The 125,427-nt window shown below is 41.7% G+C and overlaps 4 protein-coding genes across 20 annotated transcripts in view; 3 read left to right on the top strand and 1 right to left on the bottom strand.

The window, feature by feature from the left end:
- calr3a (calreticulin 3a) overlaps positions 1 to 2,086 on the top strand; it is a 7,848-nt gene extending 5,762 nt beyond the window's left edge. The window contains exon 9 of the mRNA XM_037769286.1: positions 1,151 to 2,086. Coding sequence (XP_037625214.1) covers positions 1,151 to 1,366 — 216 coding nt within the window. The 3' untranslated portion in view covers positions 1,367 to 2,086. The remainder of the gene's footprint in view (positions 1 to 1,150) is intronic.
- Positions 2,087 to 4,157: 2,071 nt separating this feature from the next.
- On the top strand, positions 4,158 to 21,285 carry rad23ab (RAD23 homolog A, nucleotide excision repair protein b). Of its 3 annotated transcripts, none has more exons than XM_037769283.1 (10): positions 4,158 to 4,399; positions 5,962 to 6,043; positions 6,883 to 6,962; positions 8,393 to 8,850; positions 10,337 to 10,383; positions 12,278 to 12,405; positions 12,492 to 12,639; positions 14,303 to 14,484; positions 16,630 to 16,776; positions 18,013 to 21,285. In XM_037769283.1, exons 1-10 carry the CDS (start codon positions 4,331 to 4,333, stop codon positions 18,124 to 18,126), a joined length of 1,455 nt encoding a protein of 484 aa, XP_037625211.1. In that variant the 5' UTR covers positions 4,158 to 4,330; the 3' UTR covers positions 18,127 to 21,285. The 3 variants fall into 3 exon arrangements, with proteins under 3 accessions (XP_037625211.1, XP_037625212.1, XP_037625210.1); XM_037769284.1 differs by having other exon boundaries at positions 4,159 to 4,399; positions 12,284 to 12,405; positions 14,300 to 14,484; XM_037769282.1 differs by having other exon boundaries at positions 4,160 to 4,399; positions 14,300 to 14,484.
- A 1,372-nt stretch (positions 21,286 to 22,657) lies between these two features.
- Positions 22,658 to 86,915, top strand: eps15l1a (epidermal growth factor receptor pathway substrate 15-like 1a). Of its 15 annotated transcripts, none has more exons than XR_005206862.1 (27): positions 22,658 to 22,761; positions 24,463 to 24,504; positions 25,326 to 25,415; positions 30,065 to 30,112; positions 30,505 to 30,600; positions 32,320 to 32,391; positions 32,969 to 33,094; positions 33,394 to 33,453; positions 35,097 to 35,339; positions 36,452 to 36,609; positions 37,374 to 37,530; positions 40,000 to 40,062; positions 44,198 to 44,283; positions 48,552 to 48,584; positions 50,941 to 51,013; positions 51,866 to 52,027; positions 53,356 to 53,553; positions 55,462 to 55,641; positions 59,896 to 60,001; positions 60,275 to 60,325; positions 62,778 to 62,914; positions 63,894 to 63,963; positions 66,105 to 66,250; positions 66,534 to 66,627; positions 72,671 to 72,879; positions 83,452 to 84,227; positions 85,350 to 86,915. XR_005206862.1 is itself a non-coding variant. In XM_037769262.1 (27 exons), the coding sequence occupies exons 1-27, from the start codon at positions 22,735 to 22,737 to the stop codon at positions 83,596 to 83,598; spliced, it is 2,844 nt and encodes a 947-aa protein (XP_037625190.1). In that variant the 5' UTR covers positions 22,658 to 22,734; the 3' UTR covers positions 83,599 to 84,498. The 15 variants fall into 15 exon arrangements, 14 of the variants coding, with proteins under 14 accessions (XP_037625190.1, XP_037625196.1, XP_037625197.1 ...); XM_037769262.1 differs by lacking the exon at positions 85,350 to 86,915 and adding an exon at positions 82,227 to 82,243 and having other exon boundaries at positions 72,671 to 72,832; positions 83,452 to 84,498; XM_037769268.1 differs by lacking the exon at positions 85,350 to 86,915 and adding an exon at positions 82,227 to 82,243 and having other exon boundaries at positions 83,452 to 84,498.
- A 19,118-nt stretch (positions 86,916 to 106,033) lies between these two features.
- On the bottom strand, positions 106,034 to 109,251 carry LOC119488072 (Krueppel-like factor 2). The gene is made up of 3 exons (XM_037769285.1): positions 108,661 to 109,251; positions 107,216 to 108,275; positions 106,034 to 107,121 (listed from the first exon to the last, which is right to left on the bottom strand). Exons 1-3 carry the CDS (start codon positions 108,736 to 108,738, stop codon positions 106,946 to 106,948), a joined length of 1,314 nt encoding a protein of 437 aa, XP_037625213.1. The 5' UTR covers positions 108,739 to 109,251; the 3' UTR covers positions 106,034 to 106,945.
- Positions 109,252 to 125,427: the final 16,176 nt, after the last annotated feature.

The following is a 125,427-nucleotide window of genomic DNA, read 5'->3' as shown; positions in this document are numbered from 1 at the left end:
ACCGACTTGTACCAGTTGTTCGGGGTTGTTGCCTGGTGAAGCACATCAAGAAGCTCTAATTGTTAGTAGTAACAAGGAGGGCAGTGTGTAGGGGACTGATCATTCCACATTCTGACAAAAGGCATTAAAATGGAAAAATGTCTCTGCTTTCAGAGATGTGATGGCCTGCTAGCAGGTTAAGCTAGGTCTAGGTCACAGGCTAACTCCTGGGATGACCTGTTGACGGGCCTGGCAACTCTGACAAATCAACAAATCAGTGGTTAGTATAGCTCACAGGACGGCTCCAGTCAATGTCTGTGGTCGTCCCCGGGGAGGCAGCTGTAGCTCAGGAGGTAGAGATGATTCCATCTCTGGCTCCTTCTGTCCATAATGCTGAAGTGTCCTAAAGAAACACTAGAGCAGACAAAAACAAGAGTAACACAATAAATCCCATGTACTTCAACGTCCGCTCCTTTTATTACCATTTGCATTCTGGTTTTTGTAATGAAGTTAAACAGCTCATAATTCCCTCTCTAATATCTATTTTATATTGCTGTGAAAACATCTCCTTCAAACAACTGGATTTATTCAAGTTTCTCACCAAAAACTACATTTTACGAGATTACATTTGAACACATCACGATGAAGTTAGAGTTTACCATAGCCCAATGCTTATTTTACTGAATAGAGCCTGAACACATCATAATGTAAATCAATGGCACCTCCCGTTAATGTTAGCTGTTAGCAGCCGGTAAGCAGCACAGTCCTGCACGGAGCTAACGGCTAACCTTAACTAGCTCTCGTCCTGCTGACTTCAACACTGATCTGTTGTTCATTATGTAGCATTACCAGGGAGAAAATGGGGGTGCGTCTTCTGGACGTGTCGATAGCGAGTTTACTGCGTCTCAAACACATTTTCTGTCGTCCCTGGGATGACGGGACGCCGTTAGTCTCGAGCCCTGGCGGTACTACGGTACTGTAGAAAAACTAGTATCGTCACGTTTTCAGAATTTTGCCATCGACTTGGTACCAACGTATCGCTTCTCGTGACATCTCTAACTTGAATCAAAAGTGTCTTGACATCCAAATCCCTGCGTGTGTTTTGAGAACCGTATTCAGTATCGTCAACCTGTTGAAAAGATGAAAACAACGTGTGTTCTTTGCCCACCAGGAACCAGAGAAGAAGATGAGAGACGAGCAGGAGGACATGGACAGGAAAGTGAGGGAGGAGGAGGAGAAGAGCAAGAAGAAGGACACTGAGGGCGAGGAGGAGGAAGAGGAGGAGGAAGAGGGCGAGGAGGAGGAGGAGGAAGAGGGCGAGCACGAAGAGGACACGGAAGAGGACGCCGGGACAGAAGAGGACATCAAAGAGAAGGACGAGTTGTAGAGGAAAGGGACGCGGTTGGCGGACTGCTGTGTGCTTCTCTCTGCAGGTTCAAACCAACGACAGCAAATCATCAGAAAGCCCTATATGGACTCCGGCCTTTCATACGGCAGCCTTTTATTCAGGTGTAGGGGCGGGGGAGGGGTGGAAGGTGGGGTCAGGTCAGATTTATTTTTTATTGATTCCCTTGTTGCTTTTTTTAGCCTTGAAATTAGAGAAAGGAGAAGGGGTTTACGTGTTGTTTTTCCTTCTGTTTGTGTGTCTGCTTCGGTCGAGAGTGTTCTAATTTAATGTGATTTACTGAACGGTCCCCACGGTGTGTGAATGTGTGTGCATCCTGCAGTCACTCAGAGCCAATCCTTCTTTCATATTGCCTGTGTTGGGATGTCCAGTAAATTGAGGGGTCCGTCTCTGATGTCTGGTTCATGCACTTTTCTTTCTCCTGTGTGATGTAGTACTGTCTGTTTTTTAAGTCATAATTTATTCAATCATTGCATCGATTCCCTGAAAACAACATGTCTGATCCCAAAGCTCTGATTGTGGGTGTACGTCCTTCCTCCAACTCTGTGTGTGAGTGTGTGTGTGTGTGTGTGAGAGCGAGACTGCATTAGACAAACTGTGATTTTTACAATCGCCATTTTCCTCATTGTTCTGTCCTGTGGGTGCACACTGTTCAGTTTCAGTGAATAAATTGAAGCCTCTCTCTACAAGCTGGCGCCTGTTTCCAGTGGTAGTGGTCACTCTTATTTCAGTGTGGTGTGAAGGAGCTGTTTGACAGGTGATAGAATAGAGTGCTACAGGAATGAGTCCAAAAACCCGGAAATGAGTTCGCATTTTATCACCTCCGGTTCCCTCGTCTGGAGGTCAGTGGGTTTTTAATTAGATGCCTGAAATCAGGTCTGTGGTTAACACAAGCTGAAGAGAGTTTAACGTCAATAAATACTGAATTTGTGAATTTTGAAGTCTTGGTGTCTTAAAAAAGACAGTTTCTAACAAGTGGCTAAATGAGACTACTAAAGGTCATCACGCCGACTCGTCCTTTACAGCTTCATTGTGTATACTCGCGCCTGTGGTGTAGTTCGTTTATAGCCTAATTTTAGCTTTTTACTTCTTCCGATTGCATTCACAATTAAAAATAATCATAAAAGTGGTGTCATTTTTGGAGATTATCTTTCTGAACAAAACGTATCATAAACGTTTGTTTGCCACAGAGGTTATTTTCTGCAATAATGCAAAACCCAATGGACGCTAACTTCCTGGTTGGCCATCCGTGGAGCACTCTATGGTGGCCAAAGCAAACCTACAGTATCCACCCTTGTTTTTACTGGGGTGTTATAAAATTTGAATATACTGTAAACAACTTTTATACACTTGAATAAGTTTATTCTTGACCATGGGACCTTCAACCACATCCCACAGCCTTCATCAGCAAATTCAAGTCAGCTCAGATGTCATCACTTGGAAACACTAACGTCGGTCACGTGATAACAGGTGGTTTTGTATGGGGAAGATCTGTCTCTGGCATTGGATGTGAATGTCCTCGTTGATCTTTCTCCAGCCATCCACTGACTTAAAGTGAGAGTAGGCAGATTGAAGCAAATAATAATTACGACTACATCCTGACAGTAGTGCATGAGACAGGTAGTCTGAAAAAAATCATGAACCCTCGCAAAATCTGTTTAAAAAACAAACAAACTTTTCCCAATGAAGTTAGAAGTTTCTAATTGAAATTGTGAAATATCTGATCAGAGATTAAGTACACAAGTTTACGAATCTGCCCAAGCATTTGATATCAACTTTCTAATACTTGACACTTTTTGATACTTTATGCTATGGACTCCTTTTGGTCAGTCCTCAAAGAGTAATGAGATTACATCTTTACCACAAGACAAAGTGAAGCGTAGAGTCTGTGGAATGTGACAAATGTCTTAATTCAAGCCAACAAACGAGTCACCCCGGTTGTTCAAGTTGACAACTCGTCTACCCAGATGAGAAAAATGGTGCCCTTTGTATGAATTCATTCATTCATTCATGATGCAGACACACAAAGAAGTCCTTAGGTACGTCACGGTTGGTGTCTTTGCTCCAGTGCCTGCTGTATGCTTTACCACTTAGCATACATCTATGATAGTGCCACAATCCAAGGCAGGTACAGTCATTTAAAGGCCCGCTGTAGGTTTTAACCAAAGTATCTGCTACAATGGAAACAGAAATTGTAAAAAATACTTATCATCAGCACCTCTGTTCACTAATATTTGACTGAGTTATGCACAGTATGAGATTGTATGATTAAGATAAGTTTGTAATAAGTAATTGAATAATTGAATGTGATTCTTAAAGGGAAAGTTAATTGATTTTACACATAAAGGTCAGTTTAATCATCATGGTCAGTACTACAGTAAAAATATGAATCTGATATAAAAGATGCTATTGGTTGCATTATGGGATGTGTACTGTGGAATCCTGGGTTTTTGTTTTAGATGGGTTTTTTTCATCTGTTTATTTGTTCTATTGTTAAATCAATAAAATTATGAATCATAAAAAATAATCCTCTTTTCGGAACCCATACAAGGGACCAAAAGTCAGAATATCCCTGACTACTGATACTTCTTCTTGAAAGAGGTTGAAAGAAAAAGGTCAGGGGGTCAGATAAACCAAGAACATGAAGAGATGACCTGGACGAAAAGATGATGACACCGTTTTACTGACTCATTTATCTGCGCTCTCTCCGACAGTAGGGATATGTCCGACAGCACTTGAAGGCGGCAGCGTGTAGTGCCTTGCCTCTAGCGGTAGATGGCGTCCTTACCCAGCCTGCTCCGCGGCACTGAGACAGCTGAGTCACACATACGTTTAGACCAGACCTGATAAATAGATACAGATACAGTACTGAGCCACAAAAGAGCCGCTTCAGACGAGAAACTACACTGAATCCGAGCCCAGCTGCCTCTGACACTGCGTGGCAAGATGCTGACGATAACACTGAAGACGCTCCAGCAGCAGACGTTCAAGATAGAAATCGACCCAGAGCTGGCGGTGAGTACCGGTAGAAGTTAACGGGGCTGAAGTAAACACGGTCGGTCAGGCCGGGAGGGCTGTCATGGTGACTGGAGCATACATCCAGGCATCTTAGCCACTGTTGACACACATATTATGGCTGCTCAACTCTTTACAAGACATTGGCGAGTTATTGTGCTTATTTTAAATGTATATTTACGCACATGGGACAAATATGCAGTCAGAGAAGTTAGTAATGAGCACGAGCTCACAGTGACTGAGTTCATGTGAGGTAATGTGGCTGCAGTTAGCCCGTGGAAGACCGGAACTGAGCAAGTTTTCCTTCAAAGTAAAAGCCTAACATCTGTAATTGAATTACAAGCGTTTCAAAACACACCACTCTCTATAAAGAACATCGTATCTATAGTTATGTTTTAATTTGCTAAACAATACAGAACAAATGTATAGTCTGTTTGGCTCTTTTGACTGTGTTTCTTTTCGGTATTCGTCAGGGGACACTATATTATGAGCGACATGGAGGTTTTATATTGAAAACATCGACCGGAAATGGTGTTTGTGCTTTGTTTGAGCTTTACAGTGTTTGACTTGTTTCAGGTCTCACCATGAATGACGATGCAATATTTCCAACCTCCTCTCTGTAGGAATGGGAAGGCTGATTAGTAAATCTTTGTTAAATAAAAGAGAAAATACTTTTTCTATTTTTTTTCTATTCATATAATAAGTAACATGGAGTACTTTATATTAGACACATTGAACTAATAATGTTATCTGTGAAGTGTTATGGCCATAACAGTCATTGGCACTACGCACCAGTAAACCTCTGTAAATTATTAGGATTACATGTTTTGGCTTAAAAAAAACCCCTGAAAATATTGTTTTAATGCAGCTCTGTCATTACCAAAAACTGCTGGTCAAACATCCATGTATCACTGTTACATCTCTTCTCTCTACCACTGCTCCTTTGGTTTGATGTTTATTTTGTACATTAGTTTATCTGTTTTTCACTCTCTGGTTAGATGCTAAACTCTATTTGGTTGTACTGGTACTTCTTCAGTGCAGTGACAATAAAGTTTAATCTAATCTATGTTAATCTAAAACACACTGGCATGATCACTGCACTTGAAATGTTTAACAAATATGGTAGCTTTTGTGTCAATAATTGCAAGAATGTGTACTGATTTAACCCTGTTATAATTCTCCCAATGAGTTTTTTTAAATGTATTTCTGTAGATTTGACTACTTACACAAACAGAAATGAACAGTAAAACAGTGATCCATATTCAAATACAAATAACAAAGGAAACTATACTTACAAATTTAGATTTTTAATACACAAAAAATACACTCCCAGACTTAGTGCGCAGACAAACAAAAAAGGACCAAAAAAATCCCCCTTCTCTCTCCATTTACTGAATATAATACTTATTATATTGTTGATTAGGCAGAAACCCTGGTATACAAACTGCCAACTGGCTTAATACAGGTTTTATTTGAATACAGATTTCTCTAATTTTCATTTATGGAGCTGTTTCAGTAACTGTGCCATTAATATCAAGGTTTCTTCTGTTGATGTTCATCAGGTGGCAGCCCTGAAGGAGAAAATAGAGAAGGACAGAGGAAAAGATGCATTTCCTGCTGCAGGACAAAAACTAATCTATGCAGGTGAGCCAAAGGATGACTTAAACAGAGATACAGACAAAAACCACACATTGAATTATCATATTCAGTTATACAAGGGTCCTAGAAAATGCTTGGTTTGTTTAATTGGCAAGTGTTTGTTAAAATGATATATGAAATCTGGTGAAGGAACGCCAAGTTCCGGTCTGAGACCGAAAGGTTATTATGGAATTTTTGCCCAATGATGCCAAAAATATACTGCCTACTGCCACTTTAAAGGTACAGTGTGTAGCATTTAGGAGGATCTATTAGCAGAAATGGAATATAATATTCATAACTGTGTTTTCATCAGTGTATAATCAGCTGAAACTAAGAATCGTTGTGTTTTCGTTAGCTTAGAATGAGCCGTTCATATGCACATAGGAAGTGGGTCCTAATGTTTCTACAGTAGCCCAGAACGGACAAACCAAACACTGGCTCTAGAGAGGGCCGTTCGAGTTTTTATGTTACCTGAAGGCCACCGTAGTTCTCTGACACGCTTGGAAAGGGAGGGGTGAGCGGAGAGGTATTCAGTTGGTTGCAATCTGCAACCTCACCACTAGATGCCACTAAATCCTACACACTGGGCCTTTAAAAATGGACATCTGCATATATGAACTGTTTAGAGGTCAAACAAAAAAAGTGCTTAAAACCTCACAGTACTAGAAATTGCTATGTAGGATAATAGCTTATCCACTGTGCACCTCTGATATTTGCAAACAAGTTACTGTCTTATGTTTGATTCTGTTCCATATTTTCCCATATTGAGGACTATCTTGAGCTTCTTATTCAAAACTTGTGTCATAAATCTTTTCTCATTTGTGATTTCTGCTTGAATGTCACAGGTAAAATCTTAAACGACGACACCCCGCTGAAAGAGTACAAAATCGATGAGAAAAACTTTGTGGTGGTCATGGTTACCAAGGTTAGTGTCTCTGTGGATTGTTGTTTTTTTAATAGACAGTCATGTCGTACTCCACTCTGCTGCTTTGAGTTTTCTTTTAACAGAAACACTGTTTTGATTCACTAATTATTTCCAGTCTTTTACCTTTCTGTTTATGGTTGCTATTAAGCCAACGTCAATGGTACTCAACACTTCCTCCGTAGACATTTCACATTTCCAGCAGCTCAAGGTGCATCCCATTCCTGGAATTTATGTAATTCAAAGACTGTTTAGGGACCCCAGTATGCAGAAATATTCAAACACAACATTTTAGAATAGGAGATAATAACACATTTATACTGCATGCAAAAAAATGCATGGTTTTTGCCCCAAACTGCATGTGATTATCATAAAGTGGGCATGAATGTAAAGGGGAGACTCGTGGGTACCCATAAAACCCATTTACATTCACATATCTGGAGGTCAGAGGTCAAGGGACCCCTTTGAAAATGGCCATGACAGTTTTTCCTCACCAAAATTTAGCCAAACGTAGCATTATTTAGCCCTCTAACCATGACGTAGTTGATACCATTCCTCAGGTCGTCTATTATCTGAAGTACGCCACTCTCATGCGTACTCTCATATCTCTGCTCGTCACCCCGGCAAAATGACAAACGAAGACCCGTGACTGTGACAATATGACATGACTCTATTGTTGTACAGATGGAATTAGTGGTGTGCCATTATTTGAATACCAGCTTTTATTTGAGATAAGATAATACTGATATGGAAATATAACTGGGAATGTACACACTTAACAGCCAGGCCTAGTTGAGTGAGATGAACAATGCAGTGCTGTTACCTATTTACTATTACTATTGTAATTCCCTCTACACCTGCCTCAGTCAATCTGCTTCACCCCTGTTCTGGCATCCCTCTATTGGCTCCCTGTAAAATTCAGAATCAACTTTAAGATCTTGCTAATTACATTTAAGGCACTGCATGACCTCGCCCCCAGTTACATTGCTGATCTCCTTGTTCCGTATTCGACCTGTCGAACACTTCCATCCTCTAATCTCGGCCTTTTATCCATCCCCCGCTCAAACTGCAAAACAAAAGGTGATCGGGCCTTTTCTGTCTTAGCCCCAACTCTCTGGACTCACCTCCCCCCCCGATCTATTAGAGCTGCTGAATCTCTGGACTGTTTTAAACGGCTTCTAAAAAAACCCATCTCTATAGGCAAGCCTTTCTATAAGCCTCATCCACATGTGTGTTTGTCTGTTTTAGTTTGATCTGTTTCTCATTGTTTCTGTGTTTCATATTGTAATGTTTCCTTGTTTTTATCATTGTTTGATGTTTCATTTGTGTGTGAAGCACTTTGTAACGGTGTGTTTTTGAAAGGTGCTATATAGATAAAGCTTTACTTACTTACTTACTTACCTTTGGTCATCAATTCTCAAATGTGTTTTTAGCCTAAAGCAGCCCCTCCTCCACAAGCAGCCCCTCAGCCAACTCCCCAACCAGCTGCAGCTCCAGCACCACCCCCAGCCTCAGACCCAGCACCGACCTCTGGCCCAACACAAGTGCCCTCCACACCAACACAAACAGAGTCTGCACCCACACCTGCCCCACAGTCAGTGCCTCCCTCTGAATCCCCGCCCCCGGTCCCAGAAAACACCCCCCTGGCTTCTGTTGAAGCAACAGCAGCTCTGGACTCCAACACAGCCCCGGACTCAGCTCCGGCTGCGGCCTCGGCTACAGATACTACTCCAGCCTCTGCCCCGGCTCCAGCTGCTGAAGCTGTTCAGACGGCCCCGGCCCCAGACCCCGCAGACCGCTCCACCCCTACAACCCAGCCAGAAGAAAAGCCAACGGAAGACCCTGAGAATGAACCGTCTGCCACTGCACAAGTCCACTACACTGCTTCCAGGTTGGAGAATCCCATGTTTACTTCCACTGAGAGTTTCATCCGTTTTCTGACTGTCCAAGAAAACCTGTTTAAAATGTCATATGTTAGGAAACCTGGGTTAACCAGGAAAGCTTGTGTTGTGATCATGGGAACCTGGTTTAGATGGTTCATTTCTTTTGAACAAGTTCTAATGGCATAAAAACTCTTAGCTGTTGCTTTCTACAGAGAATCAGGATTATTGTGTCTTTAACAGAGAGCAAGTTGCTGCGCAGTTTAAATATGCTGTTGCTGCTGTTGCTCCGTCATAAAACAGCGTAAAGGCATAGTCACACATGCACAAAATTAACATTCACCTCCCATTCACTTCCATTCTATGCGAGCGACGGGGCAAAAAAAAACATTGATTCGCTTCCAGTTGCGAAGCAAATTCACATTTGTGAGGCGAGTGGCCATCGCCTAACGAGGCGATATCCGCCTGACAATTCACCAAAGTTGAAGTCCAAGAGAATGCGAAGATGCAAATTTGCTTTGCAACCGGAAGCAAATGTTTTTTTTGGCCCCGTTGCTCGCATAGAATGGAGCTGCACGAGAGGCAAATTTTAATTTTGTACATGTGTGACCGTGCCTTTAGAATTTTTAGCCATGCCAGCGACTGAAATATCTCAACAAGTATTGGAAGAATTGCTTTTACATTTTGTACAGAACATTTATGTTCCCCTCAAGATGAATTGTAATAATCTAATGCCAGATGGGAAATGTTAATCTATCGTACCAGAGGCTTAAAATGATCGTATTTTGAGGAAAATGATGGTACGTGAGCCATAACCAAGAGAACAAATATGTGTAAATGTGTAATTTTACAAAACACGTATTTAAACGACTTCTTGACATGCCGACAATTCTACCCACATTGGGATTTTTTTTCTTTTAAAGCAAACTGACATAGCTATGAGATTGTGGAAGGGGGGTATGTGTCCATACGTCCATCACTCTAACATTCTTTGTAACAGCCTTTATTACAAAATTAAATTACAAGACAGGAGGGAGAGAGAAAGACAGCCGTGATCGCGTGTCCCGTTCATCAACATCTTAGCCTACACCAAGCACGTTAAAAGAGATGCGTAAACACAGACGTGTGATCCATATTTTGCTATCCGGAAATTAATTAAAATGAGACAGTGTAGACTAAAACCAACTACCAAATATAAGCATCACAAAATGTTCAAATTATCGTATTTTGACATTTTATGGCATTATTGATCGTACATCGTAAAGAGGGCAAAATATCACACAAATAGTTTTATAATTATCGTATATCTGGCAACGCTGGTGAGCATTAAACCTGCTAAACATCAGCATGTCAGCATTGTCACTGTGAGAATGTTAGCATTTAGCCTCACAGAGCCAGGTAGACTTCTTGTCTTTAAATCAGATTCTAACTGTAATTATATGGACTTTGGTATGTGGATTTACTCTGGCTCCTTTTCTTTGTTGATTTCTCTCAAAGCCTCGTTGATGAACTGGGTCTCCTTGAAGAAGCTGCGTCAATACTGGGTAATACTTCTATGATTTTTCTTCCCTCTGTCATAAATGAAGAAAAAAAAAATACCACTGCGTTGCTTATATTACTTTGGCTTTTTGCTTTAAAGGTGTTTTTGATACAAATTTTATGTAGATAATAATTAAAAAATAATAAAACATCCACAGAGCTTTTAAAAAGGTGCCAGATAAAAGTATGGCTTTTCTTTTAATTAATATGATTGGATATGAATCATTTAAAAACGTGCGGTTCCCACTTCTAACAAGGCTTGTGAGCCAGTAGTATAACAACGTTGGTATCACGTGGTGTGTCTGTGTCGACAGTGATCCAGTTGCCAGTTTGTGTGGAAATAACAGATAAATGGCTGATTTTAACACTGGTGTCTCCATCAGGCTGCACAATATGTGAATATCTACCGTGGCAACAAGTGACAACTAACGTTAGCACATATTAGCTGTCTTAGCTTAATCATCCAAACAACAATAACCCATAAAATTACAATTCAAAACAAAATCAACAACAACTACTAGCAGCCATAATCCTTACAACCTAAACTAATGTGTTGTCACCCTCAATCCCTGAGGAGCTACGCTAGCATCTTAGCATTAGTGACAGTTGTGTCCAGTTACCTAACGTTATAGTTCCCTCAAACAATGTATAACGAAGATGCACATCAGAGGGGGTTTAGAAGTGGGTGGCCGACCAAACCAGAGTTAGTGATTGTTGGAATGACTCCACTGTTAGAATCAACTGTTAGAACAGCTGATCTCCGAGCTGAAACTACGGCAGCGGGGAGGGGGTGTGCGTGCCGTGCTTAGCTGTTAGACTGTGAAAGGAAAGGGGGGGATTCATAACTTATTTCGTGGTAGTTTCATGTAGACCACTGTCTTTGAGCAAGAGAGAGAGAGGCCACATTTTTCATTATCACATTTGATCGCCCTGTTAAGCAGGTAGACCCCACCCCACAGGCGCATCAGCTGTTTTGCCCGACGCCCTTTTCCAAAGCGTTTTTGAAGCGGCCGTGTCCTGCAGCGACGTGTGATCAACCCCTATCTCTACCACAAAAGATTCATCACTGGACATGACTGTCTGTCTCTAAGTCATTCGACTCAACCATAAATTATGTAGGTTGTGCAACGAACTGGCAACCACTTGTTGTGAAGTGAATGCAATGGAACAGAGGAGGGAGAATACAACATCTAGTGGCTGAATGTTATCGATGTTATCAATAGCACCTTTAAACCTTAGTGCCCGGTTGGTAGATTGAATGAACTGGCTAGTATGACATGTTGTCCAACCACATGGAAAGACAAAGTGTTGCTCCCCGCTGCATCTCGCTGCCTCCCTGATCTCCCAACAGCGCTGCACCTTTTGTGTTTCTTTAGTCTCGACACAATGAATTGTCCAAATGGGACAGTGTCTCCTTGTAGACACTGATGGTATTGCACTCGAGAGAGAGAGTGGTTCCCAAACCTTTTCACGTCAAGGACCCCTAAACTGACACAAATTAGCCCAAGAACCCCAATGTGATAAGATTTTTTCCCAGGGTCCCCCATCTAATCGTTGTTTTTTGTTATTACAGAACGTGTATTAAACCCTTGACTAAAATGGTCAAACTTTCTGTCATCGTGTTACCTATGGATAGAATTATAGTGAAAATAAATGATTCCCCTTTTGGCTCAGGGACCCCCGGATCCCACTTTGGGAACCACTAGCCTAAGACACTGGCCATGTAATTGTCAGATGCAGCAGGCCTAATTCCACCCACATAAATCGGTAGGCCATGGCTCATGGCTGTTTGCATCGCCCAAAGCTTGACGATAAAACGTAGTGCCAAAAATATAGAATAAACATGCAACTAATTTGGCCTCCTTTGTCTCTGTCCTACCTCTCGTGTTGTTTCCACAGTAACAGGTCCAGCCTATGAGAACCTGGTGTCAGAGATCATGTCTATGGGTTACGAGCGGGAGCAGGTAGTCGCTGCACTCAGAGCCAGTTACAACAACCCAGACCGAGCAGTGGAGTATCTGCTCACGGTGAGGACGTAACCAGCCCCTCTGTTTTATTCCCAGCCGCCTGCCTCTGTATTCTAGGGTGTGAAGTAAATGTTTATGAACTGCAGGGTATTCCAGTAGAGGCCAGTGATCTGCCACCTCAGGAGCCGGTTAGACAGAGTGCTCCATCTAACCCCCCCAGTGCTCCATCCAACCCATCCAACCCCCCAACCCCTGCTACAGAAGAACCACGGCAGCCCCCAGCAACCTCAACCAGTAAGAGCGCACATTTATCACCTCTATTTATGTCGACTTTTACACTATATGTTAGGGCTGTCAATTGATTCAAATATTTAATCACGATTAATCGTAAATTAATCACATATTTTTTTATCTGTTCGAAATGTACCTTAAAGGGAGATTCGTCAAGTATTTAATCCTCTTATCAACATGGGAGTGGGCAAATATGCTGCTTCATGGAAATGTATGTATATATTTATTATTGGAAATCAATGAACAACACAAAACAATGACAGATATTGTCCAGAAACCCTCACAGGTACTGCATTTAGCATAAAACAATATGCTCCAATCATAACATGGCAAACTGCAGCCCAACAGGCAACAACAGCTGTCAGTGTGTCAGTGTGCTGACTTGACTATGACTTGCCCCAAACTGCATGTGATTATCATAAAGTGGGCATGTCTGTAAAGGGGAGACTCGTGGGTACCCATAGAACCCATTTACATTCACATATCTGGAGGTCAGAGGTCAAGGGGCCCCTTTAAAAATGGACATGACAGTTTTTCCTCGCCAAAATTAAACGTAAGTTGTGTTGATGCATTAAAGGAATTAGTGGCGTTAAAACAAATTTGTGTTAACGTGATAATAACGTGTTAGTGCAAATAATTTCACAATATCTGTCATTTTTTTATGTTGTTAATTGATTTCCAATAATAAATATATACATACATTTGCATAAAACAGCATATTAGTCCACTCCCATGTTGATAAGAGGATAAAATACTTGACAAATCTCACTTTAAGGTACATTTTGAACAGATAACAAATGTCTTTCAGTGTGTATATTATAATCTTATATATAATCTAATTTTATAATAATTGTCCTGGTCCAACTATATTCAGCTAGGCTTTGGGATTGGCTGCTACCCTCATAAATTTTGTTACATGAAGCTTTTTTTTAGGAAAAAAGGGCCTCTAATGGAAGTAATGCTCATTCCTCCTGGGGACTGTAGGCTCTTCCCATTGGCTCTCAGAACTCAGATCCCCACGAGAGAGCTCTGCAGTTGGACCATTCCCATCGTGGGCGATGTTGCAAATCAGTGAGCAGGACTGCTTCATGGCAACGGTGGATATTTATTTGATTTTAGCACCAATTTGATTAAGTACCTTGATTTGTCAGATATTTAATACGCTGAACTATTCAGAAACAGACTTTCCCATCTGGTTAGTTTGTCTCCCAGAAAATGGACTCTATCACACTAAACAATAGGGCTAAGCCAAATGCTTCGAGGCTTCGACCGTTGCCATGGTAATCAACCTCCAAATCAGTATTCGAATGCTTCTGTTTTTTTTAATATAAGTATGTACTAAAAAATTTAATATAAATCCCAAATGAGTCCATCAAATAATAAATAATCCCACCACATTATTCATATTCAACATTAATTATTATTAGTTATTCACAGACCGATATCGCTGTTTGTTGTGTGTAGAGGTACATGAGTGTACAATAGTGTGGCAGCGGGACAGACAGATAGAAGAACATGTCAGCCTGCTGCGTTGCGCTGCACTACGAAGCTTCCAATACCTTTGAATATATCTCACCGAACCTCCGAAGCCCAAAAACCAGTATTGGGGACAGCCCTAGTAAACAACAGCACACCAGCAGTAACCAGCCCGTCCTCTCCCCAGCAGGGCCAGTGTCTGGCAGCCAGCTTCCCTCTGCTGGCGGAGGCTCTGTCTCTACAGGGAACCCTCTGGAGTTCCTGAGGAACCAGCCTCAGTTCCAGCAGATGAGACAGATCATCCAGCAGAACCCGGCCCTCCTACCGGCCCTTCTGCAGCAGCTAGGCAGAGACAACCCGCAGCTGCTGCAGGTACCGCATCAGCACACTCACCACGCTGCACCGGGTCTCTGACAGGGGCTAAAGTTGCTCTGTTTTTCTGTTAGTAAGATATTTCAAAAACGGTCAACATAGCAGTAAGAGAAGTAAGTCTGTGAGCCCAGGGAAAAGTATTATTTATTATGATATTTTTCTCTCTTTATAATCTGGCAAAATTGTGAGTTATTTTTCTCGTAAATTTGCCACAGTAATCTCAGAGAATATCCAAGCTTTTTTCTCGTAAATTTACGACTTTCATCTTGGAAATTCAGAGTTTGTTTTTTTCGGTATATTACCCCCCTCCCCTGGATCTGTAATTTATTTAATTTTTTGACCTACTATCTACAGCCTCAATACGTGGTCGTACTATTGAATTTAATCCCTCACTATATCCAGTGGAAAAATGTTGTTATGAAAGCATCAACACTCGTTAAGAAAGGAATATTGTACATGATATATCTATTTAATTCAAATACATAGCAACCAGGTATATATTTGAATAATATTTTGCAATTGTGACCTATCTAGTAATGCTACAAAAGTCCAGTGGTGTTATGAAAGTTTCCTCATGTGCTAGTACTTAAGTTCAAATTTGAGGTACTTGTACTTTACTTGAGTATTTCTATTCTCTGCAACTTTATAATTATACTCCACTACATCTCATTGAAAATCCTGTATCTCCAGATGACTTGATGCTGAATGTTTGTGATAAACTGAAGGATGAAGTGTTCCTTTATGAGTTGAGAAAATTCTCCTACTTCTTCAGCTAAATGAACTTTAAAGCTTTAAAAAGCCTCTTGGATCAGCTGGAAAATGCGTCGTCACATAGCTGAAAACAGGGCTGTTCTTTTGACGCCATGAAGAGTTGATTTTTTTTAGAGATATGTGGTTCTCACAGGACAGCAACGCTACAAACATTTGATGATTTTATAGAATATGATGCATCGCTGTAGATTAAACCAGCCAACAGTATATAAAGGGGTTAAAATTAGCACAGCCGTAAACATCTACAGCAGTAAAATGCAATATGCACATTAATGCAGCAGTAATATTAATCCAGAAACATCAGATATAATAATAAAACAATGACAGGGAACATTTTACTGCACAATGAATGAATACTTTTACTTTAAAGCATCAGTAGGCGAGATTGGAGCAAATATGATTAAAAAAAAAAGTTATTTTTATAAAACGGTTGCTATATGGTGACAGTAGTACATGAAACAGGTAACCTGAAAAATATCATGTTCCTCTGTGTCCTCCGGTGCTCCTAACGACATCTGCAAGATTTCACAGACCGGAGGAAAACAAGCAGTAAGAGCTGATCTGAGGTCTGCTGTCCAGCTTCTGTCTATGAGAGCCGGCTGTTAATCACTCGTGAACTCCGATCAAACGGTCAAACTAGCAGCAGCTGATCAAATATGAATCAATATTCTGTTACGTTAATGTCTATTTCTCTCCTCAGATGTTTTCAGAATCATCTTGTAGTGCACGGTTTAGCTGTAATATGAGAAAGTTTGTGACCCCGTAGCCATTGTGAAATCCGGTGAAGGAGCGCCAAGTTCCGGTCACATGACCGGAGCACAGCCAATAGGAACGCTCTCTCTCAATGAAATGACCTGTGATTGGTCAAAGTCTCCTGTCACGGGCTAGATGTTCTAAAGCCTGAAAACAGAGCCATGAGGAGGTGCAGAAGTCTAGTTTTCTCTCAGAACACTTGAATTACAATATGCTGAAAGGTTATTATGGGATTTTTGCCCAATGATGCCAAAAATATACTGCCTACTGCCACTTTAAGTACTTTAAGTACATTTAGCTGATAATACTGACATACTTTTACCTAAGTGAGGTTTTGAATGCAGTACTTTTACCTGTAGTGGAGTATTTTTTACAGTGTGGTATTAGTACTTTTATTTCATTAAAGGATCTGAATACTTCTACCACCACTGCAAAAGTCTGACCAAATACATCTTCAAAATGATGGACGTCACCATGCTTACCATGTCTACTGTCTACTGTTTGAATGGGTAGCTGATCAGTAATCATAACCAGCTGTTCTGTATCATTTGTGCTAGGTACTGGGAACTTAAATATTAGCTAGATTGTAGTATTTATGTTGTTTGTGTGTATTACTTGCAGCAAATCACACGGCACCAGGAGCGTTTTGTGCAGATGCTGAATGAGCCACGAGGTGGAGACATGGCAGGGGAGGGGGCTGAGGCCCAGGGGTCCCCACAAACCAACTACATCCAGGTCACCCCACAGGAGAAGGAGGCCATTGAGAGGGTCAGTTACTAGTATCTGTATCAAAGGGTAATTTCAGTATTTTTCAACCTGGACCTTATTTCCCCATATTTTTGTGTCTAAGTGACTAATAGTGACAACAATTTCTGAAACTGGTCCAGTATTGAGGGAGAACTCTGTAACCGGCAGACTTGAAACGAACTACGATTGCACGTGAGCAGCGTCAATGTAACGTTATATTCACTTAAAGTGCTTGTTTTTGCGTCTGACAGGCTCAGATTGTTATTCTAAGTGTGTGACAACATTATTGAAAGGACCCTACCCTTTCTCACCTTTCTCTTGATCCGGTCTGGTTGTAATTGTGTCCAAGTCCTGCTCGAGGAGAAGTCTCATTGTGAAATCTGAATATCTGTATACTCTGGCTCAAATAAAAACATCGAATTCAAAGACCTCATCCACATTGTGGAAATCATCTAAATATTCAGCCATGACATTATAAATCTTTTAGATAACACTAAGCTACACTTTCTGTACTCCAACACAACAAACTCTGTCTGTTTCCACCATGGATGTATTCCACTATTCCACCGTTGTCTTCCGGCAACACGTCACCTCGCCAGATTTCACAACGAGACTTCTCCTTGAGCGACTCTGTCCATAATGTCAGACACTTATAATAATAATCAGAGCCTGTCATGGCAAAAACAAGCACTTTTAGTGGACGTAAATGACGGTGCCAGCTTGCCCCAATAGGATTACATTGCAGCCCGTTGAGCAGCTGCCGTCTACAGCGCTCTCCCTCAATACTGGACCAGTTTCAGAAATTGTTGTCCCTATTAGTCAGTTAGACACAAAAACATTTGAAAATAGGGTCCAGGTTGAAAAATACAGAAGTTCCCCTTTAAGTTCCATTGAATTGAATCTGAAAAAATGCACAAAATATGATCAAAATAGGGTGAAATTTACTTATTAATGGTCTGCTAAAGCACGTAAACCTATGATAAAATATACATTTTTCTTTTCAACAAGAAAAGTTTTGTATACTGAAGTGAGTATTGCTCTATCTGTATTCCTCCTATTTTGATCAGAGTGTATGGTGTGCAGTCATGTGACACATCATTGTGTAATGAGCAAACTGCCCCCTGGGTTCCAGTTATATCCTGTAGTGATGTGTTTACATGCATGTGTAAGTGTGCGTGCCCTTACCAGAATCGGTCTCAGACACAGCGGTACTGGTGTGTGTTTGTGTGTAACATGAACACGTGTGTTGTGTTCCAGTTAAAAGCGCTGGGCTTTCCTGAAGGCTTAGTCATCCAGGCTTACTTCGCCTGCGAAAAGAACGAGAACCTAGCTGCTAACTTCCTGCTACAGCAATCATGGGACGATGAGTAACCGACACATCACCTGACACATCACCGTTCAACGGAGTAGACGACAGCCCCACACGAGGTCCGCCATGGAGGAACGAGAACAGGAGACGGAGAGGACAATTCTTTTAACGCCATGTGACTGTGGTCTGGTGATGGGGGTGACGGTGATGATGATGATGACGAGCTGTTCAAAGTTAGCTGTGCTGCTTCCCCTCCATTCAGCTGAGATGATCATCATAGAGAGGCGAGTCCCTCCCCTCCCGGTGGACCCCATGGGACCTTATTTCGGAACAAATATGTACGGTAGTCAACGGAGAGGCAAGACAGACAGTCAAGACGGTCTCAGTTTGTCTTAGTATCATTTAGTTTTGTGTGAAACCGCCCAGTGAACTACATCTCTCGTCTCGTACTATGTATATCACCAACACTAACCTAGCTATGTTCAACGCACAAATGAAACGTTATCTTACCTGATGTGTTTTATCCAGCGACTCCTGGTCTTTTTATCAGCCGGGAAGAGAAAGAAGGATCAGACCCGTTGCTGGTGTGAGTTCATCCCAGTACGTAACTTTTGGATGTGTAGTCTTTCTGATTACGTATTTTCACAGTCTGATACTTCAACTGCGACTTTCTTGACTTGCAAAACGATGTTTTAAATTGATAAACATCATATGCGTGATTCAAACAGGATCAAAAAAATATATGTGTCTCTCTGTTGACTACCGTTCATATTTGTTCCAAAATAAGGTCCAATGGTGGTCCACCGGAAGGGGCGGGACTTCGCGTCTCTATAGCAGCTCAAACTGAGCTGTGCCTCACTGCTGCTATCATTACTGCCGCTGCTTGTGCCGAGTGATCACACTGAGAGAAGTCACGCCAGGAAACACTGTCAACAGTCTGCATCACCTTCACAGGCCAACAGGCTCACGCACTGCCTGTACAACAGGTGTTAGACTAGTGTATACACTACAGAATGTATCTGTCGTGAATATATACCATGGATGTATAATAAAAACTGGGAGCCAGAAAACTTTTTGTTGGCGTATGCACCAGTCAAGCAATTCTTCTCATACTGAATAGGCGCTTTCTTGGGGTCCAGTATCCAGTTCTTATAACACATTCATGATATGTACATGATAAAAACAACATGTGCATTTGCAAACCCTCCATGTTGGGTTTACCTGAAAATGTGATGCAAACTGTTGACTTTACTGTTTGAGAGCTAGCATTGCTTTATATTAAAGTTCAGGTCTGATCATTTAATTTATTCTGTTTCTTTTATCCATGGTAAAAAAAAAGATCCCAAACACTCAGACTCCAGATAGCAAAAATTCCGGTGGATTTTGACCTTTAATTATTAACCATGCAGATGTGGTTCTATCCAAGGAAAATTAGAAAATGCTGCCGAAGTATTTGAAACTTTGCCACTTATTCCTGCCAGAAAAGAACAACTTGATGAAATCTTAGGCTGGAAAGTCAAAATTCAGTCATTTTCTTGTTTTTGTCTTTATTTTTTACTTAAAAATAAAAAACGTTGACTTGGTATACATTAATTTTGAGGGAAGTCAATATTTCACTTTTTGTCTTGTTTTGACTTACCGTATGTAAGACAAGACATTTGACGTAGTATTTAACTATTTTGAATTAGTATTTAAAGGAACAGTGTGTAGCATTTAGGAGGATCTATTGGCAGATATGGAATATATTATTAATAGTGTTTTCTTTAGTGTATAATCACCCAAAACTAAGAATCGTTGTGTTTTTGTTACCTTAGAATGAGCCCTTATATCTCCATACGGAACGGGTCTTCTTCACTGCTTCACTGATTCTACAGTTGCCCAGAACGGACAAACCAAACGTAGTTCTCCAACACGTTTGGCAAACGGGAGAAGTTTCAGTTGGTTGTAATCTGCAACCTGACCGCTAGATGCAGCCAAATCCTACACACTGCACCTTTAATCATTTTTAATTAGTATCTCAGAAGTTTGACTTTGATTTCGCAAGTCTTTTATTATTTTGACTCACCACAAGTATATATTTATATTTATTTAAATTATTCTCAACTTTTTTGTTGATCCTATTTATTTTTTTTTTTTTGGCAGAAATGGGCTTCCAAAAGCAAAGTTTGGTAAAAATCAGTCACAACACGTTGCACTCCATTTTGAACATACAATGAATCAGTTGTGCAGTCACAGTATATTATGATTATTGTTGTCAAGATTGTGTGTGCTGTGGTATTTAGTGGGAGAAGAGAGCACACCCAGATGCAGCACTTGAATTGTCATTTTGTTCTTTCACTGTGGAGGGTTTGTTTGTTTGTTTGTTTGTTTGGTTGGTTATTTTGCAGATGAAGGGATTTGAAGGTTGATTATGATGTGCCACATAGCATGCTTTGTGAGCTAAATATTTGACTTTAAAAAGGAAAGTTGTGTTCTTCTTAGTATTTCATTAGCTGGAATGATCAAACATAGTCCACTTCCGACGTTCACACTATCTGCCTCTGTTCCATTTGTCTCATATCACATCTTCTATGCATCTTAAAGCTGTACGAGTTTGAGCCATTGCTCCTTCATGCCTTATGGTTGTTCAAGACTTGAACGTTTTTCATTTTACAAATGGGGTTATAGTTTACAGGTAAGTGTTTTGGACATTTCACAGACGAGTGTCCTAGGATTGGTGATCATCGTTATGTTTTTAATTATTGATAATTAATCCGTCATTGTTTCTAAAGTGGACTAAAGGGAATTTGAATAAGTGCTAGAAGCCAAAACAAAATATATATTTTTTTCAGCTTTCAGCATGTCTCTCCTTTTACTTCTCTTTATTGTGTTTGAACTGGAAATGACTGGAAGTTTTGTATTATATTGTAAATGGGGTCTACAAACTTTGGGGAAAAAGGCACTTTACTGTGACAAATGCTGTTCTGTAGCTGTGAGGGGTTGTTGGTTGCATGCGATTGTTACAGAGTTATTTATAGCATGGCAGTGGGTTTGGAATGATGAAACCACCAGTGTGGTGTTGCTCTGATCTCAGTTTATCTGTTGTTTTACCCATTATGTCTTTTTTTTGGATTTATAAAAACATACTTACAACTTTAAATACACCTGTTGAGGATTTGCTGAATAGTTGTGAAAAACTTTTGTTAAAGCATTGTGTAAAATAAATGGCTTTTACAAAGTGGGTGAGACAAGGTGATGTTTTCTCATGATCTCAGTGTAAGCATGAATGCAAGCCTCACATATTATACATTAAATTTTTTAAACCTCGGTGAGGAGACTGGTGGTGGGCCCACGAAACAGTTGTTTAATAATAATGTATAAAGAAAAGAATTTGGAAATAAGTTTGGGGAAATAAATATGAGGTGAAATGCGAAGGCAAAAATTGTGCAGAAATAAATAAATAAAAATTAAATGCAAAAATAAATAAATACATTTAAAATTGAATGAAAATAAATGCATAAATAAAAGTGAAAATTAAACAGAAGAGTAAATATATAAGGGTTTTAATACAATGACAAATAAAGAAGCAAATTAAAACAGAAATATCAATTTATGTCACATTGTAGTGTGTTGTGTGCATGTTTAAGATTTTGACGATATTTAAAGACATTTATTTATTTATCGAGTGATTTATTTATTTCTTCTTTCGTTTAAATTTGGCAGGTTTTGTCCTCCATAAGTTTTAACTGATGATGTAGCGAAGCAGTGAAAGCGTCATATTTACTGAAGTAGCCGAGTGTACATGCATCAGTGTGTATTGTGCCTCCAAACATCAGACAACTTCACAGCAGTTGTGCAAGCACGAAGTCACGAATATACTTTTTTAAAGGTAATTCTATGAAGGCCTTTCTTTATTGTCAACTCCTGCAGCTTTTTTTTTTTTTTTTTAAATCCAGGATCTATATGGGGGATTTGGTATGCAGCTCCCACACACCAGCGCCAAACATCAGAATGTGTAATTCTACAGATTGACATAAACCGCAATGTGGTTCCAGCACAACATGAATGAAATGTAAACCAATTTAAGCTGCAATTGTTTGCTCGTTAAATTTGTGCCAAATTAAATAATGTACCTTAACGATAAATCAAGTCAAAATTTAGTTTGAAAAAATTCGTCATTTTGCAGACAATGTAGGCAACATAAAATTAGCAGAACTTTAAAGGGGACATATTATAAAAAAGTGAGATTTTCAAGTTTTTTTATTATTTAGACCCTTTACACAGTTTTAAACATAAACATTCTAAATATGTTCCAGTTTATTCCTGGTTGCAGTGTATGTGAATGTCATCAACTGACAGGAAGTAAACATGGACCAAAGCTGTTGCCTAGCAACACAATCCTGTTGCAATTCCGTCGAAATGTGCTGAAACAGAGCGTTTCAGACAGAGGGTGAATACAGGTATATTCAGAAAGACAGTATGACGAACATAAAGTTTTTGAACATTACAGCATATAAACATGTTCTAGTAGAAACACAAAATACAAGTATGAACCTGAAAATGAGCTGATATGGGACCTTTAACGGATTTGGCCAGCTGTCTGGACTGTGAGGCGGTGGTTTGTCCGCTAGGGGGCGTGTTGCCGTGGAGAGGAGGGCGGGTGCGGGTGCGTTCCCGCAGCAACAGGGAAGATGGCAGCCCTCACATCTCTCAGCCAGGTAAAGATGCAGCAATTTACCACTCTACACTTCATCTTCAGGCTGAGCTCATTAACAGCATGGCACAGCATGTCTCATTCATGACATTGTGTTTTATTTGTACTTTGAACAAAACACGAGCTCTCGTTGAGCTGCAGCCTGAATGAAGGCAGTCAGCTGGTCGATGGAGGCCTGCTGCAGGACCGTTATGTAGCGGGCTGGCTAGCGTCAGCCAAGGCCTATTAAAGGGGGCTGGGACACGCGTCATATCTTTAGGAGTACGACACATGCGCAGTAGAATCTGGTCTGCACTCGCTGAAACTGAGCCAATCGCAACACACGACCGCAGCTTCAGTCACACTGCGCATGCGTCATACCCAAATCCCCAAGACCGATGTCCGCCCGTTACCCAGCCTCCTTTCATAGGCCTTGGCCTCAGCTGGTGAGAGCTAGCCGTGGAGCTATTTACCTACGACATAACACACCGTTAACTCACCAATACTACAGTTAAACACAACAAGCACCGTGCACACGGCATACACAGTTATGGACGGGCTGGCATGTGCACGTATATTTAACAAAGCTGTAGAAACTAATATAAGGTTCAGTCCTTCAGCTAGCAGACCCTAGCTAACCTAGCCTTGATACCAGAGCAGTGAGAGGATGGAGATCAACATGCAGCTGAGGCTAGGAGGCAAGCTGGACAGCAGGCTAACCTGGGCTAACCTGGGCTAACCTGGGCTAAGCTTTCATGATTAATGATGCTGATGATGTGAGTTGGCTCTCTAGTCTTCATGTTCTCTGGTGACCAGGTTAATGTTTACACTGATGAGCACACACGGTAGATTCTTCTCTGTTGTGGTTGCGCAACAGTCATCTAATGTAGTTGCTTTATGATGTCTTCTTATTAATTGTGAGCAAAAGGGCCAAAAATAGCATTAAACATCTGTCTGAACTGGACGATCTGGAGGTGGTGGCAGAGGGGAGGATGAGGAGGAAGCTGGATGCTATCCTGGAGAACCCCTCCCACCCCCTCCATGATGAGCTACTCAAGATGAGGAGCACCTTCAGCCACAGACTCATCCCCCCTCGGCACAACACAAAGCACCTGGGTCAGTCCTTCATGCTGGTAGCCATCAGGCTCCACAACCAAGGCTGACCCCCATATGAGAACTATGAGGACTTTAAGAAGTTTAAACATGCACTATCTGCCTTTAAACATGCACTATCTACAACCATCTTGGTCTCTAACCACTGGCGCACTTTACACTTACTTTACACTTTACATCCTATATACCACTTTATAGACTGCACATATGTACATATTACATGTATTTATTGACGGACTGCATACACTATGTTCACCCATTCACTCTGTATATTTTATATCTCTATTATTGTTTTTATAATTTTTGTATACCTTTACCTCTCCTGTGTTTCACTCTGTTTGCTGATGTTGCTGCTTTGACACTTGAATTTCCCTCCGGGGATTAATAAAGGGTCATCTTATCTTATCTTAAACGAGTATTTGAATGAGCTCTATAACGTTAGCTAGACATGTGAGACAGTGCAGTTCACACAGGGCTCATTTAGGTGAATTAGGCATTAGTCATTTTTAAGTGACGTATAATCAGAATACACTGCTAACATGCTCTCAGTACTTCTAGCTGAAGAAACCGCTTATATTATAGTGCATTAACATTCTCTCTCTCTCTGCCACAGCTGTCAAGTGGGAACCCTGTATTTGAGAACTTTTACAGACAGGTGAGTTGATGAGTTGGTGAGATAATTTGTGTAAAACACGCATGAAAGGCAGCTCACATGTTCCAGTGAGAGAGAGAGAGAGAGAGAAAAAAAAACATGTGCCTCCGGTGTTCTCTGGTGCTCCTAATGGCATCTGCAAGATTTCAGACTGGAGCCTTGGCGTCTCTGAGCAGCTGTCAATCACTCACAAACTCCGTTCAAATGGTCATCAAATATGAATCAATATTCTGTTACATTAATGCCTATTTCTCTCCTCAAATGTTTTCAGAAACATCTTGTAGTGCACTGTTTAGCTGTAAAATGAGAAAGTTTGAGATCAGTTGAGGAAATACCAAGCAGCGCCCACCGGCCGGAGCACACTTTACAATTTTACAGCTAAACAGTACACTACAAGATGTTTCTGAGAACATGTGAGGAAAGAAATAGGCATTAATGTAACAGAATATTGATTCATATTTGATCAACGCTGCCTAGTTTGACCGCTTGATTGGAGTTTGCGAGTGATTGACAGCTTCCTCCGTTGAATGAACAGCCAATAGGAACGCTCTCTCTCTGAAATGAGCTGTGATTGGTCAAAGTCTTTCGTCAGTCACGGGCTAGATGTTCTAAAGTCTGAAAACAGAGCCATGAGGAGGAGCAGAAGTCTAGTTTTCTCTCAGAACACTCGAATCACAATATGCTGAGAGGTTATTATGGAATTTTTGCTCAATAATTCCAAAAACATTCTGCCTACTGCAGGTTTAATTATGAAATGGAAACATAAAACGTGCAAATATAATATAATAACACAATGCACTCCGACTGTGTGTGTTTGCTCCAAGGTGGACCCTGGGAACACAGGGAGAGTGGGACCAACAGAAGCTGCCTTGTTCTTAAAAAAGTCTGGACTCCCTGACGTTACATTGGGAAAGGTAGGTAGTGGCAAAAGTTACATTGTATTCTTTGTACTGTCTGATGGTGTAAATGTTACGTCGCATAGAGCTGGAGAGGTAAGTTTGTTTCATGCAGCAGTTGGTTGCAGTTTGTGGATCTTAATTGGTCTAATTGCAGTTGTGGATTGTCAGGAACTGAAGGTCAACCTCTGGTCTGTGGTTATGTCAGTCTGCTGTCATCATTGTTGAAAACTGTCCAGAAGAGTAAACTTTGCAATGGTCATAAGAGTAAGTACTAGTACCAATTAGAGCAGATTATCTGCACACTATTAATACTTAAAAGTCGGGATGCACCGATACCACTTTTTTTCAGGCCGAGTACAAGGGGGGAGTCCTACATACGAGACGGTGCACCGCGACCGGCTCTAGGTCGGCTTGGAAAGGCTCGGGGCGAAGGTGCATCCCGGGGCCGCAGCTTTACAGCGCTCTCCTCCCGGACCTCGCCGCACCGTGGACAAAGGGTTCGCTGCACCCTCTCTCCCCGCCGGGGAGGGACGGGGCCCCCTGCTCCCGGTGCGACTGTCGACTAGGGCCGACTGTCCTCAGTGCGCGCCGGTCAACAGTCGTGCCCCCAGGGTGAGGCTCGGCCCACGTAAAAGGCGCCAGGGGTCTGCGGTGAAGTCGGCAACCCACCCGACCCGTCTTGAAACACGGACCAAGGAGTCTAACGCACACGCGAGTCAGAGGGTGCAAGCAAAACCCAGTGACGCAATGAAAGTGAGGCCCGTCTCGCCTGCACCGTCGAGGAGGTGGAGCGTGAGGACCCAAAAGATGCTGACGAGAGGTTAATGTCACGCCGCCGTGAAGTGGTACAACGGCGCCGTGAAGTGGTACAACGGCACCGTTTTGCGAGTACGAGTACATGAGCACAGTATCGGACCCGATATCTGATACTGGTATCGATATCGGTGCATCCCTACTTAAGGGCTAAGTGCCTATTTTACAGAGTTCAGCCGTGATGTCTTTGCAGACCTTATATGCATACGTAGGACTAATAATATTTAATATAATAAATACGATTTTGACACTGCATCAGTATATTTACATGAACAATAGATCAACCGAGTTTGTGTTATCTGAAAGGTGACAAATCCATGGAGAATTATTATCAACTCTGCAGTTCCCCTCGGCTCTACAGAGCATCTTAGCGTCTTTTAGCTCACTGTTTTGGTTTCACGGGCTACAAAAAAGCTCTAAAACCCCACGTACACTACCTTCCTGGCACCAAACAGCAGACAGAAATAGACAGACGGATCATTTTCTCTGGAGTTGATGGAGAGCAAACCAGAACTAAAAGGAGAGTAAATATTGGACATGCATCAGGTGGACTCAAACATGACTCCCATTGAATTATACATGTTGTTGCTTGTCTGTTGGATGTGCGAATGGGAAACTGTTTACTTTGCTAACATGTTCACCAGATTCATTTTATAACTCATATTATATCAATGTTGTGTTTACAGCTTGTTTTGCTGCCCCAAGTGACAAAAAATAGTTATAGCAGCTTTAAATTTGTAAAGTAAATGCCATGTTTATAATTTGTGAAATTGAATGTCCAGGATTTCCCTAAACTACCAATCCGGGATAGTTTGGCTTCACTTTTGTACAGTGGGAGGATGTGGAGATGCGTCGTCCATCTATATATACAGTCTACGGTGTGATAAGGTGTGTTAGAGTATAAAATGATATCTACACATACAGTACGGGTCATAGAAATGACCAATAGATTCAATCAAAAGTCGTTAAGTGTTCACATCTTTGTTGTTCAAACCATTGCTTCACTTATGTAGTGAAAACTTTAGGTTTGATTGTATTTTTTAATTCTAAATAATAGCTCACACTTTCATACAGTCTCTCCTTGAACGTATTCATACATTCATGTTGGATACATAAAACGGAACACAAAAAAGTGTCAAGAGAGATCTCTAGAGAGAAGTTTAAACTCCTCACATCTACACCTGGTCAGTCACTGTGTATAGTGGCCACGGCTGTTGAATTGTCTGTTTCGCATAGTAATTGTTGGGCGTAGTCGCTGCTCACCCCTTTTTCACCGTCAGTTTAAGATGCTGTTAAACAATTCAACAAGCGCTTAGTTTGAAGCATACTGAGGGTTTAATTCTTCAGGTGCTGATTTGTTATTGGCTTTTTTTCCTTTCTTTACGGACTGCTATTCCTTAATGTTTGTGTTTTCTTTATGTTACTTTGTGCTTGGTTGATACTTTGAGAGGTGTTGCGTGTGATTAGTCAGATTTAATCAGAGTGTTTGTGTTCAGTGTTGCGTGTGTGTGGCTTATCAAAGCAGACCTTCCAGGCATTATTCCAGAGTGTGTGTGTGTTGGCAGGTAGAGGCGGCAGCTCGCCTCTCTTCTTCCTCACTGTGTACCTTTGGATGGTATTGAGTTTGTTGTGTTACTGCTGTACTCGACCCTGGATGTAAGAGTTGATGTGCAGCTTTAGTCACTGAGATTCACTCAAAACTAAAACAGCAGTAGACCTTGGAAGTAGTAGACCTTATGAGGTGCTCTTTGTATACTAATGTATGTGTTATCTTCCATCTTTGTTTGTTATTTTCAGTCTTGTACGCACATGTGTGTAAACCAAGGTTCCAGCTGTGCATTTTCACTGTTGTTTTACTCACTGTGGACAGACCTTCATTGCATCCAGTGGAATACGTCTGGGGTCTGAAAATGAAGCCAATGCAGAAGTACCTTAACCCTGCATTCTTTCTGACAGCCAGCAGGGGGCGACTCCTCTGGTTGCTAAAAGAAGTCTGAATGGTCTCAATCGCTAGTTTCAAGACTTCTTCAATACAGCATGATGTTCATTTAATAAATTATGGTCCCATTTAAAGTAAAATAGACCATAAAGCAGGGGTTGCTTTAGGGCGTGGCTACCTTGTGATTGACAGGTCGCTACCACGGCGTTGTCCGGTCTGGGAGTTGTCCGTGTTTTCGTCTTAGAACTTTAACCCTTTCACAGTGTGTTTTTAGGCCATGAAAGTAAATTGTAACATTTTGGTCGCCTAAAAATGTCTTTTTCAGCGTGTGGTTGTACTTAGCTCCACCCACTTCCGGTTGCAAAAAACCAAGATGGCTACTTCCAAAAACCAAGATGGCGATGGCCAAAATGCTGAACTCGAGGCTTCAACACAGCAGTCCACAAACCAATGGATGATGATGCTCTTATATATAGTCTATGATTGCATCTTTGGACAGATTTCATAACTAGCCTATCACATGCCTTGGTTTTGTAACAGCTATAAGCAAAAGGCGCTGTGGTTGTGATGGCTCTGGGGAGCAGATGAACAGATTATTGTTGATGTATTTACATTAAGACGTTAAAGGTATTTATAGAGTTGAATGTGGTCAATCAGTCATTGTCACCTGAGTTGAATTAGATGCATCCTGTGGTCAGTTTAGCTAGTAGCTGACTGCTTTAGTGCTCTTTCAAGTTCAGTGTTATCGAACCTCTGCTACACTCTTTTTGGAACCAACTTCTCATTGTTTACATTGAGTTTCAGTCTTCCTCTCTTTCAATAGCTCTTTTTTCCTCTTAGTGAGCATTATTGCCTCCATAAATATCCTTTTCTGCCTCTGCAGTCAGCAACAGTGTGTATCACGCCCCTATGCTCATGTGGTACTGTAGATTATGAGATACACACAATGCTTGGTACCCGCTAGCATTTACATTGCATTTAGACTGTCTTCCTGTCTCTGAGCAGCTGTCAATCACTCACGAACTCTGATCAGACGGTCAAACTAGGCAGCGCTGATCAAATATGAATTAATATTCTGTTACTGTAAAAAAATTTCAGAATCATCTTGTAGTTACGGTTTAGCTGTGAAATGAGAAAGTTTGTGACCCGGCAGCCATGTTGAAATCAGTTGAGGAAATACCAAGCACCGCCCACCAGCCGGAGCAAACTTTCTCATTTTACAGCTAAACCGTACACTTCAAGATGTTTCTGAGAACATCTGAGGAGGGGAATAGGCATTACAGTAACAGAATATTGATATTTGATCTAGTTTGACCGGTTGATCGGAGTTTGCGAGTGATTGACAGCTGCTTCCGTTAAATGAACAGCCAATGGGAACGCTCTCTCTCTCTGAAATGACCTGTGATTGGTCCAACATGATTATTTCAGATTTTTGTCAAACACATTTGTTAAATTAGATCAAATAGAGGAAAGATGGATTAAAGAGAGTGCCTCATCATTGTCTGTTAGTGGGTTTAAAGAACCCATAAAAACAAATGCTCCACAGGAAATGGTTGAAACTAAGTAGCTCCATTAGCCAAGTCTGCAGAATGACGTCTTACTGTCTCACATGCACACACATAAGTGGGGGGGGGACTTCCGGCGCCTTCCTGACCCAACATCTTCAGCCTCATCTTACCTAAACCTATGTCCAGTAACCCCAAATCACATCTGATTGGATACATTTATGAAAGCACCCCCTGAGTTAATGATGAGTCATCGAAAATATTTTGATGTTTTACAGGAAGAGAAAAGAAAAATACTCAAAAAAAGATTTGTTGACACATATTTAACACGTAAAAAGAGATAAATGGAACAATTAACACAAGATTTTATTTCAGTGTGTCTTCAATGCTGTGTGTTTGTGTTTCAGATCTGGGATTTGGCTGATCCTGATGGTAAAGGCTATCTGGACAAACAGGTAGGGACTGGAACAGATCATCCAGTGCTCTGTCTTTGATGATGTGCTATACAGTATATATTTCACAGAGAAAAGATGCAGAAATGCTTAATGACAAATAAAGTGACAAAGTGAAACCAAATATCCACAAGTTGATCCAATGAGATGACCCTATTTGCCGATGCCAGCATGTCCAGTTCAAATAAAAACAGCTAACTAATCTGTGCAAGCAAAGATAGAGATGTTTTTTTTTAAAATATAAATATTGTTCTATATTTTCTTTTTCTAATTTTTCAATAATGGTAATAATGTATGAGAGGAGTTGTATGTCTTTGGGGAGCTATCAGTGTTAGTTATCTGAGGTAGAGAATGAGAAAGGCTTGATGGGTAATACTGTGTGTTTTCTCTCTCAGGGGTTTTACGTAGCTCTGCGGCTGGTGGCCTGTGCTCAGAGCGGTCAGGAAGTCAGTCTGTCCAGCCTCAACCTCACAGTCCCTCCCCCCAAGTTTGTGAGTATGACTTCATCATTAACCTTTTCCACTCCACTTCCACTTCCACTTTTAGGGGGGTTCAGGGGGTCTTTAGGTGGAGATAGCAGGTCAACAGTTTATGTCACATAGAAGTGGTGTACATCATCTGAATGCTGGGAACCTGAAGATTGATTTGAGATGCAGCTCAAGTTGTTCTAGTCATAAATAAGAACTAAAAATAATTATTCAAATACATTTTGAAAGTGTACAAGGTCTTAGAACATTATGATAGAAGTAGTTGATGGCTATTGTCATGTTCTATTACGTTTCATAAGATGATGCAGCAATTTTTGGGTTAATACCATTTGTTACCACATTAAGACACCAAGACCTTGAGGAACACCATAGGAAAAAGCCATGCTGTGATTTGGTATCAAAAACTTTTGACATTTGGAGATTTCTGCAAGAACTGCATTTTTCGGCGATTGGAGGGTGAGCACTTCTTTTCTGGAAACTGCTCAGAAACCCCCTTACTGTCAATATACATATGAAAGCCATCCATCCTCTGAATGCTCTAGGTCTCTAGTTTGATCCATCCATCCTCTGAATGCTCTAGGTCTCTAGTCTGATCCATCCATCCTCTGAATGCTCTAGGTCTCTAGTCTGATCCATCCATCCTCTGAATGCTCTAGGTCTCTAGTTTGATCCATCCATCCTCTGAATGCTCTAGGTCTCTAGTTTGATCCATCCATCCTCTGAATGCTCTAGGTCTCTAGTCTGATCCATCCATCCTCTGAATGCTCTAGGTCTCTAGTTTGATCCATCCATCCTCTGAATGCTCTAGGTCTCTAGTTTGATCCATCCATCCTCTGAATGCTCTAGGTCTCTAGTTTGTGGCTGTAAAGGTTCATGAGGCTGTGATTATCCTAGAGGTCATCACAGGTCATTGTATACAGTGAGGTCAAAAAAAAAAAAATGGTCTCACTACAATGAAATGTCTCCTATGGGGACTAACATCATCACACATGAATACAGTTGGGCTCATTGGATCCACAAGAGTCTCAGCTTTACAGTGATACACAATTTATGTAATTCAAAGATTGTTTAGGGACCGCCCCCACCCCCCCAGTATGCAGAAACCATTCTTAGAATAGGTGAAAATAACAAATTTATACTGCATGCAAAAATGTTTTTTTTTTGCCCAAAACTGCATGTGATTATCATAAAGTGGGCATGACTGTAAAGGGGAGACTCGAGGGTACCCATAGAACCCATTTTCATTCACATGTCTTGTGGTCAGAGTTCAAGGGACCCCTTTGAAAACTGCCATGCCAGTTTTTCCTCACCAAAATGTAGCCTCCTTCCTGACATGCTAGCATGACATGGTTGGTACCAATGGATTCCTTAGGTTTTTTTAGGTTCATATGACACTAGAACCTTCACTCTAAAGCTTTAAATCTAAGCCCGCTACAGCCTCTGAAAGAGAGCAAAGTCAACCAATGGAGCCGGCGCCCTCAAGGAGTGGAAGACGTTAAAGTTCAAATCCACATATTCTTTGTATAAAAACAGCTACAACAGTGACATTTATATGGAATTAATATCAAACCTGCAGACATTAATAAAAGACTTAATATTCATGTTATGTTATCATGTTATTAAACCTTGTATCAAAAGCTCAATATGAGAGATGTGTGTTTAATCCAGCAAATGGACCATGTGACAGTTCTGTGACAGCCATCTTTGTTTGTCTGATTTCAGAAGGACACCAGCAGTCCGTCACTAAGCAGCACAGCTTCTGCCTCCGGCGGCGAATTACACTGGGCTGTCAGGGTGTGTTGAAACACACGCACGCACGTGCGCGCGCGCGCACACACACACACACACACAGTAGAATAAAGCAGTCATTATAGATGTGTTTCACATTGATTCAGAAAGAAAAAGGAGAAGGAAATGTAATTTATTTGAACAATTACTGACTGAATATTGACTGGATATTCCCAGATGAAATCAACTGTTAATATCCGTTATTTATTTAAATATGAACATATGTACTCCCCTTTTTTAAAGTTCAATCTCAACATATATATACAGAGATATTGCATAGAACCTTACTAATACATCATTTTAGTTTCTCACAGATTGCTATTAGTCCAGCAGAGAGCACTGACGTTTATTTTTTGACTCTGTAAAATGCCCCATGAAATGTTTTTAACTTTCAGATATCGATATCGGCATCTGCCTCAAAAATGCGGTATTGTTTGTGCTCCAATATTGCAGTTTAGTAAACCATACAGTTTGTGAAAAAGCTTGAGCTCTACCATTAAGTCAAAAGACAGAGTCATGCTCAGTCAGTCTAACATCTACAGATCAGCCTTTTTAGATGACCAGTGTGTGTTTTCCTTTGTAGCCCGAGGAGAAGAGTAAATTTGATGGGATCTTTGAGAGTTTGGCTCCAGTCAATGGCCTGCTGTCAGGAGAGAAGGTCAAACCAGTCCTAATCAACTCCAAGCTACCTCTGGATGTCCTTGGGAAGGTACTGACTTCAATTTTGGTTTCTTATATTAGGTCTTAAATGAGACTTGTTGGTTCCATGATTGAAGGTTAAACTAGTCAAGACAGAACTTCAATATGTTCTGTTTCCCCACAAATACCAAGTGACACGGGGACATTAATGTCACAGTGGCTGGTAGAACTGTTATATTTAGCAACGAATTGTCAGAGAAGATGCTTATTTCCAAAGTGGATTTATAGTAATGAGATCAAATCTGTGATAGTTTATATACTCCTTTAATTACGCTGAATGGCCTCATCATGTTTATTTCTTGCTGTTAGGTTTGGGACCTGAGTGACATAGATAAAGATGGCCATCTTGACAGAGATGAATTTGCAGTGGTGAGTGTTATCTTCTTCATTGTTACCATATGTAGTTTTGATTCTCTATAGCTGTGTCATAACTGTGGACGTACAATGTCTTAATATTAGGTAGGACCTCCCTTTGCCCCCAGAACAGCCTGAATTGATCATGGCATGGATTCAACAAGGTGCTGGAAACCTTCCTTAAAAATGTTGCTAATGAGGTTATCCCCATACCAGGGCTGGAGCTTAAGGATGTCCCGTCTTCCCGGGGCCGGAAAAAATATGATCAGGAAGGTTGAAAATACATTTTGGGACGAATTTGCGACGAGAGTTGAAAGAAAATTACCTGTTACATTAGAATGAACGGCGATGAAAATGACGTTTTGTGTAGTGCACCGTTATTATTAAATGTGCTTGACAACATAAACACACACACACACACACACACACACACACACACACACACACACACACACACAGTCAGTCCGTCCCGCACGTACACACAGCACATACCGGTTAACCAGTCAGCAGCCGACGTGAGTGAGCTGACCATAACGTTACATTAACTATGAGGAGTCAAAACTCTGCAACCGCTCAAATCATGTTACTGATCTTAACCACTCATGTACTTACTTCCTCCTCTTCATCCCCTATGGGTAAGAAGGCTGCAGTGAGATCTCTCCATCACATATTGTCTGTGGCAACGTGCTAATCCTCTTCCCATGACAGGAGCATCTTGTCCAGCAGCTCCTCCAACTTTAAGACGCTCCAGGTAGCAGGGCCAGTTCTAGCTTTTTATGGGGCCCTCTGCAAAATCGTGTTTTTTGACCAAATGTGACTTTTTACACGTAAAAAATATTAGAATTTAACTAAGCTGCATTGTTAACATCAGAATCAAAACAAACATGCAAATTATGAATAAAAAAACACCAAAATTACTTTAAAATAAATTATGCATAAATTATAAATGTATGAACAAAAATAATCCACTTTTGATGTTTGTTTTATATTAAAGGTCACTTTGAATGATTAACTAATGATAATGTAGAAAAAAAAAGATTTAAAATTTGGGTCCGCATTCATTTCGGGACGGTTCCGGGAGGACGATGAAAAAAGTTAGTTTACTGCTTTAAAGACGCTTTTCATATAGAGTATAGTGTAATATAATTAAGAGACCCAACAAGAGATCCCCCACGAGCATGCATTGTTATGCGACAATGGCAAGAAAAAACTCCCCTTTAGCTGGTAGAAACCTTGGGCAGAACCAAGCTCTGGGTGGGCGCCCATCTGCCTCGACTCGTTGGGGATGTTGACATGATAGCGTCACGCAGTTTCTGCAGATTTGTCGGCTGCACATTCCACATCCCAAAGGTGGTCTGTTGGATTGAGATCAGGGATAACTGTGGAGGCCATTGGAGTTCACTGAGCTCACTGTCATGCTGGTGGAACCAGGAGTGACCACTGGGGCCAGTAGGATGCCACTCGGACACAGGCCGAGGCCTGAGCCCGCAAAAACCCAATGTCTCCAGAAGATGTATTTAAGAACAGGAAACCATTAACAAAATTACAAATGAAATAAATATTAGATTAGATTGGAATTTGTTTCTGAACTGGGGGCAAATAAGAGGTTAGGGACATAATTAGTAAGTATGCATTAACAGCAGGATGTGCTCCCCTAGGCCATGCACCTGGTGTACCGGGCCCTGGAGAAGGAGCCTGTTCCTGCACTCCTCCCCTCTTCCCTCGTCCCTCCGTCTAAGAGGAAGAAGAGCCTGGGCTCAGTGGCCGGCTCCGTGCCTGGACTACCCGCAAGCCCTCCGCCACCAAAAGACTCGCTACGCTCCACACCCTCCCACGGCAGCATGAACTCACTCAACAGCACCGGCAGCCTGTCGCCCAAACACTCACTCAAGTCTGGACAGGTAATACACACTACATACACTACACTAATATACACACCTACTACAGACACTTTGAACACACAATAATCCAGAACTAGAAATCACACTGGAGCAAAAAACATCGTTAAACATTTGAATGACTTGTTATGGTTCAGTATTGCTCTTGTAAAACCTGATCCATTTTTTATCCTTTATTTCTTTGCTTCTTTTTTGTATGCCAGCTATCTAAATGTGCTCAATTAAAACACTCATTACACAGTGTGGTGATCGAGTGAACCACGGAGCCACAAAATAAACGATGAGCAGACACAATCCAAAATATTATAGAAAACCATAAAAGAGAAACTGTGATGTGGGATTCATCTTACTAAACATATTTATGTTGCATTATTTTGATCTAGGCTTACTGTGGGCTGAATTATATTATAATTATACAGTGCAGGTGTAGAATTTAGAACACAATAAACACAAATGTACACAAATCAAATGAACATTAGATTAGTCGTACTGACAGAATCAATATTACATGTTTGGGACACAGTTTTTTAAAAGCTAGGGCTGTCCCGGTTGAGTTTATTTGGCCCTGATCCCAATCTGAATCCTTTAATGTTGGGTGTCTGCCAAATCTGAGTCCAATCTGATACTTTTATGTACTTCAATCTATATTGAATATGTATCTGACACATTGAAATAACAGCTGTAGCCTACTTAAAGGTCCCATATTGTAAACAAGTTTTTTTTTTTGACATTACAGCATGTAAATATGTTCTGTTAGAAACACAAAATACAAATATCAACCTGAAAATGAGCACGATATGGGACCTTTAAATTATTTTTTACGAGCTACTTTATTCTGGTTAAAAAATTATTACTTTTATAAACTGAAATTATTGAAATGTGATATGAACGAAAAATGAACTGGGAGAATGCAACTCCTGAATTGATGCAATCTCCTAGAGAGAAGACGCACCACTCTGTTGGAGTGGTTGGAAGTATAGAAACACTCTGTCCACTCTGATTGTACAGTGGTGTGACAGAACGGAGGTTCTTCCCTCACAAACTATCGTAGACGAGTTTTGAGACTAAGTTTGTGTCAAAAAAGTTACAACATATGCATCTCTTCTTTCTCTCAGCATTCATTGAACTGGGTGGTCCCAGTGTCGGACCGTGGTCGCTATGACGACATCTTCCTGAAGACTGATGCTGATCTGGACGGATTTGTCAGCGGACATGAAGTAAAGGACATCTTCATGCAGTCTGGACTTTCTCAGAACCTCCTAGCCCATATATGGTAGGGACTCAGACAGCCAACCTACTCATCTTTCATGGTTGACAGTTAATGATGTGTTTTATTTCTCGGCTAGGCTTATTATTGGTTAAGTCAGTCTTTATTTAGGGTCTATAAATTGTAGCTAATGGCTTTAAATCATAGATCAGTTATAAACCAATAATGAGGGGAAAAAAATGTTCAGATCCTCTGCAGCCCTTTCTCGAAAGTAAGTGGCTAGGAAAGCCATCCATCCTCTGAATGCTCTAGGTCTCTAGTTTGATCCATCCATCCTCTGAATGCTCTAGGTCTCTAGTTTGATCCATCCATCCTCTGAATGCTATAGGTCTCTAGTTTGATCCATGGATCCTCTGAATGCCCACTTTAATGTTGATAAGAGTATTAAATACTTGACAAATCTCCCTTTGAGGTCCATTTTGAACACATACAAAATGTGCAATTAATTTGCAATTAATCGTGATTAACTACGGACAATCAAGCGATTAATTCCAATTTAATATTTTAGTCGATTGACAGCCCTAATTCAAATAAAGGGAAGCAACAGTTTTGGTAAACTAAGGGTGTGCAACATATTTCAGCCACTCTACTTTACTCTACTTTACTTCTACTCACCTGATTCAGCTATTTCTTCGTCCTTTGTTTTTATTTTTGTTGGTCCTGTTCTGCTCAACAGTCTGCTCAGTCTGCTGGGTATAATAATAATACTACAATAGTAATAATTGAGTTAACTGATTGTACCTCTGTTGAATGTCTGCTCTTCCCTGCAGGGCTCTGGCAGACACAAGGCAGATAGGCAAGCTGACCAGGGAGCAGTTTTCTCTCGCCATGTATTTCATCCAGCAGAAAGTGAGCAAGGGCGTCGACCCTCCACAGGCCCTGACTGCTGACATGATCCCCCCCTCTGAGAGGAGCACTCCTGTACCAGTAGGTCCCACACACACAAACAGTCTGTGTTTACTAGAGCTCAGCGACATATCTGTATATCTATGTATTTCATGGGGCTCAGGAGGTAGAGCGGGTCGTCCACTAATCTGAGGGTTGGCGGTTCGATCCTCAGGTGGTCAGGCGGTAACTCGCTGCCATCGGTGTGTGAGTGTGTGTAAATTGTAAAGCGCTTTGGATGAAAGTGCTATATAAATGCAGCCAGATATGACGGAAGATGGACTGATATATTATATATTAAAGGGTAACTTCTCTATTTTTCAACCTATTTCCCCATGTTTTTGTGTCTAAGTGACTAATGGGGACAACAATTTTAGAAACTGGTCCCGTATTGAGGGAGAACTTTGTAACCAGCAGCCATGAAACGAGTTTCGAGGGCAAGTGAGCAGCGTCAATGTAACATTATGTTAAATAAAAGTGCTTGTTTTTGCCACTTACAGGCTCAGATTGTTATTAGTAGTGTCTGACAGCATTATGGAAAGGACCCTAGAGAGAAATAAAACCTTTTTCAAACCTTTCTCTTGATCCGGTCTGGTTGTTATTGTGTCCAAGTCCCGCTCAAGGAGAAGTCTTGCTGTGAAATCTGAATATCCGTATACTCTGGCTCAAATAAATACGGGTGGAACATCGAATTCAGAGAGCTCGTCCACATTGTGGAAATCATCTAAATATTCAGCCATGACATTATAAATCTTTTAGATAACACTAAGCTACGCTTTCTGTACTCCAACACAACAAACTCTGTCTGTTTCCACCATGGATGTATTCCACTATTCCACCGTTGTCTTCCGGCAACACGTCACCTCGCCAGATTTCACAACGAGACTTCTCCTTGAGCGACATTCTGTCCATAATGTCAGACACTAATAATAACAATCAGAACCTGTCATGGTAAAGACAAGCACTTTTAGTGGACGTAAATGACGATGCCAGCTTGCCCCAATTGCACCATATTGCAGCCTGAGAGCAGCTGCCGTCTACAGCGCTCTCCCTCAATATTGGACCAGTTTCAGATGTTGTCCCTATTAGTCAGTTAGACACAAAAGCATGGGAAAATAGGGTCCGGTTTGAAAAATACAGAAGTTTTCCTTTAATACTATGATCAACTATATTTAAAGGCAGAATCACATAAAACATATCAGTCTAATCATGTGGAGTGGCATGAACAATAAATGCAGCTACCTGTGTGATCATCATATCTACACTACTAATGATCAGTTCTCAAAATGCGAAAGTACCAATAGTACATCATCAATATCAACAAACATTACTGTCCCTTTGTGATTACTTGTGATGATGGCTTCAACAAAGCCACACTCATTAAATATCTGTCCTTTGCTGTATACAGTAGGTCCTCTGCTCCTCTTCCTCTCCAGAGGATTAATGTGTTATTTCATAAAAGTGTAGTCATTTTTTAGGATGCAGATTTTCTGGAGGTGGTCTTATTCTTCTTATTCTTCTTATTCTTATTATATATAGACAATGTGATCCACCTCCACTATAAATCACAGCTGGAAATCCTGGATTTGTGTATTTTTTGTGTTAAATGAAAAAAACTGCATGAAGACAGCAAGATGCTAAATGTCTTCAGTTACTGTACCCTCTCATCATCCTCTCTTCTTAGAAATGTCGATTTAACTTTGTCCATGTTGTCAGTATGATTGTATGACCATTAGCTGGTAAATTAGAGTATCGTTAACTTTTTATCTTCACAGCATGGCATAATGCTAATACCGTGGAAACCGCTTATAGTGATCACGGTTCCAGTGATCAACCGCTTATATGGATCAAAAAAAATTGGGAAAGAATCATTACTATATTAATGCTTATAGTAATCAAGTAGTCCGCTTACAGTGTTCATTTTGGGTCTTTTCATACATGACAACATACGGAAAAACATTTTAAAACTCTGTTAGACTAACGTTAGTTGAATTTCTGTTTTGTATTTTACTTTACTCCCGTGATACTTTCCCTTGCGGACCGTCTGCTTTCCAGCTGGTTACCTGACGCTGATGCTGCGTGCACATTGATATTGGATAGTACATTTTTTTCTCCGAATGAAAAACGAACGTGCACGGGGAAAGCACCCGTGCTGCAGAGCCGGCCAAAGACAATACCTCGGCCTTGGTGAGAGTAAAGGCAGAAGAATTGGCAGCAAGCCAGTAAATAGCAAAACGGTCCGTTTCAATACTTTCTATTTTTGTAATAAATATACAAATATCAATTATATGGTAATCTGCATAAGAAATGATGCATAACAACAAAAATTCACTATAAGCGGTTTCCACTGTATTGGATAACACAGAACAAGGAACTCTCTTGGTGCTGAGGGCTTTTTCAAAATGTCTCTGTTAGTCTCTTTTGACCTGGGATGAGTTCTAACTGTTGTTATAACTGTTTAAACTGCTGTTTTTCATTGTCAGAAACTAAGTAATTTCTCTATGGCTGCAGAGTATGTCAGGATACATGACCCCCGTGGGATCAGAGATGGCTGCTCTGTCTGAGATGAGACGGGTGAGTCAATACTTCTTCTTCTCTTCTCTCCTCCTCTCATATTTCTCCTGCTCTTTGCATAGTTGGGCAGGAAGGTGTACAGATTTTTCTCCTAAACATCCTGTCTCTTGAGAGACGACTTGAAAATGTAACCCACATAAACGTGTAAATGGTAACTATAAGGACAGGTAAATCAATAGTACAGTGCCTCGCAAAAGTCTTCACCCAATAGGAATAACACCGAGGGGGGTGAATACCTTTTTCAAGGCACTGTATCAAAGATATTTACTGCCCACTGTTCTTCTCTTATCCTAACTCTGTTACTGCTGATGTGTCTAACTTTGCCCTCTTCCTCCTCTCTCAGGCTATTATGTTGAAGTTGTGGGTAGGTAACATGGACCTACAGTGTATTAACCCATCAATGCTTTCAGTGTCTGGCCGTTCAGGTTGATTACTGGAAAGCATTTGCAAGACTTTTCTCTCATTTCAGTACAGTACAGTGCAGTGACATCGTCTCACCCTGTCAACTGTCTGCTGATCAAGGGAAGATTCAAAATCGCTTTTAGTTGGCAATCAAGATTCTTTGAAAATTATGATAGCAGTTGTTTGTGACCCAGGTATTAATAAGTTCAATCAATCAAATCAAGAGCATCCTGTGTACTTCGGTTATGTGCAACAGTACTCAGTAAAAAAACAGTATTTTTTGGAGGTTTTAATATCATTCTTTAGCTTCCCAGTGGCGTTGCTTATGTAATCAAATCCGAACATTCAAATCTTAGTCGAAATACGTATGTTTTAACACTGAAATGCTATTTTCCCAAGCCCTTCTAAAAACCATTTCCTACATGACCTTACGTAGGTTTCTGCATGATGACGTTGCTAATTAAACAGTATATATACATCCTTACAGTCAGCTTGTTAATGTTACGTACAGTAACATAGATGGCGGTCGGCACACGCCCAGTTTGGAAAAGCAGACAGGAGTACCGGTACGGAAGCTAAACTATGTGCTGCTGTGGACGCCACGTTAGTTTGGATCCGAAAGTCGCACAATAACGCAAACTAACTAACGCCCGGGCCAGACTGGGCACGTCAGCAGCGCTTGGCGGCTGCCTTCCTGAACTGCTGCATATCTCACACGTGTGTGTGGTGTCCACACCACCGTTCTACATAGATTATCCCTTCCGTAATGGCCATTTCATTATAAAGGTCATTTATACTTACTTGAGACAGAAAAAGGTTAAGAACCGTGTGGTAATTTGTAAATAATAGTAATAATCAACAAATAAACCCCCGTACTTCATTCATGCGCATGCAAGTCACTGCATTTTCTACAACGCAGTCCTATTTCAGAATAAAAGCCTTGTGTTAACAAATGAAGGAATTCTGTCCACAGAAAAAAACACTAGAAGGCTTTTATTTTGAAACGGAAGCAGGAAGTGTTGAGTTAAAAATAAATCTTTAATTTTTTTAATGTCTGTGACATATTCTACATATCTAGACATTGAAAATGTAGTACGTAGTATGTAGCTAGTATGATGTCAGTATACGGTAAAAAAAGAATTTTCACTGTCTGTTGCTGCTGCTCACGCAGGCAGTGTGGCTGCTCTAACCTGTTAACAGGGGCGGCGAAATAAAAAGCAAGAGGTTCCGCGACACACATGCGCTACTTACGCGGGCGGTCTGACCGGGCCGTAACCGATCAATGCAGCAGTAGACCAGTAACTCCCGTGTTCTGTGAGGTAAAATTGTTGTTTTTGTGAATAGAGTCTGGTGGCTTTAAAGACAGCGATACAACGGCTTCGGTTCCCCGTCGGAAAGGGCTCTCTGATGGCGAGGTAAAGCGGTGAAAATAATCTAAATATAGCGGACACTTAAACTGATATGTGACTTAGGGATGCTGATCTTGAAAAAAAAAATTTAACCGATAACCGGCCCTCGTTAACCAACAAGATTTGTGCCTCGCATGTAGCGATGCGTCAGCTGCAATGTATGAGCACAACAGACAACTGAGTCCCCAGTTCACCATCAGGAGAGCTACGATGCTGCGTTCACTGTCTCCAGTTCACCGTCCGGGAGCGTTAACTTGGCAGATAGATAACTTAGATGCTGCGTGAGCATCGCGGCCATGCAGCCACGTTCACTGTAAAAGTCTCCACGCCACATTTAGTTTAGCAGGTTGTCCGCTGTGTGTCTGCCCGGAGTAACGATACTCTGTCTGCCCGGATTGACGATAGCTATTGACCGACAAACAGTGTGTGTGTTTGTGCTACATTAGCAGCTGTAACTCTGCTGGTAGCTTCGTGCTCACCGTAGTCACACACATACGGTCTGTCAGCGCAGCGAAACTTCAGCGAGTTTCCGACAGACCGTGTGTGTTGTCGGTGGCGTTCTAGCTGTGAACGTAGGTGTAGCAGACAGTGTGTGTACAGTTTATTTGTTGGTGAATAAATGCTTCGAGGCTACAACTCCTCCGCTCAAGCGAGCTCAAGACCCGAGCCAACTTCCTGTATCTGTGACGCCGGCTCAGACTGTCTTAAGGTGGGCTCTTAAAGGGACTATTTGTAACTTTGTACGCGCATAAATGTAGCAGGTCGTCACACATGCGCGCTCGCATATGCGCGTTCGCGTGTAGCCGCTGTACCCTCCTCTGTCTGCTCGCCTTCACTCAGACAGCTCAGCTCGCTCCACCTCTAGACGTGAACGCGCGGTCACTCCACACTGCAGAAGAGTTAGTTTAGCTCCGAGAATATCTAGTGAATGTACAGGGGACGTTTGTGCAGAAATAACTGCTGCAGCTCCTCCAGACCAACAGAGGTTTTCCGTGTCTTGTGAAGTGACGGAGCTCTACAGAGATTTACGTTGTCTTCTCGTTACCGACCGGGTGCCGGTGTCTCTACTGCTCTCTCCGGCTGCGGGCGGAGAGAGCAGGGAGACACGCTTGAGAGCCCCGCTGCCTCAGCCTGCACTTAGGCAGGAAAAGCCAACACTAGGATCAGATCTAAATCATGTTCATGGAGAGACCTTCGTCTGGTCAGCTAACATTACTGCCAAGCAGCTGAAATATAGAGTGATATTGTGGTTTTAGCTGACGTGTGTCGCCTCACTGTTTTGAGTGATGCTCGTTCAGGTATATTGAGAGCGAGCAAGCGCGAGCCTGACGCTGACTTTCGTTGATTTCACGGCCACAGGTGTCGCTGTTAAGAAGCATTTCTGAAAGTTACAAATAGTCCCTTTAAGGTGGACCAGCTTTTCCCATTAAAGTGACAAGTTTTTTAATGAATTATTAACATTTCTTTTAACCGATAGCGTTAATCGGTTAAAATGCTTAATGTCGGTTAAAACGGTTAAACTGTTAATTATTAACATCCCTAATGTGGATAAAATATTTTACCACTGCTCCCGTCCACAGCCGCTTTACCTCTCCGTCAGACGCCCTTTCTGACGGGGAACTGAAGCCGTTATATCGCTCTCTTCAAAGACTCCATTCACAACAACACCACTTTAAAAAATCCAAACTTAGCACAGCTATTTTTGACCCAGCTAGTGCGAGCGTTCACATTATTCATTACCTTATTGATGAGCTTACTTTGGTAACCTACGTCACTGCTTTTTGCTAACGGCTGAATGGGCGTTTCCATTTGAAAACCCCAGAAAAGAACACAGATGGACCCGCCCTTTAATAAAAGAATAGCTTGTTTTTTCTTATTTTCAAGAAATGTCTCAACGCTCTTGGTCTAGCTTCACCAACAAACACTAGTGGACAAAATAGTGGAACTTTGTTGAAAACCACCTTCATGAAAACTTTTTGAATGTTCTCAGAGGGCTTAATATTATTCATAAAATTGCAATATCCTGAATCTTTCCTGTCTTTGGCAGTTTGTCAGTGGTGGTGCACTCCCCCACATGTTGGTGACTGACCCAGCCCCCACCTACTGATTCCACCTCTGTGCTGCTCCTCTTATTGAGCACTGGTTTCTCTCCTATCCTCTCTTCTCCTTCTCCTCCTCCTTCCTTTGGCCTGGCCTGCCGTGGCCCAGTTGGTACTATTTCATTATCCCACTTCACTTCTTCAACAAATAAGGTTTACTGTGCCAACCTTGTCTTTTTTTGTCTTCCTCCCTTCCTCTCTCTGTCTGCCTGTCTCTCTCTACAGGACAGCTCTAGTTCAGTGGGTTCAGGGGAGTTCACTGGCATCAAGGAGTTGGATGACATCAGCCAGGAGATAGCCCAGTTACAGAGGTAACAAACAATATCACCGGCACCGCCTAAATAACATGACAACACTGACGGGGTTAACCGCGGCATAGAAAATGAATGGATGATAAACATTAAAACTACTTTATTAGTAACATTTGTACCAGTATCTCTTTCAGTATACATCAGACCGGCAATACGTCATCCAGAGTAGGCTCTCATGACCACGCCCCCTTTCAGGGGAAACCAACCCCGTGTCCCTCGTAGACGGTAACAGAGTAAACAGAAGAAGTTGAAACATGTCTCCAAACTTCTACTTTAATAAACCAGTAATAGTAATAACGCTATGATGAAGAGTTGCTGTGTAGTTGGTTCCACCAGCAATAAATCCAAAAACGCTGATCTCCGATTTAATAGAAGAGCTTCATGGCTCCAAACTATAGACCAGACCAGCATGGCTTTATGGCTCCAAGCTATAGACCAGACCAGTATGGCTTTATGGCTCCAAGCTATAGACCAGTCCAGCATTGCTTTATGGCTCCAAGCTATAGACCCAACTAGCTTGGCTTCATGGCTCCAAGCTATAGACCAGACCAGCATGGCTTTATGGCTCCAAGCTATAGACCAGACCAGCATGGCTTTATGGCTCCAAGCTATAGACCAGACTAGCATGGCTTTATGGCTCCAAGATATAGACCAGACCAGCATGGCTTTATGGCTCCAAGCTACAGACCAGACCAGCATGGCTTTATGGCTCCAAGCTATAGACCAGACCAACATGGCTTTATGGCTCCAAGCTATAGACCCAACTAGCTTGGCTTCATGGCTCCAAGCTATAGACCAGACCAGCATGGCTTTATGGCTCCAAGCTATAGACCAGACCAGCATGGCTTTATGGCTCCAAGCTATAGACCAGACTAGCATGGCTTTATGGCTCCAAGATATAGACCAGACCAGCATGGCTTTATGGCTCCAAGCTATAGACCAGACCAGCATGGCTTTATGGCTCCAAGCTATAGACCAGACCAGCATGGCTTTATGGCTCCAAGCTATAGACCAGACCACATGGCTTTATGGCTCCAAGATATAGACCAGATCAGCATGGCTTTATGGCTCCAAGCTATAGACCAGATCAGCATGGCTTTATGACTCCAAGCTTTAGACCAGACCAGCATGGCGTCCTCTCCGAGGCTGCGCTCCCTTTAGGGGGAAAGAAACTCGCCGTCACAGGAGAGGAAATGATGTAAGGCTGTTGTGTAGCGGGTTAACGAGGCTTTCACATTGACATTTGAGGCTCATACGATACGTTAATATTCACCATCAGTGTGCTAAATGGCTAAATGGCTAAATGATGCTGGTGACGGTGACTAGCATGGCTAGCTAACGTTAGCTTGAGTGGAAGGCTGCTGCAGTAATACAGTCACACATTAACGTTACGTCTCAGCCTCTAGATCAAACAGTTGGCCTTAATTTATTAATATATCGTGAACGTTCAGGTTCAGGCAAGATTGCAAAATAATTATTAGACATGTGTATTAAACAAACGTTTGGTTAACAGGAGATGAATGCATACGAATTTGTCAAAATTACAAACATACGTCAAATTGCATTGAAGTCTCTGGGATCTTCTGTTTTCTATCCCCCAAAAGGGCCTTATCTTTTTGTGCCTGTATGTGCCGGTCTGATGTATAACTTTTATTTTGTAGCACATCTTATGCAGCCAAAACATAAAGCAGAAGCAACAACAATAGCAGCAGTGTAGCCATTTGAAAATGTTTTTCATAAGTAGTAATTGCCTCGACATTTACAAGATGCAGCTTTGAGTTTGATGTTAGTTTCAATGTTAGTTATTATTCGCTATGATGGTCTGTGTCACAGCTCTTTCAGTTTTGCCAAACCTGTCACCTGTAAGCAGCCAACACACTTTCTCAGTTGACCTCTGACATTAGCATCCTCTCCAATCCATTGTCATCACCCGCGTCCAGGCTTTTATCACTTTCTATAGCCATAATAAGATATAAGACACAGACCATATCATGTCCTGACTAGTGTGATCCTGGTTTATAGCACCCTGAATCTTCTTTGCCATGTCTTTTCAAAAGTACAATAAAACCTCAAATATGGTCAAATAAAAGTGTAATACTTAAAGGTGCTAAATTCCATATTCAGAACATATCTATTGCCTCCCCACGGCTCTCAACATGGCGACGGCTGAGCCGGCAGTTCACAGCTAGCGGTGCAAACTGTGAAAACAACGGCTGCTAACAGAGCTAACAGTGTTAATCTGAGGGTGGGCATGAAGCCATCTACACATGATCAGCGGTAAAATCACTCTGTGCTGACTGTGCCATTGTTTTCCACTGGGCAGAGCAGAGCCAGCGCTACCCTTGGCGTGGCGCACTGCTCGAAATTGCCACCGAGCGTTGCGCTCAAAGTTCAAATTATTTAAACTTTGACCTTGGTTGCCACTGATCTTTCAAAGCGCAACCAACGAGATAACGGTGGCAATTGTTGCTGTTGCCTAGAAAAAGTAAATGAGCATTCCTTGCACACTTTTTGATGACATACTTTTTTACTTGCACTCCGCTCTTCCTCTGCAAAGCTCTGCGGCCGACCTCGCGGTGAGTGAAGAGCAAATTTGAATGTGAAAGCAGCTTTACGCTTCTGCAACAATGTCGTAGGTCGGGACGGCATTATCAGCGGTAACCGCCGTATAAGAAACGTGCAGAGCGGTGTGTCAGTGGGGCACGTTCACAGGACTCACATGCACCAACTTGCATGCGCGGCTGGCCTGGCTACATAAACAAAGCACAGAGAAGCTCAGATTACAACACACAGGTAGACATTACTCCTCTATATCTTTACATAGCAAATAGTTGTTTGCTGCTATATTAATGCTCTGGATATCATATAGGGCTGTGTTTCACTGACCTTTTTTCTGGGAACCTACATTTTAATAATGACAAACCATCGCCACCTTATTCACAATAGGCCTTATCTATAAATCTTGAGAAGAGCGAATTTGTGCGTAAGCGAACGCTTCTAACCATATTTACTGCCATTTCCTCATCACCTTATATTATCTTGAATACGTAAACCAGCCATTTCAAAGAGATATACGTTTGATAAATTTATGCATATGTTATTGAAAACATATACACATGTTGAAAACTTATAAATGAGACCAAATCAATGCATTTAGGTAGAATATACAGGCTCTTGTTTTTTTCCCTCTCATCTATCAAACAAACAGAATGTGCGCTAGCCTTTCATATTAGATTCAGTGTTATAAGTAGGCTACAACTATCAGAATAATACGAACATTCAGGCTCCCTCATGTGGCTCAAAGGTGTACTGCAGATATACATGTTATATAAAAGACTTTAAATATATCTGGCGACCCTAATAAAATCTCCTGCAATCCACCTGTGGATCCTGACCCAGTCTTTGGGAATAACAATAATTAGTGTATGCATTTAAAGGAACAGTATGTAACAATTAGGGGGATCTATTAGCAGAAATGGAATATGATATTAAAAAGTATGTTTTCTTTAGTGTATAATCATCTGAAACTAAGATTTGTTGTGTTTTTTTTATCTTTAGAATGAGCTGTTTATATCTACATAGGGAGCGGGTCCTCTTCACGGAGTCAACCATGTTGCACCGCCATGTTTCTACAGTAGCCCAAAATGAACAAACCAAACACTGTTAACTTTTCCTGCTTCGGCCAGAGTCTAAAACGTTACTCGCTCCCGTCGCCGCCTCTCTCTCTCTCGCTTCACCACTCACTTCCCACATACATACACACACACACACACACACACACACACACACACACACGCGCACACACACACACACACACACACTCACTCTAACCACTCTACTCTGACAACAAATGGCTCTAGAGAGGGCCATTCGCGGTTTCGCGTCGGCCACTGTAGCTCTCTAACACGCTTGGCACACGGGAGAAGTTGTAATCCGCAACCTAACCACTAGATACCGCCAGATCCTACACACTGTTCCTTTAAGTGGAATTTCCCTTCCAAAAGGGTGTTGCAAACGTGCAAAGATGGTGGACACAGCTGCAGCCCACAGCTAACCCTGCAATACCCTCAGCTCTGTAAATATTCTGTGATAAAATGCACACTTGAAAAGGAACTGTAAACATGGATGAGCTTCACTACTCATCTTGGCTTTGTCTCATCCTACTGCTTTCTTCCTCCATCCATCCATCCATCCAGCCACTCTTTTTTGATGTGTGTATTTTATCAAATTTTTTGTTTGTTCACCACTTACTCTCCATGCTGCGTCAGCACTCTTGCCTTTACCCAGTGGAATACTCTCAGGTAAACACAGCAGCTACCGTACATCTATGGGCTGGCATTCTGTCTGATCTACTGTGACACACACAGAATGAGCAGCGGTTCTGCCGACTACTTCATAGTGGTTATAAGTATGCTTCACATATGTGCCATGTGCAATTGGGTGCCCAAACTAAATTTGATTGCTGTAATCATTCCTACTTTTCATACTGACTCTTTTCGGTACAAAAATCCCTCCTTAGGCCATATTTAAACGTTCTACTGTATAGCGCATGATCTAAAGTGCATGGCGCAAGTGCACTCCAACTCCACTTTGCGAGTTAAACGGCGCATAATCTGGGTGCAAATTAAGGCACAAGTGGCAAAGGGGTTGTATTTATTTGTCGTAACAGGAATTAGACCAATCAGAGTGTTATCTCCCATTCCCTTTAAAGGCCAGGTGCACCTGCACCAGGCACATTACTATTTAAAAGGCGGATTCAGCAAATTGGAGAAGCGAGTCGGTTTGTGCTGAGGAAACGGATCTGCTCTTGCGCGAAGTGAAAGTGTACGAGCAGATGAATGTGGTGCTTGGCCGGCTGACCCTCTGCCTCCGCTGTCTCCCAATCCTCTGTCCCATCAACAACTCCATTTGGCTGCATATGAGCAGACGCACCGATAACCTATTTAACGCCTGATCACACCTCATTTTAAGACCAACACGCTATGCACGCATGCTATTTACACAATGTTGGTGCTGGGCATGAAAATGACAACTGTGTTGGTCTGTAACTATCGGTGACAGTTGTGCTGCGCTATGCGCCGCTTTGCGCCAGCTGTAAGATCGGGCCCTTTGTGTTAACTATCCCTCCCCTGCAGCTCAACAAGGAAAGCAAAGGGGGATATTTGTACTATAAAGACTGTACCTTTGGAAGATACCCACTTGATTTGTCTCCCACAAACTACTGGAGCCTCATTAACTTTGCCATTATGAAAAGGAGCAGCGTGGTTACAACAAACAAAACCTGTTTCAATATTCATTTGGGCACCTGACTATTGTTTTAAGACCAACTACAAAAATTATGAACATATCCTTAAAGCTGCAGTTGGTAACTTTGAGCAAATACGATAAAACATTAGTTGTATAAAACTGTAGCTATATCCTGACCGTAGTGCATGAGACAAATAATATGTGAAAAAATAATTTTCCTCTGTGTCCCCCTAACGGCATCTGCAAGATTTAAATGAGCCTTAAGGAAAACAACCAATCAGAGCCGAGCTGGAGTTGCAGTCTCCGGGCAGCTGTCAATCACTGCATGCAAAACTCGTGAACTCCGATCAAACGGTCAAACTAGGCAGCGCTGATCAAATATGAATCAAGATTCTGTTACTGTAATGCCTATTTCTCTCCTCAGATGTTTTCAGAAACATATTTTAGTGTACTGTTGAAGCTGTAAAATGAGAAAGTTTGTGACAGCTCGGCACCGGAGGACACAGAGGAACATGATTTTTTCACAGATTATCTGTCTCATGCACTACTGTCAGGATATAGTGACAGTTTTATAAAAATAACATTGTATCCTATTTGCTCAAAGTTACCAATGCAGCTTTAAAGGAGTCTGTCTGACACCCCAAAAATACTTAATTCAGCTTTAATGTGTGTGCGGAGGAGAGTTGCCACAGCCACCTCAGAATGGAGGGATGTTAGTTCACCTCACTGAGTCATACCAAAAGAAATACCGTGCTGCTCTACAGCATAACAGGATTGCCCTCAGATGGAATCAAATGCTAAATAGAATGATAAATGCGTGGATTCAAATCAGTATTTTTTTACTTTGTGGGACTCACAGTGTCGGGGCCGTTCATTGCATAAAAATGAAAATATACACATATACTGTATGCTTTTGTCCTGATTTTGACTGCACAATTTTTTTTACACCAACCTACGCACATTTCTTTCATCTTAATTTATTTTTTTTCAAAATGAAATACCCGTTATATTTTTTATAGAGCTTTGCAGTTACACTCTGATTCAAACCCATTAATTCTAAATTTAAAATAATTTAGAAAGGCACACTCATTTCCTTATAAGGTCACACACACGCACGCACACACACACACACACACACACACACACACACACACACACACACACACACACACACACACACACACACACACACACACACACACACACACACACATCAGCTCCTCTTTTCCTTTATTTTTTTATCTGTGACATTGTGGATTTGATAGAATCCCAGTCCGATGTCTTGTTACTCTGACATGTTGACGTGTGTACACAGCAGGCGGGCTGGTAGTTATCTAATTCTTTATCTGTTATAATTATGTGTTTGTGTGTGCCTTTGTGTGCATATGTTTTTTTGTGTGTATGTGTCAGGGAGAAGTACACTCTGGAGCAAGACATCAGGGAGACGGAGGAGGCCATCAGACACAAGAGTGCAGAGGTGCAGGTGAGGGTGACTTGTTCACTGGCCAATCATAGACCTGGTTTCAATTAAACCATTACACTCTGGTTGATCACCTGTCTTTCTTTCTTTCTTTCTTTCTTTCTTTCTCTCTGTTTCTACTTCCAAAGAAATACTGAAACAATAATGGTTTCTCCTTGCCCTGCATATACAAACAATGTTTCTATACAGGGGCCAGTGGGTACAGTATGTATGTAGTAGGGATGTCAGTAGTCGATACCAATACCTGTGAATTTCCACGATTCTCGATACCCAATTCGATACCACTGTAAAAAAAAAAGAAAATGATGAGACTTTATTCCTCAGGTATAGCTCAATGACTGTAAGAAAACAGCAGAGGCTGTACACACACACACACACGCATGCACTCTCTCTCTATATATATATATCCTCAGATTGCAAGCAGTAGTTTAAATTCACTGACATGGTGACAGACCATTAGACCATTAAATATGTATTTAATTATTTTGATGACAATAAAAAAACACCACTTTTCAGAGATTTAGCAATAAACAACAAAAGATTGAAATTTAGTTCAGTTCAGTTTTTTCCCCCACAAGTGAGTCCTCTTCTCGAACAAATTAATAAAGGATCTCTGAAAAAGTAAACGGAACAAACCCAACATCTTGACGCTGTTGCACGTCGCTGTTGTACGTCGCTGTTGTGTGTGTGTGTGTGTGTGTGTGTGTGTGTGTGTGTGTGGGATCGACTTGGTACTCGGTTCTCGTGAAATCCCTAGTATGTAGTGCACTAAACAGCTTGGCTTTATCTGACCACTTGTTTTTTTTATGTGATGGACACCTAACTCATAGTTTGTTTGGATTCATGCTCCATCAGGAGATGCAGAATGACCTAGACAGAGAGACAGCCAGTCTGCAAGAGCTGGAGGCTCAGAAACAAGACGCCCAGGACCGGCTGGAGGAGATGGACCAGCAGAAACATAAATTAGAGGACATGCTGAACGAAGTCCGGATGAAGTGCCAGGAAGAGTCTCAGATGGTGAGGAAGAGCTGGGGGGATGTGGGAGAACTGTAAACCAGGCAGAAATCCCCCCCCCCCTGAGATGCAATGCAATAGCTTTGCTTCAGTGGCCACAGAATCATAAGTAACGAAAAGTAATTTATTACATTTATAATGTGTTATTTTTAAAGGAACAGTGTTCAGCATTTAGGGGGATCTATTGGCAGAAATGGAATACCATATAAGTATGTTTTCATTAGTGTATAATCAGCTGATGTTTTGGTTGCCTTAGAATGAGCCCTTCATATCTCCATACGGAGCATGTGCTCTTAACGGAGCCCACAACAGATAAACCAAACACCGGCTCTAGATAGGGCCATGTATGGTTCGTTGTTTAGTTTTCCGTTTCAAAACCGAATGAGAAAAACAAAAAATGGCTTTGTTTAATGTTTTGTTTTTTTCTGCTCAATCCACTCCTCCATAGAAGTTAGTTAACCTTCAATGTTTCTGTTTTGTAGCAGGTTTTAGCAGCTTTCTTTGTTACTTTGTATCTGTAACATGTTCTGTGTTGGTGGAAATGACCCCCCTGTGACCATGTCGCTAAGCAGTGGTGGAAAGTAACTAAGTACTCTACTTAAGTACAAGTTTGAGGTACTTGTACTACTATTATTATTATTATCATAGAGTATTATCATTTTGTGCTACTTTATCCTTCTACTCCACTACATCTCAGAGGCAAATATTGAACATTTTACTGCACTACATTTATTTGACAGCTTTTATTTCTAGTTACTTTTTTTTAGATTTTGATTATCAATACAAAATATAAATCAACTAATAAATTATGATATATTATTATGGATTAAGCTACCCAGCAGTATATAACGTAATTACAATTAGCTCCACCTTTACCAGCTGTACCGTTAAAGTGACGAACACATTAATGCATCAATAATTAGAATATAATACACATCATTCTGAGATGAGCCATTCTGCATAATTAGTACTTTTACTCTTGGTACTTTAAGTATATTTTGATGCTGATACTTTTGTACTTTTACTTGTTACAGAGTATTTTTACACTGTGGTAATGCTAGTTTTACTTAAGTAAAAAAATAGAAGTACTTCTTCCACCACTATCGCTAAGCAACCAAGACAACACATTAGTCTAACGTTTTTTCTCAGATGTGGAGTGATACTGAAAGTGCAAATGAATTAGACGTTATAGTAGAGGTCTGTAGGTATTATATCACGGCTATGAATCAATCAGATTGCTTGATTTGAGCTATCAGCTTTATAAGCTTTCAACCAGATGCAGGATGGATTTCAAGAGGCCATTGTCCCATTTCATTGTCTTCTGTCTCCAGATCTCGACCCTCCAGAGTCAGATCCACTCACAGGAGACCGATTTGCAGAGCCAGGAGGAAGAGCTGAGCCGGGCAAAGGCCGACCTGGGCCGGCTGCAGCAGGAGGAGAACCAGCTGGAGCAGAGCCTGGCTGCTGGCAAGATCCAACTGGAGACCATTATCAAGTCTCTGAAGGCCACGCAAGACGAGATCAACCAGGTAGGAAACAGAGCCTGTGTGTGTGTGTGTGAGTGAGTGTGTGTCTGAAAAGTGTCAACAGGGGGCAGCGTTGCACTGTATAATCTTCTTCTTTATCACTAAGTCAGTATTTGGTCCCCCTGCACTCCTAGAGGAACTGGTTTGTATTTTTCATTTAACCTCAGTTGCTGTGGTGTGTCATCTGTTTCCTACCAGCCACTCATCTCTCACACACACACACACAACTTAACCACCTGCTTGACTTCAGACACACACAACGTGTGATTGGTGCATGATTCAGTCTCCATAATATCCATTATGTTGAGCCCTGATAGCGTTCTATTCTCCTGAATGTAACAACCACACGACTGAAGTCTGCACTCTGCCACTGCTCCCTCCTCTAGTCAGAAGGTCACACAGAGAGTTCAGGAGTCTCAGCAGTTGATCATTTCCTCATGCTCACCTGTAATAATATCCCGTCTCGTTGCTTCTAGGAACAGTCCTGTTGATTTTAATGACATAGTCCCGCTAGACCTTTTTATTATTCATAAAATACCCCACACAGCCTGCCGCCCGGGGGTGTTCAGCAGTTCAGCATCTTCCAAACTGTCATATTAAGGCAAAAATGATGGTTTTGACCAGTTCAGAATTAGTTATGCATGTTTTGAATGTCCTTTGTTTTGTATTTGAAGCCACCGACTGAAGCAGGAAAAACTGCTTGGAGGTTATTTTCTCACTTTCCTTTAGTGGTATTTGTCTATGTAGATAGTTATGGATTTATTTGACCAGATTTTCAGACATCTGTCTCTGAGATTTCTGCCTCCTCCCCAATAAAATGGAGCTGCATGGAAATTTGTTTGTGGTGCTCACAGAATTGAAAACTTGTTTTTCTTGCCAGAAACAGTTTCCTCTAAGGCTGATTTTTAGGTTGTACCAGGCTCAGTTTTAATGTTAGAGTGAAGATACTGGCCTCATATGAAACTAGAAAAACCTGATGAATCCATCGGTACCAACCATGTTATACTAGCTTGTGGGGAAGGAGGTTAAATAACGCTCCAAACTTACGCTAAATTTTGGCAAGGAAAAACTTTCATGGCCATTTTCAAAGGGGTCCCTTGACCTCTGACCTCCAGATATGTGAATGTAAATGGGTTCTATGGGTACCCATGAGTCTCCTCTCTACAGACATGCCCACTTTATGATAATCACATGCAGTTTGGGGCAAGTCATAGTCAAGTCAGCACACTGACACACTGACAGCTGTTGTTGCTTGTTGGGCTGCAGTTTGCCATGTTATGATCTGAGCATATTGTTTTATGCTAAATGCAGTACCTGTGAGGGTTTCTGGACAATATCTGTCATTGTTTTGTGTTAATTGATTTCCAATAATAAATATAATCATACATTTACAAAAAGCAGCATATTTGTCCACTCCCATGTTGATAAGAGTATTAAATACTTGACAAATCTCACTTTAAGGTACATTTTGAACAGATAAAAAATGTGTGATTAATTTGCGATTAATCGCAATTAACTATTTTAACCGATTGACAGCCCTAGTTTGTTTTAATAAACTTAAGTGAAAGAAAAAGTGTGTTAGCATCACTAACAGAGTAGGAAATCTGACAGACATACTGTATATATCAGAGCCTGGACATCGATTACAGCTGATGGGTGGTTCACAGTGTAGTTGGTGCAACTCCTCTTGTTTTCATGCTTTAAACACTGCTGTTGGACACAGAGCTACACCTGCTATTATCAGATGGCATGCCAGTTTTGTGACTGTGTGTTTATGTGTGTTCAGCTCCAGCAGGTGTTCAGATCTAAGCTGCACAAAGCAAAGACATCCACATAGAGACCATGCAGCATCGTACTATCCATAGGACGTATCCATGAATTACTGTGTGTGTGTGTGTTTGTTTCCTGCAGGCTCGTAGTAAGTTGTGCCAGATTCAGGACAGCCAACAGGAAGTGTCTAAAAGCATCGAGCAGTACAACAGCACCTTGAATGGAACCCACGGAGGCAGTATGACCAACCTGGCCGATATGAGCGAGGGCTTCAGTGACAGAGAGAATGGAGGATTCCCAGCCATGGTGAGATCAGCACAGGTCAGGATCTCCATTACAACTCTGCTTTTACCTCCCAATGTGGCTGGTAACACATCTGAATTCAAGACAAAAGAGCTCTTACTGACAAATACATGTTGAAGAATGAATATTTTTCAACCCGTGTTTCTTATGTCTTTCTCTCTTTTCTCTCCGTTAGCCTGATTATGCCGCAGCGCCATGCGCCAGCCGTGGCCGTAGGCATTATGTTTTCAGGGTTGTATGTGCATCCCATTCTTGTGAACTCGATATCTCAGGAAGGCATTTGGCATTTGGCACAAACTTCAACCTGGACTTGAGGATAAACTGATTAGAGTGATTATTGAAGTGATAACATTTCGGACAGACATGTATGTAAACTGCAACTTGACCGGTTGGTGAAGGAATACAACCACAAGGCGGTATTTCTAGTTTTTTCTACAAAGTTCACCAGAAGTGGTCAGCATCAGCACAGTTACTTGTTTTTGTCCACACTGCTGCAGGAGTGGCCAAAACCATGTGCACCTTTCAGAGGAGGGGAAGGCCCCTGAAAGGCTCTAATGCTTGATTTATGCTTGATGCATTCGTGAAGCTCGCGACTGTCCTCACAGCCAAAGTGACGTCACACCCCCAGAGACGTCACTTCGCGGGGGTTGCGTGCAGCCGGTTTTCGTCTGTCCGTGCACATCCAAATATTTCTAACTATGTGGACGCGGATGGGCGGCGAAAATGGAGAACTTTGAGGAGCTTTGAGAATGTCTGTTTGATGTCTGCGAGAAGAAATCCACAAGGAGTTTAAAAGATTCAAACACTTCCTTTTTGGTTAGAGTATTTTCTTGCCACAGTCGCTGCTGGGGGGATCTCTTGGGTCTCTAAAAAGTATAGAGTACGGTGTAAACCTGCTCTATATGAAAAGCATCTTGAGATAACTTCTGTTATGATTTGACGCTATATAAAAATACATTTAATTGAATTGAATTGTCACGATTCCAGGACAGCTCATGGCCGTGCGACCCTCCTTTCGGAAAGTATAACCAAAGCTTAAGGGGTTCAGTTATACTAGAAAGGAAGGGATTCGTACGACGTGTTGTCCGACCACATTGAAAATCAGAAGTATCTGTAGTTTTCCGAACGGCCGACTTGAAGGCAGGATGAAAAGCCCTAGGGAGGGGAAGGGGATACGCGTTATTGTTTAAATGTGGGAATAACGACGCACATGTTCAGCCTCTCCTCAAACTTGTTCATACTGGTGTTGCACTCAGCTGTACACGTGAAAAGTGACAAATAGTTGTGTCAGGAATGAAAACCCAAGCTGTCACCTCGCCAATCATCGTGTGAAGTATGAATGTGGGATTTGTCGGTTTCAGAAAGTTACAAAAATAGTCGGCCAACCCCCCAAAAAAAACCGACGTCAGAAAGGTGTGTTGAAACTTTCTGATCTTCCAACAAGGAGTTTGATGAACAGGGAGGCAAATTCTATGCACTTTCCTTAATCGATCATTGGTACCACTAACGATCAGTCAATCGATTAGTTGTAATTAAAAAAAAACATACAGATTGTGCGTATACCAAACAATAGCAAATGCGTTTTTTTCCTTAATCAAAGCCTTATTTCCACAACAAATTGAATATTCTCTGACAGTATTGCATAGCCTGTGAAACATACAGTATAAAGATAGAGGCCTAGATCTATAAAACACATTGAATATAATTATATATCAGATTACATGCGTAGCGCGATCATAGAAATAATCTCTGCCATACATCTCCAACTAGTTTTATAAGAAAGACGCTCAAAAATAACTAAATGTAGAGCTGCAACAAGAGAATAGAACCTAACGAATGTCTCAGACTCACAGCTCTGACTGTGCCTGTTGTTCTTGGTGCCGTCAGATTGCTGTTAGACCGCCCCGTTGATAGACATACAGGTGTGTGCTGGGGAGAAAACATTTTTTGACCGCAGTCAATGTTGTTTTTGAAAGATTAAACGCCAACAAATATGGCTTGAGGCAGAATATTTGGTTGGATAAAACATGTTGTGAATTTGGGAAATTATTACATCTTCATATCTTTTAAACAAATAAATGTTGGACTGAGGATTGAGACAATTACAGAGAATGAGCGCCGTGTTGCAGAAAGAGAGAAAGAGAGAAAGAGACACGGGCGCGATCAATATCTAAACAACCCATTAATCGATCCTTAATCATTAACCTCCCTAATACTGGCAGTTTACTATTGTTTTAGATACAAGAAGTAGTCTGTCCAACTCTTTATTGAAGCCGACAGTATTAGTTTACTTATAATGCTAATAATGTAAAATTGCAGATAAAAACAAGCTTTTAATTCCAGGCTTTTTGAGGGTTCCAGTATTCCACTCATAGTTTCCTCCTCCTCTCTCCTCCTCTCTCCTCCTCCTCCTCCTCTTCTCCCAGGTCTATTATCATCTAGACAAGAGATTAGCAGCAGTCTGCAAACTGAAGCACGCTGAATTCTTAGCTGTCATTTAAAACTGTCTTCTGCTAAAACCTTGGTTATTATTTTTCTCCCTGTCTCTCCATTGTGTTCCCTGGAGACTGCACTTATCTAATCCCATGATTTAGCTCTACTTCCATTCACTTTACTCATAATAACATAATTAGCTTGGCTCAGTCCCTCTCACACCTGGCTAACAGCTCTCGGATCAACAGTGGGATCGGATTCAGGGTTTCCTATGAAACACGCTGCACATTTTCTAATGAACCATAACAAGGTAGAGCCCAGCAGAGTCAGGATGGCACGTGAAGAAATGTATTTAAATGTATTCACACACTCAAACCCTTGTGTGTGAATGCGTGCGTGCGTGAATGCGTGCGTGCATGCGTGTGTGCGTGCGTGCATGCGTGCCGTCGTGGTGTAATTAAGGCCACCTTTGCTCTCCCTAGACGTTCTTATAAAAGTGCTCTTGAGGTTGATTCTTGCACGTCTAAGTGTTAAATTGTTAAAGGGTAGTTGTTGTGTCAGCTTTTAGTTGTGTCCATCTTTTCTACCAGTTCTGATAACTTTGTATTTTCCAAATGAACTGCTCCTATCTGGGAACAGAGGGATGTCACTACAATAAAGTCAGGTGGTGCAAGAAACAAGAGCAGTCAGACGATTAGACGGGTTATCGACAAACAAACCAAAAACGCTCCCATTGCTCATTTTATATTGTGTTATCATGCATATTGTGTTCATCGATAATTCCTGCTCAGTTTTTCTTCCTAAGAATCACCCAGTTGACAGGTTCTTAGGTCTGTACGCTTCTCTAAAACTAATGCCGTCTAATACAACAGTTCTGCAATAAATCCTGCCTAACCTTTATGAAGGTCATAATTAGGGCTGTAAAAGTTAATGCAATAGTGACGCGTTAACGCAAATTAGTTTTGACGCCACTAATTTTAACTTTAATGCGTTAACGCAAGCAATCTTTTGGAAGGTTGTACCGGGCTCAGTTTTAAAGCTAGAGTGAAGATACTGGCGACATATGAAACTATAAAAACCTAAGGAATCCATCGGTACCAACCATGTCATACTAGCTTATCGAGAAGGAGGTTAAATAACGCTCCGGAACTTGCGCTAAATTTTGGCGAGGAACAACTGGCATGGCCATTGCCATGATGGTGAAAATGGGTTCTATTGGTACCCACGAGTCTCCCCTTTACAGACATGCCCACTTTATGATAATCACATGCAGTTTGGGGCAAGTCATAGTCAAGTCAGCACACTGACGCACTGACAGCTGTTGTTGTCTGTTGGGCTGCAGTTTGCCATGTTATGATTGGAGCATATTTTTTATGCTGAATGCAGTACCTGTGAGGGTTTCTTGATTTCCAGTAATAAATATATACATACATTTGCATAAAGCAGCATATTTGCCCACTCCCATGTTGATAAGAGTATTAAATACTTGACAAATCTCCCTTTAAGGTACATTTTGAACAGATAAAAAATGTGCAATTAATTTGCGTTTAATCGCGATTAACTATTTTAATGGAACTGAACATTATGACTTGGGCTGTCACATAGTCATAATGTTCAGTTTTTGCACATGCAATAAGGAGTTAATAATCACTAAATCCTTCTGGTACGTTTGATAAAGCACGTGTGTTTGAGGCAGAGTGCCTGAAAACCGGCACAGAAGCTTCAGGGCATCTGGCCCTGTGTGTATGCAATGTTGTCATTGCTCACATGTTTTGTGTATGTGTGTGTTTGCTCAGACTAAAATGTCTGTTTGTTTCCCTGTCTTTCTCCTCACCACAGGAGGATCCATTCAAAGTGAAGCCGTCTGTGTTCAACAGCCAGCCTCAGGAGCTTCACACTGACCCCTTCCACTCTGAAGACCCCTTCAAAACAGACCCATTCAAAGGTTCAGCATCACCCCCGTCACCTCCACTATCCCTCTCACAATACTTATTCTTCCTCTCCTTCTTCCTCCTCTCCTCTCCTCTCCTCTCCTCTAATCTTCTCCTCTCCTCTCCTCTCCTCTCCTCTCCTCCTCTTACTGCTGTTTATCTTTAGGTTTCTCTCCTCCAGATAGCTTCTGTTGTTTTTAGCTTGTGTTGCTCTCTGACTGTCTTCTGTGTCTTCCTCTTTGTTTTCCTCCTGCCCTTCCCTCTCTGCTACATTTCCTCTCCTGTAGGTGACCCTTTCCAAAATGACCCTTTTTCAAAGCAGCCATCGACCGCCACAGGTATTTAAGGAGCTCAGTTTTCTTGCCTTAAGCCCGGTCACACCAGTTCATTTCAATGGAATCACTATTATATACAATCAATATTTGGTGTCTGTGGATTTATACATTTTTGACATGAAATATTATTACTCGGGTCTATCAATCCACATTTTGTTTGTGCTTGAACATATAACACATCATGTACCATTGAAAGCACTTGTGCAGCATAATCCAAATACAGGGCTCCAGACTAGCTTTTGACTACACTAGGGATGTCACAATACAATACATAGAAATAGTAATCGATACCAATTCTCTATACTAATCCGATACCATGGTGTAAAACAATAAATCCCATGTAGTTCAACGTCCGCTCCTTTATTACCGTTTGCATACGGGTTTTGTTAGGAAGTGAAACAGGTCATAATTCCCTCTCTGTTATCTATTTTATATTGCTGTGAAAACGACTGGATTTATTCAAGTTTCTCAACAAAAACTACATTTTTACAAGATTCCATTTCAACACGACATGATAACATTAGAATTTACCTTCGGCCAACACTTTTTACTGAATAGAGCCGGATCGCATCACAATGTAAATCAGTGGAACCCCCTGTTAACGGTGCCGTCAGGTATCCACATGTTTACATATTACGTTGGTTATAAGAGTAGTGTAATGTAATGTGTGCGTTGCGAGTGAGTGGTCGAGTGACAGACAGCGAGATGTGATCGGAGCAGATCAGCCGTTTGACGATCATCGGAGCAGAGAAGGAACTAGCTTTAAAGTTGCCTCGTGTTATTAAATGTACAGTGTCTCTCTCTCTCACTCACACATACACACTTGTTGCCCTCCCAACTTGTGAAATGAGCACAGGGAACAGTTTCACACACACACGTACGCTAAATGTCAGGCGCAGCGGTGCGACCAATGAAAATGTTTAGTCGCACTGGACAGATTTTTGGTTCCATATGCGATAAAAAAGGGCTCCAGAGCCCTGAAATATCAATATTGTTGCTGAAATATGGCTTGATAAAGCACTTGTGCAATATTCTCCCCAGCCCTTTGACAATATATATAATCAGCAGGATTTTCTTAGTCATAGTTCACATTTGTGATTGTGAAGGAAATAAGATTAATTCAGACAGATAATACAGTATATGTTCCATTTTGTATGGGTTATGATATGATCATGCTTTTTTGATATCAGTTCTTTAACCTAGGAAAACTATCCTGTTCTGGTGGTCCACTGGAAAAAAACACAAAAACAGTGTTATTCCCTGATAAATGGTTTCTCGACCCAACCGGTCGAGGCAGATGGCCACCCACCCAGAGCCGGGTTCTGCCCGAGGTTTCTACCCGGTAAAGGGGAGGTTTTTCTTGCCACTGTCGCCTAAGAATGCATGTTCATGGGGGATCTCTAAATTATAGAGGGCGGTCTCGACCTGCTCTATATGAAAAGCGTCTCGAGATAACTTCTGTTATGATTTGAAGCTATATAAAAATAATTGAAATGAATCCTCTACTAGCACTCATACACAACGTGGCCTGTGCTTGTGGTGGCAGCCTTGTCTTTCGCTGATTTCCCCCCTACATATGTGAAACAGCAGTATGTGCAACTGTGACTTCTGTCACACTTCCCTCTTCAGCGATATTGTGGAGTTTCACTTCTCTGATTAGTAGATGGAGATCAGTGATATAAATCACCCTTTTCACACAGCAGTGAAACTATTCCAACTACTCCGATATAGAACACAACCCTTGATTGCTTGTGTGGTTCATGCCTTTGCTTGCATTTCTCTGTTTGTTTGTTTTTTTGAGTTGATCATTTAGTGCAAAACCCCTCGTCATGCATCTCATTTTCCTGGTAATCCAGAGCAAATATCCATTTTAACTGCAAACATTTCATCCAGCAGAACATTTCTGTCAGACCTCACTGATGCTGGCTGTGAAGGAGAAAGCACTGACTGATATCTGTAAGGTTGCATTCACACCAACTCAGGCGTTGCGGCGGTGTGGGAGTGCCACTTAAATGGCCCATTTTAGTGACACTCATTTGATTGACTCATTTGATTTGAATGGCCCATTAATCACCGGTTACGTGATTGGCCACCGCAGCGTGACGTTGGGTTGCGTTTCTCCAAAAGTTGATTATGTTTAAAATTTTCACCACACGTTACGTCAAGGACAGCTGACATCTCATTTTTTGCACATTGTAATTTCATGGACAAACAAATTTAAAGTTGAGGCGTAAAATCCAAGCGGGTGGACAGCGCTCAGTGTAGAGCTACTGGAAGATCCGTTGTGGCTCACACTATCGCAAAGTGATGCTGCTGCTGATCATGTGTAAGACTATTGGGATCATGTTTGTAAAACTGGCATCTGTCTTTTGAAATTCCTGAGCATTGCCTGGTCCTGCTGTCTGGTTAATGTGAGAATTTCAATAGCTGAAGTTGTCCATCATTTCTGCTGCAGATCCTTTTGGAGGAGACCCGTTCAAAGAGACGGATCCGTTCAAGGCCTCGTCTGAAGATTTCTTCAAGAAGACAACAAAGATGGATCCCTTCTCCACAGCAGACCCCTTCAGTAAAAGTGCCACATTACCTTCAAAGGTACTTTGGTTTCACTTTGGTACTTTGTCCAAGATCAAATGCCAGAACATGGAATTTTACTTTGTATAATTAATGTAGATTGAACGATGTTTCAGGCCAGGCCAGGGAGCACTCCTCTGTTGTCAAGAGCCAGACGAGCATATTTGTGTGCTCATTCTCTGGGGGAGTAACCGTTAGACAGTCTACACTTTGACAGATGTCTTTTGAACCAACCGTTTTTGAGAAAAGTGGTGAAAAGTAACGCCTCGGCCTGTGTAGGAAGATCATTAAGCTTAACAGTGCTCCGTACAGGAGACCAACGGTGTTCCGTACAGAGCGCATAACATAACATTTCAATGAAGATAAATGAAAAGTTAAAATGTCAAAATATTGGATTTATGTAATAAGCGTTACCTTTATTTCTGCTTTATTAAATAACACCGCTCTAACATCAAAATTGTGCTCAGGATTACGTGCAAACAGTGTCTGTGTTGACAGAGTCGCTGCTGCAGCGCCAAGTAGTCAGTGAGCACCATTGATGTTAAAAATGGTGGAGTTCTCTGATTGGTCGGGAATGAAAGAGGGGGAACTGAGGATGACACGCATATAAATGTTATGCACGATCTGGAAGTATTTATTCAGCCATCGGCGGAAAAATGTCATCTGTACGGAACATCGTTAGTGTACCGAATATAGTTAGTGTACGTTACATAAAACCGCAAGAGTGGCACAGATTTAAGATGACTGGTTATTGTTGGCTCATTTGAATCACTAATACAACTGCTGAGTTTAGATTTTCCTGTGGATGGATGGGTGCTGTAAAAATTTCTTTAGATTTCTGGTAACCTATTCTGCAGTTCACTCAAACAGCATAAACAGATTTTATATAGATCGTAAAAAACAACAACACTAGAGACATAATTCTGTGTCAGTTTTGAGAGTTTGGCTGTGACTTGAGTGAATTTACCATTAATGTATTCATGTATTCTTATGCTTCCAGCAGCAAACCGGTCACTTCACAAGCAGTGACCCGTTCTCTTCAAGCAACCCAAAGCCCAAAGGACCAGGAGGTAGGGTTTCATTCTTCATTCCCTCACATCTACAGTGTCTGTGAACATCATGTATTTTTTTTTTATTAAAAAAATGAAAGGAATCTGTCGGTCTTTGTGGTCTCCAATATCCAATATTGGCATAAAACATTCTTGCTCATTGATTTACAACATTGCCTCCAATGGCTTAAAGCTGCAGTGGGTAGAAACGGAGCAAATATGATTAAAAAAGTTATTTTTATAAAACGGTCACGGTCATATCGTGACAGTAGTGCATGAGACAGGTAATCTGAAAAAATAATCACGTTCCTCTGCGTCCACCGGTGCTCCTAACGGCATCTACAAGATTTCACAGACCGGAGGAAAACAGCCAGTCAGGGCTGATCTGGAGTCTGCCGTCCAGCTGCCGTCTATGAGAGCCGGCTGTCAATCACTCGCGAACTCCGATCAAACGGTCAAACTAGGCTGCGCTGATCAAATATGAATCAATATTCTGTTACTGTAATGCCTATTTCTCTCCTCAGATGTTCTCAGAATCATCTTGTAGTGTACTGTTTAGCTGTAAAATGAGAAGGTTTGTGACCTGGCAGCCATGTTGAGATCTGTTGAGGAAATACCAAGCACCGCCCACCAGCCGGAGCTCAGCCAATAGGAACGCTCTCTCTCTCTGAAATGACCTGTGATTGGTCAAAGTCTCCCGTTACGGGCTAGATGTTCTAAAGCCTGAAAACAGAGCCATGAGGAGGAGCAGAGGTGTAGTTTTCTCTCAGAACACTTGAATTACAATATGCTGAAAGGTTATTATGGGATTTTTGCCCAATGATGCCAAAAACTTGTTGCCTACTGAAGCTTTACTGCAACCACAGATATTAAAAGGACAGTGACCTTGGTATAATTTGGTACAATAGTTTAGAAAAACAAACAAATTGCTAGACACAGTTCCCAACCCTATTTTGAGGTTATGTCTTCCAGTCAGTCTCTGGCAGTGGTTTAGTTGTTTTTGTGGTGGCATAACTCTTAAATGAATGAATATCTGCTGTCAGTCAGTGCATTGGAGCTGTTTGTTCACTTCAGCAGAAGAAAAGCTCTTTCATTTCCTCCAAGATATCAGTATAGTCCATACAAACACATACACAATGTGTGTAGTGATTGGAGGAACCCGAGCCTGTTCCCACACTGGGGCCACTGTTTGCTCAGACTGAGGTTACCATGCTGGTTTGCCCGTTAAAACCATGGCTGTGGAGGAAAGGTGTCACATTTGCTGTTACTCACTTCCCAACTCAGATTGTCCATAACCACTTCAAATACAGCTACTGTACATACCATCCACTCTGGCCCTGGTAGGACTTTCACTGAAATCAAAATTGTTACGTATCATCTTATTTTGTACGATCTGTAGGCAGGCCTGTTGCTGCTTAGGGCGCTTTCACAAGCCATAGTCTGTTTGGTTAGTCCGAATCACAGTGAAATTGATACTTTTGGCTCGTTTTCTATTTAGTCTGGTTCGGTTTCACAGCGCACAAATTAAAGGAAATAAAACAGTTAAGTTGCTGAACGGCGTGTAGGAAGGAGCAAATGTATCTTTTTTGTCTCAAGAGTTGCCACTTCGACGCATGGAATTACAGACACTTTGATTCGGCACTGATCTACCGCGCTTATGAATCCCTTCTCCTTCAGTTTATCTCCAAAGACTTTATTATAAACGTCACTATTTTTGCAGACTTTATTTTAGCATATTGTGTATGGTCTCTTTGGCTCAGATGTCAAGCAAACATGGGACTTCTGCAGAAGTCCAGGTCCGTCTTCTCCCACATCATCACGTTAACCTGTCCTTTACCTGGACTAAATGTGTGCTTGTGAAAGCACCCGAGAACTCTTCAGGTAGAGGACCACGTGACTCTTTCCTTCATTTTTATACAAGGGAACAAGAAAAATGATTTTTGAAAAATATGTGAAAAGTGCAGATTAGAAATGAAGCAGTTGCTGACACTGAGTTGATGGTCGTCTTTGCTGTAGTTTGTGGTGCCGTTGCGTTTGATTGCATTGCATTTGTTAGGTGTATCCTATACTTTTGTAGAGTGGTCTCAACAGTATTGGACATTTTAAGTACGCTAGTAATTATGATCACTAATTGCAAATGTAAATTGTGTTTTTATTTTTAGACCTGTTCGGCACGTTGGACCCGTTTGGCAGCAGTTCGTTCAACAGCAGCAGTAACAGCTCTGCCGGGTTCGCAGACTTCAGCCTCATGTCGAAGCCCAGAGACCCCTTCGAAGGCAGGGCCAGCTGGCTGCCGGACTACCAGAAGGTACCAGAGGCCAAGACTCATCCTGAAAACACTTGTTTGGGCAGATATATACTGTGACATGCAATACTGGCACACGCATTAAACGGATGTCTCATATTTGGTCCAATATAACAATTATTGTTTTTGTCAGTATGTTTTAAAGTGTTTCCTGGTACCATCTTGTCTTTAGTTTCAGATTTCTTGTAACCTTTGTTGTGTCACTGCCTGACAGATTCTAGTATATTGAAATTACAGTTGACTGCTGATAGAACCTCATGTTCTTCCTCTCACTCTTTCTCTCCAGTCGGCGTTTGTGGACGACCCATTCAGTAGGAAGAATGACACGCCAGCTCTGCCACCCAAGAAAAGTGTTCCCCCGAGGCCCAAACCTCCCAGTGGTGAGTGTCACACTACATAAGCGTCTGAGTCTTTGTAGAATAATGAGGTGTTTGACTTTGACTTTGATTGTATTGTGCTGTCTGGTAATGGATCCCCACTTAGCTTTGAAATTGCAAAGAAAACTCTGTCTGTCCAAGGCTAGTGGAACAGCTTAAAAGGAAGTGAGACTTTGGCTTAAGATAAGATAAGATATGATAAGATATTCCTTTATTAGTCCCACAGTGGGGAAATGTGCAGTGTACAGCAGCAAAGGGGATAGTGCAGAAACAAGAAGCAGCGGTAAAAACAAAAATCAAGATACAACACAGTGTAAAAAGCAAAACAAAAGTAGACAGACATATAAAATATGAACAATTTAAATAGAAGGAAATGTAAAAATAGGAACAATATAAACAAGGGGAATATTAAAAGTTGGAACAATATATACAGTATTGACAATAGACAGACTATTAACACAATTGCACAGGTGGAAATATGATACTGCCCAGTATGAATTGAAGTTGCACCTGAGTAGTATTGATAGACAGTCAGTGTACAGTATAGTGCAGTTATATGCAGGTGAGTGTTGTTGAAGTGGAGGTGGAGGTGGGGCAGTGTACTGGGGTTGCAGACGAGGGGGGTTGCAGCAGTGAGAACTGGGCTGGGGGAGGGGCAGGTGTCTGATCAAATCTATTGAAGAATGAATTCAGGTCGTTCACCCACTTTTGGTCCACCACAGCCTGGGAGTCGGGTTCCTCGTGGCCAAAGATGGTTTTCAGGCCTCTCCAGACTCCGCTGTTGTTGTTCTGCTGCAGCTGCTCCTCCAGCTTTCTCCTCTAGCTGTTTTTCTCCTCCCTGATCTTCCTCCTCAGCTCCTTCTGCACAGCCTTCAGTTCCTCCTTATCTCCTGACTTAAAGGCCCTCTTCTTGTCCTTATGGAGAGCCTTTATATCAGGATTAATCCAGGGTTTATTGTTGGAAAACCACCTTACAGTCCTGGTGGGTACGGTATTTTCCACACAAGAGTTGATATAGTCCGTGATGCAGTCAGTGTAGTCTGTCTCCTCCCCGTGAGAGTCGCAGAGTTCCCCCCACACAGCTGTGTCCAAACAGTCCTTCAGAGCCTCATCAGCCTCGTCGGATCACGTCCTCACTGTGCGGGAGACGGCTGGCTGTCTGTGCACCAGAGGTTTATTCACAGGCAGGAGATGAACCAGGCTGTGGTCAGATTTTCCCAGGGGAGGGTGGGGTGATGATGTATATGCTTCCTTGGTGTTGGCATAAAATAAGTCCAGTGTTTTATTGTCTCTGGTGCAGCATGTGACATACTGAGTGAATGTGGGCAGAGTGGAGGATGGAGAGGCGTGATTAAAGTCCCCAGAGATAAGAAGGAGGGCCTGTGGGTGCTGTGTCTGCAGCCTGCTTGTGGCAGAGAGAAGGACATCACGGGCCGTACCAGCGTTAGCAGAGGAGGGAATATACGCCGTTATCACAATAACATGCGAAAATATCTCACATTCCCCATGACGATGGACGGGTCTGAATTGTCTCCTCCTGGCGCGGCGCTCAGCTCCAGCACGGCTCTTCCGTCTCCTCCTTAGTTTGCGGGCGAACGTCGGGCCTCTCCTCGGGCAGCAGTGCTAACAGCTGATCCCTACTGTAAACAATAGGGCCATGGCTGCGCATCGGGTCCCCAGACAAGGTCGCAAACAGCGCAAAAAACAGTAACAAAACTGAAGCAAAAACAGCAGTTTTGGTCTCCAGAGTGCATGGATCAGTTATAAACAATAACACGTAAAAAATATTATAAAATGAATCAAATCCTGGGCGGCTGGTTAGCTCAGTCGGTAGAGCGAGCGCCCATGTATCGCCAAGGCTCTGTCCCTTGCAGCGGTGGACCCGGGTTCGAATCCGGCCTGTGGTCCTTTCCGCATGTCAATTCTCTCTCTCCCCCTTTCAACACTGTCCTATCAATAAAATGCTTAAAAAAATGCCCCCAAAAAAAAAAAAATAACATTTAAAATGAATCAAATCCACAAAACTAAAAGAGAAAAAGCTCAACAGTGAGCGAGAGCTGCTGTACAGTAACAAGCTGCCACTAGAGCGGCGCCATGTTGAATACTAGAATGGCACTCAGAGAGCGCAGACCTCTGCCAAGGTGCGTGACTTTAAAAACAGATCCCAGCTCCCAGCTGGCCGTACGGTGAGGTGGTCGGCTTGTTATTAACACGGTGTTTTTCCGTGTAACGTATCGGCGGATGTCTCTCTCATTCAGCAGCCTTGTTATGTCTGTATAACATTACACTATGTTGTCTCTCATTCCGTCATCTACCGCTTTGTTCTTTCTCACCGCGGACGGACAGCAGCTCCCGCTCATCGATGTCTCGCCACACATCCACAGACGTATCTCTCTGCTGTCAGAAAGAGGAAGGAGGCGGGTCCACGCGTCATCAACGCGTCATCAACGCATCATCAACGCGTCATCAGTTCCACTGCGCATGTGTTATACCCTGTGGTCTTGATGCTCAGGCTGATCGGAATTGTTAAAAAAAATCCTGAATCCGGATCATGATCCAGATCGCCACCAAAATCGAATGGATTGTTCATTGTGCTACACCCACCCCACCAAAAAATGTATTCAAATCCATCACGAACTTTTGGAGTAATCCTGCTAGCAGACAGACAGACGGACGGACAGACAGACAGACAAACTAACAGGAAAACCAACAAACCAACGCCGGTGAAAACAATACTTTGGCCTTGACGGAGGTAACTAGTAGTAGTATAGAATTTGGACACAGCTAAAGAAACACTCTCTCTCTTCCCACCATAGTGCCCATAACACATAAGCTTTAGTGTCTTTGTATGTCTCCAGCTGTTCAGCTTGCCCACATTAAAGACCTACAGATGAATGTTAATAGATCATTAGAAGATATGGAGAAAATGTTAATGCTTCCAACTGTGGTGTTTATAAAAAGGACTTATGAATGAATGTCATGATCACAAAGGACGTGTTTGGCAAAAAAGTCTATTGGGGACAGCACAACACTGTCCCTTGGGACTTGGTGCGCATAGTGTGAACCACGATTATCCAAAATCCCCTTCTCTGTGTTTCAGCCTAAACTGTGGCACACGCTGCGACAGTATCACACCATCCCACACGCTTGCTGACTCAGTGGTAGTAGAATGGAACTAGAGAGAGAAGTCCGTTACAGCTTCGATACCAGTCAGACTCCAGCAGGTTCAACTCCACCGTTCACTCTGCAACGGCTGAAATTCAAACTTCTTTATTAAACTTCTTTTAATGCTTTACAGATTTGTATATATCGATTTTAAATAATGATCGTTCACAAACTGCTGCTCTGATGTTTTTCTGTGTAGGCACATGTGTGTAGGTGATGTTGTGAGAGCGGCGATGTGCGGTTTTCTTGGCCTGTTGTTTGCAAGACACACCCTAACTCGCTTCCTCTCGCTTCCCTTTGTGTGTGTGTGCATGTGCGTGTGTGCTTGTTTACAAGGCTGAGTGGTTCAGAGGAGGTCAGGCTGTGTGCAGTGGGTGAATACCAGCATTGTAACCAACATAACAAGCGTCCTCTTCATTTATTCAATTCTATTCTTTATGTTTTCCATCTTGCTCTACTTCACACACACACATGCATGCTCTCTCACTGTCTCTCCCCACCTGATGAGGTGTGGATGGGTCACGGCTGCAGTGACAGTGCTATATATATATATATATATATATATACTGGCATAATTGCGGGCACATTGCTGTAGCTGTATTGTTTTCAGTAGATGAAATGCGTCAAATACAATCCTGTGATAGGCATTGAACTTAGATGCCACTAACGTGGTGGATTATTTTAAAACAGGGTGGAGCTCATGATTGTGGTTTCTCAAGTGTGAGTGGGTGCGCGTGTGTGTGTGTGTGTGTGCGTGTGCGTGTGCTCAGTTTACTGAAAGAGGAAAAAACTGATTGCCAGGCATGCAGTTTTGCTCAGCGTGGAGTGTGAAATGAACTGCTCACCCCGATCATCTGGGTAATAGAACGAAATACGTATGTGTGCGTTGTCTGATAACGGTTTTACTGGTCCTGTGGTTTAACACCTATACAAGCAACATGGTGTACACTTTAAGGTTCCCACGATCCTCTGCCAGGCCCAGCTTCAGCTCCCTGTTGATAACAGAAACTGACAGTACTACGATCACCGTCGTGTTATATTTCTGCTCATGTGCAGATCCACTTGAGTGATAAACCAGACTGAATTTTGTTTTTATATAATATATAATATTATTATTCTAGTTTGGTCTGCAGGGATAGCTTGTCTAAGTCTTCAATTATACTGACATAATTCAAGGCAAGTCTTAAATGCAGTGTAAGAGATCTTAAATGAACTTGTGTGTCGCATTTAGGGGGATCTATTGGCAGAAATGGAATATAATTAGGCCTATCAATCTGTCAATATTTAATTGCAATTAATCGAATGATTGTCCATAGTTAATCACGATTAATTGCTAATTAATCACACATTTTTTTATCTGTTCAAAATGTACCTTAAAGGGAGTCAAGTATTTAATCCTCTTATCAACATGGGAGAGGACATATATGCTGCTTTATGAAAATGTATGTATATATTTATTATTGTAAATCAATTAACAACACAAAACAATGACAGATATTGTCCAGAAACCCTCACAGGTACTGCATTTAGCATAAAAAACAATATGCTCCAATCATAACATGGTGAACTGCAGCCCAACAGGCAACAACAGCTGTCAGTGTGTCAGTGTGCTGACTTGACTATGACTTGCCCCAAACTGCATGTGATTATCATAAAGTGGGCTTGACACAGAAAAGATTTGATCTAAAATGGTTTGTATAGAGCTGAAACAATTAGTTGATTTACAGCAAAATAATCAGCAACTATTTTGATAATCGATTTTCAACCTAAAATACAAACAGTCTGGAGTTCCACTGAGGATTTGCTGCTTTCCTTATTTTATATAATTGTAATCTGAATATTTGGGGGTTTTAACTGTTGGTGGAACAAAACAAGATGTCACTGTGGGGTATGGGAAATCGTGATGGTCATTTATCACAATTTTTAGATATTTTATAAACCAAACCATGAATCAAGTGATCAAGAAAATGATCAACAGGTAGTGAAATAAGTGGTTCATTGCAGCCCTAGTTTTATATGCATAAATCCTGATTTATATAGGATAAAATATAGCATTTATAAATCTATGTGGACTGTTATCATGAATATGAATGTTTGTGGTCTGTGCACATGAACATTTGTCTAGCTGGTAAATTGGTGAACCAACAGCTGGTAATGTGGGCAGAAACCCAACCAAGTGTTTAACCAGGAAACCGTTGATGATGGTTCCGTGGGTTCTGGGGTATCACTTTTGATTTTGGTCCTCTGGCTGTTGTCTTTCGCTGTGTATTTGTTCCCATACCAGCAGAGCATGTAGCGCTGCGTGTGATAACTTCGAGAAAGATTTGTGTCGGGACTCGATGTGAATTGCTTTGGTGTTGGAGGTGAAACTTGTGTGGCTTTCGAATGCCGGTAGCGCTCTTTGAGGTGACAGCACAGGGGAAGCAGGGCGTTGGCACAACTATGAGAACTAGAAGACGTACTGTTTGTGTGTTTTAATCCAAAACGGTTCAAATCAGATTCTGCGTTATCAACAGAGTTCACTGAGGTGAGATCAGTGATGAGTCACGGTACTTCTCAGCTATCAGTTAACACATGCACTTTACACACTTTACATCCTCCTCTTGAGCTACGTGAGAAACTTTGTGATATGTCTGTTTTTGTTTTTTTCTTCTCTCAGCTTGTCTTCCTCACCACAAAGCAGACTATTTTTGTCCCATCCCTGAGGCAACTCTTTAAGGAACGCCTTAGCATTTCACGTTTTAGTCATATTTTTAATTTCCAGTCATTGGTCACATCAGTCATTTGTTGGCATGGTGGAAAAATATAGAAACATGCTTACTAGTATATGTGAACTCTCTTCACTGGGATGATGCTTAACATCTGTGTTTTATGTCTTCAGGTAAGAGTACACCAGTGAGCACATCTGGCACGGCTGACCCTTCCAAACCATGTGACCCTTTCCAGCCATTTGGCAGCGACGCCGTCGACCCGTTCCAGAGTAAAAAGGGCATCGGAGACCCGTTCAGCGGCAAAGACCCTTTCGCTCCATCCTCGGCATCAAGTAAAGCCCCTAAAGACTCTACCTTGGGTTTCACAGACTTCAGTTCTGTAAGTTGAGATGGGTGATACTGTTAAACTGTCAGTGTCTAGTCCAGGCCACACAGCTCTGCACACACACTAGATTTAAGTTCTAGTGAAGTTAGCATGCTACAAGGTCACTCCTAAAGACTGATGCGTGCTGAAAATGCTCACAGGGTGCTCAGAGGTCCATAAGGGTAGTAGAAATGCATCGTACCGAGTGTAACGAACGCATCTCAGTTGTTACTGTGTGTCTTAAAACAACATGTTTTGGGGTTTGAATCTGATTACTGGTTTTACAACAGTGACCACATCTCCGCTTGGTATTTACATCTGATCTGTATCTGATAGCTTATCTGGATCAGTAAAAAAAAAAGGCATGTTTGTTAGTACGACAGTTCCACATTCTCACTTTGCATATTGAGATACCATCACAATGTGGCTTATTAATACCAGGTGTGGCCCATGATTAGATATCATTATCCAGATTAGGGCTGCAACTAAGGGGTGTAACGATACGTTTTTACAACGATACGATGCAATTTCCATGGTTCCGATGCGATTCAAGGACAATATTTGGCTCATCTAGAGCGATACGATACAATTCAGTGATAAACCGTAGATCAATAATACAAAGATCAACCAGCTGATAGTGATCAAACATCTGATGGTGATCAAACAGCTGATAGTGATCAAACAGCTGATAGTGATCAGACAGCTTATAGTGATTAAACAGCTGACAGTGATCAAACAGCTGATAGTGATCAAACAGCTGATAGTGATCAGACAGCTTATAGTGATTAAACAGCTGACAGTGATCAAACAGCTGATAGTGATCAAACAGCTGATAGTGATCAAACAGCTTGGGACAGAATCATTCCTGTACAAACGCTGTTTAAATAATCTGCTGATAGTAATCCAGTAGTCCACCTACAGGGTTCATTTGGGCTCTTTTCATACATGAAAACATCTGGAACAACATTTTAAACTATGTCAGACTAACGTTAGTTGAATTTCTGTTTAGTTTTTTACTTTACTCCCATCGTGATACTTTACCTCGTGGACCGTCTGCTCTCCGGCTGGATACGTGAGGCTGATGCTGCGTGATGCACGTAGATATCATGACGGGGAAAGGAAGGTCATTTTCTCTGAATTAAAAAACGACAGCGCACGGGTAAAGCTCCTGTAGGTGAAGCCGCCCTCATCAAGTGGATTGATAGCGCCTAAAACTCTGCGGACCGGCTCCTCTACCAGGTGAGAGAGCGAGGAGACAAGTACTCCGTTTGTCTGCATGCACGCCATGGATGCGTGCTCGCGCTGCAGAGGGCGGAACTGGCAAGCTGGCGCATGTCTGGAGAGTGAACCGGAGTAACGTTTAACATTTCTTTACTAATAAAAGAGCTAAAAAACACTTTCATATAACGTTTGTCGTCCTTAAATACAAGGTGCAAATCCTTAGTATCAATACAATAAAGTTTTGCGTTTCAAATTGATTTTATATCGATATACGTCTCCCGTGAAGGACAACTTGCCGAGTACCTATCGATGTAGTTGGATCGTAGGAATATAAATCGATACATCGATGTAGTAGATGAATCGTTACATCCCTAGCTGCAACTAACAATTGTTTTCATTATGATTTTAAACCTCTGAATTTTCTTTATCATCTGAGACTAAAGCTGCCTTCACTTGAGAAGAAATTTGCTCTTCACTCACCATGAGGTCGGGGCACAGAGCCTTGCAAAGCAAAGCACAGGTATAATATGTCATCAAAAAGTGTGCAAAGAACGCCATTCACTGTTTCTAGGCAACAAGAACAGTAGCAGCTGTTATCTCATTGGTTGCGCTTTGAAAGGTCAGCGGTCACCCGAGGTCGAAGTTGAAATAATTTGAACTTTGGGCGCAGCGCTCTGTGGTAGTTTTCCAAGTTTTTCCTCATCTGATGCTAGGGTCGTACCCTAATGGTCCCCATCTGTAGGTACTTTTTAATGATAAGGCACAATTTTATAATTCATAGCTAATTATTTTGCCGACCCCTTGACAGAGTGCCATGGAGCCCACTTTGAGAATCACTGGTGTAAAGGACAGGTTGTCGTATACTGTACAGATTGTAAAGATAATTTGTGATATTGGATATTTTTTTGTCCACTTCAATGCCAAATGATTTCTGCCAAATAATTTTCAATCAATCAACTAATTTTAGTCCAGATAATGTATCCAGATACAGGCCGCATGTTAAACCAGGTTAATACCAGGTTGATACCAAACTGATACCAAGTATAAATAGTACCTTGTTACTAGATTTTGTCAGACAACATGTGAAAATATTTATTTACACAGCATACGCTGGGTAATAACTTGATTATGTTGTCATTTTTACAGAATTCTGTTGTCTGAAAAAAATATTCCAAACAAATTGTGATTCTAAACTAAGAAACTGAATGAATGAATGAGGTTTCTGCTCCAGACAGGTCCAGTGTTTTGTAACACATAACAGTGGAATACAATTCATTGGACTGAATTATTTTAAATACTTTTGCACTATATATCAATATCAGAAAAACATTATTTTAATACAGTCAACATTGTGATATTGGTTTCAACCAAATCATCCATCTGTCGTGGTATAGCTGAAACTAGTCTAATAGACTGCAGGAAGCTTCCAAAGCTCAGCTCACTGACCTGCAACATGTGTCACAATGGAGGCAGTTAACAAGGCAGGACAGCACACGACGAAGGCACGCTCTGCTACATTCTAACCATTATCTGCTCTCTATGTTAACAAGCTGCTCTGTTTGTTAATAATACACACACACACACACACACACACTCACACATAGTAAACACAGGAAATTCTTGCAACAACAACTTTTACTGACACCGTCAGTATTAAAGGAATAGCCCAACGTTTTAAGAAATGGTGCTTGATCACTTATATGTGAGACGTTCAGATTGATTAATCTTAGATTAACGTTGTGTCTGTGTGTTAAGTACAGAGCTGGAGTCAGGGCACGGTTAGCCTAGCTTAGCATAAAGACTGGAAGCAGGGGGAAACAGCTAGCCTGGCTCTGTCTAATTCTGAATATCCACTGCATGGTCCAGCTCAGCTCGACTCAACTCGCTTTTTTTTTGTGCCAGGTACTTTTTCTCTATTTTGTTTCCCACTGCAGATAGTACCCCCTCAATGTAGGCGGGATTCCTAGCTAATCGCCATAGAGATGCTGCGTGAAACTGTCGTGACATCATCTTCAACGCCACACAAACACAATGTGTTCTCTCGCTGGATCCTTTCATCAGCAACCGAACAGAGGAACGTCTGAAACTTCTTCAGTTGATCACGTCATGGTTTTGCGGGCCGCCATTTTTTCAAATCTGGGTCAAGTTTATAAAAATATTACGGTCGCTATTGACGGTAGCTTGGCATTTTTCTTCTCTATGTTTTAACTCCACCTTCTAGTTTTGGCTCAGCTCGCTTGGAACCAGATTATTGATACCAAAAAAGTAGCTGGTACTATCCACAACTTTTGCCAATGGAAAACCAAAAAAGAACGGTTCCAAGCGAGTTGAGTCAGGCCATGCCGTATAATGCAGTGGAAATGTGGCACGAGGTTAAAAAATAAACAACCAACACCTCTATGGCTGTCCTGAATACCATTTTTTGGGCTTCGAAGCTTTGGTGAGAAATATTCGAAGGTATTCGAAGCATCACAGTAGAGATGTGACGGTGAGGAAATTTTCCCACCGGTTAATAAACTTGTGACAACACCGGTATTAACGATTACACCGGACATTTTACAAGAAAAGATGACGGTCAATATGTGTAGCACGCCTTTGCTGCGGGGCTGCAGGGTTCTACCTGGCGCCGCTGCGCCGCGCACACCGACTGTGACCGCGCCCTCCTCCTCACAGCGATTGCCTCATTAACGTTGTGGTTCCAATCTGAGATATTGCCAAATAGGCGCTTTTCCTTTTCGCTTCGACATCAAATCCTCCGCCATCTCTCGGTCTGCAAGCTCTCTCTCGTCCCGTGTGTGTGAAATGTGACTCCTGCTCTGAGCTGACTCCTTACGGAGCACATGCATTCACTTTCAGATTATAGCGTCCGTTGTCCGAGTATCAATTGATAACATACAGCCGATACGCCAAAATGAACTAAATGAGGTTTATTTCTGAATAAAATGATTATTATAATTATTTATTTTTATTTTTATTTTATTATTATTGATTATTATAATAATTAATGTTGAATATTAATAATGAATAATGTTGTGGGATTATTCCTTATTTCATGGGTTATTTTTGGATTTATACTTTATTATTACATACTTATATATATTAAAAAAACAACAACAACAAAGCATTTGAATAGTGATTTGGAGGTTGATTACCGTGGCAATGGTCAAAGCTTTGAAGCATTCGGGTCAGCCCTAAACGCCTCACCTCACCTCACAAGCTCACTAATTAACAAGTTGTGTCTCATTTGTTTGGGTAAATTAGTTACAGCTCAGGTCACAGTCATGCGGTGCACCAAAAGGAGATGAGCTAAGAGCTCTAATCTGTACACAAACAGACCAAAACCTGTGCTCACCGACCCAATCTGGTAAGCTGCACTATAGCCAGTGATGCTGCACAAAAGTACCGCGTGGATAGATGTTGTTCATTTAAAAATAGATCCAATGCGTAACTCCCTCTAAAACCACTAAATGTCATCTTTCCATTTCTGTTTGTGAACAAATTAAACTACGGGATACAAAGTGTTCATCAGTGAGCTTTAGAGGAGTTGGTTGCATTTTTTTTTTTTTTACTTTGGACAGAGCCAAGCTAGATGTTTCCGCCTCTTTCAAGTCTTCATGCTAAGCTAGGTTAAAGGTTTTTGCACACCAAGTCCCTTTTTTCGTATGTATTTTTGTAATCCGTCATCCGATAAAAAAGTTGAAACCGTGGACACTGAGTCCAATGCGTTTTGTTATTATATTAGTTGTGAAAGTTCGCAATACGAGACAAAACTGAATTAATGACGTCGGTGCGATGGATAGCGCTCGTCCCAAACGGGGCTAATGAATGAATGACAATAGCAAGAAGCTAACGTTTAGCTGCCTACAGCTCAATCACTACTGTCTAATCTTTCCTACATCCTTTGTTTTGCAACCATCCCCGATTCTAAGCTGTCCTGCAATCACCTGCAACAATTTATCTTTAAATTCCACATCTCTCTATTCTTTTATTTCTTTATCGTAAAGTGCTTTGTGCTGGGAGACGTATTGAAAGTTTATCATGCCATTTTGGATGATGACGGTTGAACAGATGGTGGCTCTGAGTGGTCAAACAACTGTTTTTTGCCTTTTGACAAATGCGAAAAAAACGCAGAAAATCAAACCTGTTCCGAAAACGTTAATGGCAGACGAAGGTTTCGGAGTCGGTGTGTAAACGTCATTGACACAACGTGACATGTATTCCTTTAAACATGTATTCAACATTGGACTGTGACCTACAGCTGAAGAGAAGTGAAGGGTTATTATAGGAAAATAAAACTGTAACCAAGTATCTCAGAGCTTGTTTTAACGGCAACAGACAACCAAAGAGATGCTATGATTGGTAATGTTGGGAAAACTAGACCTAAAATGACCCCCCGTTGGCCACTGTGACACATATGAACCCACTTTAGAAACAGCAGTTTGGTATTAAAGCTGTGCAGGAAGCAGAGCTGTCATTTTTTGTTTTGTTGGGAAGAATATCTTAAGCTTGTCAGGGATTCCCCTGACTTCACAAAGGCTGAGGGCGATTATCAGCGGTGTGTTTGCATATTGCTCAAAGTCTGAACTAGTGGAGTCTATGAAAGTACTCGACTGGAAACAAACACAAACCTGTTGTAACCCATAAGCAAATAACCATGGGAACTCACACCAATCCCTCGGGGAATGACCCGAAATACAGAGCTTTTCACATTTCATTTCTGCTTCATAATTACAGATTGCTAAGCAGGGTATAATGCTTCTGTCTGACTGGTGCCACTCAGTTCAACTATTAGTCCGATTTATCCATCTAACATGAGACACAGCAGTATCACTACTCAACTCTCAGCTCTCGAGTCTGTCTGACCTGCATGACCTTGGTGTGTGTATGTGTGTGTGTGTGTGTGTGTGCTACTGTGTTCACCATCTGTTGTTGGTAGTTGATTAGTGCTTTAACTCTGCTGTCTGTTCTTGTTATGCACGTCTTGTTATGTTACTGTAGTTTGTGTTTTCTCACCACTCTCCAGTAGGGATGCACCGCCACCGATCCCACTGTTTCAGTCCCAGCACTGATAGCGATACCTTAAGCTGAGTGGAAGTGACTGGGATCATTCCTTTATGTGTAAGGCAACATCAGGCTTGACTTAAACATTGCTTTCTTAACTTTGTAAAACAAAATGTAACAAATAAATACATAGATACAAATTTATGAATTGATATTTATTATTAGAATAATAAATCATACACCAGCAGCTTGGTAAAAAAAAAATTCAAAGTTATCAGGAATTACAATTCAGATGTAAACCTTTTTAATGCAGCAACAAATTGCTCAAAACTTCAACAGGAATTAAAATGGCAGTACATAATGTACATAGTGTATAAACATAGAATTAAATAGAACGGATCGGCCCGTCCTCACTGATACCCGATCCAGCTGTTTAAGTCAGTATCGGCTTCATATCCCATTCAGTATCGGTGCATCCCTACTCTCAAGCATCCTTCCACATCATTATTCTGCAACCTGTTTTTCATGGGACCTCAGATACAAAGTCACCACTTTACTGGGTATAAATGAAATCATTATTTCACTATTTATGAAAATGAATAAGCACATCATTTAGAACATACAGTACGTCTCCTTTAGCAACAGCCATTCAAGAACATCCTTTGAACCATGAAATATTTCAACATTTAAACACCAGTATAATGCTGCGTTCACACCAAACGTGAAGCAAACTTTTCGCGTGGCGCGAATACATACAAAGACAACACGAAGAGGCGCATAGCCAGAAGTTGGCGCAGGGAGACGCAAATGGTGCGAAGGTGGCAAAATTCACTTATTCGCGCAAGTCGAAATTTCTTTGTGTCGTGAAAGCCTATCAGTGTTGAGATTCTCCTCTGTCACTGATGTCCTGACGTCGTTGAATCAGAAATGGAGGAAAAGAATATCGTAGCCGTCTGTGGTCACCCAGAGCTACGATAGTACATCGTATTTATACACAGACCGGACAAAACTCTGTATATAAATGTATGTGTACGAACCACAGACTGTCTATGGTATTTGTCGTAAGTATGCCTAGATGAAGTTATGTTGAGTGTTGATGGAGCAGCTACAATGTTAGCATAGCCTGTAGCACTGAGCGATCCAAACTCCGAAAACAAGCATTTTAAAAGTTGTTTGCTTGTCGTCTAGCGAACAGACCTGACACAGCATGAATTTAGACTTTTTACAAATCGGCGTCATTATGTAGTTATTTCTGCATCTTAGGCCCTGTTCAGACCTGGTATTAACATGTGTCCTCAGTGATCGGATCACAAGTGGACAGCTTTAAGTACGTCTGTTCACACCTGGCATTAGAATGTGTCTCCACATGCGTCTCCAGTGACCACTTGTGATCAGATCTCACTTCCCCGCTCCATATGCAAATAAACACGCAGTAAGCACACGGCTAATACAGCAGCCGTTGTGACGTAATATTACATGAATGTCAGTAGTAATATCCTACATATTCGTGAATTCTGGTACATTGTATTAACATCAAAATAAAAGGTTATCGTACCGGCGGTCCCCGGGGTCCTCCTCGCCGCCGGCACCGCTGCTTTTGCCAGTCAACAGCGGGGCTCATAGCGCCAGAGAGCCGGGAGGACGGAGAAGAGGAAGGAGAACAGCTGTTTTTGTTCCGCGCAAAGCAGCAGAACAAAAACAGCGACACATCTCCAACAGTATGATAATAATGCACTTCCTGTTCCCAGTCTGATAGTCTGTAGATATGTAGCCTATAAACAAGATATATTTGAATAAAATACAGTCGTACCGACAGGATCCAGTAGAGCAATGAAATGAATTGAAATCCCAGCGGAATCTGTTTATTTTGGGTTCACGCTGCTGTAGTGAACCAGATTAATTCAGCCAACGTGTGGCTTGCTACATACAGTGAATGCAGCTCGGTGAAATTCACAGAGCGCCTCCGGATGATGTTATGAACCCAGACACGACAGCGTTTGGTTTTCCGACGTATCCGGGACTTCCACAACATGTACAAAGCAGTGGTTATTTCGGTCATGGTTGATGAAACGTTGTCGGTGGAGGCAAACCCCTCCTCCTCTCCGGCACATCTAGCAAGAGTGACTTGAATAAACACAAACAATCCCACAGTCAAACTCGTGCAAGTAAAGCGTGGAGAAAATACACTTTGCGTTTGGTGTGAATGCAGCATCAGGTTCTTTCTGTTTTTACTATTATTAAATAATACATTTATTAAATCACATTTCTTTCTTTCCAACTGTTCCACCAAAGCTGCTCAATTTAAGTCTACTCCAAAAAAAACACTCATTCCAGCCTTTCCCACAAACATACATTTAATTATCTAACAATATTGGACTGTCCTACACTAGGAATAACAGAAAAATAGATTCAAATGATGAATTCTACTTCTACTTCTTCTATCCTTCTTTGCAAGGATAGTTCCAGTTATTTTTGTCCTTGGCCTTATTGTGCCAGTATGACTGTTGATTTTGTTCAAATTGTTTTACAAATGTATGTTCTTCCAGTTCACTGCTAGCACTACTTAACAGTCCAACAACAGTCCCTCTACACTTCCATATATTTCAATAGCTTTAATGAAACAGTAATTCCATCTATAGTCATGTGGGTATGGGTAGATCTCTGAGGATTCCTCATTAGTCTGTAAACTCGTACTGCAGTTTGATGACATCATCGTTTTTCCTCTCACTCTCTGCATGTCACATCTCCTGTTGTTGAAGTCACGTTCAGCTGCTCTTTCCTTTTCGCTCCCGGTGTTGTTTGTCGCTACGTGAAGGGATTCACTGACGGTTCTGTTTCACCACAGTCCATTTGTCTCATCTGTGACACTTTTTTGGCAACAAGTGTCTTCTTCAACTTCAGAAGCTTGTCAGCGTTGTAAGAACTCATGATTTACTTTTAACCAGCCTGTAGCTTGAAGCTAGCACAATCACTTAAAAAAAAAGAAGCACAAATGGTAGAGACAGTGGGCTGAACAGAAACTGTGCAGATATCCCTTCTTCACCGTGCCTGTGTGCTGTGGTGTGATATCCTGGTAACCAGCCCAGTTCAAGGCTGTCTGGTTTATAATATCTCTGTTCTGTAATCCACCTCTCTGACAGGACCTGACAAAGTCAAGGTAAGACATCGAACACACATTGAAATTCATATAAAACAAAGTGATGTTAATAGTGAATGACCATAAAGGCAGTGTAGAGTTTTATCAGATGGAGGTTGAAGCATTGTTTTGATAGATCTTACATCATGTGTCGCTGAAAAAGGAAAAGACGTTTACTTTGTAGATTATGAAAATACTTATGACCAAGTGAGTCGTTACTTTGTTAAGATTATCTGTAACTGTCAGCAAAAAGCTCAATTTCTAACATGAATGAGGGATACATGCTGCATCTGTCTCACAGGGTTATTTCTCACTTCACTGCAGGTGAACGTTTGTCTACCGATACAAATGACACTCTGAACAGCTCAACTGTTGTAATTCTGAGTGTTAGAAGAAAACATTTTCTTTAAATCCCCTTTTCTATTTCTATTGCTATCCTGCTTAACATTATTCAATTTTAAAGAGGAAAACCTTAAAGTGGCACCTAAAGATATATTAGCAATATAGACATGATCTAAAGCTGTATTGATATTGGAACTCCCATGTCCGTCCTTCCTATGCTCTATGTCCAGCCCCTTTCAGACACCTGCACCTTGTTACGTAAATGCTCTGGCAATGTTACATATTGATCTCATGAATAAGCCCCCCCTATCAGCTGGTTCTGATAGAAAGGTGTCAGAACACACAGTGGATCAGTTTGTTGCGTATGGGGACCGGTCAGGGTGCCCGTGCTGACCCGTGTCCGCCGCCAAAAGCACCTACAATGGGCACGTGAGCATCAGAGCTGGACCACAGAGCGATGGAAGAAGTTGGCCCGGTCTGATGAATCACGTTTTCTTTTACATCATGTGGATGGCGATACCACAGCAGACCTTCAGAGGTCTAGTGGAGTCCATGCCTCGACGGGTCAGGGCTGTTTTGGCGGCAAAAGGGGGACCTACTCAATATTAAGCAAGAGGTCATAATGTTATGGCTGATCGGTGTATCTGCCTATATATTCTGCCTATATATCAGTCTAGCTCTTCAATTGCAAATTAAGTTGTAAAATCCAACACTTGATATTATTTTCCAACTTACTGCTGTTCTCCGTCACTGTTGTCATTGTGGTAGGGAGGAAGGGGGGCTCTGTTCTCCCTCTCATGTAGCGGGTGGTTTTATTTGTAACAGACATCTCTCTCCCTCTCTCTCTCTCTCCTGCTCTCTCTCTCTCTCTCTCTCTCTGACTGTAGTTTGGGAACGAGGCTCAGCAGCTGGAGTGGGCGAAGCGAGAGAGTGAGCGAGCAGAGCGCGAGCGGCTGAAGCGACTCAGACAGCAGGAGCAGGAAGATCTGGAGCTGGCCATCGCCCTCAGCAAGGCCGAGATGTCCAACGCATGACCTGGAACCCCCGACCACACACTCACACACACATACAGTGCGTAGACTAACATGACTGACATCTAAATATTCAGACACAAAGCACATCACTGGACTAACTCAAGTGTTCATACAAACTCTGGTCCACACACACACACACACACACACACACACACACACACACACACACACACAGGACCTGCACCTCCACTATTTACATTCCCCCACACGAAATGACTCAATGAATGGAACAAAAGGAACTTCCAGGCCGCCGACCCTGCATTTAAAAAAACAAAACTAGCCGAGAACTCGTCACTGCGAATCTCTCCTGCTGACACGAAGAGACGGAGAGCTGAAGGATGAAGAAGGAGAGGAGGAGGAAGAGGCAAGAGGGGCCTGATGGAAACAAACAGATGCACTGTGTATATGCACTATAGTGGCTGGACAGTGATGCGATGAATCCATTCACTGGGCTGAGCTGCCTAATGCTGACGGAACACCTCGACAGTTTGAATCCCAGTGTGCTGTTTTTCTCCTCCAGCTTCGCTCTACATGTGAGGAAACGGTTAATACCGGCGTGCTAACAAAACTGCTGCTATCGGTAGCAACAAGCAGCTGTGGAGAAAAACAACACAATTCAAACAGCCAAGGTAATTCTTAAAGGGATTTGTCCCTGACATATAGGGGCGACATGGATATATCATTGTGCTGCTGATGGTATATCTGTGTCTGTGAGTGTTTAGTGTCAAGTTGTTTTGCTGGTAAGGAAATGCTACAGAATGAGGTGTTATATATAACAGCCCAGTCGCACAGCAGTTCGTGAAATAGTCATGGAATTGAATATATTGATTTGTGTACTTAGACACAAATTTCACATTTCTTTCGTGATGGTCAGCGCGACATCAATTTGTATGTAATCCCCGTAATTATGAACGGGGAAGTATAAAGAGCGGCGAACGGTGCCTAGGGCGAAACAAAAAATACACAGGTCTTTCTCCCAGGAGACCGGTGTTCGTGTCCCGTGTGAAACCACAAGTCAAAGTTGATTTATTTGTCACGTAACTTCCGCACTTAAAGGGACTGTTTGTAAGAATCAGAAATGTCTTGTTAACAGCGACACCTGTGGCCGTGTCAACACTGTTCCAGCGTGAAAACTCCCGGCATCTGCAGAATGAGATTTGACGAGCGTCCTTTGTAACCCCGCTTATGTCGAAGATAAGAGATGGTTGGGTTGAGAACTGTGAAGAGGTTTGTCCCTAAACACTGGCACTGAGTTACCAACTGTAAAAATTAGTTTTATGAATTTGCTTAGTGTCAGACTGACAACCGCTAGATATAACTTTGCAGTTTTGGTGCTTCTGTGTAGCTTGTGTTGGAAGTGGTGTAAGAAGTTACAAACAGTACCTTTTAAGTTACTGCAGTTCCAGCGTTATTTTAACCACAAACTTTTCCTAAACCAAACTGAGTAGTTTTATTTTGAAAAGATTGGAGTGGAAATTGGCACGTGCGTCACGTGTTGCTGGACATTCGTAGGAAAGAGCACGAAAAATCCGTTGTTGAAAGTCGCGCTGAGCGTCACAAAAAAAAAAAGTGAAACTCGTATCTATGTACACGAATCAAATAAATTACATTTTGTGACTATTTCACGAACTGCCATGAGACTGTGTTGTACATAAGTATTTGTTTATAGAGAAGACTGGATTTGACGCTCCTCAGGATTGAGAATTTTCAATTCACGAGTATCTCTCTTTTCTCAAATTTTTTTTTCTCAGGAAATTCTGTCACTAACCCAGACTCAGCTACGAAGTGAAGAGGTCCATATTAGTAGAGGTTTTTCACTTCTGCTGGAGGCTAAATGTTTCCCTCTGCTCTGTGCTAAACTCTGTACTGGATGTACAGAAATGATTGATATTCTCACAACACAGGAGGGGCCTGCTTTTTGCCCTGAGGACCCCAAGCGGGTTAATCTGACCCCGAGTCAGTGTTTTTCTCCTTCAGGAGAGACACTCCCCTCTCTGGCTCAGTGGATCCTCCTGTATGAAAAAGAAAACCAACATTAGTCGAATATGTTTCACTCAAAGCAACTGCGTCCCCCGATAAAGCTCCATTACACTGTTTCCCTCTAATGTGACAAATACCTGACAAAAGAAATTAACAGCTTCACATGTCAGCATATCCTTCGAGTGACGGCAACAAATTGTACAGATCTATTTTCTTTGTCCGTGAGTGTGAGATAGTACTGTGGAGGGTTCCTGCAGTACCCTCTCTCCTCTGTCCAGTGTATATAGATAAACAGAGCCAACTATGCTGTACTCTGATCCCGATGCTGTGATGTCACGCCACATTCATCTAATGAAAGGCAAGATGAGGGAATTCATTTTTCTATATTTGACCTTGTTTTCTTTTTAGAGATTGAGGATTTTAACACAGTTTTCATGAGCTGTTTTTTTTATTTTTAAAATGTTTTTGTTTTAAAAGAACATCCAAATTAATATTGTTTCGTGCTATAACTTGTAGTTGAGTTAAAGTCACTCCAGTGCTCTACAGACCAGCGAGCACAAGCTGCAGAGTGTTTGGGAAGGTTTGGAACTGGCTGAAATCAGGTGTCATTAGGCTGGGAATGAGAAATATTGAGCTATCTCTGATGTGTCACAGTTTGAACATGGACTTAACCACTCACCTTGTTTTTCTATGAGTTGTCTCTTTTACTTGAAGTGGTGACTGATGTTTGAGTGAGACAGACTGAAGTCAATCTCGGACTTTAGAACAGATTCTGCTGAACTTTTTTTCTGAAGATGTTCCTTTTCACTCAGAACTCCCTCTGTTGTAGTTTCAAATGTCATGTTGTGTTTTATAAATGTGAGTATGTGTTCGCTGTGTGTCCATTACCAATCATATGCTCCAGTCGGTGTTTCGCCACATGCATGCCCTGCAGTCGGATTCTGCTCAGAGCACACATGTTCTCCTAAATGTTACTTTAAGGGATGACATATGGAGTTTTTCATTATCATAACTTTGTAAACATGCAGCCCAGTCGCACAGCAGTTTGTGAAATTGTCACAAAATTTCATCTATTTGATTCGTGTACATGGACAGTAATTTCACTTTTTTTTTTTCATGGTGGTCAGCACAAAATCAATTCGTCTGTAATCCATGTAATTGTGAACCGGGAAGTATGAAGAGCGGCAAACACAGCATAGGGACGAATGTCGGAACGGATGGGTGGGTCAAAATACACAGGACTTTTGCCGAGGAGACCGGTGTTCATGTCCCGTGGAAACCAGAAGTCAAAGTTACTGCACTTCCGGAGTTATTTTAACCCAAACCGCGATCTTTTCCTAAACCTAACTAAGTAGTTTTTGTCACGCCACTTCCGGATTTGAACCCAAACCAAACATTTTGAAAGTAGTTTTGTTGATCTATTCCTAAACCTAACTAAGTAGTTTTATTTTTAAATTGACATGTGTGTCACATGTGTGTGTTGCTGGACATTCATAGGAAAACGCACAAAAATGTATGTACACAAATCCAAGAGAGGAAATTTCATAACTATTTCATGAACTGCTGTGAGACTGTGTTGAAACATGGGGAGAGATAAGTCTTTCACTTGGCTTAGTTAAAGCATAGCCTGTTACATTGTTAAGTGTAACCACTATAGCGGTACTCAGGACCGTCATAACACAGTGCTGGATGTCTTCTGATGGAACTGGAACATTTCAGTCAGCCTGACGTTTATTACATTTGTTAAGAGAAAAGAAAGAATTTTGAAAATACAGTCTCCCCTCAACGACTTCTGAGGGTGGAAAAGCAGATGGAAAGTAACAAAGATGACTCAGGAGTTCTTCTTCGTTAATAAACAGGTGTTCTGTTCAACAGAATTGCGCTCACGAATGTACTTCTGTTTCAGTCAGTAGTCTTTCTTTAATATAGAGAGGCGAAGTCCCGCCCCTTCTGGTGGACCCCATGCAACCTTATTTTGGATAAAATATGTACGGAAGTCAACGGCAAGAGAAATATTTTTTGATTCCGTTTGAATTGTGCCATGAATCACACATGTGATGTTTGTCAATTTAAAAGATCATTTTGCAAGTCAAGAAAGTCTCAGTTTGTCGTAGTATCGTTAAGTTTTGTGTGAAACCGCTCAGTGAACTACATCTCACGTCTCGGACAACATACGTCACCAACACTAGCCAGCTAGCCTAGCTATGTTCCACACACAAATGTAACGTTATCTGACCTGATATGTTTTATCCAGCGACTCCTGGTCTTTTTATCAGCCGGGAAGAGAGAGAAGGATCAGACCCGTTGCTGGTGTGAGTTCATCCCAGTAGGAAACACACAGACATCGTAGCTTCAGAGAGAGTGACGCCACTACGCCACTTTTGGTTGTGTCGTCTTTCTGTTTATATATTTTCACAGTCACACATATTTACAACAAACTGACACTTTCTTGACTTGCAAAATTATCTTTTAAATTGACAAACATCATATGTGTGATTCGTGGCGCAATTCAAACGGGATAAAAAAAAATATTTGCCTCATGCCGTTGACTACCGTACGTTTTTTTTCCGAAATAAGGTCCCATGATGGTCCACCGGAAGGGGCGGGTCTTCGCCTCTCTATAGCTTCCCGCCACCAATGGCAGCACTGAGCGTATACTGCTACTGAGTAGATTCCTGGCTTATCCGCAGAATTTCATGATGCAGGATGATGATTGATTTTACAGTTTGTATTGACTTCTTATTTTAAACCTGTCTAATTTGATTGTATTTCACCTTAAATGTTGCTAAATTGCTTGCCCGATACTAGGGAAGTTTATATTTCCATAATTCATCCCATAACAAATTTTACTGAGATTTTACAAAATGTATTGAAATGTCTAGATTCCGTCAGATACCATCCAGGACTGTGATATGTACCGTGACGGTCCTCGGGGCTAGGTCTCTGTAAATTGCTAACAAGCTGTATTTTTGATGGAACTCCAGGACAAACAAAATCATTTTGAATCCAAAAATTGGACAAGTACATTGTGATTTAAAATGAAAATGTCTTGGGTCATAGCTGCCTCTGAAGAAGGCTTAGCACTGACTGGTACGACAAGATGACCTCATGTTATTTAGTGTTACATTTGCTTCTCCAGTCTCCACATTGAACAAGATGATGGAAACAAGGAGGTCCATAGCATGACTGAAATATCGAACAACGTTTCCCCCCCCCCCAGATATTATACATGTGTGGAACTACCTTTCTGCCCCTTTCTGGGGGTAAAAATGCTAATAATGTGAATTCACCCAAATTGGACAGAAAGGCTCAAGTTAAAGTTGATTCTGCCAGATAGAAATGTGAACTGCCTCTCCCTGCCATTTCTTTTGACTTGTTTACATATCATGAGTATTTCCTTTGCTGTAGCTGTTACAAACTGTGGTACATGGTACATAGTTAGCTTCTCTAAGCTGTACACGGCTAACACCTCTTTACGTCTGAGCCATAAGACTCGTATTGGCATTCTCAGTCTTCTGCTGCTGTCACATTGTAGCGACAATGTTACTATGAGGAATATCAATACACCTGTTTTCATTCCTTGTTGAAACAAAGGGTGCTGCTAGCTATCAGCTAGCAAGCTAGCTTGTTGTCAGCTATTACCCATTATGTTTGATAAGGAATGCTTTGCTAACGGTATTTGAGTTTATGTTACGTGCCACCAATACTGGGGTTCCAACTAATCCCATGAAAGTGTTCTGAACGTTAGTCTCTCTCCTTCCAGCTCCCCTACCCCGTTTGTGTTTGGTTTCCACTGAAGACATACATCTTAAAAAAAGAAAGAAAATCACACAAAAAAGTTCACAATATGTATTATTTTTTTTAAAGACTCATTCTATTGTAAAACACCTGGGCACTGTAACGCAGAAACTGTATCGTTACATCACATAACGTGCTAACATACTAGCTGCCAGCTAACAAGCCAGCTTGTTGCCCGGCGGTTAGTCGTTGGTTTAATACGGATTAGCCGTTGCTAACAAAGACATGTTCAGTTATCTAACTTGTTCAGAACAATGTGTCATGCACCTCGCGCAGCAAGACTGATATTCAAAATGTCCAAGTGTCCCGTTAAATTTCGTCTCAGTGTTGTCTGTGGTCTTTTAGTCCCAGCTGGACGGCTCAACTGCATTTTGAAAGCAAACCCTCTGTGAGACCTGAACAGAAATCTATCATGTAGAAAAGATGTGGGTGTCACAGGATGCATTGGTACCTTCTGCTCTGGGAGGTTTGTCTCAACTGTAATATTCTGTGGCCATAGTTATTTCTATAAACATCAACAGGCCAGTTTGTGATATGTTCACACAATGGGCTATACATGGCAACATCCAGGAAGCAGAGGGCTTCATAGAAAATGCTAAATGCAGCCTAGAGCACCTCCCAGAAGCAAAACCAATACTTGAATATCAAAAAATATTGACAAAAAAAAATGTATAACTCAAGGTGGACTTACTCCATAACTTTTCTGGAGCTTTCAACCACATCATGTAAGCTCAGGAAAAAGTCTTTGGTTGTCAAACTACTGTTTTCAAGGTCAAGAATGAACTTCATGCTCAAATAGAAAACCTGTGAACTAGTGCCGGATGTCATTTGGAACTTTTTGATTCTAGTTCTACGATACCCGAGTCTCGGTACAGACACCAAAACAATACTTAAAACAAAAGACAAAGGTCTGAAATGTTGAATATCTGTACAAATGTAAATTTGTGTAAATTGAATGAAATGAAATTGGGTACCATTTGATCAAAGAGTAACAATATTTCAAATCTGACCAGATATCTGCAGCCAGCTTACGGTAGGCTATTTGACAGTTTTCCACACTCGCTGCTATGAGACACATTTCAGTCGGTACCAGAACGTATTGATACTTGATACCCAGCCTACTGTGAACTGTGACCCTCCATCTGTTCTTCATGTGTTTCTGACCTCAGCCCGCCTGCCGTGTACCGCTTAGAGAGGGGAATTCCAGCATTACCACCATTTATACTGTCATCTGATACCTCCATTGTGCAATAGATAATGTTTATTTTTATTGTTGTTTTGTGTATCCTGTGAAACCAGTCTGTTGTTTTTGATATGTAGCGTATGTTTTTAATATGATTATTTATGCACCAGCCACCACCCGCTCCTCTGTCCTGACTGTTGAAGAAGTTCATGCTTTGATAGCATTCCACTAGCTGCAAAAACCTTTCATTCCACATCTGTTTTGGGGAAAGAAAATGGTAACACAAGGTTATTACTCAATATGTTTTAATCATTAGTAATGTTAAAAGAGAACATTTCTAAGATTACAGCTGGAAAATATAAAAATGTATAACTTAATTTTGATTAGTTTTAATCTTTTTTTCCCCTCTAAATGGTGGATATTTCATTTTGGTATGAAGCCTTTGAATCCTGCCGTACTGACATACTGATGCTTAATAGTAAGCAGCCAAAATTGATTCTGGGGAAACATGTTTCTTTCTCCGTTCACTTTATTTCTTTCTTCTCTGAAGCTTGTTGGATATTTTTTTTTTCTGCCTTCAACTGCCCTTCCTCCCAGCGAAATACTCTGAGCTGTCTTTATTAAGATGCATACGATGTGTATACAGTCTGTATAGTATCATGTCTGTTATATTTGTCCTATAAAAAGAAGATGAAGAAGAAAAAGTAAACTTGATAAGGAACCATTGGAAGGATTGCTTACAGTTACACTAATAGCTGAGGAGAGAGAGAGAACAGATGCTGGTTTATTTTGAACAGTGATCCTCTCTACATGGTCTGTACTGTTTACTAGAATAAACATTTCAGTTAAATGAGAATGAACTGCTGCTTGATTTGTTACAGGTGACGAGCTGAAGACTAGTATTACTTTACTATAAAGAGAGTGCTGCTGTAATGTTGTTAGAAAAGAATTGAACTGAAGCAGCAGAAGATGAAATATCCTGACTTTTAGTACGTAGTATGGGTCAAACTCCAAAAACCACTGAATCCTACGTTTCCCATAATGCAACTCAGCATATTTTCTTCTGATGCTGCCTGTCTGGTAAACTCCTATGTCTCCACACCCTCAGTTTGTAACCCATTCTGCGTTACCAACCAGGCAAAGCTGGCAACTACCAAGCCCCAGAACTCCAGGGGCCCTGAAAGCTGAGCTTGTGCTTATTTAAATGAAAGTGTGTTCAGGAATATTCATCACTAAAGAACAATATTAACTGACACTATTAGGCGTTCATGTGGATCACACTTTATTAATGGATCTTATGCCCCGTCTTGAGGTTTCATGTGCTTACATTGTATCTATTAATTTAACTGTTCAGTTATATTTTCTGTTCGTTTTAACTACACGAAGGTCTAAATGCTTTGAAAGAATTCTCCATCCTGCCTGGAATATAATTCTTTTTTCTAATTTAACTTAGATTATTTTGATAAAACAGCCCTATTTTAAGATACAGATATATATGGAGGGCTGCAAGGTGGTGCAGTGGTTAGCGCACAGCCTCACAGCTAGAGGGTTGCAGGTTCAAACCCCGGCTTGGGGCCCTTCTGTGTGGAGTTAGCATGTTCTCCCAGTGTTAGCGTGGCTCTTCTCTGGGTTCCCAGGTTTCCTCCCACAGTCCAAAGACATGCAGGTTGTTGACTCTAAATGTCCCGTAGGTGTGAATGGTTGTCTGTCTCTATGTGTCATCCCTGTGATAGTCTGGAGACCTGTCCAGGGTGAACCCCACCTTCACCCAATGTCAGCTGGGATCGGCTCCATATATATACCCTATCAGACGGGGGACCCTGGGACTATGGGGTCCTTGACGTGAAGAAGTTTGGGAACCACTGACCTAGGTGACCTGTCCAATGTTGGCGACAGGCTTCGTTGTGACCATGTCACTGTGTTGCCAGTTCACAGAAATTACTTTCAGAAGTACAGCTTTATCATAGAAATTATTGACAAAACAACAAAAATAACATCCACTTTGTAATAAAGCAGAATGAGCCTTTAAATGAGCTATTTTCCTCTTACTTTAATATGTAATAAGACATCTTGTTGTCTGACAGACTCTGAAGCAGACGGGGGGCCTTGCAAAGAGCTTAAACACAACCTGTCCTGCAGTAACAGCTCCGTCCCTCCAGACAGCCACAGACAGCCACAATGTGCAGTGAATTACTCTCAGCTATATTTCAAGGATACAGCTGTGTAGTGTGAAATGAACGCTGTGCAAACACAGCAGCCATTTGTGGACATATTAGCTGAAACCCAAGCAATGTGCTATGTTAGCGAATGCTAACTGTCTCCGTATGGAATAACAGGAAATTCCTCGCTGGGTTTGTGTTTACCCTATGGTAATGGAGAGGAGGAAATGAAAAGCCTATTGGCTTTTAACTGGGAATGTGGGTCAGAGAGAAGTGGAGGATAAATGTTGGTTCTGTATCTCTCCTCCGGTTCTGTCCTCTGACCAGTGGACTTTCACTTTCAGCCTCATCAGCACTGCTACACTTTCTTGCTCCACTATTTTCAACACACGTACTTTGTATAAAGGAGGAATTCCTGGAATAGTGGGATATCCCTTACTGCCCGAGGACCATGAATGTAACACATGGTTGAAAGTAATGCCAGCTGCAGGGTAGTTGTTAGTTTAGTCTGTTTTGTCAGGTCTGTCAGTATCAACCAGCATCTGTGTGAGCTCATCTGTTCAGTGAACTCATCCAGAAAACCTCACAGCTGAACACGAGCTCAGGTTCTGCAGTGCTGGAAGTCAGAGAGGGGTCCCGAACCCCATCAGTGAATAGGGGATGAGTCCAGTATTTGTTTTTTGTTTTTTTTTAATTTTTAGCTAAGCTATGTACTGCTATGGACGCCACGTTAGTTTGGATCCGAAAGTCACACAATAACACGAACAAACTAACCGATGGATGCAGAGGTAGACCAGCAACTCCCGTGCTCTGCAAAACAAAATTACTGTTTTTGTGAATGGAGTCTGGTGGCTTTGAAGACAGCATGTAACGGCTTTAGTTCACCATCGGAAAGGGTTATCTGATGGCGAGGTAAAGCGGTAAAAATATTCTAAATACAGCGAATGTATAGTGCTGAAATGATTCATTGACCGAAATCTGGTTCCAGCTTCTCAAACTTCAGGATCTACTGCTTTTTGTATGTCATTGTACATCTATCCAATCACTTTGTTGGTCAGATAAATTAAGTAATATGAAGTAAACTATTTATTGAAAAAATAATCAAATCCTTGATAGTGAAAGCAATGGTTTACTGCAGCCATAGTAGACTATTAGAATCAGGGCTGTCCACTGAGGACCCTGAGGTCGTGTCCTCAGGATAGTATGATATGAACGTCAGGCTGATGATGAGTCTACATTCTGTAATTACACACCTGGCTTTGCCTGATTCTGAATTAGTGAAAGTGAACATCATTTTCACATATCACCTGGACTATAACCCACTGCTACTGAATCTGGGCCTCATCATTTGTAACATGTTTATATGGACAACGGGGTAAGAGTGGGAAAATATTAAATAATGGATAAACCTGGTAGAGAATTAATTTTTTAGGAAATTGTATGAGTTCTTGTATTATTTTGTGTTACAACGGCCCCAATAACAGAATCCAATGCAAAGTTTTGAACATTCCGTCAGATACAAACTGCACAAAGTTACATTTATTCTGATCAGAAATGTTGTTATTGTTGTTATTCATGTAATATATAATTTAAAAGCTCTTTTATGCTCCTTATGCTGGAACCATCAATGTGCACATCTGATCAATATGAAGCTAGTTATTTGCAGTGGCATTCAGAATGTTTGCCCCATTGCAGCTTTAGAGAACAAAGGTCGAATTCTCTTGACCTCAGTGTCATGAATATGTGACCGATGGATAGCTTATAGTCTAAGCTTTACAACGATGTATGACTTCATGATATTCTGTGTAGGTTACCCTCTTTTATATTGGATCTTTATGTAAAATGGCAAAAAAAACATGGAAAATTAAAAATGATGGAGGGATGAAAAAAGGAGTGATAGCACATAGAAAGCTATCGTTGCTGCAATGCTATCATACATTTTCCAACACTAGGGACATAGACCTTTAAAAAACCCTGGCTCATGGACTAAATCTGAATTTTTAAATTTGCCTGATTTAGGTCAAAAACATGAATTAAAGGAGTCCGTATTTCTCCACCAGAATTATCTTGCTGGCATTGTGGGGCGGGCTTTGAAACAGTATTAGACAATCATGCAGGGAGATATAATACATGTTAACTGTAAAAAAAAAAAAAAAATGTCCAGAACTTTTGGTGGCTGGTCAAAAAGGGGTATTTTTTAAATCCATGGCCTGAGCCCTGCTAGCTAGAAGTTCCTTTTTATTACACTGGTACTGTATTGTGGAGCAATCTTCCACTACACATCTTTAAATATGAGACGGGCTTATAAAAGACCGGTTAGGGCTTTTCTTTGGAGCAGGGTAACATTTTTAAAGGGAAATTTGCAATGACATTGTTATTTAGCGGTTATTTTATGTTTTTCTTGAATTGTGGTGACATATTTTTGGATTTCAGGATTGTTTTTGTATAGTTTACATGTTGTCTTGTGCTTTATTTATTATGCTTTCTTTGTCTTCTATCTGTCTCTCTTCCTTGTCACCTTGTACCCCGCAGACTTTCAGTACGACTCCGGCGTCGTGCCACCTGCAGAATTTTTCTGATGACTGCAGTGGTTGGGTGTTTAAGTGATGGGAGGGAGGAGGAGTACAGAGAACTGGTGGATGATTTTGTGGAGAGGACTGGGAGAAACCACCTGCTTCTTAACGTGGCCGAGACACAGGGTGATGGTGATCGACCTCAGAAGGAAGAGGGTTCACAACCCCTGCGTATTCTGGGAGAGGATGTCGACATGGTGGAGGACTTCAAGTACCTGGGCGTCCACATCGACAACAGACTGAACTGGAAGACTGATACTGAGGCTGTATATAAGAAGGGGATGAGCAGACTCAGAGCCTTCAACGTATGCAGCAAGATGTTGGAAATCTTCTACCAGTGTGTTGTGGCCAGTGTACTGTACTTTGCTGTGGTCTGCTGAGGCGAGCAGCATTGGAGCCGGTGAAACCAACAGACTTAATAAACTGATTAAGAAAGCCGGCTCCGTAATTGGCTGCAAACCGTACACTTTTGATGTTGTGGTGGAGAGAGGACACTGAACAAACTTATCCATCATGGATAATCCTGACTAGCCTCTCCACCACCTGCTGGACAGACAGCGGAGCTCCTTCTCCAACAGACTGGTTCAGCTTTGCTGTCATAAGGACCGATACAGACACTCTTTCCTGCCTGAAACAATAACCCTCTACAATACCTCACCTCTGTCTAACAGAGAACTCTCAGCTTCATAGTTTAATCTCACCCACACTCCATCCTGTTTTAGTCCTGTAATATTCTTGCACATGTTGAATGTTGCACATTTACTACCTCAATTATTTTTTATTAAAATAGAGACAAAGTTCTGAGACAGTTATTTTAGTTAGTTATGTTGTAGTTATACACCATTTAGAGATTTAGAGGAAGATGTAATTCATTTTACAGACAATAATCTATATAAGAATAGACCTGTGAGGTCATGTTGACTTGTTAGTACAGAAAACAACTTTTTATATGATTCACAAAGAAACTTCTCAGTCTGTAGACAAATCTTTTAATACAAGCACTCATCATTAAACACACAGTCACAGAGCTGCTAGCTTGGCTGCATGCTCTCGTTCTTAGTCTGCTTTTCTCTGCAAAGTCTGTGAAAATCGGATCTGGCTGTCCAAACAGAGATCAGCTGCGCAAATACCAGATCTGTTAGAGATGTGAGACGCATGCAGATCTGACTTCAACAATATTTGATTTCATCTGTTTACACAGAAATGGAATGAGCAGAATCACACTGTTTTTGTAGCAAGAGTGTAAATACAAACTTTCCCCCCCCCACACACACACACACGCACGCACGCACACACACACACGCACGCACGCACGCACGCACGCACGCACGCACGCACGCACGCACGCACGCACGCACACACACACACACACACACACACACACACACACACACACACACGCACACACACACACTGGTCATATGTGTGAACCTCTGTCTGCAAGGTCCTTATTTGGGGACATGTTGCAACACACACCCTACTGTACTTTGTTTTCATGGCAGTCACATGACTGGGGGGTGCATGTGTGCATGTGTGTGTTTGTGTGTGTGTGTGTGTGTGTGTTACAACCTACAAGGCATATATAGCAAATTTCATACACAAAGGCAATTCAAAGTACTTTACATATATAAAAGCAAGATAAAAGCATGAGATAAAAATGAATTGAAATGAAGTTAAAATAAAAAAAAATAAATAAATAATAAAAACAATCAAAAGACAGTAAAGTGCAGCATTTGATCAGTTAAGAGAAGCATCTGACAACAGTTTGGTCTTGAGTCTAGATCTGAAAGTGGCTGCTGTCGGTGCATCTTTGACCTCATCTGGACGTTTGTTCCACAGTTGAGCAGCGTAGCAGCTTAAAGCTGCCTCACCATGTTTCCTTCTGATGGTGGGTACTACTAACAGATTTTTTCCCAGTGACCTTAGAGGTCTAGAGGTAATTTAGACCTACCCCTCCTTTAGTGATTTGTAAACAAGCAGTAGTGTTTTAAAGTCAGTTCTGTGACTTACTGGGAGCCAGTGTAGGGACTTAGTATTGGACTCAGGGTCTGAAATTAGCACCCACCACTCGCCAAATGCGGGTAAATTGTTGGCAGTGGCGGTTGAAATCATCAGGGCATCTGCCACTTTGGCAGGCAGGGAAAACGGGAGTGATGTTAATAGAGAACTGTAGTTGTTCAATTTCTTGGCATCTCATCATCTATCGGTTCCTCTTATTGATGCTTTCTGACAGTTATGCTGCACAATGATGCGTACGCACGCTGTATCATGTTTTAGTTTGTTTGGGACCGGAGCCATGGCGGAGAGAAAAAGCGCGACGCTACTAAACCTGAGGAGGTGCACCCTATTTTTCCCTGATAATGCTTCACTGTGAACAACAAATCTGTGTTGAAATCTGCAGGAGGATAGTTAGTAACGTTAGCTGTTAGCAGCCGTTAGCAGCCATTAGCAGCACAGTCCTGACTGGATAAACAGCGGAGCTACTAACGTTAATGGAGGTGCCATTGAGTTATTATTATGATGCGTTCATGGTCTGCTCAGCAAAATGACCATTGGGTGAAGGTAAATTACAATGTTATCATGATGCGTTCAAATGTAATCTCATAAAATGTAGTTTTTGGTGAGAAACTTGAATAAATCCAGTTGTTTGAAGGAGATGTTTTCACATCAATATAAAATAAATAATAGAGAGAGAATTATGACCTGTTTAACTTCATAACAACTTACCAAGATTTTTTTAATCAAAGCAAATATTTAAATAATCATAATCATTTAAATTGTTTGTTTTTATGCAAACAACCACTATACTGTAGATGACAATAGCAAAGTAGAGTACAGTACTGTGTACACTACCCTCCCTCCACGGTGTAATCCGAACACTGTTATTTACCGTGTATATAATGTATTTCTGTTAAATATATCAAACATTGAATGACTTCAGAGAGGCAGAGAGTGAAAAAAGTTCATTCCAGACCCTGGTTGGAATGATATGATCAGTTCTTTTTGTTTTTGTAAGAACTCTAGCAGCTGCATTTTGCACCATCTGAAGCTGTTTGGTGGTCTCTTTAGGTCGGCCCGTGAAGAAACCATTGCAGTAATCGACTCTGCTCTGCTCTCTTCAGATACAGGCATGGATACGTTTTTCCAGGTCATGCTTTGACATAGGCCTCTAAGTTTCGCTATGTTTTTAAGGTGGTAAAAAGCTGATTTGGTTATCGCTTTCGCATGGTAATTGAAGCTGAGATCACTTTCGATTAAAACACAGAGATTTTTGACAGCATCCTTTAAGTCAATTTGTGTTCAGATGATTAGCAATATCAAGAAGAACCAGAATCAACAAGAAGAACCAGAACTGGCTGGAAGCAACACGTCTGTTAGCAATTTGAATGCTGACAGAAACCAGTTTGGTCACTGAGCTGAAACCAGACTAGACGGAAGGTATTCACCTGAAGTCATGTACACTCACACACACACACACGCACATGCACACACATGCACGCACGCACGCACGCACGCACGCACGCACACACACACACACACACACACACACACGCGCGCGCACACACACACACACACACACACAGGCAGAGGGAGGAAATCTTTCCTGACTGGAGTTGATTGAAAGCAGTTGTGATCACAGCCTGGTGGATGTGAAAATATGGAAAATATGTGTGCAGCCTGCAATCCTGCAGCTGAATGACTCTTTCTACGTGTTCTGATCTTTTTTTCCTCTCTTTCGGAGATTGTAGTCAATATTAAAGCTAGAGTGAAGATACTGGCATCATATGTAACCAGGAAATCACTGGTACCAACCATCTCTTCGCAAAGGAGTTTAAGTAATGCTCCAAACTTACACTAAATTTTGGCCTTTGACCACTAAATTCTAATCAGTTCATCCTTGAGTCCAAGTGGATGTTTGTGCAAATTTGAAGACATTCTCTCCAGGCGTCCCAGAGGTATCGCGTTCACCAGAATGGACCAGGACAGACAGACAACCCAAAAACATATTTTATGCCACGGCTGGCATAAATGGAACAAATACTAACACTGTCAGAGTTAAAGTGATAATAAAACATTCACGCAAATTTGTTTTAACGCCACTAATTTCTTTAAAGCATTAACGCAACTTGCAATTTTTAGGTTTTGGCGGGCTCAGTTTGGTACCAACAATCGGTACCAACCAGGTCATACTAGCTTGTCGCCAAGGAGGCTAAATAACGCTCCAAAGTTATGCTAAATGTCTGCGAGGAAAAACTGGCATGGCCATTTTCAAAGGGGTCCCTTGACCTCTGACCTCCAGATATCTGAATGTTAATGGGTTCTATGGGTACCCACGAGTCTCCCCCCAGACATGCCCACTTTATGATGATCACATGCAGTTTGGGGGCAAGTCATAGTCAAGTCAGCACACTGACACACTGACAGCTGTTGTTGCCTGTTGGGCTGCAGTTTGCCATGTTATGATTTGAGCATATTGTTTTATGCTAAATGCAGTACCTGTGAGGGTTTCTGGACAATATCTCTCATTGTTTTGTGTTGTTAATTGATTTCCAGTAATAAATATATACATACATTTCCATAAAGCAGCATATTTGTCCACTCCCATGTTGATAAGAGTATTAAATACTTGACAAATCTCCCTTTAAGGTACATTTTGAACTGATAAAAAATTTGCGATTTGTGTGCCATTTTTTCGATTCATCTTATTTTACATGTATACTGTATATACAGACTTATCTAACAAAACAAGACAATTCAGTGGGGATCAAATGTTCAAATACAGTAATTTGCATACTTACATTATAACCTTTGTCAACTGCCAATGATGAAAAAAATACTAATTTGAAAACAAAAAAATCCTTTTCATTATGTGACTGGGTGCATAATTAACTTGTTGAACTGGGGCAGAAGAACCTCCCCTCCTTCCCTCCGGCTGTCTCACCCTAATGCCGTCCCAACCCTCCTCACTAACTTCCTCCCTAACCTCCTCCCTAACCTCCTTCCTGACCTCCTCCCTAACCTCCTCAAGCAGACAGAAATGAGTAAATGAAATGGGAAACTGTAGGAACGGTCCAAATCCAACTGAATTAACTACCTAACTGACAATTTGCTGTGTCAGTAAAGTGAGGCAGGCGTTCAGGGACTGGATTCCAGCAGGTGTTTCCTGCTGTTCACAGTGGAGCTGCTGTCCCAGTAGATGGCATCCTCTTCCCACTAATACAATTCCCACTTTTTCTCCAGACAGTGCTGGGCACCTGTGGCTCTGGGAATCCATTCAGATAAGAGTTTTTCCAGTTAAGGCTGATGTTTCCCAGCAGCTGATAAAGTTCCAGGCTTCACTGAAATTCACCAGAAAAATGTTTTTACTTCTTCCAATGAATAATTCCTGAAGTCTCCTTGTTTACTCGTGCGGTGAAGAATCACCAAATGAAGATCAGGTTGAGCCTTCAAAACGTATCACAGAGTTGGTTTCAAATGCAAATGTTTCATCCTATGTAAATCCTCAGTGACCTGTTGACCCCACTGACAGGAACACGGTTAATCTCCACCTCTCTGGTATCAGTTTTCTCCACACACTTATGGTTTTATGAGTGTGTTATGTTGGAGTTGGAGAAGAATATGCAGTTAAACCCTCTGAAGGGGAGTTCCTCTGAGATAATCTGTTGCACAAGAGCTTGTGAGCATGTTTACAGTCTCTCGCTTCACTGCAAATATCAGCTGTGTGATTGCTCTGCTGCACAGATAAAGCAACATGGACAGAGACTGTAGATGTCCTGATTGAGACAGAGGTGAAGAAATTCCATTCACCTCCGTTGCATTGGACTGGAGACAGAAATGTCAGAGACAGATGTCTCAAATCCTGGAGCTATCCAGGAGATGTTCGAGATGACTTGTGACATATTTGGTATCTTCAGAAACTTTGGGATCTCCATTAGAATTTGAAATAAAACTTTTAGGCAGACAGCAGGAGGTCGTCTTCTGCAGCTCTCTCAGTGTACTTACACATGATAGAAATAACAGCTAGGAACAATAATGACCAACAATAGAAAAAAGAATACAAAAATACAAGTAAAAATAAAATGTCTATATACAAGTCAAGTGTTCTGGAAGTTATAACAATACAAATAGTGCAAAGAAATAAACTCTGGATGTATAAACATGGACTGGATGATGATTATGCACAGTATATGTACATGTGAAAATGTCTATATACTATACTGTAAAAATGTGCAAAAATGTGCATTAAAGACTGTTAATTATAATTTAAAAATGTGCAAAAATGTACATTAAAGACTGTAAATTATAATCTAAAAATGTGCATTAAACACTGTAAATTATCATCTAAAAATGTGCAATAAAGACTGTAAATTATAATCTAAAAATGTGCATTAAATACTGTAAATTATAATCTAAAAATGTGCAATAAAGACTGTAAATTATAATCTAAAAATGTGCAATAAAGACTGTAAATTATAATCTAAAAATGTGCAATAAAGACTGTAAATTATAATCTAATAATGTGCAATAAAGATTATAAATTATAATCTATTACAGCAGCAGCGGATATTTGGTGTAAAGAAAAGTAGTAAAAAGAGTGCACAGGAGTCTTTAGGAGCCGTCGTACACACGCATACGGTGGTTGCATATGTGAGAGAACACAGAAACCAACATGTAAACCATCTGACCCCCTCAGGTCGGAGCTTCCCACGCTCTGCAGCGGCAGCCACCCTCCTGTACCCTGCTGAAAAAGTGAAATGAGAGTGTTAGATTTTTCACTTGAGTAAATGTACTAATGATAGAGGCGGGGGTTCCTCTTTTCTTGAAGCTGGCACGAGGCCATCCAGGAGGTGACACCGAGCTGTGTGGCCTTTCACAACCAAAAATAGACACAGGTTGCTGCGCCAGTGCAAGTGTGAAATGGAGAGGCGGCGAACGGTTTCATGAGCAACTATGAATTTAAACTACTTGGTGTACCTGCACGCCACTTGTAAAAGGTCAAATTAACCCTTTAAAGCAGCAGTAAGCTAGATTGGAGCAAATAGGATTTTAAAAAGTTATTTTTATAAAACGGTCACTATATTCTGACAGTAGTACATGAGACAGGTAATCTAATAAAAATCATGTTTCTCTGTGTCCTCCGGAGTCCTCCGGTGCTCCCAACGGCATCTGCAAGATTTCACAGACCGGAGGAAAATAACCAATCAGAGGCGAGCTGGAGCCTTGCCGTCTCTGAGCAGCTGTCAATCACTCGCTCACTCTGATCAAACGGTCAAACTAGGCAGCGCTGATCAAATATGAATCAATATTCTGTTACTGTAATGCCTATTTCTCTCCTCAGATGTGTTCAGAATCATCTTGCAGTGTACTGTTTAGCCGTAAAATTAGAAAGTTTGTGACCCGGCAGCCACGTTGAGATCAGTTGAGGAAATACCAAGCACCGCCCAGCAGCCAGAGCAAACTTTCTCACTGACACTGACTCATTGATTGACAGCTGCCTCCGTTGAATGAACAGCCAATAGGAACGCTCTCTCTCTGAAATGACCCGTGATTGGTCAAAGTCTCCCGTCACGGTCTAGATTTTCTAAAGCCTGAAAACAGAGCCATAAGGAGGAGCAGAAGTCTAGTTTAGCAACAATAAGAACAGAGTAAAAAAAATAAACATAATGTTGAAAATGATTCAAGCACCAGTGAGAGGAGGTGAGTCTTCAGCAGCAACTAAAACGATTCTACGGTCTGAGCAGTTTTAATATGAAGAGGTGAACTGTTCCAGAGATTAGGGGCCGCCACCGCAAAGACTCGGTCGCCTCTGTTTTTGAGTCTAGTTCTGGGGACATCCAGGAGCATCTGATTGGTCGACCTCAGTGCTCTGACCGGAGTATGGAGGTGCAATAGTTCTGATAGAGAATGTGGGGCCAGCCCATTTAAAAACTTTTAAAAAAGCAATACAATATTAAAATCAATGCAGAAACGGACAGGAAGGAGGGAGGACAGAACTGGTGATATGGGATCACGTTTTCTTTTTCCAGTGAGAAGGCGAGAAGCTGGGTTTTGTACCAGCTGCAGCCAGCAAAGAGACGACTGTTGTACACCCACAGTAGTCGAACCGAGAGGTAATAAAAGCATCCTGAGATCCCTGGGAGACAGATAGGCCTTTACCTTGGCTAAGAGTCTTAACTGGAAAAAGATGGTTTTGATAACTGAGCTAATTTGTTTGCCATCGTTGAGAAATGATGGCAAAAACTATGTTACACCACACGAAGTAGAGCTGAAAAGTTTGCTTTGATCAAACTCTTTATCTTCCCCTCGATCGCCTCGTTCATGCTCTGGTGGACTCATTTTCATACAGATTATTTCCATATTGTGGCTCTCTATCACTGACTCCTGATGTAACAATAGAGATCCAACCCACAGCCCTGATGCTATCTTTGTCATCTAAACACTTGCTTTCTAGGAGGGTGAAAAGGGAATCAGTGTGTTTTATGTCTTTGGAATAAAAGGATTGCATGTGGAATAACAGATTGCTGAGCAGACAGACAGTTTGCCACCGCGAAACTCAATCTCTTGAACTGTGACTGTTCAACTAAAGACAGGATACAAAATCTTCCTCACATGCAATGACTGTAATGTCTTTTCCCAGTGTTTTTTTTCCAGTGTATTTGAGACAGGGTTTCTCTTTCTTTTCACCTCTCCATCCCTCCCACTCATTGTGGTTCGCCTGTGTGCCCCGATGTGCAGCCTCCATCTATATCCAGCCTCTGTAATTATGTCAATGTAATGTTTGTATTTATAGGCAGCTGCCACAGCGCTCTGGCAGCCGCTCTGTCCCAGCTGGGAGGCATCGGGCTGATGCTGCAGGCAGGCAGGCAGGCGGGGCGCTCGGGGTCCGGATCCAACCGGCTTCTGAGGATGGCTCACCTGGTGCTCTCTACAGCTCTAAAGCAAAGATAAAAGTTGTAATATTACGAGAATAAAGTCATAACTTATGACTTTATTCTCGTAATATTCCGACTTTTTTTCTCGTAAACCTATGACTTTATTCTCGAATTCTCAGATTTATTTTTTTTCCTCAATGTGGCCCTAATACTCCGTCGTACCGTCGTACCATAGACCTACAACAATGATGAATAAAAATGAATATGTAAACAAAAAAACAGTTATTAATTTCCATTTTTAAAAATCCACAGGGAGCCACTGGAGAGGAGCTACAGGTTGCTGACCTCTGGTCTGAGGCGAGGCCCACAGTCTCAGACCTTGAAAACCGCTGATCTAAACCATTACCTTAAGGATTAAAACATACATAATGTATTGTGCATCATTTTATATACAGAACCCTAAATTTAACCTAACAGTTTGGGATATTTGGAATTTAGAATAACCTCTGAATCAGGCTAGGAAAGCAGATTTTTGTTGTTGTTACTATACAAAGTCAAGTTTGATTCAGACTTTTTGCTGTGAATTACTGGATAAATTTACTTCCGCCGGCATGTAAAAATGATTCAAATGAAACTATGTGAACGAAGCGAATCATTTTTAGGAGGGCTGTCAAACACGTTAACGCAATTTTAACACCGCTAATTTCTTTCAACGCGTTAACACACCTTGTCATTTTTAGGTCATAGCGGGTTCGGTTTTAAAGCTAAGATACTGGCATAAAACCAGGTCATACCAGCTGCCGTGAAGGAGGTTCAATTCAATTTCAATTCAATTTATTTTTATATAGCGTCAAATCATAACAGAAGTTATCTCGAGACGCTTTATATATACAGCAGGTCTTAAACGTACACCACTGAGATTAAATAACGCTCCAAATTTACACTACATTTTGGCGAGGAAAAACTGTCATGGCCATTTTCAAAGGGGTCCCTTGACCTCTGACCTCCAGATATGTGAATGTAAATGGGTTCTATGGGTACCCACGAGTCTCCCCTTTACAGACATGCCCACTTTATGATAATCACATGCAGTTTGGGGCAAGTCATAGTCAAGTCAGCACACTGACACACTGACAGCTGTTGTTGCCTGTTGGGCTGCAGTTTGCCATGTTATGATTTGAGCATATTGTTTTATGCTAAATGCAGTACCTGTGAGGGTTTCTGGACAATATCTGTCATTGTTTTGTGTTGTTCATTGATTTATAATAATAAACATATACATACATGTGCATAAAGCAGCATATGTGTCCACTCCCATGTTGATAAGAGTATTAAATACTTGACAAATCTCCCTTTAAGTTACATTTCGAACTGATAAAATTTTTTATTAATTTGCGATTAATCACAATTAAATATCTGAATCGATTGACAGTCCCAATTCTTAGTTGATCTGGACACAACCTGTAAATATATGGGGTCTGACAAAAGGCTGCAAGTAGACAGAACTACAGTATGTTTTAGGCCAGTGGTAGCCAACCTTTTGGCTTGTTACTCTTTACAGCAAAGCAACCCCCCCGTTACAGATTACATTACAGTTCATCCGGTTTTATGTTCTCTTCTCACATTGTTTTATTTGGATAGTTTTTAGTCTTGAAAAAGTAAACATATCCAGAAAAAAACAACAACTATGTGGTTAATCATCTTGTCTTCTGGGGGGTCCGGACACCTCCAGGTTGTTTTAGGGGGTCACAGGTCAAATCTGTGCTGTTAAACCGTGAACTTTGTGTGTGTGTGTGTGTGTGTGTGTGTATATTCACATCAAACAGTGTTTTATATAATCTTTTGACAATCACACTCAGGACTCAGAAATCACTTTCATTTAGTTTAATATGTACATTAAAATAAACTATTTACATTATATAAAAAAGATTGAATTTACAAGGCAGTACATTTCTTCAAGACACAAAGAAAAAGTCTTTTTTTTGCTAAAGACCGTGTAGCCCTTTGTCAATCAGGTGGCGCTGAGATGGCTGTGAGACTTCTTACTGTAAGACCCTGACTTCAGACGCTAGCAGACAACAGACACACTCGCACACACACCAACGACATCCTGTTCCTTCAGGGCGGACAGAATGAAAGGCAGTTTCAGAACAAAACATTGTCTCAAAGCTTATTTCACGTGCTGCTGTTTACACTGACGATATAACACACAGAATAAACCTTTGATTGTCTTCTAGCCAGTGGAGAATATGGCACTCGTAAGATGTGTAATAACGTGTTATAAAAAGACACTAATGGTACAAAAAACACATTGCTCTTCAAAGGATTGTCTGCTTCCAGTTGCTTCAGTGGCATGTTCCTGACATGTTGAGTGGAATGTTCCTTTAATTTGTCGTCTATATAAACAGCATTCAATACAAAAGAAGTAGTACCAGCTACATAGTTTTTAAAAAAAGAGTTTTAATCTGAACAGAATTCATCTGTTTCTGTCGGTCTGGCTGTTGGTTTGTGGTTTGTCTCTCAAAAATAACATTTAAATAAATCTGTTCACAAAATATAATTTGAGGGTCATCTCATCTGGATGCTCCTTTTGCCCCACTGAACAACCACTGTCATATTCCTATAGGTGTTCCTATAGGTGTCATCACACTGTATGGCACTTTATGTTGCCATGGTAACACTCTAGTTGATGCTCCTGTAGGAACTTGAGTCTGTATCTGAGCACAGCGTCCTTCTATAGCTGATCAGAGGAGCTTAGAAGTCCTTGTCTGCTCTCTCTCCTCACATGTGCCTCTTCATGTGCAGCGCGAGGTGGTCGGACCGGGAGAAGGCACGCTCACACAGGTGACACTGGAACGGCCGGTGTCCGGTGTGCTTCCGGAAGTGACGCGTGAGCTCGTCGGAACGAGCGAACTTCCAGCCGCAGCCCTCCCAGCTGCAGTGGTAAGGTTTCTCTCCTGTGAACACACAAAACAGCCGTGAGTGACGTCATACTGTGAAGGGTTAGGGTAATGATGAGTGACTGAAGAGGATCGGACGCGCGGCTCTTACCTGTGTGCGTCCTGAGGTGCGCCTTCAGGTGGGAGCTCTTGGTGTACGTCTTCCCACAGCCGGCGAAAGTGCAGGTGTGCGACGCGGTCCGTTTCCTCGGCCAAGACCGGCGACCCCTCTTCGGCTTGGTGTCCATCATGTCCAGCGGGGAGGACGGCGGAGTGAGCAGGACCCGCTGACCGGCCAGAGGCTGCTGCTGCTGGGTCACCTGCTGCTGCTGCTGGAGGCTCATGGCTGCGTCCTCCGGGAACATGCCGGTGAACCGGTGGTGGTGTTGGTGGTGCGCCGCTACCGGGAACGGCAGCTGCATCCCCGCGGTGTGCGGGTGCGGGAACCCCCCGGAGGCGCAGCGGTGGTGGTGGTGGTGCGGGTGGTGCGGGTGGAAGCTCTGCGGGAAGGTGAGCGAGGTGGAGGAGATCATGTGTGTCTGGTGGCTCTCGGAGGTCATGAGGTCGAGGTCGTCCGGGCTGAGCGGCGGCGTCATGCTGCCCGCGGCGGCCTGAGGAGAGGTGGCGAGCCGCGGCTGCTGCTCGTAGGACATCATGCACGACCCGCTGCCCTCCTGCTTCACCTTGGTGCAGCTCTGAGGAGCCAGACCCAGGACGGGTCCGTACGTGTCCATGGAGACGGGCTCCACTTTAATGTTCGGATGCTCGGGGAATAAATCCTGAGTGGTGTGGAAAGACGATGAGGAGCTGATGAGGAACCGGCCCTGGATGCTGGAGCCGCTACCGGGGAGGAAGCTGCTGTCCACGTCGGAGCGGAGGAGCTCCGCCATCAGGCTGGTGTAGGGCGGCGGTGGGTTGTTCATGTCCTGGACGGAGGAGTAACTGGTCCCGGTGTGCTGCTGGTGCTGCTGCTGGTGATAGAGGGACACCGCGGAGTCCTGGAGCCGGTAGGACTCTGCTCCAGTCCCTGCGGCTGGCGCGCTTTCGGACACGGTGGTGTTAGCGAGAATAAACTCCAGATCTAAGAACTTGTCCAGGTCCTCTTCGTCTTTCCTGCCGAGGCAGCTGCTGCTGTCCATGTGGAGCGCAGCGCCGCTCGAGTCCTTCCACCTCTGGAGCCAAGAGAGAGACAAGCATTAGTTTGGTTCAAAATGTACAACTTGTTTTTTTCACAGCACCTTCAGATAACTCACTGGAATAATCCACCTCGATAACATAACACAGATAAAACAGCACAAAAAGTGCCCTGAGAGAGGACTGAATAGACACAATAGGCTATAGAAACATCACTTCATTTCATTCTGCAGTGCCTATAGAAACTTTATCACAATTCCAAAGTTGTAAAAAGGTTTCATGAAAGCAGCAAACACCGTGTATGTGTTCTGATGTGACAGACTGACAGCAGCAAAACAAGCGCATCAAGTTATAAAATCACTCTCTCTCTCTCTCTCCATCTGTTCTCAGAACAAGTGTAAATATAGAAAGAGCGCAACTTACGTCTTCCCAAAATTTCTCCTTTTGGTTGGCAAATGTAGAGATTGATGGTAAAATTGTCCCACTCAAGGCCATTTCCATGCGTTATTTAAAAAGAAAAAAAAAAGTTTTAAAAAGTCCTCAGATATTGAGATAATACACTTCTCTCCGCTTTAGAGGAAATCACCAGAGTCCGCTGAGTCTCCAGAAAAAGAGCGCGTTTCTTGTTCTGCGGTCCGAGGAGCTGCTGCTGCTGCTCGTCACTTCATGCTCTGCAGCTGTGCGTGTGGAAGGAGCTGCTAGTCTTCTAAGTATTGTTTCGCAGCGCAGATCGGACCAATGCGAGTCTGGGGGAAGGAAGCGTGTCCAGGATGGAGACGCTGCGAGCCGGCCGGACAGCCCCCTAAATATAGCCCCGGTATAAAAGTCCCAGTCTCTCTGCGAGTCAGAGTCAGAGCCAGAGAGGTGGAGAGAGAGTCGGAGGAGGACTGATAGAGGACTGATGGAGACTGCTCTCTCTGCTCCGTTGCGGGCAGCTACTTAACCTTCACAGAGAAGAACCCGCCCTCCGACAAACCTGGCCAACAGCTGGCCAACAGCTGGCAGAGCCCGCCCCTACCAGCACCGATAAAACACTAAGAAGCAATTAAACATGTTTATAAAATGACAACGAAACCGATACCAACAGAGCACCCGGGCTTTAAACAGAGAGGAATAGAGATGCTACAGGTGCCTATAGGTGCGCATTACGCACCGGATCTGGTGCGCTTTTACGCACAGACAGAATGAGGTTCCGATCATGTTCTAAAGCAGTTTGATTCATCTCTATTTGTTTGCTATGTAGCTGGGCACATGACACCACACACATCTGGGTGATCAATACTAATGCTGATCCTTCAATGTGAAATATCTCTCTGTCTCTCAGTCACAAAGAGGGATTTAGTTTTCTGTCAGAACACAGAGAGTGTCCAACTCTTTCACTCACCGGTTCCTCCGCGGCTGTCATGCCCGGAGCAGCGCTGTGTGTGTGTGGGGGGGTGTTGTGTGTTTTGTGCTGCAGCCACTAGGCGCCAGCTACACCACGGCTGTTCTCCCTCCACTCCACCGCGCTCCACTCCAGCATCATTCAGGTGATAATGCAGCGGCTCTCCAGTACAGGCATTGCGTTGGCATCGTCTCCTCCTGCATGCATCATCATCATTCATTAATACCTAACCTTCAATCGTGGCAGTAACCTGTGAACAGAAAGTTGCTGGTTCCAATCTGAACATGAATGACAGACTGCTGTTACCGTGCCCATGAACCCATGAAGGGACTGTGGCCAAAAAGATCAAACCTATCACACTGGAGTGGCATTATACCTTGTGATTTGATAAAAAGTAATTTAGAGATTGTGTTTCAGTGGTGGAAGAAGTGTTCACATCCTTTACCCCCCCCCCAAACAAGTACTTCAAACACTGATCTTATTTGATGTTTTATGTTACATGTTTATGTACCTTTTTAGATTCATATCCTCTTAAAGCCCAGCAGCCTGCCAGCGGGTGCTTTAGGGTTAAATGATGATCAACAGTGTTTTGAATGATGGTTAAAGGTTTTATAGTCATCAAAATGCTTCAGTATGTTTTCCAGTGTCACAGTAGTGAGTAAAAGCAATTGGCACATACTGCATTTTGATGACTATAAAACCTTTAACCATCATTCAAAACATTGTTGATCATCAGTTAACCTTAAACCCTAACCCACCCGCTGGCAGGCTGCTGGGTTTTAAGAGGATCTGAGAACAGCATCCAGGTTGTTTGTGCTGATTTTCTCCCCCAGGACCGGATCAACCAGCTGGGGGGCCCTGGGGAAACAACAAGCTGTGGGCCCCCTACCTCTACTCGCACTAATTTAGTGACAAATTAAGTTATTTAGCGATGTGGCGCATGTACATTTTGACACAGTTGGACAAGCAGGTAATAATTCAGGACTGTTACCAAGAAAAAAAGGCAAAAGGGAGCCTTAATGGATATATACACTGAATACTGTATCTCCCCTCAACAACTGAAACCTTTTTAGGATTTTGTCTTTCCTCCTCTTGTTGAGCTATTTCATTAGGGATTGATTATCATCAATAAGTCATGTGTATTGACTAGGGCTGTCAATCAATTAAAATAGTTAATCACGAATTAATCATATTTTTTATCTGTTCAAAATGGACCTCAAAGGGAGATTTGTATTTAATCCTCTTATCAACATGGGAGTGGACAAATATGCTGCTTTATGCAAATGTATGTATGACTTGACTATGACTTGCCCCAAACTGCATGTAATTATCATAAAGTGGGCATGTCTGTAAAGGGGAGACTCGTGGGTACCCATAGAACCCATTTACATTCACATATCTGGAGGTCAGAGGTCAAGGGATCCCTTTGAAAATGGCCATGACAGTTTTTCCTAACCAAAAATTTGGCGTAAGTTTGGAGCGTTATTTCACCTTCTTCGTGACGAGCTAGTATGACATGGTTGGTACCAACTGTTAGTACCAAACTGAGTGCGCTACAACCTAAAAATCGCAACTTGCGTTACAAAAATGAGTGGCCTTAAAATTAATTTGCGTTAACATGTTATTATTGCTTTAACTCTGACAGCCCTAGTATTGACATTTGTTCCATTTTTATGCCAGCCGAGGCGTTATGTTTTCAGGTTGTCCGTCCGTCCGGTCCGTTCTCTTGAACGCGATATCTCAGGAACGCGATATCTCAGGAACGCCTGGAGGGAATTTCTTCAAATTTGGCACAAACGGCCACTTGGACTCAGGGATGAACTGATGATAATTTGGTGGTCAAAGGTCACTGTGTCCTCACAAAACACGTTTTTGGCCATAACTCCAGAATTCTACACAAATATCTATAGTGATGACATTTTGGACAGATGGATGTAAACTGCAACTTGACTGGTTGGCGGAGGTGTACAACCGCTAGGCAGTAAATCTAGTTTGTTTTTATTGTTGATTTGAATGTTGAATCAAGGCTGAGGTCTCACTTTGTGTCAACAAGTTTTCCACTATTGTATCATGTGACTAAATCTTCTTTGTAGAATGGATTCATTACATTTATTATATTACTATATTCAGAGGATCTCCATAGCTCCGTTTCCACCGCAGGAACTTTCCCCCAGAACTCAGAACCTTTTGAGGAACTCATTGCATTTCCACTGCAGGGACCAAATTAAAGTTCTAAATTAAGTTCTAAATTAAGTTCTAAATTAAGTTCTGGGGACATTTTAAGGGGCCTTTTTTATCCCCCAAAAAGGCCCTGGTTGGGGTAACACAGACTTCGGTGACTGACAAGACATTCAACATGCTTGCTTTCACAAATTAGCTCTCAACTCCCAAGCTCCTTTTACAGCTGGCCTAATTACCAAATGGACCCTCCCAACAATAAAGTGCACCTGAACATACCAAATAAATCAATTAACTGTATTTACAAATGAATCATCACCATACTAATATATACAAAATACACATGACTATACAGTCTAACACAAGTTAACTAGGAAATATTATAAACTTAAGAAACATCAAACAATCCCAACTTAACAAAGAAACCCCACTACCCTCACCCCTCTCTCTTCCCTGCCACTTGGTTTGGTCTAACAAGGTGATTGATGGCAGCTGGAAACCTCAGAGAGAGAGAGTGATTAGTACGGTTTACCAAAATAAAAGCACAACATAAGCATGTTCACTTCCTGTATTAGATTGTTTTTTGTCCAACTCTATACTGTCACTGTGCATCTGTGTGTTCTTTTCACCTTGAGTGAGGGAGATGCTTTCCAGCTCTCTCACAGCACCCTATTGAGTTATTGTTGATATCTCTGAGGTCAGTGTTGTAAATATTGTAAATACAGTAATATGTGGTTAACATGTTGACATAACTGTGATTCACACCTGTGTTGATGGACCATCCAGGTGCCATGCTGAGTATTACCTGATGAAGACATAATGTTCTGGCTGTACTCAAATCTTTTTTTGGGAGCATCTATTCAGTGTGCGGGTGCCTTTTTAAAAAAATATATATATTGTTATTGCCCTTCTGATAACACACCTGTGAGTTCTAATGTATTATTGGAATGCAATTACACAAAGTATGTGCAAATGGAAGGAACACAACTGCCATGCAATTTAGATCTATGTCACCAGTCACATGTAGCAATCACTGGGGGTTTTACTGACTCACCAGTCATCATTCCAGGTTACATACCATGAAGAGAAAGCTGCAGGTCATAAAGGTTTCACCTCATCTGACCTGAAGACTCTCACCGTCTTCACTTTATGTCTCTTCCTGTAAATGGGCCATCCTGCTGACATGAAACTGTTCCTTCAGTGTGTGAATAGTTCCTCTAAATCTTTTTTATGACTCATGAAGAAAAACAAACAGACAGATGTCAAACATGTATAATAGCACTACCAGTTTGCCCGTGTTCAAGCCTCTCCTTGGTTAATGATGGCAGATGTACAGCCAGTTGGCAGACACGGGAAAGAACAGGGGTGTGTCGTATAACATACTGTACTTTTACAGTGTTTTGCCCTCCGGTGAACACAGATTTGAAATGCTAATTAAAGGCTGACTGTCCTTTGATAGTCAGCCAATTATTTCTGGAGGCATGGCAGCCTCTAGTGATTCGGTGACATTCCATTGTCAGAGTGTGCACAGCACGAAGCACGTGAAGATGTGCAACATGTACTGACCTAGCAAGTCTCTGTACACACCTTTATTGTTTTCAGACAATGACTATTTAAAGTGTCAGTTCTCCCAGATCCATCTCAGCTTCTACAGGGACTCTCTTCAGTAGAAAGTTGTCCTTATTAAAGCTATTTACAGTTAGGTCTGACATTTTATTTAAACCTTTTTTTTTTTAAATTGAAACTTATTTTTTTCAATATTTCACAAGTACAATCTATAGACATCACATACAGTATGATTTGTAGCTTGACTGAGAGTTTACCTTTAGGGCACTAAAACTCAGGGCCGGCTTAAGGCATAGGTCATATAGGCGGTCGCCTAGGGTCGCCCCTTCTGGCTCGCCCTCTAAATAAGAATAAATTAAATAAATGCCGGTGGGCCCTTAAACCTCATTTTCTGCTTTGAGGTAATAAATGAACATATAAATAAAGAAAGAAATACACTTTTCAGCCCTGTAACTCTCTTTCTCCCACTTTTTCATCTGCCCAGACGCACTTATTTGTAATAAAAGTGTAAATTGTAGTGAAACTGACTAAACAATTTTAAGCCAACAATATCAGTGACCAATTGTTTATATTATAATAAATACAGTTATTTATGAAAATTTTAATTTTAATTTTTGTCTTAAAACCATTGTGATGTCTGATGTGTGTTGCGGTTTACAGAGTTAGGGTTAGAGTTCTAATGGGAAGGGGGGCTCCAAATCCAAATTTCGCCGAGATCTAGAGCCGGCCCTGCTAAATCTGAACAAATAAAGCCAAAACTATATGCACACAGACAGATAATAATAGAAGTAAAATGTGTTTTTTTGCCCAATGATGCCAAAAACGTTCTGCCTACTGAAGCTTTAACCTTGAACTAGTGCACAATTTAAGTCGTTTTGCAGTTTGAGATGTTCACATTGATATTGTAGTGTTATACAATAGCATCAACGGCCAATATGAATTAATGTTGATATTGTTAGGCTATATGAATACACTTAGAATTACTGTACATTATAATTCAAATTGCAGAGTCAAACAGGATGTTAACATATTTCTGAAGTGTAATTTATATAGGATTTTCAAACTCAAAGTTGCTTCAAAGTGATGAAATATATAATCCATTAGTGAAAAACTCAGGTTTGTATGACAGCAGACTCCAACGACAGGTCTGGACTACTCCTAAATTGTGTTTGACCATAAGAGAAAATTCAAAATACGAGAAAATTGGTGAATGCGGCAAGTTCTGAATCTGTTCGTATGAGTGGTTCTTGCATGAGGCCCATTATGATTATTAGCCATAATGTCGTAACCATCCAACGTAGACTTACTACGAGCTACGGGATGGTGAAACAGTGGTATATGCTCCTGTAGAGGCCACAAGTCCGTATTATAATGACAGTCCGTAAGAGTGATGTCTCTGATTGGTGGAGCTCGTTGTTACCGTACAAATATTTACCGCATCCCCCCGGATTTCAAACCGTGCCAACATGGCAGCTCATTTAGAAACTTTTTCTTATATTATGAAAATAGTTCACCGAAATGTGTTTCTGAAAACATTTGAGGTGAGAAATAAGGAATGCACTTGCTGAATCTGTCTTCGGTTAGTTTAAAAGATTTTCCAGTGTCGGCGAGTCACCATTTGCAATGGTTTATGGGATGAGTAGTTCCTTAACTCTTAAAGGTTTTATGTCATTGCGACAATTTAGCATTATGCTTCATAAAGCAGGATGCAGTTGGATGGTACTGAAGCTGGCTACGTGCTAGCTGTTATCACATCAGCAGAAGGAGGAGGCTGAGGAAAACTGAATATGGTGACCCAGCCTCCTTGTGCTGGAATCACTTAGTAATGTTATTTTCCAGGATGATACTGTACATGTATGTGTGAGGGTTAGTAAAGTGTGTGCATGTGTGTGTGTAAGTGACCGATAGAGATTAACATGTCAGTTCCTACAGTGAGTAATATGATTGGCAGCTGAGGCCTCAGTGTGATTACAGCATGCATTCCCAGTGTTGTCTAATAATTATATTTCCCAATTTGGATCTCTTTCCTCTCCAGCAGTGGCAGTGTTGGAGCAGTGGCGGGCGACAGATGCTGCCTGATGGAGAAAGTCCCGGTCCTGGCATTTCGCTGTTCCTATCATCCAGAAGTCACTACCACAGCCAGCCAGCGCTCCGCTCTCCCTTTGATAATGATAGCATGCTTCTACACGCTTAGACAGTTGTTCACCAGATGAAAAGCAGCAGCTCTGGCACTCTGCCCTCAGCTGAATGTTTGTCTTCTTCCTCGATTTCCTCCACCCTACTCATCTCACGTCCCCAATGACTCATCCACTTTCATCTCCATCTTGTCTCCCCTGTCTTCTCCTTCTCCAAACACACTGATTCATGGCTCAGTAATCGCCCATGTGTGCCGGGAGTCACCTGTGGCCGTGCCGATGGTGCTGCAGCTCTAATATTGGACACATGCTCTCCCCACATAGGGCGGCACTCTTTACTCTGTCGCTTTCAGTTACGTTTTCACACTGCGCTAAGGCAATCTGATCCTTTAATTGAGACACGAACAGCAAACAGTGGACCAGCGCTGTTTGTTGTTTGTGCTCTCTCAGCCAGCAATGAAAGCTGTCCGCCACATGCTGAAAGTATTCGATTTTTACATGGAAATGTATGCATACATTTGTGTTCGAGAGACTGAGTCTGTGTGTTTTGGCCTGTCGTCACACTACGATGGTGTACATTTCCATGTGGAAGTGAGTCCTGGCTGGCTGGGTGTTTCTCTGAGCGAGCCTCAGAGGTTCTCACATGTGCTCATCTGGCTCCATGTCACTGTTTAGACTGAGATTTACATCATGGCACAACAAGGCTGATGAGCCGGCTGCAAACACATGACCTTTAGAGGAGTCCAAACGTTACTCCCTGCACACAGAGGTTGCAGAATACCTCTTTGAGACGCATTCCCAAATGAAATCACTCTTGTCAAAATGGGCAGATAGATACACACATCTGAACGGCTGTAGTAAATTGAAGTCTCTCATTTTAAGTGGGTAACACTATTTGTGTTTCAATTGTCAAGCGAATTACCAGATAGATAGAGCCAGAGCAACACAACCTCCTCTCCACGCCAGATAGATAGAGCCAGAGCAACACAACCTCCTCTCCACGCCAGATAGATAGAGCCAGAGCAACACAACCAGCTAAAGACAAGGACTGTGAGACTAATAGTTTATGTTTCACAGTGTTTAATGCTCATCAGCCCTGTTCTGGCAATTTGACTTGAAACTCCCATATTCCAGAGAACACATCACCCAAATGGGGAAAAAAAACAACAACAATTCTTTGCCTTTAGCCAGGAAATGAACACTGAATTTGTTTGATAAGACGGTCACTATATCCTGACAGTAGTGCATGAGACAGGTAATCTGGAAAAAAATCATGTACCTCTTCTGGTGCTCCCAACGGCATCTGCAAGATTTCACAGACCAGAGGAAAACAACTTATCAGAGCCGAGCTGGAGCCTTGCCGTATCTGAGCAGCTCATGAACTCCGATCAAACGGTCAAACTAGGCAGCGCTGATCAAATATGAATCAATATTCTGTTACTGTAATGCCTATTTCTCTCCTCAGATGTTCTCAGAATCATCTTGTAGTGCACGGTTTAGCTGTAAAATGAGAACGTTTGTGACCCGGCAGCCATGTTGAGATCAGTTGAGGAAATACCAAGCACCGCCCACCAGCCGGAGCACAGCCAATAGGAACGCTCTCTCTCTCTGAAATGACCTGTGATTGGCCAAAGTCTCCCGTCACAGGTTTGATTATCTAAAGCCTGAAAACAGAGTCATGAGGAGGAGCAGAAGTCTAGTTTTCTCACAGAACACTTGAATTACAAAATGCTGAAAGGTTATTATGGGATTTTTGCACAATGGTGCCAAAAACATTGTTGCCTACTGAAGCTTTAACATTTTGAAATACCCTAAACCCTATACCTAAATGGGTAATGCATGCTGGGGAATACAATAATAGGGGGAAATAAAACATATTGTAAAACAATATGGAATTGGGTTATTTTTATGTTCTTGCCCATTTAAGGATTTGAAGCCTTTTAGCTGTGTCTTTTTTACTAGTTCTAATGTTTATTTAGATGCTAAACCAGTCCAGCCCTGTTACTATAGACTCAGCAAGTTGCAGCTGAACAGGAACATACTTGCCTTCTCCAAACAGCCTCTCATGGTGTTAGCCTTGACAGATTTACACATTTGACCGTATCGTCTGTCAACACACTAAATGGTTCTTACTAATGACTTTGTGATGTCAACAGGTGCGAAGAGACCGGCTGTACTCTGCAATTACCAGGATAGGCTTTGACAAACGTTTGTGATCAAATGGCAGAACAAACCGTAGAGAGCTGTTGTAAGTGTGCGTCGGTGTGGTGTCAGGTTCTCTGGAAACGTTTCTTCCTCCAAGCAGGGCCGTACGCAGGATTTTAGAGATACAGTGGTCTGAAAACTGAGCTTGCTAGGAGGTTCAGGGGCAAGCTTTGATTTCCCTGATCTAAATATGTGCATTTTAAGATGCTCCCCTGCTCTTTTCTCTGCCTTCAACATTACATTCTTTCTGTTCGTTTCTCTCTCGGGCCTCTACTCTTTGTTCTCTCTCCCCCTCTGTATACACTGCCTATCTCTTCCTCTGTAATCTCTATAAACAGATCAGACAAGATCAGATCAAACAAATCAGAAACGTTCCAAGTAGTATTGACCAATCGCATTCGAGCAGGCTTTGGTTGAATGCAGGTAAACAGTCCATGTGGAGAGCAAAAGAGGCGGAACGCATTGGCTGAAATGCAACCTGGGAACCCGCCGGTTATCGTCTGACGATGATTTAGCTGTTTATTGGTTTAAAATGAGCTGGTGATCTGTCTTCTTGTGAAACAATCCTCCAACTCCAACTCCAGTCTCGCATCTGAAGTTGCTAATCGGACTTTTACCAGTGAGCAGCGCACGGATAAGGAAGTCTTGGCCCGGATATCCGCTGACTATACCGGAGCCCCAGAAATATACAGTATCCCCTCGTCCCCTGAGGCTTATCCGTCGTCAGACTGGTAGCCAATGGGCTCAGAGATTGCTTCCTCTGTGACTCCTCACTTGTCTCTCCCGCCAAAGAGTATTAAAAATAATTTAGTAAAATTATATACACTTTCTTTATTTAATCTCTGTGTTTGAGTTTGCATCATTTTGGATTTGAATTATAGAAATGTTTCTCAAACAATACATTTAAGTAAAATGTGTGCTATATAATGATATATTTAAGCAATAATTCTATAGTTTTACACTAAAATTATGCTAAGTGTGTTGTTGTTAAATTGAGTCTAGGTTCCACTGTAATTACCAAGTATATAATGGTGATTACATTGTTTGAATTGGATCTGGTGAGTTTTTCTTTGTATTGAACAGTGAGCACTGAGGCATAATGCTAATCCTATCCTGACTATGATAATAAAAACATATAGGGGTACCTCATTTTAACATGAACTTCAACACTTTGCACAAACTGAACTAGAAAGAAAAGCATTTCAGCATCATGGAGGATGGCCACTGTTTAACGCAGCGCCACCACACAGGAGCTGTTGGTCAGATGATGTCTGAATGGAATTGAACTAAGCAGTCCACTAGCTAAATTCTCTAGTTACCTGTATCACCTGTATTTGCCAACTCTATGTCCGTGCTATGGCGACGTTATATACATGCATGCATCTTCTCAAAGCCTACACACGCTGGATACTGTCTACCATGGAGCTCTGAGATTTATTACAAATTTAAAAGCCCTTACACACCACTGCTTTTTGTATGCTCGGGCCCAATGGTCTGCCTTGTCCACCTGTAGACTGAACCACTGGCGTGTTCTTATTTACAAGGCTATTGTTGGTCTGCTTACATCTTACCTACGGACCTACATCCTTCACAAAATACGGGAAGTTACCGTCTTCGCTCCCAGGACTTAATCCTACTAACTGTTCCCAAAGTCCGTACCGAACTAGGAAAAAGGGCATTCAAGGATGCTGCTCCCTCTTCTGGGAATCAGTTACAAAAGCGAGCACATCTGGCTGCAGATGTTTTGAACGCTGATGAATGTTTTTTCGATACCTTATGATTCTGTTACTTGCTCTTTGTCTTTGTTTTAAATTGTTTTGTTTTGTCTGAAACTGTAACTGTGCTGCTGCCCATCTTGGCTAGGTCACTCTTGGAAAAGAGATTTTTAATTTCAATGAGTCTTTACTCCTGGTTAAGTAAAGGTTAAATAAATAAATAAATAAATAAAAAAATCACGCTTCAGCTGTTTGTCCAGTTTCATCAACTTGACATAATCAAAGATCCACCGTGTTGAGTTAAGTTTTTGTAGTAAGGACAAGATCATCCACTAGTTACATATGATGCAAATCACAAAGAGCAAACAATCAGTAGAAAGCTGTCGTGTGTTTTAGATTCTCTACAAATGTTCTTCCATTGAGTAAAAAGCCAGTCTTGTGTTAAGGGTTAAAAACATGCTGAAAGCAGTGATACTCTTAACACACCATAGAGTCTTTAAGCTTGGCTAAAACACCTTAAAACACAGGACTTCATACTGCACACACAGCACTGCACCAATCTAATATCAGCGTGCAATCACTTCAGCCTGGCTTACAGTTTGCCGAGGAAAAGTATCAGTTGTCCGGGGCTTATCGGAGTAATGTGTTTCTGCCTTGATTTCTTATTGGAAACAGACGGGACTTTCTCCCTCTGTCAGAGTTATTGCAGCCTGTTTGGGGATAAAGTGGCTCTCCTCAGCACACATAGTTTATGTCTTTGTTAAACTTCTTGGAAACACCTGCTTTGACTTCTCCACTTTCCTCTGCACGGCAGGAAAGCCGTGCTGTTCTGTGTGTGTGTGACAGAGAGAGAGAGAGAGAGAGAGAGAGAGAGAGAGCGAGCGGAGGCAGGCCTCTGGCCGCGGAGAGCAGAGCTGTGCTGGAACAGAGAGTGAGAGTTTGAGACAGAGAGTGGGCTCTTGCCTCAGCTTATATAGGCGGGTTATTTTTAAACCCACACCCCCTTCCTTATTCCTTATTACTGTACTTCCTCTCCCGCTCGCTCAGGAAGCCCACTTGGCTGAGTTTCCTGCCGGCACGCCGTGCCGACTCGGAGGGAACCGAGGGAATGATAGTGCTGAGAGGGTCAGGCGCTGGGGGCGAGAGACGTAGAAACAGAGAGGCAGGGAGAGAGAGAGAGAAAGGGGGAGGTGGGAAGCTGGCATTTGTTCAGGGTCTGACATGCGAAGGCCTGGGCCTCTTCCAGCCCTTGTTAAAGTGTCCCTCTGGAATACCTCAGAGAGAGAGAGAGAGAGCAATGGACACAAAGAGAGACACAGGTCAGGTCTGAGAGAGATGTGAAGCCGTGATAAAGACGAAACAATGACTCGATTTATAGATTTTGGACCAACCTGCTGACATCGATGTTTTAAATCTTTTCACAGTGTTTTAAACCTTAAAGTAGATTGAGAAAAAGTGAACATTTTGCCTCTCTGTCCCTCCCTCCAGCCACATCCCACCTCCCCAAACCCCTTCACTGCCATTCTCCCCTTGATGCCTCTCACTTTTCCACCTGCCCCAGTCACCTAACTCCCTCATCCACCTGTTTCCACTTTTCCTCGTCAGCACTGCAGTATATATAACCGGCCCGTTTCCATTCATCCCCTGCCAGATCGTCAAAGTTGTAATGTTGCTTTGTTGAACCTCTTACCTGACAGCCCGAACAGCAGTTTGTCAAATAGTCAATAAATTTAATGTATTGATTCGTGTCCATAGACACGAATTTCAAATGTTTTTCGTGATGGTCAGCACAAAATCAATTTGTATGTAATCCCCGTAATTGTGAACCGGGAAGTATAAAGAGCGGCCGCGTAGGCAGGAGGTCAAGGTGGATGGGTGGGTCAAAAAACATAGGACTTTTACCCAGGAGACAGATGTTTGTGTCCTGTGTGAAACCTGAAGTCTTGAATTTCTTGATTTCTTGATTTATTTGTCATGTAACTTCTGTACTTAAGTTACAGCCTTCTGGAGTTATTTTAACCCAAACCACAATCTTTTCCTAAACCTAACTAAGTTGCTTTGTTGCCTAATCCTAACCAAGTCCATCTTTCCTAGGCCTAACTAAGTCTTATTGTTGCCTAAGCCTAACTAAGTCAATCTATTCCAAAACCTTAAGTAGTTTCATTTTAAAAGACGTGTTGCTGGACATTCGTAGGAAAAAGCACGAAAAATACCTTGTTGCAAGTCGTGCTGTGTCTACGTACATGAATCAAATAGATTAAATTTCGTGACTATTTCACAAACTGTCGTAAGACTTTGTTGTACCTGGAATCCTCTGGGCTCTATACTACCTCTGTTTGGACATGCTAGTAAGCCTGTATATTCAGCTTTGCAATAAATCCTTAAACTGTTCCTGTCTGCCCAGTTATCTGCAATTGGGTCATATTCCTTGTTGCCTCGTCCTGATATTATATGTGATATATTATTTTAGCATCGTTATTCTGGAAGCCGTCCGCCTTGTGAACAAGGAGCTGAAGAACAATTCTGGCCTCTATCTGGAGCTTGGCACATGAAAGAAATAAATGCCAATCTGCCATGAGGACTATTTCCTAATTTAATTTCTTTTTCTATCTATTTTTCTTATTTATGTCATTCATTACTTTTTAAATGCAACTGCACAATCACATAGCTCTTTTTCTTGTAATTGTCTGTATGTGCATGTCTGTTTCCTGTCTGTTTTCACTTATGCCTCAAATCAAATCAATAGAAAGTTGTATTGAATTGAATTGAATGTGTATTTTTCTTATTGTTAACAAATCCCAAGAAAAGACCACATCATTCCTCTGTGCCATTGAGCTCCATTGATGTCCAAAAAATGATAACAAAGACATATCAATGAGCCACACTGAACAATCACACTGTTGCACTGGGTGACATTTGGCTATTAGTGCATTTTACAACTTTTAAAACTTAATGATTTAAATAAGGGTTACTAGAGTGTTTGTACTGGGGAGTTTATTTACTTTAAAATAAATGATCCTCTGAGTTACAGACGTCTCTTTCCCAATGGAAAGTCTATGGGAAAAAGTATTTTTGGACCCAATGGCATCACGTGACGGACACGGAAGTTGTAGCACCGCCGATTGGCCACTACGAAAGTTGGGATCAACGACCGGCGCTCTTCCTGGGGGCTTTGAACACACTGTAACACTGTAGTTTATTTTGACTCAATCCCACATACACCGTCCTGCTGCCCCAAATACTCACGAGAGCACCAAATGTGGATTCTTCCGCCGCTGAAAATAGTACCCAAAGAAAGCACTATTTCCTCCTGTTTGAGTAACGTTTGGTAAAAACTACAGTGACCAGCCGTTTTAGGAAATGACTTGAGTGTTCTGCATATGATTGTGACTCCCTTAAAAATGTCTACTTACTATAGTAGGAACCAATGGGCTTGGAGCTGAGAGCCACAGACAGGGTAGTGAAGTATTGAGAGGCGGACTAACACATTGTTGCTTTTGGTCTTTTCATGGGATTTGTTGAGAAGGATATTGAATAATGCCAGCCGTAATATTTAATTTAAAGGGGACATATCATGATCATTTTTAGGTTCATATATATATATGTATGTATGTATGTATTTTGGGTTTCTACTAGAACATGTTTACTTGCTAAAAACACATTATTTTTCTCCTACTTTTCTCATACCCTCTGTATGAAACGCTCCGTTTTAGTGCCTGTCTCTTTAAGACCCCCTCCTGAAAAAGCCCAGTCTGCTCTGATTGGCTTACGAGGAAAAATATGGTGCATCTTTGCAAAGATAGTTCTCAAGCTGTGGGCGGTATATTCTAATGAGCCTTCATGTGAGCTAAATCGGAATGGCTTGTTGAATCACATGTTTTCTGACTGTGTTGTCTTATTTCACAGTTTGTGGGTTGGTAGCCACTCCAGATACCCAAATGTATGAGCACAAGCATTGAAAAAGTGTTTTCATGATATGCCCCCTTTAAACAGGTAGTCTTGTTTAGACCAAAGTCCAAAGTTCAACAAATGTGTGTAGGAGAACTACGGGGGCCGACGCGAAAACATGAAAAGGCGAAAACGCGAATGGTGATATCTAAAGCCAGTGTTTGGTTTGTCCCTTCTGGGCTACTGTAGAAACATGGCGGCTTGCTCTGTGAAGAGGACCCGCTCCCTGTGTAGATATAAACAGCTCATTCTAAGGTAAGGAAAACACAATGATTCATATTTTCAGGTGATTATACACTAAAGAAAACATACTGAATGTTATATTCCATTTCTGCCAATAGATCCCCCTAAATGTTACACACTGTTCCTTTAAGTGAGCAGAACGTCAAGTGATGAGTGAGTGTGAACTCCATAGTTGAATACAGGGAATGGAGAAGAAAACAGAAATCAGAGGAACTCTGGTTGGAAAAGGAGGGGGAGGATTCCATGCATAGCTGTGGGCCGACTTGGACCGAGCTGCACCTCTGTTACAGTGGAGAGCTGGAGCTGACATGGAATTACATGGAAAGTGCAGGACAGTTGAACATAAAGGAACATAAAGAGGCATACTTTTTAACCCAATGTGTAGTTTAAAAATGTTCATATTGACACCACAGCTCTCTGTGTTTAAACTGACTGCTGACAACACATCAGTCACTCCTACCAGGTTCTTGTGACATTCTGTTATGATTATTTCATGCCGTCACTTAAAGAACCAACAATCATATATAAAAGTAATGTCATTTGGAATAGAAATGTTCTTTGTGTAGAAAGATTTATGTTGATGTGAGTGTTGCTAATCAATATAGACTAGTCTGACTCGCTGGATGTAGACTGTGGGTAGTCTGCCGTTGGCTGTGTCTCTCACTGGGCATTCTCCTTCCCATCTGCCAATCTGCGTTATCTATTTGACAAGGGCACCGTCGCTGCATCCTGCACTTAGCACCTTACCATCTTTAGCGCTGACACAGCACTGGCTATGAGAAACTAAAGGCCACACCGGCGGTGTGACAAATAAATGACACAAAATGCGAAATACACTCCTGCGAATATTAAATGTCTAGGGCTTTTATTGTGAAATATAAGAACAAAGGGAGTGGATCTGGTCTGCGCGGCCTTTGTGAAGGTTAAAAGATGTATTACAATTTGCCGTCCTGCGGAGCCTCCGTTTAATAGATATAGGCAGAACTCAACCCGGTCGATGATTGGTTGATGCCTTTATTCGCGGTCCAAAAGCTCAGAAAAATCAACCTCATTCCGAAAAAAGTATGCCGCTTTTTCGCCCCATAATATTCAACCCAAAATCACACCAAAGCGTGTAATAAACCCATCTGTCCACCAGAGGATACCGAGTCAGTGTCACGTTTTGCCTCGCAGGGACATGAATATTACACACCTGTAATAACATGCAGTACCAGCAAGGGACAACAAAGCCACTCTCTTAGGATTAGGCAACAAAACCACTTAGTTAGGTTAAGGGAAAACATCATGGTTGGGCTTAATATAAGTACATAAACTGAGTGAAACACGTATAGAAACAACGTGACATCAGCACGGAGAACACTTAACAAACGTCATTAACGTAACTTGCAAAACAAAACACCGGACAGGTCTCCCACTTGAAAGTCCTGTGTTTGTTTGACCCACCCACCATGAGTGGTCTACACATGTCACTACACGTGACAAACGTCTTGTGACAACTGTGACTACAAAGCACTGCACCTTTGCGTGTAATATTCACATCTCGGCGACATAAAACGTGACACTGACACTCATTCTCCCGGTGGACAGGTGGGTCTGTTACATACTTTGCCGTGAGACTGGGCTGTAATATTCTTGTTCCGTGTGAAAGTACTCATGACAAAAACAACAGTTAAAAAAATATATTGAGGTGAGAATTAATCGCACAAAGAAAAAACCCCGCCCCCGGTGTGTAAAGGCCTGAATGCAGACAGAAAGCCAAGGAGAGCAACTTTCTGAACCTTTTACTCTGAAAAGGCCTGTCAGTCAGTGCTTCACC

This window comes from Sebastes umbrosus, chromosome 5 (genome assembly GCF_015220745.1).
Source record: "Sebastes umbrosus isolate fSebUmb1 chromosome 5, fSebUmb1.pri, whole genome shotgun sequence".
Lineage (NCBI taxonomy): Eukaryota > Metazoa > Chordata > Actinopteri > Perciformes > Sebastidae > Sebastes > Sebastes umbrosus.
The sequence above is the reverse complement of the archived record's forward strand: the minus strand, read 5'-3'. Positions and strand labels throughout refer to the sequence as shown.

Coding starts and splice junctions, on each gene's coding strand:
- eps15l1a (XM_037769259.1), top strand. CDS start 22,735: ATGGCAGCCCTCACATCTCTCAGCCAG. Junction 25,416..30,064: donor CTGACGTTACATTGGGAAAG/GTAGGTAGTGGC, acceptor TTTGTGTTTCAG/ATCTGGGATTTGGCTGATCC. Junction 63,964..66,104: donor AAAGCCCAAAGGACCAGGAG/GTAGGGTTTCAT, acceptor TTTTATTTTTAG/ACCTGTTCGGCACGTTGGAC.
- LOC119488072 (XM_037769285.1), bottom strand. CDS start 108,738: ATGGAAATGGCCTTGAGTGGGACAATTTTACCATCAATCTCTACATTT. Junction 108,276..108,660: donor AGGAGAAATTTTGGGAAGAC/GTAAGTTGCGCT, acceptor TCTTGGCTCCAG/AGGTGGAAGGACTCGAGCGG. Junction 107,122..107,215: donor GCACCTCAGGACGCACACAG/GTAAGAGCCGCG, acceptor GTGTGTTCACAG/GAGAGAAACCTTACCACTGC.
- rad23ab (XM_037769282.1), top strand. CDS start 4,331: ATGCTGACGATAACACTGAAGACGCTCCAGCAGCAGACGTTCAAGATA. Junction 12,406..12,491: donor CAGTGGAGTATCTGCTCACG/GTGAGGACGTAA, acceptor TATGAACTGCAG/GGTATTCCAGTAGAGGCCAG. Junction 16,777..18,012: donor AGAAGGAGGCCATTGAGAGG/GTCAGTTACTAG, acceptor GTTGTGTTCCAG/TTAAAAGCGCTGGGCTTTCC.